At 43.9% G+C, this 115,352-nt stretch overlaps 2 protein-coding genes across 8 annotated transcripts; one reads left to right on the top strand and one right to left on the bottom strand.

Annotated features, from left to right (window-relative positions):
- The first annotated feature begins 13,023 nt into the window (after positions 1 to 13,023).
- LOC120054151 (nuclear pore complex protein Nup160-like) lies at positions 13,024 to 40,742 on the top strand. 2 transcript variants are annotated; one of them, XM_039001581.1, is made up of 30 exons: positions 13,024 to 13,126; positions 13,850 to 13,958; positions 14,731 to 14,941; positions 18,483 to 18,781; positions 18,907 to 19,021; positions 19,229 to 19,465; positions 19,631 to 19,728; positions 20,838 to 20,922; positions 23,846 to 23,998; positions 24,136 to 24,306; positions 24,518 to 24,614; positions 26,689 to 26,854; positions 27,089 to 27,222; positions 27,494 to 27,648; positions 27,802 to 27,938; positions 28,059 to 28,129; positions 28,261 to 28,411; positions 28,670 to 28,739; positions 30,036 to 30,134; positions 30,359 to 30,478; positions 32,819 to 33,106; positions 33,216 to 33,321; positions 33,448 to 33,669; positions 33,793 to 33,903; positions 34,099 to 34,222; positions 38,885 to 38,986; positions 39,159 to 39,300; positions 39,461 to 39,586; positions 39,991 to 40,086; positions 40,210 to 40,742. In XM_039001581.1, the coding sequence occupies exons 1-30, from the start codon at positions 13,036 to 13,038 to the stop codon at positions 40,291 to 40,293; spliced, it is 4,170 nt and encodes a 1,389-aa protein (XP_038857509.1). In that variant the 5' UTR covers positions 13,024 to 13,035; the 3' UTR covers positions 40,294 to 40,742. The 2 variants fall into 2 exon arrangements, with proteins under 2 accessions (XP_038857509.1, XP_038857508.1); XM_039001580.1 differs by having other exon boundaries at positions 27,491 to 27,648.
- Positions 40,743 to 42,424: 1,682 nt separating this feature from the next.
- LOC120054150 (fibroblast growth factor receptor substrate 2-like) lies at positions 42,425 to 87,055 on the bottom strand. Of its 6 annotated transcripts, XM_039001576.1 has the most exons (37): positions 86,732 to 87,055; positions 84,670 to 84,744; positions 83,977 to 84,237; positions 82,485 to 82,748; positions 82,037 to 82,312; positions 79,732 to 79,992; positions 77,687 to 77,953; positions 65,498 to 65,761; positions 65,118 to 65,381; positions 64,712 to 64,836; positions 64,346 to 64,484; positions 63,795 to 64,067; positions 62,719 to 62,860; positions 62,471 to 62,607; positions 61,955 to 62,218; positions 61,193 to 61,459; positions 60,639 to 60,938; positions 59,714 to 59,992; positions 59,214 to 59,363; positions 58,352 to 58,643; positions 57,927 to 58,033; positions 57,681 to 57,786; positions 57,478 to 57,558; positions 57,309 to 57,326; positions 57,111 to 57,192; positions 55,130 to 55,220; positions 54,915 to 54,991; positions 53,080 to 53,214; positions 52,819 to 52,941; positions 51,904 to 52,067; positions 49,792 to 49,927; positions 49,500 to 49,620; positions 46,740 to 46,831; positions 46,315 to 46,501; positions 44,802 to 44,936; positions 44,363 to 44,526; positions 42,425 to 44,071 (listed from the first exon to the last, which is right to left on the bottom strand). In XM_039001576.1, the coding sequence occupies exons 5-37, from the start codon at positions 82,284 to 82,286 to the stop codon at positions 42,932 to 42,934; spliced, it is 6,633 nt and encodes a 2,210-aa protein (XP_038857504.1). In that variant the 5' UTR covers positions 82,287 to 82,312; positions 82,485 to 82,748; positions 83,977 to 84,237; positions 84,670 to 84,744; positions 86,732 to 87,055; the 3' UTR covers positions 42,425 to 42,931. The 6 variants fall into 6 exon arrangements, with proteins under 6 accessions (XP_038857504.1, XP_038857502.1, XP_038857503.1 ...); XM_039001574.1 differs by lacking the exons at positions 84,670 to 84,744; positions 86,732 to 87,055 and adding an exon at positions 84,439 to 84,635; XM_039001575.1 differs by lacking the exons at positions 84,670 to 84,744; positions 86,732 to 87,055 and adding an exon at positions 84,439 to 84,635 and having other exon boundaries at positions 57,478 to 57,555.
- Positions 87,056 to 115,352: the final 28,297 nt, after the last annotated feature.

Genomic DNA, 115,352 nt, shown 5'->3' with positions numbered 1-115,352 from the left:
TGCATCAAAGAGATATTTGTCACCATGTATTTGCATGCTGTCAATAATGGCTCTCCAGTCCACAGATGATCATCATGGATATGAATATAAATATTACTGGGGTGTCCAGATGTGCCATTAAGGATTAGAGGGTGATCCCTAGCCTGCTTGTTGTCGTACAGAACCAGGTCACTGATACTCTATTTGGGTCAAATACAGGATATTGCCAGCACATTATGATGATGTACTGTAGGCCTATGATAAAGACTGACAGTCGCTTGTGTTTACCCCTGTTTTAAATAGCCAGTGCCAGTGCTGTTTTGAAATGACCTGCACAGTAGAATACCTTGGTGACATCACACGCACTGTGTCCCATTTCTTTGTTCAACACTCTCTCACCTACATCTGTCATAGAATAAAAGTATGTATAGTAAAGTACCGCGTTGTCTCAATTACCACGTTTATCCTGGGCCCAATCAAAGTGGACAGCTGCCAGTCCTTCTGTGCTCTGTTAAAGGGGACTTCCAGTTGCGCCCAAAATGATTGATTTGTGATGTGGCCCTGCAGGCCCTTGGGTCTCAGACAGACATACTCTATTATTGTTCTGTCAAATCCACAAACTCATGTCTGAATCTGCTGCAGATCGCTGGACGTGGCTGGAGATGTTATGCGGAGATCATATTTTCCATCCCCTCTCTCCCATGGTGCTGAAGGGAAATGTGTCATTAGTGGGAGATTATGGGGACTGTTTGGATGATGGGGGCCCACTGGCAGTCAACAAAACTTCCACTCGCATTACTTAGCTGTCAAGTTTCAAAATTGATCTCAGGAAAATAATGACTGTAAACGTACTTATTACATTACTTTATAAGCTACATCCTCATTAGAATGCAACATGGTATTGAGTACTTTTAGCCCACAATAATTCGCCCTCAGTTACAACCTTTTGCCTCCTCGCTCCCATGAGTTCAACCTCAAGACCTCTTTATATTTAATTGTGAGACAGAGGAAAACCTAAGTTGAAGTTTGGTTTGAACTCTTGGTTTCGTTTGTTACTGACAGTTACCCTCTGTGTGTAACTGACTGTGTGTACTGTGGACACCAGCGGGGCTGTTAGCTACAAAGACACTGCTATTTTTAAACCGCAGAAGGGAGCTACTGTTACTGCTCAACCGGCCTAATTGAACGCTGACTCTGGGCCAAATCTGGCTAATCATGTTTATGCTAATTGGCCAACCAGCGGTCCCAGGGCATCACAGCAGAAACTATTGATATTGGACAGGCTGGGGCTGGATAGTGGGGGTTTTGGAACAGGAGACCTGGTTTAGGTCCCAAATGGCACCCTATTCACTTTACAGTGCACTACTTTTGATCAAAGCCCTATGGGTACCCTATGTAGACCTGCCCTACCTCTCGTTCAGCAGGCTGTGATCAAATTAAATTAGGGCTAGCATACATCTGTGTGTTGCAGCCGAAGCATCTAATGAAGCCTCGTTTCACATGATGTTCATACAGCAATGCTCATGCAATGTACTGCAGAACATTTAGCCTTAAGCTGAGGTGAACCACAGCACAGGGGCTTTTAGCAATTAACTCGAGCTTTTAACAACGTAGAATAAGGCATTATGGGATGCTTTAACAAATTATGTAGAACAATATTATGATGGGGATAAATGCATCTTAGGAAATGTGTTGTAGTTACACTATGCACTAAACCAAAACTGGCCCTTAGGCCCCACAGGTTTTAAGCCTTGTGTAACTGATATCCTACCTAAAAGAAGGGATTCAAAGAAGTCCTCCTGCGTGCATGCATATTGACCCAAGGTATATTGACCCTAAGGTAAGTATTCAATGAGGGTAAATCTAATCCTAGATCTGTTTCTAACACACAGTATATGGAGTGTCTTCCCTGCGGGGTGTGAGGACACTCAGGACAGCCCACAGAGGAAGTTACCATCAGAGAGAGAGAGATAGAGGGGCCTCTCATTAGAAGTGCTGAAAGTAAAATGCTACAGTACTGTAAATTACAGTAGATTACACAGTTTTCACATTTGACAAAACACCTACATTACCCAACAAAATTGACAGAAAATCTATAATTTCCATAATATCTATCCAATGTGCAATCAAAGGTGTGATCAATGACGACATCCTCTACAATCATTCATTTTTCCCCAGATATAATTGCAACATAGGTGTACTGCCTGTAATCAAATGTAAGAAATTAAATGAAACGAATGAATGAAAACAAAACATAACGTTTAGCACGCATTCATTTGCATCAAGCCTGTCTTGAGCATAATATCATTTACAGTGAAGTCTCATATTTGAATAAACTTTATTGATCCCAGGGAGGAAATTGGGTAAAATAGGCCAATTTTGACTTTACGGCAAATGTGAGGTAGGTATATATGGTACAAACCTTATGCGCTTTTCTTGTTTTACTGTAACTCCATTAGCAGTTTCCTTGTTTTCCTCTGGAGGAGGGAAAGAGGGGAGGGGGGATGATCTCTCTCATGACTGACACCAATGCGACAATCAACTAAGAAAAGTAACCATCAGAGAGAGAGAGAGAGACAGAGGTAGAGAGACAGAGAGAGATAGAGGGGCCTCTGTAACCGGAGATGTGTGGACTGAACAGACAGTAATAGATGAGGCCAGCTATGGGTTTCTGGCCTGAGGCTATGCTACATGCCCCCCCCCCCCCCCCCCCCCCCAGCACTTTGAGGGACTTGGCTCATAGTGACTCGCTCATTGTCGATACACACAGCGGGCACAATGGCTTCCTGTTTGTGACGAGGGCGGAGGGAGAGCAGGGTGGGCACTGGGCAGCAGAGCAGCCATCACTAGTTCCAGTGTGCTCGTGCGTTGGGTCGTTCCGCAGACAGACCAGGCGGCCCGGAAAAAATGACTTCGTCCCAGATTAATCTCACGTCCTGGCGAGAGCTTCAAATGGGGAGACACAGAGGGTCCGGATAGTGACTCAACAGAGAGAGAGGGAAGGAAGAGAGGATGTGGGGAGGAGAAGAGGAGGGATGGAGGACAGAACTGGGCCATAACTCTTCCTGATTGTTCTGAGTGGCTGCCAAAGGCTGAAACAGACCTCTCTCTCTCTGAGCACGCGGAACAAAAGTTACTGTTGTCCTTTCTTCTCTCTCTTCCCTTTTCTTCCCAATCTCATGCCCTCTCTCTCCCTAAAACGTTGGACCAACATCCTCTGTTTGAGGAGCAGGAGGAGCAGGTGCTACAGCCACACAGTAAAACACTACTGCAGTGTGACTCAACACTTTACTGTTTGTAAAGTGTTGACAAACCACAGGGAGTGGAAAGCAGCTAATAGTGGTCATTGTGGTTAAGGTTGGGGCTTTCAAAGGTGCCAGCGTGAAGTTTGTTTGCCACCATATTTCCATGTTTAAAAAAAAAAAGGTTACAAATCATTATATCTGTCATTTCCACCTGCCTCATATGTTGCGTTATCATAGCAATTTAACTGGTATGAAATTATACAACAAACCACAAAGCAGGAAAGGAGGAGAATTTGTTAGAGAGACAGAGAGCTTAGGAAGCAGGTGGAAATAATAGAAAAATGCAAGGCACTAAGGCAGTCAGGGAGAGGAGACTAGGAGAGAGGAGACTAGGAGAGATATACACAGGCTAAGAGGAGAGGCCCCATCTCCATATGGAAGGAAGTGTTGAAAACGCTAAGTCTGCACTATGGCAAGTAAGGAGGGGCAAGGAATGAGATGGAGAGGGTTACCCCACCCCACCCTCGCCCCCCAACCACCTACCCAGGCCTTTAGAGCGAGTCCTAGCCTAGGGTCGTGACCCTGATACTGGCACCAAGCGTCAGAGAGAAAGACATCCTTGTTCCAAACAGTCCCTGACTTCAGTTCAGATGGATGTCGCAAAGATGAAGTCAGACAGACACTTGATGACTTCAACACCGGACATGGCTGTCAGCACAATCTGCCAATGTGACATGTTTGTTATAGATGACACAGTAAACACATCGTTTGATTACCTTTTTAACATGCACTACCTGTTTGGTAATGGTAGACTTGGTTTGCATTTACAGTACATGTAATGGGTCATGATAACTCTTTTATGACACTTGGCATGGGATACTGTAGCTACAAAAATACACCTAACTGTTAACCCCCAAGAGCCCAATCTGTCATTTCTGACAAGTTGTAAGTGCTCAGTACTACTTGTTCTGGTCTGCTTTTACTTCAAATATATTGCTCTTTTTTTTACATTCAGCATGGAGTTCCGATCCAATATCCAATTCGGAGGACCTGTCTGTCAATCCTAGACACAAAGAATGCACAAACTTTCATTTTGATTCAATGTTGGTGTGGTGAGAGATGTTTACAATCCAAATGAATGCACAATGACAGGTTTTGAATGAAAGACTGGCTGCGTTACAAGTGTCACCAGTTTGGAGTATTGTACTAAGAGTTGTGAAAATGTACCACATATTTTCAAAGCAACAACAAAAAAAGTGCAATACAGATACTGTCATAGATTTAAGGCCCTGGGTGTGACTTGACCAGGAATACTTCTGGGCCCTAATTCATATTTATAGCCATAGTTAGGACCCGGAATTTTTCCTGGTCAGATCATGAGGAAGAACTCAGGGCCCTAATCGTGCATGCATGAACAGACAAACTCGTTCAGGAGTTATCCCGCAAGTAGTATTGTGTGGATCAATGAGTCTCAATACATTACGTGCAACACAAAGCTCATCAGATTTGACTTTGACCCCTATTTAGCATTTCCGACCAAACACTTTGAACTAGAATGTGTCTTTTTGTTGTAGATCAGGTCACAACGGAAGAATTGTGTTTGTGAAGAATGTCTGCTGGGATCCAAGCCAGAATGCAGACAGCCATCAAACTTATAATTGTAATTATGGTAGGGTAATAGCCTACACTTTCACAGCAAGTGATAGCCTCTATTTGGCTTTGGCAGGTAATGAAGATATACCGATCCATCTGGTCAGCTCTTTATCCCAACCAAACACTTACTGTTGGTGTCTGATTGAAGTGCAAACACTTAAGGGCTCACATTAAGTCATGCAGGTTAGGTTCTGTGCCATGCAAACACTTAGAGCTTGCAAGAAAGGCATTTCGCTGTACTTGTGCATATATTAAAAGTCGAAACTGGAACACTTCAACAGTTTGAGCTTTTAAAATCAGGTATGGTGATGTGTTCTGTTAAATATATCTTTGTATAGACAGTGTCTATAATGTTGATGCACTAAAACATATTCTGGATTCAGACCAATTTCAATGTGGGAGTTCGGGAGTCTGATGATAGAGGTGAAATACCACATTGTGCCATCACAGCAGCAAGATTTGTGACCCGTTGCCACAAGAAAAGGTCAACCAGTGAAGAACAAACACCATTGTAAATACAACCCATATTTATGCTTATTTATTTTCCCTGTTGTACTTTAACCATTTGTACATCGTTACAACACTGTATATATACATAATATGACATTTGTAATGTCTCTATTATTTTGGAACTTCTGTGAGTGTAATGTTTACTGTTAATTTTTATTGTTTATTTCACTTTTGTATATTATCTACCACACTTGCTTTGGCAATGTAAACATATGTTTCCCATGCCAATAAAGCCCCTTGAATTGAATTGATAGAGGAGTATACTAATAAATGGGATCACTGTCAAAGCTCTGTGGTAATTTCTCGCCCCCTTGTGGTTGGTATTGGGACTGACAGCAGTTCGAACCTCGGTAGCCTAGCGGCAGGGCAGTGTTACAAATGTTGGTTGGCGTAGACAGTTGTCAGACCTGGGTTCATAGTATTTGAAATGTTTCAAATACTTTGAGCGTTTGCTCTAATCTCCCAACATTGCCAAGTGGGCAGGGTTTACAGTTTTGAAACTATTATTATTATTGGTTCCATTGAAATTATTTCAAATACTATTTGAACCCAGCAGTGGTATCCACACTGCAAAAAAACATGAAGACTTTTAAAATAATTAAACAAAAATACAATAAATGTTTAGATGTCGGTTTATTGAACTTCACTCTGTTTACATTTCAACAGTGAGTCACCAACACATCCTCATGAGAGAGGGCAGAAACACAAGATGTGTGTTTAACACTAGTACAGCCTGTTGAGACGGGCAGAGGCGTCATGCCCATAGCAGGCACAGGGGCACTTTCCCCCTATGAATTGTCCTGTTTATAATTATTTATTATTATTAATAAAGAATAATATGTATTATTTATTTATTTTTCTGTTTCTCTGTAATACTACTAGCCACATAGCAATTTTAGGAAGTTGGCTTTAGCTAGACCAGATAGGTTCCCAATCTCCCAGCCTCATAACTAGCTACCAAGAAACCATTTCTGCCTATCAATCAAGTTAGAGTAGCTAGCTTGTCTAGCTTAGCTGGCAAGGTTGGTAGACATTAGAAAAGCAAGCAATAAGTAAATGTACTGAATAAGACTCACATTCTTTTCAATATTTTACCCATATTTTAGCAGAGAAGCATATTTAGTTTCTTAAAAAAATAGAACTGCCAGGACACAACGTTGATGTGGTTGTCACGGTCGCTGCGGGTCTGCTCGTGGTTGAAGCACAGGGCGCGGAGGAGCTCGTGCTGGGTGGTGCCGTGGTACACACATCCGGACAGGGCCAGAGACACAGTCTGAGCGTTGCCAGAATGACCAACCTAGGAGTAGCACCTGCCATGAGTGGGTTGGTTGGACAGTTAGTTATAACAGTGCAATTGGTTTTAAATGTCTCTGTCACACCCATGCACACACACACACACACACACACAATAAAAAAACACACAAACACACCACACTCACACACACACATGCACTCACACACACTGTTATCATAAATATGTCGTGCCATGTTACACCATTTCATGTCTCACTGAATTGTCCTAACTCAGCCTGGTTGTGTACGTCATAAAGATCCTCCTATAATTATAGGCCCTATGATTCTATATTTAATTTTATGGTGTACATACCTGTTGAGGGACATACAGGTAGTGTCTGTGGTTGGTGCGCTTGACAAAGTTGATCCAGGAGAAGCTGGCGAAAGACTGCAGACCATGCTCAATGACCTGCAGCTCCCGGAGGCTGGCAGCACACATAGGCTGGCAGCACACATAAAACTCTACCTCTGTGAGGTAGAGTTTTGACTTAAATCAAATTGAAAATCTATGGCAAGACCTGAAAATGGTTGTTATAGCAATGATCGACAACCAATTTGACAAGGCTTGAAGAATTTTGAAAAGAATAATGGGCAAATGTTGCACAATCCAGGTGTGGAAAGCTCTTAGAGACTTACCCAGAAAGACTCACAGATGTAATCACTGTCGAAGGTGCTTCTCCAAAGTATTGACTCAGGGCTGTGAATACTTACATAAATGAGATATTTAGATATTTCATTTTTTAAAACATGCTACACAGGGCTATATTGGTCAGCTAATACAGGACTAGTAAAGGCCCAGTGCACTACTTTTGTATATATATACACTAACGTTCAAAGGTTTGGGGTCACTTAGAAATGTCCTTGTTTTTGAAAGAAAAGCAAATTTTTTGTCCATTAAAATAACATCAAATTGATCAGAAATACAGTGTAGACATTGTTACAGTTTTTCCCAATTGCTAACACACTAAAATGACATGCACAGCACAATTATTTAAACTGACACACAGAGAGCAAAACCTCTTCTCAAGTCTCCAAAAGTCTAAACACATGTTCTGCTTTACACACGTTTTGCAATTCAAAATGGCACTTTTTAAATGCACTGCACACGGTTCTCTGCATAAGACACAACAATCTGACATAAAGTCACATGTTTGCCATTTCAAAACACTGCCATTCAAAATGACACTACATGAGCTAATTGGCCAATACATGTGCCACCTGGCCAAACACCTCAATGGTTGATTGTTACCACTTCAATCAGGAAGTAAGCACTATGAAAAGACCACAGGTGAGCACCTTTTGTTTTACAACAACAATGGAAGCCGTTGCAGAGAGAGGAAGAGGAAGAGGGAGGGGGAGAATGAGAGGGGGAGGAAGAGTGAGAGGTAGGGGTAGAGCTGGTAGAGGAGTTCATGGCCAAAGAAGACAACAACTTTCAAATGAAATCAGAGCAACCTTAGTTGATCATGTCATCAACCATGGGCTGACAATGCGAGAGGCTGGACAGAGTGCAGCCCAACTTGAGCCGTTTTACTGTCGCCTGTGTCATCCGGACATTTAGACTGCAGTACAGGTATGTAACCAACATTTATTTCACACTATGTAGTACACCCCATGTCATAGTCTATCAGTTGGGTGACACCTGTTTACTTCATGAATGGCTGATGTCATACACTAACTGCACAAATTTCCTGTAGAATTTACTCTACTGTGGGGGAAATATCTTTAGGCTGCATTGTCCAAGCCCTATATTTTAGTTTTTTCTAATAGTTTTTCTAAAGGACTGAGAGACACAACCATGGTGGAGGCAGGGGCCAAATGTTCACCGGGGTATAGGAAGCTGCCATTGTAAACTTGGTTTTGGAAAATAATGAAATCAGTTTACGAGAAATCCAAAGCCACATCATCCAAGACAACACCATATTCAACAACATTCAACAAGTCAGTCTGTCCACATTGGCTCGCATTCTCAAGCGAAACCAAATCAGAATGAAACAACTTTATAAGGTGCCGTTTGAGAGAAACTCTCAAAGAAACAAAGAGGTCAGACGAGCATATGTGGATGTAAGTACAATATTGACTGCAGTACACTACACACAACATTGTTTCCCAGTGTACTGGATAACACCATATTGACTGCTTTTGTTCTTTGTTTTCAGGGAGTACTGGAAATGGATGCTCATGCAATCCCACATGAGTTCATCTTTATAGATGAGGCTGGGTTCAACCTAGCAAAGACCAGAAGAAGGGGGAGAAACGTCATTGGCAACAGAGCCATTATAGATGTTCCTGGCCAACGTGGTGGGAACATCACAATGTGCGCTGCCATCTCCAATACGCATGGTGTCCTCCACCGTCATGCCAACCTTGGACCATACGACACAGCCCATATTCTCACATTTCTGGACAGACTCGACAACATTCTCATACCACCAGAGCGTGTGAATGATGCAGACCATCAAAGAACCCGGTATGTTGTAGTATGGGACAATGTGAGCTTTCATCGTGCAGCCCCAGTCCAAAACTGGTTTGCTGACCACCCACCATTTCTCGTGCAATACCTCCCACCATACTCACCATTTCTGAACCCCATAGAGTTCTTTTCGGCATGGCGGTGGAAGGTATACGACCGGCAGCCCTTTGTGCGCATGTCTCTTGTGCAGGCTATGGAAGAGGCATGTGATGAGATTGATGTGGGTGCGATTCAGGGATGGATAAGGCACTCAAGGCACTTCTTCCCTCGATGTCTGGCAAGGGAAGATATTGCCTGTGATGTGGACGAGGCGTTGTGGCCAGACCCAGCTGTGCGGTAAGATGCTGCCTAATTCTTTTTCTTGCCTCTTTTTTTCTATATATATTTTTTGCAAATTTTTTCTGCAATTTTCTTTTTCAGTGTACTGTTATTTTGTGAGCATATTTTTGTTCAGTCCAATGTAAATATATCTGCTGTGCATATGTTGCACTGACTTGTTTGGTAAAAAATAAAATGTTTCAACAGCATGTGTGTGTATCTGCAAATATTTCTGTGCATCTGAAGAATTTTCTACAATTTGAACTATTTTAGTATTATGGCAAAGCATACTAAAGATGAGAGTGCTTTTCATTATGCCCAACAGTGTGTAGTTGGTTAGACAAATCTGGTAATATGAATGAAGTGTGTGCCATTTCGTGCAAACGTTTGATTTTGATAATGCTATATGTAGTTTTGGTTGCAGTGCTTCATTTAACAGGATATATGAGGTATTTTGCAGTTTGGGTGTGTGGTTTTGTGAATTGTGTTAAGTATTTTGATAAAACCAGCCTAGTTTGCAAAATTGTGTTTTAGCAATTGGGAAAAACTGTAATGTTGTAAAAGACTATTGTAGCTGGAAACGGCAGATTTTCTATGGAGTATCTACGTAGGCGTACAAAGGCCCATTATCAGCAACCATGACTCCTGTGTTCCAATGGCACGTTGTGTTCGCTATTCCAAGTTAATCATTTTAAAAAGGCTAGTTGATCACTAGAAAACCCTTTTGTAATTATGTTAGCACAGCTGAAAACTGTTGTTCTGATTAAAGAAGCAATAAACTGACCTTCTTTAAACTAGTTGAGTATCTGGAGCATCAGCAATTGTGGGTTCGATTACAGGCTCAAAACATCCAGAAACAAAGCACTTTCTTCTGAAACTCATCAGTCTATTCTTGTTCCGAGAAATGAAGGCTATTACTTGTGAGAAATTGCCAAGAAACTGAAGATCTCGTACAAGGCTGTGTACTTCTCCCTTCACAGAACAGCGCAAACTGGCTCTAACCAGAATAGAAAGAGGAGTAGGAGGCCCCGGTGCACAACTGAGCAAGAGGTCAAGTACATTAGTGTCTAGTTTGAGAAACAGACGGCTCACAAGTCCTCAACTGGCAGCTTTATTAAATAGTACCCGCAAAACAACAATCTCAACGTCAACAGTGAAGAGGCGACTCCGGGATGCTGGCCTTCTAGGCAGAGTTGCAAAGAAAAAGCTGTATCTCAGACTGGTCAATAAAAATAAAAGATTTAGATGGGCAAAATAACACAGACACTGGACAGAGGAAGATTGAAAAAACATGTTATGGACAGACGAATTCGGAAGTTTACATACACTTAGGTTGGAGTCATTAAAACTTGTTTTTCAACCACTCCACAAATTTATTTTGGCAAGTCGGTTAGGACATCTACTTCGTGCATAACACAAGTCATTTTCCCAACAATTGTTTACAGACAAATTATTTCACTTATAATTCACTGTATCACAATTCCAGTGGGTCAGAGGTTTACATACACTAAGTTGACTGTGCCTTTAAACAGCTTGGAAAAAAACAGAAAATGATGTCATGGCTTTAGAAGTTTCTGATAGGCAAATTGACATAATTTGAGTCAATTGGAGGTGTACCTGTGGATGTATTTCAAGGCCTACCTTCAAACTCAGTCCCTTTTTGCTTGACATCATGGAAAAATCAAAAGAAATCAGCCAAGACCTCAGAAAAGAAATTTTAGACCTCCACAAGTCTGGTTCATCCTTGGGAGCAATTTCCAAACGCCTGAAGGTACCACGTTCATCTGTACAAACAATAGTACGCAAGTATAAACACCATGGGACCACGCAGTCGTCATACCGCTCAGGAAGGAGACGCGTTCTGTCTCCTAGAGATGAACGCACTTTGGTGCGAAAAGTGCAAATCAATCCCAGAACAACAGCAAAGGACCTTGTGAAGATGCTGGAGGAAACAGGTACAAAAGTATCTATATCTATAGCCACTGCTCCAAAACAGCCATAAAAAAGCCAGACTACGGTTTACAACGGAACATGGAGACAAAGATCATACTCTTTGGAGAAATGTCCTCTGGTCTGATGACACAAAAATATAACTGTTTGGCCATAATGACCATCATTATGTTTGGAGGAAAAAAGGGGAAGCTTGCAAGCCGAAGAACTCCATCCCAACCGTGAAGCACGGGGGTGGCAGCATCGTGTTGTGGGGGTGCTTTGCTGCAGGAGGGACTGGTGCACTTCACAAAATAGATGGCATCATGAAGTGAAGTGCACCAGTCCCTCCTGCTTATTGTGGGAAGCTTGTGGAAGGCTACCCAAAACATTTGACCCAAGTTAAACAATTTAAAGGCAATGCTACCGAATACTAATTGAGTGTATGTAAACTTCTGACCCACTGAGAATGTGATGAAAGAAATTAAAGCTGAAATAAACATTCTCTCTACTATTATTCTGACATTTCACATTCTTAAAATAAAGTGGTGATCCTAACTGACCTAAGACTGCATTTTTACTAGGATTAAATGTCAGGGATTGTGAAAAACTGAGTTTAAATGTATTTGGCTAAGGTGTATGTAAACTTCCGACTTCAACTGTAAGTTTGAGGTGTTCGGATCACAAAGAAGAACATTCGTGAGACGCTGAAAAAATGTAAAGATGCTGAAGGAGTGCTTGACACCATTTGTCAAGCATGGTGGAGACAATGTGATGGTCTGGGGGTGCTTTGGTGGTGGTAAAGTGGGAGATTTGTACATGCCATACGCTGTGGACGGGGCTTAATTGGAGGCAATTTCCTCCTACAACAGGACAACGACCCAAAGCACAGCTCCAAACTATGCAAGAACTATTTATGGAAGAAGCAGTCAGATGGTATTCTGTCTATAATGGAGTGGCCAGCACAGTCACCGGATCTCAACACCTATTGAGCTGTTGTGGGAGCAGCTTGACCGTATGGTATGTAAGAAGTGCCCATCAAGCCAATCTAATTTGAGGGAGGTGCTTCAGGAAGCATGGGGTGAAATCTCTTCAGATTACCTCAACAAATTGACAACTAGAATGTCAAAGGTCTGCAAGGCTGTAATTGCTGCAAATTGAGGATTCTTTGACGAAAGCAACGTTTGAAGGACACAATTATTATTTGAATTAAAAATCATTATTTATAACCTTGTCAAAGTCTTGACTATATTTCTTATTCATTTTGCAACTAATTTCATGTATGTTTTCATGGAAAACAAGGACATTTCTAAGTGACCCCAAACTTTTGAACAGTAGTTTATATATATATATATATATATATATATATATAATTAATCAAATGAAAAAGACATACATTTTATTATGATTTTTCAGGGGGTGCTGAAACATGGCTATGATGTTTTATCATGACAGAGACAACATGAGAGCGATGTTTGATGATGAGAGAGAAGCAAGGGAGGTTCACTTGTCTTTCGAGAGCTACAGCAAAGATGTTTTTAACTATCCCACTCATTGTTTTATCTGTGGCTACAGCTTTAAATATTTGAAAGGCCAGAAGGCGGTCATTCAATCCCAGAACTCAATGCGGTGAAGATGGCGGTGGCCTTGGAAAGGAGTTTTATAGAGATATGTGGATTTGAGAGGGAAACCCTACCAAGATTCCGGGAGATAACTGTAAACCTCGGTAAAACTTTATGAATATTAAAATATTGTTCCGCTTTCTATTTACTGATATGAAAGGTTTTTGTGACACGCTGTAGTGAGGTCGTGAGTGACTCACCATTAGGGCCGCTTACGCGCTAGCTCAATGGGTTGGTTAGTTAGCTAACGTTAGCTACTGACATCCATGGAGCTGGCGTGTGGTCTGTGCTAATAAGCTAGCAAGCAAGATAACTGTGTTCTCTGCAGGTGTATTTTGTTGCTCCCGAGCACCACAACCCCAATTTATAGCTAGATACCTCGCTTATCTACACCGTACGCCGAAATGATTTTCAATGATCAGTATCCTCGTGCATAACATAAGCAGGTTGTTAGCTACCGTTAGCTAGCTAGCCAACCGCTTTTGACCACGGTCTGCTCGTTTTACAGCATACTGTGGCGATGGCTTCCAGATTCTGGAAGGCAATGTTAAACTATTGGTTTTATATTGACATGTATTCGTATAGGATATGTATCGATTTATGCTTTTTTGATAGCGGTCAATGAATGAGTTAACATTAGCAACCGTAGTTATTGGTCACATTAAGTTGTTGGTCAGTCTGGACTCTGGCACAGTCCCAACAAACCTAGCAAGTTGTTTAACCACCTGTCCTTGTCAGACCAAAACAGTTTGAGACTGTCAACAAGCAAAGCCACTATGCAACATTCTATTGGAACTGACCAGATGTCATGTATGGTTTCTCAACAGGTCTGAATGCTCTTCCTGGCGGTGTAAAATACCCAGACAGCGCAGGAGGCTTTCATTATGAGGAGAGTGGAAAACTCCTGTCCATCACTAGCAACAGATGCATACACTGGTGAGTTGTGCTATGTATGCATGTAGGTAACTGCCAAAATAAAGCTAACATTTGAGTAAATTAGGGATCCAAAGTATATTGAAAGTTTCCACACAGGTGTGGTTCCTGAGTTAATTAAGCAGTTAACATCCCGTCATTTATTTTTTTTTAAATGCCATTTTTGGGGGGGCTGCCATGGCTAGAAGAAGAGATCTGTGACTTTGAGAGTGGTCTCAAAGGAGTAAAGTGTGCTTAAAGGATGTATGTGTCTGTCTCCAGATCTCAACCCAATTGAACAGTTATTGGAGATTCTGGAGCGGTGCCTGAGACAGCGTTTTCCACCACCAATAACAAAACGGCCAAATTATGTTATAATGGTGTCGCATTCCTCCAATAGAATTCCAGACACTTGTAAAATCTTTGCCAAGGCGCATTGAAGGTGTTTTTGCGGGTCACGCACTTTATGTTGGTGGGGTTTTTTTGTCGTCTGAATGTTCTTATCATATACTTCTTCTGTTTTTTGTTCTTTGACAACATACCAGCGTTGATTTTAAATCTATAGCCAGACTGTGTTCTCTTGCCAGACTCTGTCCTAGACTAGTCTTGGAGGACCACTGTACGTGACACAGGTTCTATCACACAGTTTCCAGACTGAGAAGCCACACGATGCAGCTGGCACTGACCCAGGCTAGTTATGTGTCAATGCCGATTTAATTTGACATGTTTAACACACACAGCTTCCTGAGGCCTTAATTGGAATTGGCATGCTGTCTCATCTATGTCCTCTCTCCAGGTCCACCTCTGGGGACACAGTTCAACTGGTGGAGCAGTCTCTGGACACCAACCTACTGAACAATGCTGTTAAACTCAAGATCACACACTGCCCCCTGCTGCCTGGAGGTGTACACATCCAAGAGACCCTCAACAATGTCATCATCCTCATTGTCACCAATCAGACCGTGCACCGGCTGGTGCTGCCACACCCCACACGCATGTACCGCAGCGTAAGTCCCTCTTTTTAAAATTTTTTTTATTTTTATATATAGAACATTTCTAAACCAAAATGCATGAAAAGTATGTCCGAACCAGGGGTGGAGTTGGGAAAATAATTTGAGAAACATTTTTATTTGGTTGACAGCGCAGCACAATCTTAGGCACTCCCTCAACCCACTGCATTGTAAGCAAACAAGAAAATGCACATCCAGAGGCGGTGCTTCTCGTGGCCTGTGATTTTAATGTGGGGAAACTGAAATCTGTTTTACCAAATTTTTACCAACATGTCACCTGTGCAACTAGAGGTGACAACTCTTGATCACCTTCACTCCACACACAGAAATGCATATAAGAGTCTCCCTCGCCTTATGGCAAATCTGATCAGGAATGTTTCGTTAGCACAGACTGGAATATGTTCAGGGATTCATCTGATAACATTGAGGAGTTTACCACATCGGTCACCGGCTTCATTAATAAGTTCATCGACGACAACATTCCCACAATGACAGTACGTACATATCCCAACCAGAAGCCATGGATTACAGGCAACAACCGCACTGAGCTAATGGCTAGAGCTGCCTCTATCAAGGATAGGGGCATTAATCCAGATGCTTAAAAAAAAAAATCCCGCTACAACCTCCGGCGAGCCATTAAACAATAAAGCGTTAATACAAGACTAAGATCAAATCCTACTATGCTGGCTCTGACGCTCATTGGCTGTGGCAGGGCTTTCAATCTATCATAGATTACAAAGGGAAACCCAGCCACGTGCTGCCCAGTGACGCAAGCCTACCAGACATGCTAAATGCCTTCTATGCTCGCTTTGAGGCAAGCAACACTGAACCATGCATGAGAGCACCAGCTGTTCCAGACAACTGTGATCTTGCTCTCCGTAACCGATGTGAGTAAGACCTTTAAACAGATTAACATTCACAAGGCTTCGGGGCCAGACTGAATACCCTGACATGTACTCAGATCACGCGCTGATCATCTGCCAAGTGTCTTCCCTGACATTTTCAACCTGACCCTGTCTGTAATTCCTACAAAATAAGTGTAGGGTTGTCACAATACCAGCATTTTTACTTCAATACCAGGTTTAGTATCACAATACTTAGTACAATCACTTTACTCAATACCAAAACGATACCACAGTTAAAAAAAGGGCATATTAGCCAAAGTCACAGAATTGCACTTGGTTCAGACGGATAAACTCAGCTACTGCGCTGTTCAATCATTGGGAATCTTTTGAGTTTAATATCGTTACATTATAATTTGATGTAAAACATTTTCACACAGCCATGTATGCAATCATTGTGCAATCATACAATACAGTTGACTTAGTTTTACCCGAACTACATAACATAATGGTAATTTGAGTGGTGAATCTCTTGATAAAACGGGTAAATCAAGATGTAGCCTTGGCCTATTCACAATACAGGTGAGTGCATGTGCATTGAGTTACTGAGCTTGTTTTGGCTGACATCCGTAGCCCCATGAAAATCTGTAATCCATTTGGGACTTATTTCATTGTACTGAGCAACAACATTTGCATAGAAGTAGCTTTATTTTATAAAAGTGCATGCTGTCTCTTTAACCAGTAATAACGTCAATCACGAGGCAAGACGGGCAGCCTGTCGGAGCCCTATTCAGTCAGTTTGCTGAGGCAATAGATCATCTTTGGGAGAGGTGAGAGAGACTGATATTGAAGTGAATTTAATAAAGTTTTGGTGGCAATCAGCTTTGAAATCAGCATGTTTTGCATTATGGTTGGCATATTATCCCAAACAATGTACTAGGGGTAGTGAATTGATGTTGGCTTCAGCTGTAAGCTAGCAAGCGAAGTTTGACTGCAAAGCTGGAAGCTACCAGTATCTTGTTGTATTGTAAAGTGTTTTCGCCTGTATGGACATTGTTTTGAGAACAGTAAAAAAAAATCTACATGCTGTGTCCCATTATTCAAGTGTGTTAACTTCTGTGCAGCATGAGGGGAGGTAAAATGATGCAGCCCAGACTCCGTGTGCAGGCTAAGTGGAGCAGGCACGGTGTGCTATAAGTGGGGCATTGGCTGCGCTGATACACTTGATCCGTGAGGCACATTTGACAGAAGTACAAATTCGACGACCAAACTGTTTTTCATGTTCTAGCATCGAAAAGTACCGAAGTTTCGGTATCCTGTGCAACACTAGTTTAAGCAGACATCAGCGGTCCCTGTACCCAAGAACGCCAAGGTAACCTGTAAATGACTACCTCCCCATAGCACCCACATCTTTAGCCATGAAATGGTTTGGAAGGCTGGTCATGGCTCACAACACATCATCCCAGACGCCCTGTACCCACTCAATTCGCATACCGCCCCAACAGGTCCACATATGATGCAATCTCTCTTGCACTCCACACTTCCCTCTCCCACCTGGATAAGAGGAACACCTATGTGAGAATGTTGTTCATTCGTTCAACACCATAGTACTCTCTAAGCTCAGGACCCTGGGACAGAGAAACTCCCTCTGCAACTGGATCTTGGACTTCCTGGTGAGTGTAGGCAACGACAACACATCCGCCACGCTGAGCCTCTACACAGGGGCCCCTCGGGGACAATGAGATGGCTTATAGGGAGGAGGTTAGTGACCTGGTAGTGTGGTGCCAGCCCAGGACAACAACCTTTTCCTCAACATCGGCGAGACAAAGGAGCTGATCGTGGACTACAGGAAATGGAGGGCCGAGCACCCCCCCCCCCCCCCCCCCATCCACATCGACAGGGGTGGAGTGGGTCAAGAGCTTCAAGTTCCTCTGTGTCCACATCACTAAGGAATTAACATGATCCACACACACCAACACAGTCGTAAAGAAGGCACGACAACGCCTCTTCACCCTCAGGAGGCTGAAAAGGTTTGGCATGGGCCCTTGGATACTCTAAGTTCTACAGCTAAACCATCAAGAGCATCCTAACAGGTTGCATCACCGCCTGGTATGGCTACTGCTTGGCATCAGACCGCAAGGCGCTACAGAGTACATCACTGGGGCCGAGCTCTCTGCCACCCTGGACCTCTATACCAGGCGGTCTCAGAGGAAGGCCCTAAAAATAGACTCCAGCAACCCAAGTTGCCAAGCACGGCAAGCGGTACCAATGCACCAAGTCTGGAACCAACAGGACCCTGAACAGCTAAATAGTTAACCAAATAGCTACCCATATCTGCATGGATCCCCTTTGCACTAGTTCTTGACTCATCACATACACTGTTGCTACTGCTTATTATATCTATCCTGTTGCCTAGTCACTTTACCCCTACCTGTATGTACATGTATATCTCAATGACCTCGTACCCCTGCACATCGATTCGGTACTGGTGCCCTGTGTAAATAGCTAAGTTGTCATTACTCATTGTGTATTTATTCCTCGTGTTATGATCTTTCTATTTTTCTCTCTGCATTGGTGGAAAGGGCCTGTAAGTGAGCATTTCCCAGTTAGTCTACACCTGTTCATTGAAGCATGTGACAAATAAAATTAGATTTGTATACAAATATGCTTTCTCCTTCCTCGCCTCTCTTCTACAGGAGCTGGTGACAGAGCTCCAGATGCAGTCTATCTTCACAGACGTGGGGAAGCTGAGTCTTCAGGACCCAGCCCACAGCGCGGCGATCCCCAGCCCCGTAGGCCAGACAGCAGGCTCCACCGCCTCAACAGCCTGGCTCAGCCACCAGGGAGAGGCCCACTATGCCCTGGCATCACCTGCTGGGGGCATCCTGGTCATCACACTGCCCCCACATGACACACAGGGTAGCGTGACCATTCTGGAGCTGAAGAGGAGCTCTGTAATGCAGAGACTCGCTGGCTGGATGCCAACTGCAATCAGGTTAGAAATCATGTTGTCCATGAATAGGTTGAGTCTGGGTCTGTGCTATAGCCCCATTGTGTAAAGCAACACTGGTTCTATTGTTTGTGTGTGTAACCCTCCCTATGCTCCTGTGTCCCATCCAGAGGTGAACAGAGTCCTGGGGACTTGGCCCTGAGTCTGGCAGTAAGGGAACTGGAGGACGACACCTTCATCTTCGCTCTGTGTCAGGACCATAAACTACGCATGTGGTCCTATAGGGTCAGTCCTGTAGAAATACTGTGGTCAGTCTGCATTAGCAGCAGTTCAGAGGCATACCTGTGTGTTTTGCCAAGAAATGTCCTTTAGAGGAAGGATGTTAAGCTTACTTTTTCATTTTGAATGTAAAAGTAGGCCTAATTGATACCTTAAAAAAAAAAAGCTTTTGCTAACATGATGTCCCTCCTCCCCCCTCCCTCCCTCCTACAGGACCAGGTGTGTCTGATGGAGACTGACATGTTGGAGTACATGCCAGCGTGCCGTGGCGTGAAGGGTTCCCCAGGGCAGGGCCATCGGCTGCGGCTAGCCTTCTCCCCCTCTACGGGGCTGTGTCTGGCCGTATACCTGGCCGTACCTTCCAGGGGACAGTTCACTGTTCTGCAGCTGGTGGCAACGGACAACAACCGCTACAGCCTGGACCACATCTCCTCGCTTTTCGCCACACAGGTACGTGAAGGGAGGCGGGTTGACTCTGTTAGTGTGAGACAGATTTTTTTTTAGCTGATGTGTAGTATGTGTAATGTGTGTAGGTAGGATAATATTTTAAAGGAAAATCTCATCAGTAATGGACTGTTTTGACTGCTGACTGATCTCCTGTATTAATGTGTTCAGGAGACACTGGTCGACTTTGCTCTGACCTCCACGGACATCTGGGGCCTGTGGCTGGACGATACCAACCAGACCGTGGTGAAATACATCAACTTTGAACAGTGAGTATTACACTTAGATTATCCTTTGGATAGTGTAATGGACTCTTATGCTTATACACTCAACAGCCAGTTTTCTAGGTACACCACCCCGTTCACGAAAATGTATTTTTATTTTACCTTTATTTAACTAGGCAAGTCAGTTAAGAACAAATTCTTATTTACAATGACGGCCTAGGAACAGTGGGTTAACTGCCTTGTTCAGGGGCGGAACGACAGATTTTTACCTTGTTAGCTCGGGGATTCGATCTAGCAACCTTTCGGCTACTAGTCCAATGCTCTTACCACTAGGCTACCTGCCGCCCGGGTCGCACCTACAGACAGGGAGTCACGTGGCTTGTTTATATAATGCAGGCAGACCGGCATCGCAGCATTCGACGAGCAAAGCGAGTGACCTAAGAGACTTTGGGTGCGGTATGATCGTCAGTGCCTGGCGCGCCAGATCCAGCATCTCAGAAACGTCCACCCACTCGTGGGCTTTTCACACACAACCCTGTTTAGGGTTGACTGAGAATGGTGTGACAAACAAAAAAACATCCATTCAGCAGCAGTCCTGTGGGCGAAAACAGCTTGTTGATGAGAGGTCGAAGGAGAATGGCAAGAATCATGCAAGCTAACAGGCAGGTCACAAACAGACAAATGATGGAGCCGTACAACAGCGTGTAGAAGGGCATCTCAGAATGCACAACTCGTCAATCCTTGTCACCGATGGGCTATTGCAGCAGACGACCACGCCGGATTTACACTCCATTCAGCTAAAAACAAGAAGGCGCTCCAGTGGGCACGCGATCACCAAAACTGGACAACAGAGGAGTGGAAAAACATGACCTGGAACATGACAGTGAGTTCAGTTTACTTGAGTGCCCTACGCAGTCCCTAGACCTCAACCCAATAGAGCATCTTCGGGATGAGATGGAACGGACTGTTCACAGCATGAATGTACCGCCGTCCAATCTGCAGCAACTGTGTGATGCCATTGTCACCATGGACCAACATCCCTGTGGAACGTTTCCGACACCTTGAAGAATGCCCCAAATAATGTGTGGTCATTTCACACTCCTATTTTATTTTAATATTTTTTTCTATCTAACTTCCTTTATGATATGTCTCAGTTCCACGGCAGGTCAGTGGAACCAGGTTTTTGTGCAGCCTGCCCCCGAGGAGGAGGTCCACATCGGAGCAGACCAGGACCCCAGGGTAAGACAACACCACATCATTCACTGCTGATTTCAATTGTGATTTGAGCTGATTAATCAGAATTTACTTCTTTTTTTTTAATTAAAAAACATTATGACTTTGCCCTCTATCCACATCATTGCAATTTATTAGGGGTGTAACGATTTACCAATATGCATCGGTCCCCGGTTCAAATGTTTAAGATGAGTGCATCTGTCTGCGGGACCCCAAACGGATCCAAATGCAGCATGCATTGGTCAGAAAATCGATTTAAGACGTTACGAATTGCCGGTTGAATAAAAAAAAATCTCATATTACTTTCTTTCTACCTTCCGAAGATTCCTTTCACAACTGGTGCGCCCTGTCCTTCAGTGTGGAACTAAGCATGTAACTGCGTTGACAGTCATTGCTCTACTAGTCATTTTGCGTGCCAAACAACCCCAGGCAATATCAGTAGCCGTGTCGAACTGCATGCCTTGCGCAGCTTCGTCCGCTGACCAAAGACCTCTCTTCCTGATCTCGCATATCTTCGCGGCACCTTCAGCACTCAACTGCTTGTAAAAATGACTTGCGCAATATTGGCTTTTATGAGTTTAGTGATAACCAATCAAATTTGCTGGGTTATTGTTCTGAATGCATCGTTTTACAGGAATAAAAGTAAGCTACTGGAGACGACTCTCATGAAGTGCTAACTGCTGATCCGTTAGGATTTTATTTTGATTGTTCAGGTTCACCGTCAATAATAGTTTTGGTGGTTTTGCTTTAGGAGAAAACGGCGCCACTGGCCGCCACACCGCCGTTATTGTTTTTGTTGAGGAGCGTTGCTCAACATGGTCAAAAAATAATAATCATCATTACAGTACGTATTGTGCTCTTCTATCGCGTGTGCAATGATGTCAGAGGGGAAAAAACTGTTTGTTTGCAGTAACTTCTTTGTTGTAATATCGCAAACGGACGTGGATTTCAGGTTTTAACCTCTCTGGGATATGTGGCCAACATCCAGTGAAAATGCAGAGCGCCAAATTCAAATAAATTACTATAAAAAGTCAACTTTCATGAAATCACACATGCAATACACCAAATTAAAGCTACACTTGTTGTGAATCCAGCCATTTCTCCAGCCAAAGAGAGGAGTCACAAAAAGCAGAATTAGAGATAAAATGAATCACTAACCTTTGATGATCTTCATCAGATGACACTCATAGGACTTCATGTTACACAATACATGTATGTTTTGTTCGATAAAGTTAATATTTATATCCAACAATCTCAGTTTACATTGGCGCGTTACGTTCAGTAATGTTTTGCTTGCAAAACATCCGGTGATTTTGCAGAGAGCCATGTCAATTTACATAAATACTCATCATAAACGTTGATGAAAATACAAGTGTTATGCATGGAACTTTAGATTAACTTCTCCTTAATGCAACCACTGTCAGATTTCAAAAAAGCTTTACCAAAAAAGCACACCATGCAATAATCTGAGTATAGCGCTCAGAGCCCAAACAAGCCATACAGATATCTGCCATGTTGTGGAGTCAACAAAGTCAGAAATAGCATTATAAATATTCACTTACCTTTGATGAGCTTCATCAGAATGCACTCCCAGGAATCCCAGTTCCACAAATGTTTGATTTGTTTGATAAAGTCCATCATTTATGTCCAAATACCTCATTTTTGTTCGAGCGTTTAGTACACAATCCAAACTGACGACGCGCGGGCAGGTCTAGGCGAAAGTTCAGACAGTCATATTACAGTCCGTAGAAACATGTCAAACTAAGTATAGAATCAATCTTTAGGATGTTTTTATCATAAATCTTCAATAATGTTCCAACCGGAGAATTCCTTTGTCTGTAGAATTGCGATGGAACGCAAGCTACCGCTCACGTGAACGCGCGTGACCAGCTCATGCCACTCTGGCAGACCTCTGACTCATTCAGCTCCCATTCCCCCCTCCTTCACAGTAGAAGCATCAAACAATGTTCTAAAGACTGTTGACATCTAGTGGAAGCCTTAGGAAGTACAATATGACCCAATATCCACTGTATCTTGGATAGGCAAAGAGTTGAAAAACTACAAACCTCAGATTTCCCACTTTCTGGTTTGATTTTTTTCTCAGGTTTTTGCCTGCCATATGAGTTCTGTTATACTCAGACATCAATCAAACAGTTTTAGAAACTTCAGAGTGTTTTCTATCCAAATCCACTAATTATATGCATATTCTAGCTTTTAGGACAGAGTAGCAGGCAGTTTACTCTGGGCACCTTTTTATCCAAGCTACTCAATACTGCCCCCCTGTCCCAAAGAAGTTAACAGTCCCCTGTCCATTTTTTAGATGTATAGGGGAAAGTTGATGATGTCATAACGGCTCTAATCACTTTCGTGAGCCGCACTGCATCGCAGACGCGGGAGCCCCCTGAGCAAGGCAGTTAACCCACTGTTCCCCGGGCGCCGAAGACGTGGATGTCGATTATAGCAGCCCCCCGCACCTCTGGTTCAGAGGGTTAAATGCCGAAGACACATTTCAGTTGAATGCATTGTCGTACAACTGACTAGGTTATCCCCTTTTCCCTTTACGTACACCATGGACATAATTTACACAAACACACATAGAAGGAGAGAAGTTAGTTCAGAGAGGCCCAGCTCAGGAGCTCCATCAGCAACAGATTTTAATTTAGAAGGGAAAATGAATGTGTTTATGCAGCGAACTGAATTGCATTGATTCGATCCTCTAAACAAACCGAATTGTTTCAAACTAAAGCATATCTCATCGGAGCCCATGTTACTAGATTTGAATCATCTTGAAAGGGGAGATCCACGTCCCTACAATTGATCAACTCTCCCGAACAAGTATCCTCTTTTTCCATATTGTCACTATTGGGCCTCGCCACAAGAATAACGCTACATTTTATAATCGAGTTAATTTGTCCTTGTGTTATGACAGGAGACCTACCTGGACATGCTATTCTCCCCCCTGAGATTCACTGCCTCTGCTATAGTCAAAGCCTTACAGATTTACAGGAGAGGCACAGAGCGAATCGCTGACCTCCCCTGGGAGACCCTCAAGAAAGAAGTCACAGTGGCTGTGGAGAACGAGGTAAGCTAGACCAGCTCTTTGCTTATTCTCTCTCGCTCTCCCCTTTTCCTCCCTTCTACCGACTTAAGAAAAAAAAAAGAAAAAAAGACTGGTTTCTGCTGTGTTTCCAATATGTATTCCCCTCTCCCCTGATGTAGCTGCAGAGCAGTGTGACAGAGTTTGAGTTTAGCCAGGAGGAGTACAGGCAGCTGCAAGTGGAGTTCTGGTCTAAATTCTACGCCTGCTGTCTGCAGTATCAGGAGGCTCTGGCCACTCCGCTCGGCCTACTGCTCAACCCACACACACACATGGTCTGTTTGCTCAAGAAGGTACGGGAAGGAGAGGCACACACAGATACAGCTCCATGTCTTAAACACACACAACTCTCTTATACATGTCTGTTTATTTAATGTTTTGTGCATAGTTTCTTCAGGACCGTCTATCCCAAAAAGGACTAATGGGACCCAGTTTCTATTAAAAGTATTTCTGGATTTCTTTCCTGGATTTTTGTCAATCAGCGAATGACTGTGTTTATTCAAGGGCTTTGTGTCATTCCTGCTGCCCTGCTTTGCTGTGGACCACCTGTACCTGTCCTTTGACGAGTACCTGTTCTCAGAGGATACGCCCGTCAGTGAAGGTAAAGACATTTCTCCAAACCCTTTTACTGTCCGCTACTGGTCAGTCCCTCCAGGATTTCACGGGATTTGTTTGTGATATTTGCGGGTGAAATGCTTGATTTGACTGCGGCAATTCTGACATTTTGCATGGCGATCTGTGTTGGTTTTGTCCAGTTTGTCGCAAAAATAATGCTGACTGAGGGAAAAGGTTTGACTGTGCTTTTTTGAACACTATTATGCGGCAAATGTGCAGTGATTGGTTGAAATTGCAAGCCCTCTTTTTGTACTGCGGTGATGGGTCAGTTTTATGTGATATTATTGTGATTTGACTTATGTGCAGTAGAGGTCGACCGATTTAATTAGGGGAGATTTCAAGTTTTCATAACAATCAATAATCTGGATTTTTGGACGCCGATTACATTGCACTCCACGAGGAGACTGCATGGCAGGCTGACCTGTTATGCGAGTGCAGCAAGGAGCCAAGGTAAGTTGCTAGCTAGCATTAAACTTATCTTATAAAAACAATCAATCTTAACATAATCACTAGTTAACTACACATGGTTGATGATATTACTAGTTTAACTAGCTTGTCCTGCGTTGAAAATAATCAATATCGGTGCCTGTTACTTTATCATCGAATCACAGCCTACTTCGCCAAACGGTGATGATTTAACAAGCGCATTCGTGAAAAAAGCACTGTCGTTGCACCAATGTACCTAACCATAAACATCAATGCCTTTCTTAAAATCAATACACAAGTATATATTTTTTAAACCTGCATATTTAGTTAAAAGAAATTCATGTTAGCAGGCAATATTAACTAGGGAAATTGTGTCACTTCTCTTGCGTTCTGTGCAAGCAGAGTCAGGGTATACGCAGCATTTTGGGCCGCCTGGCTCGTTGCAAACTGTGGGAAAACCATTTCTTCCTAACAAAGACTGTAATTAATTTGCCAGAATTGTACATAATCATGACATAACATTGAAGGTTGTGCAACGTAACAGCAATATTTCAACTTAGGGATGCCACCCGTTAGATAAAATACGTAACGGTTCCGTATTTCACTGAAAGAATAAACGTTTTGTTTTCGAAATTATAGTTTCCGGATTTGACCATATTAATGACCTAATGCCCGTATTTCTGTGTTTTTATTATATTATAATTAAGTCTATGATTTGATAGAGCAGTCTGACTGAGCGGTGGTAGGCAGCAGCAGGCTCGTAAGCATTCATTCAAACAGCACTTTCCTGCGTTTGCCAGCAGCTCTTCGCAATGCTTGAAGCACAGCGCTGTTTATGACTTCAAGCCTATCAACTCCCGAGATTAGGCTGGCAATTCTATAGTGCCTATAAGTACATCCAATAGTCAAAGGTATATGATATACAAATGGTATAGAGAGAAATGGTCCTATAATTCCTATAATAACTACAACCTAAAACTTCTTAACTGGGAATATTAAAGACTCATGTTAAAATGAACCACCAGCTTTCATATGGTCTGAGCATGGAACTTAAACGTTAGCTTTTTTACATGGCACATATTGCAATTTTACTTTCTTCTCCAACACTGTGTTTTTGCATTATTTAAATCAAATTGAACATGTTTCATTATTTATCTAAGACTAAATAGATTTTTATTTATGTATTATATTAAGTTAAAATAAGTGTTCATTCAGTATTGTTGTAATTGTCATTATATATATATATATGGCTGATTTTAATCGTTATCTGCTTTTTTTGGTCTTCCAAAAATCAGAATCGGTCGACCTCTAATGTGCAGTGATTGGTCAAATTTGCAAGCCCTTGCATATTATGCAGTATCGCGTTGGGACTCACTGGTTCTCTCATTCCTGTCATTTTAGATCCAGAGGGCTCTTTACCCACTTTACTCACTGGGTTTATTTTTGTCAACTGTATTTAAAGTAGCCATTTTGGCCAAAGTACCAAGTTGGTTTTGTTTGTTGTAAGGTAGACATTTTGGTTCTGTAACGCCTCCCTAGACTCATCCTTTCCCTTTCTGTTTAGTTATGTTTTGGCTCGTCTGTGCTCCCCACTGACCCCGGTTTCCCCTTTTACCATGTTTCCCTATGACCAGACCCAGAAGTTGGTCGTGACGTGATGCAGCTGGTGCAGTGTCTGAGGCTGGTGAGTGACGCAGTGCCGGGGGACATGGCCTATGAGATGGAGAAGGCCCTGGAACATTTACAGTCACCTGAGAGGGCTGCGGAGATGGTGCTGGAGAACCTACTGGCCAATGACAAGTCAGTACAAAACACACACGTCAACAGTTGACTTTTTTTCCCAAAATGCCTATGTACCGTTTATGGAGGTACATTTGAAAGTCAATGAATTGACATTCTCATTGGCCATTTTTCAGTCTTCAATTCTCATGAATTGAATTTCAACCAACAAACCTTCTTGACCTCCTATGGGTCCTACACATTTAGGCATTGTTGTGTTGTGTGACCATTGTGCATCTTTCATTCCCATCGTAGTGAGAATGTGATAGAGGACATTCAGAACAAGCTGCAGGACATCCGTAACCCGGTGTCGGCCATGGCTGCACTGATCAGAGAGATGGACCTGGAGACGGACTCCGAGCCAGGAGGAGAGGGACCTCTCACCACAGGTAAACTCCTAGATAATCTTAGACCTACCAACGCTAATATCTCAACACAGATTAGCCCTAGATAATGCTATGCGATGTCTGTTTTATCGACCCTTACGTTTTGTTTCTATTGTTATTTGAGTAGAAACTTAAGCTGAATCTTGTTTGAGCTTAGTCTGTGTTCAAACTGAGGTCAGACTTCTAAATGAAAATAATTGGACTGGTTGAAGTGTAAACTTGTGTGTGTGTTTTTTGTTTTTTACGTGTGTCTCGCTTGTGCGTGTCCCAGCAGGCCTGTCGGTGCGTATCAGTCTGTCCCAACTGTATGGCAGCAGTGTGGCGGTGGCTGTTATCTGTCAGGCTGTCTGCCAGATGGCCATGACCAGAGTCCTGTTCTGTAGGGACCTACTCATACTGCAGCAGCTCTACCTACGCCTCGGAGACAATGTACGCACACACACACTGTGCCCAATCGTACATACTCCAGCATGTAAACACGTGTTATAGTATTTCTTGACGTTTGGACTCGTACCATACCCACTTTCAGCCATTCACATCTCAAGCTACTCCTTTGACTTAAAACGTGTGTGTGTTTTCCAGGTGTTCCTGGCTGGAGGGGATCAGCTGCTCCAGCTACAACAGGACCTGATCCCCCGCTCCTCTCACCTGCTCTCCTCCTACTATCTCCTCAAACACATCAGCCAGAGCCTGGCCACTGCCGTGCCCCTCGACATCATGTACGTACACACACACACACCCATGCTATACAGACACTACCGTCAGCGTATATGAGGGCCAGATTGTAGTTTTCGGGTTCCTCAGAGAAACTAAAATGTTACTTGATTTTTCTTCTCCAGAGATGCCAACCTGCAGCACCTGTCAGTCTTAGAGCTGTCTGATTCTCCAGCCCTGGCCAGCAACAGATCAGGTGTGTTTGAGGGGATCACAGCGAGGCACGAAATCACTCATCCTTGATCACATAATGAGTAGTTATCAAAAGTCTGACCGCAACGTAGTCGATCTCAAACACGTACTAAATCCTTTCCACCCCCCCCTTAGTGTTGAGCCCTCAGACGGTGGTGGAGCTGTTCTACCAGAGCGTAGCGCGGAAGGCCATCATCACCCAGATCTACTCCCAGCAGCAGAGCACAGCCCTACTCCACTGGCCCCAAATGGTCTCCAGCGTGGTCACCCTGCTGGCTCAGCAACTGTATCCTCACACACACACACCGCTAGGCTAGCTCTAGCGTCGCTATATGCTTCAGGCGAAGCTGTTCTTATCCTCAAACGCAGCTAGACTGGCGTTGGACTGCTTTATGCTAGGTGTTTCTTCTATTTCACAGGCATTAGCGTACGCTAGGCTAAGATTGATATGCTTTAGGCAAGTTTTGATTATTAACCTCTGAGAGTTGCGATGAGGTGTACTGTATATTTATGAAGATGTTGTCCCTTAACACACTCTCTCTAGTTGGCCTAACAATCCAGGCTTCCAGTTCCCTGAATGTCTGATGGGCAACTGCCAGTACACACAACTGCAGGTGAAAAACTTCCCACAGACTCAACGACCCTCACATAATATACTGAACAAAAATATAAACGCAACAACAATTTCAAAGATTTTACAGTTCATCTAAGGACATTAGTCAATTAAATGTTCTAGGCCCTAATCAATGGATTTCACTGGGAATACAGATGAGCGTCTGTTGTGACCACCATTTGCCTAATGCAGTACGACACATCTCTTCGCATTGTTGATCAGGCTGTTAATTGTGGCCTGTTTAATGTTGTCCCAATCCACTTCAATGGCTGTGCGAAGTTGCTGGATATTGGCAGGTACTGGAACACGCTGTCGTACACGTTGATCCACCATCCCAAACATGCTCAGTGGGTGACATGTCTAGTGAGTATGCAGACCATGGAAGAACGGTGACATTTTCAATTTCCCCACACAACGCCATGCACGCTGTCTGCCCGGTACATTTGAAACTGGGATTCATCCGGAAAGACTTCTCCAGCGTGCCAGTGCACCAAATTGCAGCCAAACTGCAATCCGGTCATGACCCTGTTGAGGACGACGAGCATGCAGATGAGCTTCCTTTAGACAGTTTCTGAAAGTTTGTGCAGAAATTCTTCGGTTGTGCAAACCCACCGTTTCATCAGCTGTCCGGGTGACTGATCTCCGACGATCCCACAGATGAAGAAGCCCGGATGTGGAGGTCCTGGGCTGGCGTGGTTACATGTTGTGAGGCCGGTTGGACTTACTGCCAAATTCTCTAAATGATGTTGGAGGCAGCTTGTGGTAGAGAAATTACCATTCAATTATCTGGCAACAGCTCTGGTGCACATTCCTGCAGTCAGAATGCCAATTGCACGCTCCCTCAACTTGAGACATCTGTGGCATTGTTGTGTGACAGCTGCACATTTTAGTTGGCCTTTTATTGTCCCCAACAGAAGGTGTAATGATCATGCTGTTTAATCAGCTTCTTGTTAGGCTGATGGATTATCTTGGCAAAGGAGAAATGCTCACTGACGGATGTAAACATTTTTGCACAAAATTTTAGAGAAATAAGCTTTTTGTGCGTATGAAAAATGTCTGGGAACTTTTATTTCAGCTCATGAAACATGGAACCAACAGTTTACATGTTGCGGTTATATTTTTGTTCGGTGTAGTTATGTTAGGTTGTTGTTTTTTTCTCCCCTGACTGCCTAACCAATTTCCCAATTGGAACAATAAAGATGTATGTAATTGATTGAAGCTCAAAGCAGATTTGAATGAAAATCCTACAAATGCATTTGAAATGGAATCCGTTCTCACGCTCTCTCTATCTCTCCAGGAGTATGTGCGTCTCATTGGGCCCTGGTGTCAGGTGAACGTGGGCTCCTGCCGCTTCATGCTGGGCCAGTGTTACCTGGCCAATGGAGAGGGACAGAAGGTGTGTATTTCTGTTTTTTTCTTTCTTTTAGTGCATTTGAGCATACCAATCTGAAATAACTTTGTTTCTGTACTAAGGGCAGTGGCTGTAACTGTATCCTCTGCTTTTCGACCTGTAGCATCAGTGCTTACTGTATCTGTTGTGTTCTAATCGCAATCATGTTTGTAGCTGTGTTTAAAAAATAATAATAATATACCCCCTGTCCTGTCATCTTGTTTCACCAGGCACTGCAGTGTTTTCAGGAGGCAGCGACAGAGGTGGAGAAGGAGGAGTTTCTGCTGAGATTGACAGGAGCTGAGGAGGAGGAGGTCACAGGCGCCTCAAGACTACAGTACTACAACAAGGTTACTATGGATTAGTGTTGCACGGTATACTGAGACTTTGGTACTTTTTCGATACTGGAACATTAAAAAAACGGTTTGGCACTAGTACTTTTGGTACTTCTGTCAAATGTGTCATGGATCAAGTCTGTATCAGTGATTTTCCCCCTTATAGCGCGAGCGCATTGTGCCTGCCCCACTTAGCTTGCACTGGGAGTCTGGGCTGCATCATGTTAGATCTCCACTTAGCCTGCACTGGGAGTCTGGGCTGCATCATGTTAGATCTCCACTTAGCCTGCACTGGGAGTCTGGGCTGCATCATGTTAGATCTCCACTTAGCTTGCACTGGGAGTCTGGGCTGCATCATGTTAGATCTCCACTTAGCTTGCACTGGGAGTCTGGGCTGCATCATGTTAGATCTCCACTTAGCTTGCACTGGGAGTCTGGGCTGCATCATGTTAGATCTCCACTTAGCCTGCACTGGGAGTCTGGGCTGCATCATGTTAGATCTCCACTTAGCTTGCACTGGGAGTCTGGGCTGCATCATGTTAGATCTCCACTTAGCTTGCACTGGGAGTCTGGGCTGCATCATGTTAGATCTCCACTTAGCCTGCACTGGGAGTCTGGGCTGCATCATGTTAGATCTCCACTTAGCTTGCACTGGGAGTCTGGGCTGCATCATGTTAGATCTCCACTTAGCTTGCACTGGGAGTCTGGGCTGCATCATGTTAGATCTCCACTTAGCCTGCACTGGGAGTCTGGGCTGCATCATGTTAGATCTCCACTTAGCCTGCACTGGGAGTCTGGGCTGCATCATGTTAGATCTCCACTTAGCCTGCACTGGGAGTCTGGGCTGCATCATGTTAGATCTCCACTTAGCCTGCACTGGGAGTCTGGGCTGCATCATGTTAGATCTCCACTTAGCCTGCACTGGGAGTCTGGGCTGCATCATGTTAGATCCCCACTTAGCTTGCACTGGGAGTCTGGGCTGCATCATGTTAGATCTCCACTTAGCCTGCACTGGGAGTCTGGGCTGCATCATGTTAGATCTCCACTTAGCCTGCACTGGGAGTCTGGGCTGCATCATGTTAGATCTCCACTTAGCCTGCACTGGGAGTCTGGGCTGCATCATGTTAGATCTCCACTTAGCTTGCACTGGGAGTCTGGGCTGCATCATGTTAGATCTCCACTTAGCCTGCACTGGGAGTCTGGGCTGCATCATGTTAGATCTCCACTTAGCCTGCACTGGGAGTCTGGGCTGCATCATGTTAGATCTCCACTTAGCCTGCACTGGGAGTCTGGGCTGCATCATGTTAGATCTCCACTTAGCCTGCACTGGGAGTCTGGGCTGCATCATGTTAGATCTCCACTTAGCCTGCACTGGGAGTCTGGGCTGCATCATGTTAGATCTCCACTTAGCCTGCACTGGGAGTCTGGGCTGCATCATGTTAGATCTCCACTTAGCTTGCACTGGGAGTCTGGGCTGCATCATGTTAGATCTCCACTTAGCCTGCACTGGGAGTCTGGGCTGCATCATGTTAGATCTCCACTTAGCCTGCACTGGGAGTCTGGGCTGCATCATGTTAGATCTCCACTTAGCCTGCACTGGGAGTCTGGGCTGCATCATGTTAGATCTCCACTTAGCCTGCACTGGGAGTCTGGGCTGCATCATGTTAGATCTCCACTTAGCCTGCACTGGGAGTCTGGGCTGCATCATGTTAGATCTCCACTTAGCCTGCACTGGGAGTCTGGGCTGCATCATGTTAGATCTCCACTTAGCTTGCACTGGGAGTCTGGGCTGCATCATGTTAGATCTCCACTTAGCCTGCACTGGGAGTCTGGGCTGCATCATGTTAGATCTCCACTTAGCTTGCACTGGGAGTCTGGGCTGCATCATGTTAGATCTCCACTTAGCCTGCACTGGGAGTCTGGGCTGCATCACGTGAGCTCTCTGCTCATGCTGCACAGAAATTAACACACTACTAATAATACAACACGGCATGTAGAAATGTTGCAATTGTTTTGTTAACAGTAATTAACAATGTCCATACAAGCTAGAACACTTTACAATTCAAGAAGATGCCGGAAGCTTCCAGCTTTTGTAGGTTTAACTTTCCTTGCTAGTTTGCAGCTAAATGCAGCTCAAGTGAAAATCTATTCACTACCCATAGTACTTTGTTTGTGGTAATATGCAAACCATAATGCATAATATGCTGATTTCAAAGCTGATATGGCTTTTTTTTGCCTCGGTATCGAAGTCAAAATTCTGGTATCGTGACAAAAATACTATGGATTGGAACGCCTTCTTTGAAACACAATGTGGATATGTGTGCAGGTTTAATTGTGTGTGTGTGTGTGTGTTAGGTGTTGCGGTTACTGGAGGATGTTGGTCTACCAGAGCTGGTCATTCATCTATCCACTCTGGCCATAACGGAGGCCGTCAACGACCCCAGGAGTCAGGCTGCCCTGTGGACCCGCATCTTCAAGCACCACCTGGACCTGGGACACAACAGCCAAGCCTACGAAGCCCTCACACAGAACCCTGACTCAAGCAGGCAGTTGGACTGTCTGCGTCAGCTGGTGGTGGTTCTTTGTGAACGCTCTCAACTTCAGGACCTGGTCCAGTTCTCCTACGTCAACCTGCACGACGAGGTACACACACACTTTCTCTTTACATTTGGTTAGAGCCCATTATGGACACACTAGATAATTGTATTAGATCAGTGTTTGACCCTTCCCTTGTGTCCTCCTCTGGCTGCAGGTGGTCAGCATCATTGAGTCCAGAGCCAGAGCAGTGGACCTGATGTCTCACAACTACTACGAGCTGCTCTACGCCTTCCACATCAACAGACATAACTACAGGAAAGGTAAGAGGAGCCTGGGACTTAATGCTAGTAGCTGTTTGAAAAGGGTGATATTTTTAATCGCCGTCCAGTTTGTGTTTGTCCCTCTCTCTGTATGGTGCGTTTATATAACTGTGTTCTCTCTTCTAGCGGGTACAGTGATGTTTGAGTACGGCATGCGTCTGGGCAGGGAGGTGAGGACCCAGCTAGGTCTCCAGAAACAGGTTAACTGTTACCTGGCCTCCCTCAACTGTCTACGACTCATCAGACCTGACTACGCCTGGATCGTACAGCCGTCCTCTGGCGCGGTGTATGAGAGGCCTGGCGCGTCACCGAAGAGGAACTACGACGGAGAGTTTGCTACTGGTCCAGGTGAGACTAGATACGAGAGCCGTAGCTGTTCTGCGTCTTTGTGCTACTATTTGTTGGGTTGTGAAATGTGTATGACAGTGAAGTGATGTTGGTTCTGAAGTCGATTGATCTGTGTGTCTGCAGTGAGTGGTCAGATAGACATCCTGGAGCTGAAGGACCTTCAGAAGGAGTACACCCTGGCCCGTAGCCGCCTCAACTTGGCTCAGCACCACCCGCCGTCCGCTGCCATCGCAGGTACAACACTGACACAATATTCCTTCAAATGTATGAAGGGATCCATGCCAAGGTGAAATGTATGCTATAGTCAATTAACTGTAGCCTTTGGCACTTCTTTTAAATGATCATTTATTCCTGTAGGGCAACTAATCTCTTCACAATTTCCCCCAATCTAATGCCAGAAATCTAATAGAGTACTGTGTGGTGTTGCAGGCAGTGCCTCTGCAGTAGAGATGGTGTCCCTGCTGGTTCAAACAGGACTGTTTGACTGTGCCCTCTCACTATGCCAGACCTTCAAACTGTCCCTCACGCCCATCTTCGAGGGGCTCGCCTTCAAGTAAGTTGCTAGCTTCGTTAGGGCAGTCTGAACTCTACGGAGTGACTTGAATTCATACGCATATCTCTCGTTGACATTGCGTGATTTACGTAAATGCCCTAGTTATGCATGTACAGTTGTGGTCAAAGGTTTTGAGAATTTGGAAATTGATATTTGTGTCAGTTTGCTGCTTCAGTGTCTTTAGATATTTTTGTAAGATGTTACTATGGAATACTGAAGTATAATTTCAAGCATTTCATAAGTGTCAAAGGCTTTTATTGACAATTACATGAAGTTGATGCAAAGAGTCAATATTTGCAGTGTTGACCCTTCTTTTTCAAGACCTCTGCAATCCGCCCTGGCATGCTGTCAATTAACTTCTGGGCCACATCCTGACTGATGGCAGCCCATTCTTGCATAATCAATTCTTGGAGTTTGTCAGAATTTGTGGGTTTTTGTTTGTCCACCCGCCTCTTGAGGATTGACCACAAATTCTCAATGGGATTAAGGTCTGGGGAGTTTCCTGGTCATGGATCCAAAATATCGATGTTTTGTTCCCCGAGCCACTTAGCTATCACTTTTGCCTTATGGCAAGGTGCTCCATCATGCTGGAAAAGGCATTGTTCATCACCAAACTGTTCCTGGATGGTTGGGAGAAGTTGCTCTCGGAGGATGTGTTGGTACCATTCTTTATTCATGGCTGTGTTCTTAGGCAAAATTGTGAGTGAGCCCACTCCCTTGGCTGAGAAGCAACCCCACACATGAATGGTCTCAGGATGCTTTACTGTTGGCATGACACAGGACTGATGGCAGCGCTCACCTTGTCTTCTCCGGATAAGCTTTTTTCCGGATGCCCCAAACAATCGGAAAGGGGATTCATCAGCGAAAATGACTTTACCCCAGTCCTCAGCAGTCCTATCCCTGTACCTTTTGCAGAATATCAGTCTGTCCCTGATGTTTTTCCTGGAGAGAAGTGGCTTCTTTGCTGCCCTTCTTGACACCAGGCCATCCTCCAAATGTCTTCGCCTCACTGTGCGTGCAGATGCACTCACACCTGCCTGCTGCCATTCCTGAGCAAGCTCTGTACTGGTGGTGCCCTGATCCCACAGCTGAATCAACTTTAGGAGACGGTCCTGGCGCTTGCTGGACTTTCTTGGGCGCTCTGAAGCCTTCTTCACAACAATTGAACCGCTCTCCTTGAAGTTCTTGATGATCCGATAAATGGTTGATTTAGGTGCAATCTTACTGGCAGCAATATCCTTGCCTGTGAAGCCATTTTTGGGAAAAGCAATGATGACGGCACGTGTTTCCTTGCAGGTAACCATGGTTGACATAGGAAGAACAATGATTCCAAGCACCATCCTCCTTTTGAAGCTTCCAGTCTGTTATTTGAGCTCAATCAGCATGACGGAGTGATCTCCAGCCTTGTCCTCGTCAACACTCACACCTGTGTTAACAAGAGAATCACTGACATGTCAGCTGGTCCTTTTGTGGCAGAGCTGAAATGGAGTGCAATTTTTGGGGGGGATTCAGTTCATTTGCATGGCAAAGAGGGACTTTGCAATTAATTGCATTTCATCTGATTACTCTTCATAACATTCTGGAGTATATGCAATTTGCCATCACAAACTGAGGCAGCAGACTTTGTGAAAATTAATATTTGTCATTCTCAAAACTTTTGGCCATGACTGTACAGTGCATTCTGAAAGTACCCCTTGACTTTTTCCGCATTTTGTTACGTCACAGCCTTTGATTTAAATAGTTTTCCCCCCCTCATCAATGTGCACACACACTACACCATTATGCCAAAGCAAAAACGGGTTTCTAGAAAGTGTTTTTTAAATTGATAAAAAAATACATTCCATTTACGTAAGTATTCAGACCCTTTACTCAGTACTTTGTTGAAGCACATTTGGCAGCAATTGCAGCCTCGAGTCATCTTGGGTATGACGCCACAAGCTTGGCACACCTGTATTTGAGGAGTTTCTTCCATTCTGCTCTACAGGTCCTCTCAAGCGCTCTCAGGTTGGATGGGGAACGTCACAGCTATTTTCAGGTCTCTCCAGAGATGTTCGATCGGGTTCAAGTTAGGGCTCTCAAGGACATTGAGACTTGTCCTGAAACCACTTTTGTTTTGTCTTGCCTATGTGCTTAGGGTCGTTGTCCTGTTGGAAGGTGAACCTTCACCCCAGTCTGAGGTCCTGAGTGCTCTGGAGCAGGTTTTCATCAAGGATCTCTCTACTTTGCTCCGTTCATCTTTGCCTCGATCCTGACTAGTCTCCCAGTCCCTGTCGCTGAAAAACATCCCCACAGCTTGATGCTGCTTCCACGATGCTTCACCGTAGGGATTGTGCCAGTTTTCCTCCAGACGTGACGCTTGGCTTTCAGTCCAAAGAGTTCAATCTTGGTTTCATCAGACCAGAGAACCTTGTTTCTCATGGTCTGAGAGTCCTTTAGGTGCCTTTTGGCAAACTCCAAGCTGGCTGTCATGTGCCTTTTTACTGAGGAGTGGCTTCCACCTGGCCACTACCATAAAGGCCTGATTGGTGGAGTGCTGCAGAGATGGTCGTCCTTCTGGAAGGTTCTCCCATCTCCACTCTGGAGCTCTGTCAGTGAACATCAGGTTATTGGTCACCTTCCTGACCAAGGCCCTTCTCCCCCGATTGCTCAATTTGGCCAGGCAGCCAGCTCTAGGTAGAGTCTTGGTGGTTCCAAACGTCTTCCATTTAAGAATGATGGAGGCCACTGTGTTCTTGGGGACCTTCAAAGCTGCAGACATTTTTTGGTACCCTTCCCCAGGTATGTGCCTCGACACAATCCTGTCTCGGTGCTCTACGGATAATTCCTTCAACCTTATGGCTTGGTTTTTGCTCTGACATGCACTGTCAACTGTGGAAACTTCATGTAGACAGGTGTGTGCTTTTCCAAATCATGTCCAATCAATTGAATTTACCACAGGTGAACTCCAAGTTATAGAAACAGCTCAAGGAGGATCAATGGAAACAGGATGCACCTGAGCTCAATTTCGAGTCTCATAGCAAAGGGTCTGAATACTTACAGTACCAGTCAAAAGTTTGGACACCTACTCATTCAATGGTTTTTCTTTATTTTTACTATTTTCTACATTTTAAGAATAATAGTGAAGACATCACAACTATGAAATAACACGCATGGAATCATGTAGTGCCCAAAAATGTTAAACAAATCTAAATATATTTTAGCCACCCTTTGCCTTGACAGCTTTGCACACTCTTTGCATTCCCACATATGCTGAGCACTTGTCGGCTGCTTTTCCTTAACTCTGTGATCAAACTTATCCCAACCATCTTAATCACCCAACCTCAACCCAATTGTGGAGGCCAGGTCATCTGTTGTAGCACTTCATCACTCTCCTTCTTGGTCAAATAGCCCTTACACAGCCTGGAGGTGTGTTGGGTCATTGTCCTGTTGAAAAACAAATGATAGTCCCACTAAGCGCAAACCAGATGGGATGGCGTGTCGCTGCAGAATGCTGTGGTAGCCATGCTGGTCAAGTGTGTCTTGAATTCTAAATAAATCAGTGTCACCATCAAAGCACCATCACACTTCCTCCTCCATGCTTCACAGTGGGAACCACACATGCAGAGATCATCCGTTCACCTACTCTGCGTCACACAAAGACACAGCGGTTAGAATCAAAAATCTAATTCGGGCTCATCAGACCAAAGGAATAGATTTCCCAGAGTCTAATGTCCTCTCGTTTCTTGACCCAAGCAAGTCTCTTCTTATTGGTGTCCTTTAGTAGTGGTTTCTTTGTAGCAACACAGTCTTCTCTGAACAGTTGATGTTGCGATGTGTCTAACTTGAACTCTGAAGTATTTATTTGGGCTACAATCGGAGGTGCAGTAAACTCTAATGAACTTATCCTCTGCAGCGGAGGTAACTCTGGGTCTAACCTTTCCTGTGGCGGTCCTCATGTGCGCCAGTCATCATGGTGGTGGATGGTTTTTGCAATTGCACTTAAGCTTTCAAAGTTCTTGAAATTTCCCTGATTGACTGACCTTCATCTCTTAAAGTAATGATGGACTGTTTCTCTTTGCTTATTTGAGCTGTTCTTGTCATAATATGGACTTGGTCTTTTACCAAATAGGACTATCTTCTGTATACCACCCCTACCTTGTCACAGCACAACTGAACCCATTAACAAGGCACACCTAATTTAATTGAAATGCATTCCAGGTGACTACATCATGAAGCTGGTTGAGAGAATGCCAAGTTATTTCATAGTTTTGTTGTCTTACCTATTTTTCTGCAATGTAGTATAAATAAGAAAAACCCTGGAATGACTAGGTGTCAACTTTTGACTTATACTGTATGTAAATAAGCTTTTTTTTATTAATACATTGCAAAAATGTAACAGTTTCTCTTTGTCATTATGGGGTATTGTGTGGAGATTGATGGGGGAAACATGTAATTTAATCAATTTTAGAATAAGGCTGTAACGTAACCAAATGTGGAGAAAGTCAAGGGGTCTGAATGCTATCCCAATGCTCTGTATTTAGTCTGTAGTGATCACGACAAAGTAAGCAGTTGTGCCTTGTCTGAACTCACATGCACATATAGGGGTTTTATTCCTGTTGGTTCATAGTGGTGTGATGCTAGCTTCTTTTTTTTATGTATACAAAAATACACTCTTTTTTTTAGGTGTATAAAGTTACAGTACGGTGGAGAGGAGAGTCAGAATGAAGCCTGGAATTGGCTGGCTGCCAATCAGTTGTCTACCATCGTCACAACCAAAGAGTCAAGGTTGGTTGTTTTAAATTTGACCACTTCATAGTACAAATTGGTTGGTAATTCCACTGGTGCTGTTGAGAATATTAAACAGTTCATCATAAAAAGATCAAATTGACCAATTTAGCTGAAGTGAAATCGTGCGAGTGAAAAAATAATTAATACTACTAGTACTTTCCCTCCACAGTGCGACAGATGAGGCGTGGCGCCTGCTGGCCTCCTACCTGGAGAAGCACCCTACACAGAATGCTCAGCACCATCGCTGTGTCATCAACAAGCTGCTGTCACACGGCGTACCGCTGCCCGACTGGATGGTCAATACCTACAAGGTGAGAGATCGCAGTATTTGTGCTAATATTGCACTAAATGCGACGCTGTGCCGTTTGAGATGATGCAAGACATTTTCTGAAAATAATTAGAGCCTGTAAATATATATATTTTCTAGTTGCATTTGCTCCCCTGTATTGTAACATAAGCCTGTTTGCTCAGGGCGTGGACGCTGCAGCGTTGTTACGGCTCTACCTGAACTTTGACCTGCTGGAGGCAGCAGCTGAGCTGGTGTTGGAGTACGTAGACGCTCTCCTGGGGAAGGGACACCAGTACTTCGGCATTGAGGTACATTACAGCAGGGGTTCCCAAAACTTTTTCACTCTGGCCCCCTTCCAGCATTGGGGAACATCCCGCAACCCCCTGGACATTTCAGACAAGTTATAAATAGCTCTTAGGTATGCAATGACTGACATGAGAAACTGATGCACTACCCAACTTTGTAACTGCACCTTGTGCATTCTACTAATGCAAATTGAAAGCCGGATTGAGTTCCTTAATTCACTTTTTGGGGGGGACCCCACATTACAGCAAAAATCACTTGCAATGACTGTAGTTGTTTTACCCATTTGAGTTAACTTGATTCTCATCTCCAGATTTCATTTCATCTCTAAAATGTAATAGGGATTTGATAAGATTAAAGCTAAATGTTTGTCCTTGTGTTTCTCTGAGATGTTCATTGTGTGTTACAGAGGCCCCTCTCTGCTACAGCATCATTGGTGTGGCTCCCATACACTTCCATCGACCAGCTCCTTCAGGCGCTCAACGAGACCCAGACTAACGCAAGTGTAAGTCCATTTAAAATACTGTTTTTAAAGCGGTTTGACAACCAATGCTGACATCCAACCTGACTTGATCAGTTTTAAATGTTAACACGCATCACCATGCTTCTTATGACTGTGTCCTCTCAGATATACAACAAACTGCAGGACAAGCTGAATGACTACCACAAACTGGTGGACCAGACGACAAGGCGAAGGCTCCAGGCCCAGTAGCACCTCAGTCAGAACACAGGCTCAATCTCAATTAATCTTTCCCCGCATCATTTCTCCTCACCTTCTTAACCGTATTGGAAAGAATGTGATGAATCAAGGGAAGACTAATTGAAAGAGCCATAGCACTGCCCCTCCATATGGTGCGCTTACTGTCATGACTCTCTGGAAGAAGATAAATACACCTATTTTTGTATTAAGGTTAAACACTTTGTATGAACTTCACCAGATTGAGTACAGGAAAAGAGTGCATCTTACCTGCTTGTTGCTCAAATGTACTGTATATATTGTCGGAGTTCCAACTAACAATTCACGGTGTTTTCACCTCTGGAGACAATGTATTTTTTACATTGTAATCATATTGAAACATGTCCTTTTCTACTTTGCTGCCTGTGAACTTTTACAATCATGTTTGTTGTAAATTGTAATGCAATTAAAGTTTTCCTTGGTATTGAGAAGTTGTCCTAAATGCCATTTTATTAGTACTTGAACATTGAAAAGGTAGACTCAGCAACATGAAACACAGCAAGGCAACTTCCGTCATAAAAATCAAGAACCCTCCGTCCCAACTTCTCTGAATGTATGCAGGGAAGTATTCAAATCTTACAAGAGCACCATTTGGCTCTTACCTAATGTAAGCATGCATTGAAGGTTAAATTGTCATATTGCGGAGTCTAGCTTAAAGGCATTCCAATGTTCCTAACAAGTAGAACATATTTTTAAGGCTGAGACAAATCGCACGTACACTAGCTTTCAAAAGTTTTAGAACACCTCATTCAAGGGTTTTTATTAGAATAGAAATCTATAAAATAACACATGGAATCATGTAACCAAAATATTTGAGATTCTTCAAATAGCTACCCTTCGCTTTGCACACTCATCCAGCTTCATGAGGTAGTCACCTGGAATGCATTTCAATTAACAGGTGTGCCTTAATTTGTGGAATTTCTTTCCTTAATGCGTTTGAGCCAGTCAGTTGTTGTGACAAGGTAGGGGGTGTATACAGAAGATAGCCCTCTTTGGTGCAAGAACAGTTCAAATAAGCAAAGAGAAATGACCGTCAATACAGAAAATGTCAAGAACTTTGAAAGTTTCATCAAGTGCAGTCGCAAAAACCAAGCGTTATGATGACCGCCACAGAAAAGACCCAGTTACCTCTGCTGCAGAGGATCAGTTCAAGTAACTCAACATCAACTGTTCAGAGACTGTGAATCAGACCTTCATAGTCAAATTGCTGCCAAGAAACACGAGCAATGGACATTGGTCTGGAGTCCAAATTGGAGATTTTTGATTACATCCGCCGTATCTTTGAACAGATGATCTCCGCATGTGTATTTCCCACCATAAAGCATGGAGGTGGTGCTTTTTTGGTGACACGGTCTGATTTATTTAGAATTCAAGGCACACTTGACCAGCATAGCTACCACAGCGATACGCCATCCCATCCGGTTTGTGCTTAGTGGGACTATCATTTGTTTTTCAACAAGACAATGACCCAACACACCTTCAGGCTGTGTAAGGGCTATTTGACCAAGAAGGAGAGTGATGGAGTGCTGCATCAGATGACCTGGCCTCCACAACCACCCGACCTCAATCCAATTAAGATGGTTTGGGACGAGTAAGAACGCAGAGTGAAAGAAAAGCAGCCAACAAGTGCTCAGCATATGTGGGAACTCCTTCAAGACTTTCAGAAAAGCATTCCAGGTGAAGCTGGTTGAGAGAATGCCAATAGTGTGCAAAGCTGTAATCAAGGCAAAGGGTGGCTAAATTGAAGTATCTCAAATATATTTTGATTTGTTTAACACTATGGTTACTACATGATTCCATATGTGTTATTTCATAGTGTTGATGTCTTCACTATTTTTCGACAAAGTAGAAAATAGTAAAAATGAAGAAAAACCCTTGAATGAGTAGGTGTTCTAAAACTTTTGACCGGTAGCGTATATCAGATGGCTGATCTGATTTGTTCAAATATTGAGGGATATCAAACCACATCGGGTCATTTATATAAGGAGGCCCATACCCACAATATCAAACCTTGTATAATTTGGATAGAATTACATGTCATACCTTCATATCTAGTTAGTGCTCGATCATCTAGGATTAAAGTTAAGGGGGCTAAGCATTGATCAGCTAAATACAAACAGAACAGACATTTATTGTGCCAGAATCTACTGTACATAGTCAAACATGAAGTGTACCATGTAATCCTCAGATACTGAAATTACAGCAGCATGTAGTGAATCATAAAAAGGCTAAATGGAATGCTTTGTTCAGTAATACTGATTTGTACCGTGGGTGAGGAGGAATGCAGTCCAGTCTTATTAACATAATAAACAACCCAAATGCACTGTAGAACGGGTGAAGGAGAAGAGGTATTATATTACCATAGGAATAAATTGGTATATGGCAAGTAAGTACCTACTTTGGTCTACCTGAATTCCCTTACAGGTAACCCCACACAAGTCTGTTTATATCTCATTTTAGGACCGCTTTCTGGAGTCTCTTTGCATTTCCAATGTCTCCGTCACGTGTTTCTCCGTCTATAACAAAGGCCCCTGTACAGGCTGCCTTCCCATTTGTTTCATATTTTAAAAAGGGGTTAATAGTAGAAAAAGGTGCCAGGCGGATCAGGTAATAGTCAGACAGTGCTTTTGGTGGGAAGCTCTGTGCTGTTGTGCCGCGTTTTCCTCAACGACCCGTCGTCGTGCGGCCGGGCCTTCTGCAGGTTGGACATGGCGGCGGTGCGCTCTATGTCGATGAAGGCGTAGAGCTCGGTGCGGCGCGTGGGGGTGGTGGGCAGAGGCGGTGAGGTTGGGGTGCGGGGCGTGTGGGGGTTGCTGGTGTCCGAGGACGCACCCTTGGAGGCTGCGGAGGAAGAGGCGGTAGTTTCCATCTCCACCTCGATGTAGTTGAGCGTCTTGGGATGCTCCTGACCCAACGGCCGGCGGAAGTCGAAGTTGAACACGATGGGCCCGTCGCTGCGGCGGCGTGCCGTGTCGGGGGCACAGCGGGCGCTGAGGGGGGCAGTCACATTCTCTGTGTTCACGTAGTTGTGGGAGGACTCCATGGCTGACAGAGGGGGGTGGGCCGACAGGGGGTGGGAGTAGGAATGGTGGAGGAGGCTGTGTTGGTTGTAGCCGTTGAGGGAGGACATCTTTAGCCCCCCTTGGCCTCCTTCACCACGGGGTCCACCGTTGTTCTCCTCCTCGTTGCTGGGCTTGCGGGTCTCCCAGACGGGCGGCAGGGCCGGGAGGTTCTCGTAGTCCAGGAGGGCCGTGCGCCGCTGGGCTGAGTTGTTAACATTCTGCAGGGTGTCAGGGGTGACGGGGGGTAAGAGATGGCGGCGAGGGGCTGTGGCTGGAGCCCCGACAGAGGCAGAGGAGCCATTGGAGTGTGTAGAGGACGGCTGAGGATGGCCCTCTGGTGGGGCTGGGGCCCCCGTGTCTGTGTGGCCGTTGGCCTCTCCCTCTCCAGGCTCCGGGGACTCCGAGTCCTCCCCTGCCTCCTCTTCATCTCCATCCTCAGTCTGATGCTTCCCCTTGGCCATCTTTTTCTGCACAGGGGTGGGCCCCAGCACGAAGCGTACCCCCTGGGACTCCAGCAGTACCTGGGGTTCTTCCTGGAGCTGGGCCTGGGGCTCTGGTCTGGCTACCCGCGGAGGAGGTGGTGTAGGGGGGCATTGGGACTGGGCTGAGCCAGGGCTGTCCAGAGGGGCTGGAGCAGTCAGAGGGCTGGGCTGGTCATCCAGCAGGCCTGTGGTGTTCACATAAGTGTGCACCTGTGGACGGATCAGGAGACAGGGATAATAGAACATCGTTATCACCCCAACGCAGCAGCTTCTACATCAACTCATTAATTCCCATCGATGTCACAAGTAGCACAGTGGATGTCTTCTTTAGTCTAGGATATCTCAAAATGTGCTCTACAGACCATGACCCAAACATTTGTATGGAGATGTCTAGGTTTATCAATAAAGCTATACGTTTTGGGAGTATTTCAGTGTGCAGGACAGGCCTTATTCTTTTCCCTCAAATTCGCCACGCATTTGGTGTTAGAGTTGTTCTCTCACCGCCTCGTCAGCCACTAGGAGGGGGTGTGTAGACTCCTCTCCCACCGAGGGCAGTCGGGTGCTGGCCACAGACGGGTGGCGTGTGGAGGGGTGCGAGGGGGCGTCGCCCACCGAAGGGATCCGGGTGACACCATTGTGCACGGTGGGAACAGAGTAGCCCAGAGCTGAATAGACATAGCGAAGAGAAGAACTGGGGGTCAAGTGGGGACAATGAAAGGGTTGACTGAAAGACAAGACTTCAGCCTTTTTTTAAATAGCAGTTATCTAATGAAGGAAGGCTCAGTAATGAAAGAGTTAGGTATTTGAGTGTAACAGCCATATGAGGCAATGGACATTCTAGGGACAGGAACAGGCCTTTCTCAGGTCATTGCAAGTGTTGGTAGAAGTATTCATTATGGGGCCTGTGGAAGTCCTAGTTGTAGGATGAATATAGGCTTACCGGCAGGAGTATGTGTGGCCTGCTGGTTGGTCTCCAGTACGGCCTCCTCCACCACACTGATGCTGTGGTTGTGCATCACCTCCTGCAGCATGTTGAAGATCTCCTCCGCCCGAGCACACTTAAAGGCAAAGATCCCTGAAGACACAGTCAAACGCAGTCAAGAAAAGTCAAAAGTGTGGTTGCGCTGCAGAGCTCATCATGACGTTCATCTCAGGAATCACATATTGGGCAGCACGACTGCAATATAGACGCTTGAGAAACAACCATTATCAGCACTGCTCACTCCTTCACGTTTAACAAAGGGTTTGTACATCTATTGGCTCTTTCAAATTGTCCTTGCCACCTATGCCCTTGCCTGCCTTGTAATCAATGATGTAAAGGGACTGGATAGGTGAACGCAACAGAGTGATAGAGATAAAAGGAAGTGGAGTAATACGTCAAGAAGGAACACATAGGAACAACCATAGGTATGGCATCACATCAGGGACAAACTACACAGGATCCTATCACCGAGACTAGTCACACTGCACAGAGAACAGAACACACAACTATGCAGGACCAACTTGTGGGACCAAACCGAAAACTCCAACTCCCTCAAGCACAACACCAGAGTCAGACACAGGCATCAATACTGTCACCACAGAAATAGAACCACGAGAGTGGGCTTCTATTCCCGTATTTAAGTCAATGAAGCCATTATGATTCTATTTCTATGACTAACATTTCCGGTAATCACATTATTATATCCTCATTATCACGGCATGGGAACACAGCAAACCTGACTTACCAGAACCCCAGAACCCATAGTACCCCCCCCAGACCTCATCCTTTTGAAAGCATGGATGGGGTCAAAAAATAACCACACAGACAATTGTGTCATTAGCATTGCAGCATAATCAATATTTCACTGGTTCAAGTCGATATAACAATAAAGCTGATGTTGGGGCCTAATGACCTAGATTCAATGTATTCTGATGTGGTTTATTCACAGTTAACCCTCCCCCACCCAAAAAACAAATACTAACACCCTTGCCTCTGGCACTAACACTTGTCCTTTCTTACTAGCACCGACTTTGCTGATATCTACTTTATAGAGGAAATATTTTGCTTACTATGACTGAAATGTGGTTGTCTCACCTAGCTCCCTTATGATTAACGCTATGGATAAGAGTGTGTGCCAAATAACTAAAATGTAAAAATGTATAATAATGCCCAGGCAGCTGAGGCACCACATAAGTTAGTTAGGTAGCCTAGCGGTTAAGAGAGTTGGGCTAGTAACAGACAGAAGGCTCGTTCGAATCCCAGAGCTGACTATGTAAAAAATATGTTGATGTGCCCCTGAGCAAGGCACTTAACCTTAATTGCTCCTTTAAGTCACTCTGGATAAGAGGTTCTGTTAAATGACCTCAATGGTGCGACATACGCTGAGAATGGCCCTTGAAAATGACAAAAATCAATGAATGAAATAGGTGAAATCAATAATTGTGCGGAATGGAAATCTCTATTAATTTACCTTGTCCCGTCTGGCAGCGGCGGCCACTCTCGAAGGAAAAGAGGTTGGAGTCGTAGCCATAGCGACGCAGGCACATGTAGGGCCACTTGACGTCGTCACGGCGATAGGTGTGGAGGACTAGCTCGACCTCTGTCAGCTCCATCATGCCCGAGCCCAGCTCGTTCCCATCGTCATCCACGTTTATCACCTGGCAAAAGAACAATAACGTTACACAACGGTCACTGTGTCAGTCGACACAAACATGTGTACTCTGCAATGCATTGAAGCTGGTCTTCATTATGCAACCAATATCTCCCATTCATTCAGGTGAGAGGTCTCCATATTTTGACATGTCGCAAACCCTGTCATAACTAGGGAGCAGAACATGGGCTCGGCAATGGCCCACCGTTGAAGTATGTTTGTTGTAATGGATCAAGAAGACTCACCTTAAATTTGGTTTGATGATTATCTGGGATTGACTCCTTCTCTGGACAGCTTAAACAGCTACCCATGGCTTCTTCAGAGCACCATCTGATGTCTGGATCATAAGGTCATTTCAATTATAAGAGTGAGTTGTAGCTACATTTGATTGATGTGAAAGTGATCATTCAAACTTTTCTAAGAAAGTAAAAAAAAGTATATATATTTTTACCTAGATGCAACCACCAGTATCCCTGGTTCCATCTTCCGAGCACTCATGTTTTCTTTATCTGCTATGCCAACATAAGATGTGGGCCTGCACACAGATCATTTACAGTCAGCCAAGTTAGGTAGTTGGACGACCTAGTTTGTTATACAACTGGAGTTCGTTAGCTAGCTATTGTGTCTGGCAAGTTAAAAGGTTAACGTTGGCCTCAATGGATGTAAATAAGCCGACGTTAGCTAGTAAGGAAAGTTAACGTCGTTACAAGCTAGCTAAAGTTACCTAATTACGCTGGCTAACTCTAGAAGTAACGTTAGCTTGGGCCAAAGCTTTATATTCTGAATACAAAATGTTGGTTTAACTGGCTTTATTGATATGAAAATATATAGTTAACGTTATAGCTAGCTGGTTTATCAAATGGTTAGATAATGTTAACGTTAGTAACTTAATCTCTTGGTCAGACGTGGTTGACTAACTACCAAACTTCACCGTTAGCACATTCATTATTGTAGCCAGTAGGATAACATTAGCTAACTACAGTGGCTAGCTCTCGTGAAATGCTAGCAGCCACGGTAGTTAGCTAGCGAATTAGTAAAAATATAGAATGCACGTTGTCTTAACTAACACATTTTTGGAATACTTACGAGTATGGCAAACGGAAGGGGGCAGTTCTTCCAAACTTTTCAGACACAAACGATAGCAACCTAGCTAGCTAGCTCTGCTATCTCATATGAAGCTAGCTCAACTCCACCATCTTTCCTCTGCGTTGTTAGCTAGTAGAGCGCCAAAAAAATAATAAAAAATCACAACTTCTTCCAAAGGTGGCTACCATTCATGTTTTCGACCGCAAGATAATGAAAATTGATATAAATCCATGTATAATCCTTTATGTCTCTCTCTATATATATCCCCCCCAAAATAAGCTAGTTTATCTTAGTCGCACCGTTTTTATTGCAGGGGGGTAAATCACAGCAACTTCTTGGCTAAACTTCCGAGAGTTTGAGGCAAACATTTTCAATGTGGTGAATATGCAGCCTACTGCGCATGCGCGAGGATTGGGAGGGGGACTCTTGGGTCATCATCTCCCAAATCATGACTCCATAATAAATGTATTATATGAATAAATAATTGTCAATTATATTTTTTAGTTATCTAAGTATTTTATTGAAACACTCAAATAATATATTAATGCCCTCGTCTTGATATGTTTATAGGCCTACTTAGATTGCAAAATGGGAAACTGCATACAGTAACTACTATAATTTGTTTAACGATTCACAGAATCCATCAATCACTCATATGATTACAATCATGTTTGCCAATGTGTGGGTTGTGGATTTGCACATTGTAGATGTGTGTGATTTGTAGTTCCATGACATGATTTTAAATACATCAAATTATGTGTTAAAATACATAAAATATACACAGAAATCATTATTATCTTACAGGCTACATATATGGATTACACAACATAAACTGTGTGCTTTCATAACTCATATGGTCATCCTTTTGCATGACTAGTTTTCTATTCAAGCAATATATCGCACGGGCTGTACAATATCTACAAATAAATGTGCAATGGGTTTATCTACATACTGTACATATTTCAGATATTTTTGAATGATTTCAGTGCTTATGAAAATAAGTATAATTTCAAACAGAAAGCATTTTTGTCTAACATTTGACAAAAATGTGACTTGTGAAAGATGCAATAGCCTGTACATTTACTGTAGATATGTGAATACTGTTAGATCATTTTTACTTATGCAGTATCAGATTTTTTACAGGTTTTTTACAGGTTTTTGGTCTGTGCCACGTAATAATGTATAAATGGCAGCTTAACAAACAAAATGAAAACACTGTGTACGAAAGCCAATGATGCAAATGTAAAGCATATATACAAACACACAGATATAAGGCAAGTATATACAATTCTGTTAATATATATTCTTATATCATTTAATAGCTATAAAGTATTCTATATTTCATAATATCTAGAAAAGAACAATCAACAGAAATAGTAGAACATTTGAATTGGCATGTGTCCCTGCAGTGCTATACTAGTGAAAGTACAAACAGTTCTCTCCTTCAGTAGTCCTTACAATCTTTAACGTCTGGCATACACCATATCTGTAGGCCAAAAACAAACAAAAAATATAATTTGTGATGTCATCCAGCTATCCAACCTCCTAAATTTCTGTAGCTGCGTTTTGTGTTTGAAAGGGTTGCTTGAGTAGCCTGGTCGTATAACTGTAAGTGTTATAGTAATCTCTACTATCGTTGCCATGTCATACGCGTTTGCTATTCCAGGGGAGTGGGTTCGATTCCCGGGACCACCCATATTTAAAATGCATGCACGCATGACTGTGAGACACTTTGGATAAAAGTGTCTGCTAAATGGCATATGAATACTGTATTATCTTACTTTAACCCAGACAGGAGTTGGCTAAGCACAAACAGACTGGACCTGGCACCAGGCTAATATTTGATAGGATAGATCATTTGTGATGTCTTCTAGATATGAACTGCAGTACAGTGAGTTCTAAGGAATGTGAGGGCTTACCTCTTTGGGGGTCAGGGTTGACATTCTCATAGATGGGGTAGAGGGGGTTCTCCTGCTCACTGCGAAGCTTCCTGGCTCGGAGGACGTCTTTCATACACTGGTGGAGATACGCATACTGGCACTTTAAAGAAAAGATTAAAAGAAACATACCCAGATATATTAATGTCAGGATGTGTTATTACTTAACATAGGTTCTGGAGTTAACACACAACTGCACATACACACAGAGTAACACAGAGTAAAACTCAAACTGTATCTCACACATACACGCACAAACACACACCCGTCTCACCTCAGTCTGCACCATGTGTGAGCGGTGGAGGCGCAGGTCGAAGACAGCTCCGTAGATGTCTACTGTGTCCTTGGTGTCCAGCTGCTGCAGGACTCTGTCCAGGGATATGAAGGTCCCTGTACGGCCCACACCAGCACTGTGACAGAGAGCAGAGAGAGAGAAAGACAGAGAGAGAGACAGAGAGAGAGAAAGACAGAGAGAACGAGAGAGAGAAAGACAGAGAGAAAGACAGAGAGAAAGACAGAGAGAAAGACAGAGAGAAAGACAGAGAGAAAGACAGAGAGAACGAAAAAGACAGAGAGAACGAAAAAGACAGAGAGAACGAAAAAGACAGAGAGAACGAAAAAGACAGAGAGAACGAAAAAGACAGACAGAGAGAACGACAGAGAGAACGAAAAAGACAGAGAGAACGAAAAAGACAGAGAGAACGAAAAAGACAGACAGAGAGAACGACAGAGAGAACGAAAAAGACAGACAGAGAGAACGACAGAGAGAACGAAAAAGACAGACAGAGAGAACGACAGAGAGAACGACAGAGAGAACGAAAAAGACAGACAGAGAGAACGACAGAGAGAACGACAGAGAGAACGAAAAAGACAGACAGAGAGAACGACAGAGAGAACGACAGAGAGAACGACAGAGAGAACGACAGAGAGAACGACAGACAGAGAGAAAGACAGACAGAGAGAAAGACAGACAGAGAGAACGACAGACAGAGAGAACGACAGACAGCGAGAACGACAGACAGAGAGAACGACAGACAGAGAGAAAGACAGACAGAGAGAACGACAGACAGAGAGAAAGACAGACAGAGAGAACGACAGACAGAGAGAACGACAGACAGACAGAGAGAACGACAGAGAGAACGACAGAGAGAACGACAGACAGAGAGAACGACAGACAGAGAGAACGACAGACAGAGAGAACGACAGACAGAGAGAACGACAGACAGACAGACAGAGAGAACGACAGAGAGAACGACAGAGAGAACGACAGAGAGAACGACAGAGAGACCGACAGAGAGACAGACAGACAGAGAGAACGACAGACAGAGAGAACGACAGACAGAGAGAACGACAGACAGAGAGAACGACAGACAGAGAGAACGACAGACAGAGACAGAACGACAGACAGAGACAGAACGACAGACAGAGACAGAACGACAGACAGAACGACAGACAGAGAGAACGACAGAGAGAACGACAGACAGAGAGAACGACAGAGAGAACGACAGACAGAGAGAACGACAGAGAGAACGACAGACAGAGAGAACGACAGACAGACAGACAGACAGAGAGAACGACAGACAGACAGACAGACAGAGAGAACGACAGACAGACAGACAGACAGAGAGAACGACAGACAGACAGACAGACAGAGAGAACGACAGACAGACAGACAGACAGAGAGAACGACAGACAGACAGACAGACAGAGAGAACGACAGACAGAGAGAACGACAGACAGACAGACAGACAGACAGACAGAGAGAACGACAGACAGACAGACAGACAGAGAGAACGACAGACAGACAGACAGACAGAGAGAACGACAGACAGACAGACAGACAGACAGACAGACAGACAGACAGACAGACAGACAGACAGACAGACAGACAGACAGACAGACAGACAGACAGACAGAGAGAACGACAGACAGAGAGAACGACAGACAGACAGACAGACAGACAGACAGACAGACAGAGAGAACGACAGACAGAGAGAACGACAGACAGAGAGAACGACAGACAGAGAGAACGACAGACAGACAGACAGACAGACAGACAGACAGACAGACAGACAGACAGACAGACAGACAGACAGACAGACAGACAGACAGACAGACAGACAGACAGAAAGAAAGAAAGAAAAAGGGTTTGAGGGCAAATACAGTTTAGTTACCTTACCTAAACGGAGAGGGGAAATATAATTTAGCTACATCATTTCAGTCAATTTCTTTTGAATATAAATGGAATTAACCTCACCTCTGGTCATTACTGCAGGCTGTAACTATACTGTCTCTTCAGGAAAGACAAGACACTATTTCTCAGCGTGTCCTAGGGAGTTGTTTGTTTTGTTGAATGGGAGACTAGGGAATTGGGACAGTGACCCACCTGCAGTGAACTACGGTGGCCCCAGACCCAGGGGTCCTGTTGATATAGTCCCTGACGGTCCTGACGAACTGGATTAGTGACTGGGTGGTCTCTGGGACGCCGTGGTCGGGCCACACCGTGTAGTGAAACTGACGCACCACCCTGGAGTAGTTCAACTGGTCCTCCTGCATGGGAGTTAAGACACAGTCAGAAAGATAGACTTACTAGAGGCTGACTACACACAGCTCACTACTTACCTACTGTATGTGCTGTCACATAATGATACGTCAAGACAGCATTAGCTGCACCCAATTATGGTCATATTTCAACAGTGTTGGAGAAGCTACTCTGAAAATATGGTTTAACAAGCTACCAAATACTTCACACTGGAAGATGTTAAGTTACACTAAAGCTACCATTCAGAAAAAGTTTACTTAGCTAACTAAAGTTACTCACTACAACCAAACTACTTTGTGAAAAATTATCATATATACAGTAATCTGAAATGTCATAGACTACAATTGCAAGAACAGATCACTTTAGGGTCATATGTTAACAGAATGTGAAATTTTGCCTATTAAACACAAAACAACAACAAAAATATTGACATTATTGCCTGATTACCCCATATTTGCTTATATTTTTGCAAAAGTAGTTAGCCATGCCACTACATGGCAAAAAAGTTATTAACTACCGAAAACACTACCTAGATTTGAATTTAGTTGAACTACCAACAAGCTACTGCAAAATGTAGATAAATTACTAATTTAACTACATATAGTTCACTACTCCCACTGTATTTCAATATGATAAAAAAAACAATCACTACTATATGTGAAACTGAATTTAAGGCCAACACACAATATATCACTTTGAAGAAAAGAACCTGGTATTTTTTTTAAATCCGTTTCCAGAATCAGTGTCCTGCATACTCACGCTGCAAATCTTGAATTCCCGGATAGTCCACTCTGGCAACACAGACTCAGACAGCATCTGGACTATGAGGTCTCCATAATACAAAGGTTCCTGGTCAAAGGGCCAGTAGTGATCACACTTCACCTGGAAGGACCACACAAAGACACGTAGATAGTAACATTGTAATTGCACTAGTAACAACATTGTAATAACATGTTGTTCAATAGAACATGATAGCAGCACTTGTCAGGACAAAGCCAAAAGGCAACTCCTTCTACCCACCCTGCCTTTCTCCACACACTGCGTCACCATGACAATGTTATTGACATTCTGCTCCCACACCATCTTCCAGAAGTCATCTTTGGTTCCAGGAAGTGGGCCCTGAGTGGCGATGTACTCCCTACGGAAGTTGTTCCCCTGAAACAAGAAGAGATTTAATTGACATTTCGTTTTTTCACCTGACCCTTATTACACTAGGTAAGTTTAATGAAGCAGCTGAAAAAGCTGCAAAGGATTGTCCGGCATGGCATGGGCTTGTGGCAGCCTTATGCTCCACAGGGAGTGTAGTAAGTAGTAAATCTCAGGCATACTAATTGAGGAACAGGGCTGAGAATCAATCAATCAACCCTGCCCTGAGGAACTGAGTTTATGGCAGGGTTTCCCAAACTAGGGGTCACGGCCACATCTGATTGGAAAATGGGGTTTTAAGAGAAAATTTGCGCTTGGTTCAAGTAACCTCTGGTAGCCGCTAGAGGCGGTTTTAATGAACAGAGTAGTTTCTGTTTTCTTCCTACAAATGTTTCTCTATCTTTTGAATAGTTTAAGTAAGATACAACATATTCTGACCCCATCAGTGAAAGATATGACTCTAAGGAACACGTACGTCCGTACTGTTTCTCTCTACTATGCCCTCAAACCATTAGAACCGAGTGGACAATCCTAGGCACTAAATCAGACTGGGGGAAAAAGAACATCGTCAATGATTATGTTCTTTTCTACACAGAAGATCATACAACATTATTGCCTGATGATCTATTGAACTTCCCAATACCTTTCTGATGCATCTTCAGATTGAAATACTGTAAAAGAAAGTACTGTCAGACTGTAATAGACGGTCATAGCCCAAATTCAAAAAGTAAACATTGATTACATAACTATTTTTACATGGTGGGGTAACTAAATCATTTTATATAAAAATGGTGTCGCGGGCCACCCAACCACCTCCAACCCTACCCCACCCCTCCCAACCACCTCCAGCCCTACCCCACCCCTCCCAACCACCTCCAGTCCTACCCCACCCCTCCCAACCACCTCCAGCCCTACCCCACCCCTCCCAACCACCTCCAACCCTACCCCAGCCCTCCTAACTACCTTCAACCCTACCCCAGCTCTCCCAACCACCTCCAGCCCTACCCCAGCTCTCCCAACCCCCCCCTGCCCTACCCCAGCTCTCCCAACCACCCCCAGTCCTACCCCAGCCCTCCCAACCACCTCCAGCCCTACCCCACCCCTCCCAACCACCTCCAGCCCTACCCCAGCCCTCCCAACCACCTCCAGCCCTACCCCAGCCCTCCCAACCACCCCCAGTCCTACCCCACCCCTCCCAGCCACCTCCAGCCCTACCCCACCCCTCCCAACCACCTCCAGCCCTACCCCAGCCCTCCCAACCACCTCCAGCCCTACCCCTGCCCTACCCCAGCCCTCCTAACTACCTTCAACCCTACCCCACCCCTCCCAACCACCTCCAGCCCTACCCCAGCCCTCCCAACCACCCCCAGTCCTACCCCACCCCTCCCAGCCACCTCCAGCCCTACCCCACCCCTCCCAACCACCTCCAGTCCTACCCCACCCCTCCCAACCACCTCCAGCCCTACCCCTGCCCGACCCCAGCCCTCTTAACTACCTTCAACCCTACCCAACCCCTACCAACCACCTCCAGCCCTACCCCAGCCCTCCCAACCACCTCCAGCCCTACCCCAGCCCTCCCAACCACCTCCAGCCCTACCCCTGTCCTACCCCTTCCCTCCCAACCACCTCCAGCCCCCACCCCACACAACAGAGGGATTTTACCAGAGTGAAGGTTGGCTCGGATTTGTCCGTTTGTTTGGATAACTTACAGGAATGTAGCTGGCGTTAATGTAGTCAGAGCACGGATCATCATCCACATAGGACAGCTTCACACGGGTCAAGTCGTCTACACAACACAGGCCATACACAAAGACATTGAGTTGGCAATTTAGTTGTCATATTGAAAAGAAAGAAATCTCTAAATCCCCTTGTCTTTTGTCTATATATTCAAACCCTGTGAAATCGCATGGTGCATCTGACTCACAGGGCAGGATGTTGTTGTATCGGTTCTTCCCTCTGTTCTCTGGCAGTAGGGCTGTGTCCAGGGGCTGGTTCCTTCCTACGTCTTTCAGGTCCTTACAAAGGAAGTGACACGTTAGGGTTACCAAAGATACCTACTGAACATACAGTGGCAAGAAAAAGTATGTGAACCCTTTGGAATTACCTGGAGTTCTGCATAAATTGGTCATCAAATTTGATCTGATCTTCATCTAAGTCACAATAATAGACAAATATAATGTGCTTCAACTAATAACACACCAATTATTGTATTCTTCTTGTCTAAATTGAATACATCATTTAAACATTCACGGTGTAGGTTGGAAAAAGTATGTGAACCCCTAGGCTAATGACTTCTCCAAAAGCTAATTGGAGTCAGGAGTCAGCTAACCTGGAGTCCAATCAATGAGACAAGATTGGAGACGTTGGTTAGAGCTGCCTTGCCCTACAAAAAACACTCACAACATTTGAGTTTGCTATTCACAAGAAGCATTGCCTGATGTGAACCGTGCCTCAAACAAAAGAGATCTTAGAAGACCTAAGATTAAGAATTGTTGACTTGCATAAAGCTGGAAAGGGTTACAAAAGTATCTCTAAAAGCCTTGATGTTCATCAGTCTACGGTAAGACAAATTGCCTATAATCGGAGAAAGTTCAGCACTGTTGCTACTCTCCCTAGGAGTGGCCGTCCTGCAAAGATGACTGCAAGAGCACGGCACAGAATGCTCAATGAGGTTATGAAGAATCCTAGAGTGTCAGCTAAAGACTTACAGAAATCTCTGGAACATGATAACATCTCTGTTGATGGGTCTACGATACGTAAAACACTAAACAAGAATGTTGTTCATGGGAGGACACCACGGAAGAAGCAACTGTTGTCCAAAAAAAACATTCCTGCACGTTTGAAGTTTGCAAAAGTGCACCTGGATGTTCCACAGCACTACTGGCAAAATATTCTGTGGACAGATGAAACTACAGTTGAGTTGTTTGGAAGGAACACACAGTATGTGTGGAGAAAAAAGGCACAGTACACCAACATCAAAACCTCATCCCAGCTGTAAAGTATGGTGAAGGGAGCATCATGTTTCGGGGCTGCTTTTCTGCCTCAGGGCCTGGACAGCTTGCTATCATCGACGGAAAAATGAATTCCCAAGTTTATCAAGACATTTTGCAGGAGAATGTAAGCCTATCTGTCCGCCAATTGAAGCTCAACAAAAGTTGAGTGACGCAACAGGACAACAACCCAAAACACAGAAGTAAATCAACAACAGAATGGCTTCAACAGAAGAAAATACGCCTTCTGGAGTGGCCCAGTCAGAGTCCTGACCTCAACCCGATTGAGATGCTGTGGCATGACCTCGAGAGTGGTTCACACCAGACATCCCAAAGAATATTGCTGAACTGAAACAGTTTTGTAAAGAGGAATGGTCCACAATTGATCCTGACCGTTGTGCAGGTCTGATCCGCAACTACAGAAAACATTGAGGGTATTGCTGTCAAAGGAGGGTCAACGAGTTCTTAAATCCAAGGGTTCACATACTTCTTCCACCCTGCACTGTGAATGTTTACACTGTGTGTTCAATAAAGACATGAAAATGTATAATTGTTTGTGTGTTATTAGTTTAAGCAGACTGTGTTTGTCTATTGTTGTGACTTAGAGGAAGATCAGATCAAATTTGATGACAAATCTATGCAGAAATCCAGCTACTTCCAAAGGGTTCCCATACTTTTTCTTGCCACTGTAAATACTGTATGCATTTAATAAAATGTCATAATCAATCCACTATTAAAACACTTTAAATTAAACGATTGGTGTCAGAGCAGGAAAATAAATCTACACACGTCTGTATTGTTTTCTTTATTAAAGTAAAGTAAATAGGAATATTCCGACTTCCTGTAAATGTACTCCAATGCTATTATATGTGATTGAGAATTGCCCAACGGACAGTGAATGTTATCCAGTCTTACTTCGTACTCCTCAGACAGTAGATAATTGGAGTCAGCCTGGAGTTTGGTGTAGTGGGACTCAAAGTGCATGATCTTGATGGGGCTGCAGCAGGATCAACAGATAAACAAGGCTTGAGCAAAACAGAGTGGAGCAAAAGATGAACCAAAACGGACTTACAGTAATTGGGTGAAAATAATAACCAAATCATTTAAACATACCTTGAAATACGACGGTTACTGGAAAAAAGGGAGATAAAGGTATTATTGGCTAAAACGCATTAATGGTCATTTCTTTGTGAGTTTTTATCCTGCCAGGAAACACATTATATTTTATATATGTAACAAATAAAATGCATTAGAACTGATCACAGACTGCTTCTCCTCTTACCCCCTGACGCCCATGTGCACTCCTGATGTGGGCCTCTCTCTCCTCATGCTCATTCGGACCACCCGCCGCTCCTGCACACTACTGTAATCACAAGTGTCATATGTAGAGTGTACGTAAAGTGCAAGATCAAGCTAGTATGCAGTGTATAGGTAGGCCAAAGTGTGTGGGTAGGTTACATGAGGCAGGGAGGGCCAGGAACTCACACTTTGCGAACCTTCTGTCTGCAGATGAACAGTGCGGTGACTCCCACCACCATGACAACGAGGAACATGCCGGCACTGATGCCCTCGATCACACCGCTCAGGGGCTCTATGAGAGGAATATACAACCAATCAACAGTGTTTCTCATAGAGGACCAATCACTCATAAGCATTTCTCACTAACTACCAATCACACATCAGCATCATACACCATCAACCAATCAGAGTTGTGTGTGAATAGTATCTCACCTGCTTCTGTGACCAGGGGGAGGGACAGGTAAGTGTCTGTGTAGAGGGGCGGGGTGTATCTGCTCTGCTCCTCGTCAAAGAGCTGGGTGAACGCACGCACACTGAGCCTAGAGAGAAGAGAAAGCCCACCATGACATCTCACCCAATATGGTCCCACTGTATGAAACTAGCTGAAATGTTGTTGAGTCATTGAACATCTACAAACTATCTATTTGGGACTATCCAAATAAAGTGTTACCGAATTACACTCTAAGGCCCCAATTTGATCAACTACAGATAAAGGAAAACCAAACTGCGGGCAATATGACATCATCGTACACAGCGGGGCAAATTCCTGCTTGCAGAAATCAGCAACAAAGAAACGACAGATCTGCCCAGACTGCGGGAGGAAACTGGATTGATTTAGGCGGAACCCTGTACTATACCTGTATGCAGTTTTGGGTTTGAGTGGGCCATCACAGAAAGGGTTGTCTCTGTGGTCTCTGTGTTTGTCTGGGTCCTGCTCCCTGTCCTGGGCCTGTAGGTGGTCACATGCCCCCCCGAGGGTGTCCATACCCGTACCCAGGCTGATCGCAAAGCTCTGGGTCTCGCTGTCTGATCCCTCTGTGCAGCGGCTGGGGAAGTAGCTGGTCTGGTAGGCCTTAACGGAACTGTTCGATTTGTAGTCCAGATAGGAGGGTAGAGGGTGGTGCTGCTCTGGTTGAATGTTTTCATTGTCTGGAGGGGGGGGGGGGGTTCACAATCACGTCCATCCATGATTACAGTAATTCAAAGAAATCAACCTACTGTACATTCAGCAATTATAGAGACAGACAGACAGACACAGACACAGACACAGAGAGAGAGACAGAGAGACAGAGAGACAGAGAGAGAGAGAGAGAGAGACAGACAGACAGACAGACAGACAGACAGACAGACAGACAGACAGACAGACAGACAGACAGACAGACAGACAGACAGACAGACAGACAGACAGACAGACAGACAGACAGACAGACAGACAGACAGACAGACAGACAGACAGACAGACAGACAGACAGACAGACAGACAGACAGACAGACAGACAGACAGACAGACAGACAGACAGACAGACAGACAGACAGACAGACAGACAGACAGACAGATAGATAGATAGATAGATAGATAGATAGATAGATAGATAGATAGATAGATAGATAGATAGATAGATAGATAGATAGATAGATAGATAGATAGATAGATAGATAGATAGATAGATAGATAGATAGATAGGTTTGTCTATATTGTTCAAACTTCATTCCGCTTACTTTCAGACTCGGTCACCACCACTGTGAAGAACTTGACCGCTCCGTTGATGTCACTGAACCAGCTGCAGTTAAACTTGAAGAAGATGGTGTTTTTGGTGATGAGAGCAGCCCTGTTGTTAACCCGGGTGCTGAGGGAAGGGAGGGGAGGGCCTGGAGGGAGAAACGCAGCAATAGAACAGCTATGATTGCACTGGAATGTACCTTGTTAGCCGGGATCATACATGGACGTCAGGTGCAGAATCCGAGTTCACAGAATATCAGCCTATAACAGCTTCACACCACAGTGGATCATAGTGGCTTTAGAACCATGTTTATAACTGGTTAAAGTGACCTATAAGGACCACAAAATAACTAGAGGAGACAGCAGTGAGACCATACTCAAAGTCAATGGCTTTGGCTTCATTTAGCCATACAGAGTTGACCGTATCACATCTTTCCCTGTGGTCATCATCACACAGTCACTGTGACCACAAGCTAAACACAACCCCTTTGGCACTCACGGTCGATCATGGTGACCACGCTATCCTCAGCGGCCTCGCTGGTCATGCTGTCGGAGATAGCCTTGATGGAGACGGTGTAGCGTTTGTGCGGCTCCAGCTGGGTGATGTGGTAGAGGGTGCTGTCGCGGCCCGTACGCCGGGAGTACACCAGGGTGCGGGAGTCCTGGTGGAGGCACTCAATGGTGTAGGAGTCACAGTCGGCCTCCGGGGGGCCCCAGGAGCAGGAGATGGAGGTGGAGCTCTGGGGGCGGCAGTGTAGGTACTGAACACGCTCTGGCTCTATGGAGGGGATAAATTGTAGAGGGCGTCAGAGGTAAGAACAGGGGTCCAAAAAACTATAGTCTCTCTAATACAGAGGTCAGCTGAGGCAAAGATATTTAACACTAACCCAAGATAGTTAATCTGAGTAAATGAAACATAGTGGGCAGAAAAAAAGCAAGGAGGTGGGCAGAGCTAAGCATGAGCTAGCATGAGCTAGCGAGATCCTATATTTCCGCTAGGGAACACTTTCTCTGTGAAGTGCGCGTGTGCAATAACTCAATTCGCCCTTGCACTCCTTGTAAACAACACAATTGTTCAAAACTTTAACAAAGGGTCGCGTCTACAAAACGTTGTGCAATCTGTCCGTAACGGATTCTAGTTTTGGGAACAGAAAACTGTTTTGAGATTGGGCGTTTCTTCTATGAGAAAATGAGCAGAATGTCCGCTCAATTCCATCTCGTTCAATATTCTCCCACTATCGGCCACTGGGCTTCCTCTCCTCCCCATATTTGATGATGCTTATACATCTGGTGAAACATTTGGCACCTTCTTTTATGCGTGTCTGTAGTGTGCACAGGATTTTGTTCCAGGCAAGCAACGACTCGACATCTTCTTAGTCTTGCAATACTTGCAACCAAACAGTGTATAGTATAGCGCCACCTACTGGTTCGGATGCTCTTGTGGATGGGCAGGCTGTAGGCAGGGCTCCCATCCTCACCAACACCACCAACAGCCCCACTGACAGTACGCAGGCTGAAGTTGTACAAGCGCCCGGGGTACAGGCCCTTAAGGATGCGGCTGCCGGAGGTCCGGGTATGGTAGGGGTTGAACACAGACAGGTGGTCCCGCGGTTCCCACTGCAGGTCAAAGTCGTCGTAGTCGCTGCCTGCAGGACCACTCCAGGTCAGTTCCAGTGAAGTGTTGGTGACCCCGCCGAATGACACAGAGGTAGGGGGTCTGGGGGCTGAAGAGCAGATGATAACGCAAAGAAGGACAAGCAATTTTATGAACATCCAAGCAAATACTGTACAATAAAAACAGATTTTAGTATAGAATATATGGTAATTGTGTTGTTAAACATCAAGACATATCATGACAGACCTCAAGAATGCTGCCCTTTCTACTGTACATCCATATGTTCTCTTTACTGACTAAACTAATTCCCCCTCAACACCACGTCAACACTCATTGACAATCATCTAGTAAGAGAGGACTCACCGGTCCTGCCCTGAGTGGTGGCCCTGTTTGTGAGCTCTCCACTGCGGGTGAGGATGACAGCATGGTAGAGGCGCCCGGGGATCAGCGTGGGGACGGCATGCTCCGTGGCGTCGGGCCCTAGAGCCTCCTCTGCCTGCTGGGAGCCATCTGGGTTGTAGACAGACAGCAGGTAGCCGCTCAGCTCCCCCACTGCACGCTCCCACGACACCCAGAGCTCCTCCGACTGGGGACGACTTCGGGCCTGCAGAGACGTCACTGCAGCAGGGACTGAGGAGGATGAGCGGCAAAAATCAGATGTCAAGTCATGATGTAATGTCAGTGAGCGTGACGGATATAGTTCGCACTTAGTTGTTTGTTTAGTTTATGTGAAAGAAACACCTTACGTATGTGCCATCATGTGATGTGAAACTCACATCTTATCTCAAGTAAGAATTTGTCTTTATCATACCCTAGACCGACAGTACCCCTCCTCAGCACTAGAGAGCACAGATGTTAGATTTTAATTTGATCACTCTGTCATTGCTGAGAATTTTCCTGCGCTGCAGGATTTACACAAATTCACTGAAAACCCACACTAACACACAGTTATATTAACAGGATTCCACTTTTCATGTAGCCTAATTTTGGCCAGCTAATAGACTAACCACCGATCAATTGTTGGAAAAGTGTGAATGGACTAAATGTTCAAATACTGTTGCTGCAGGATTATTTTGCTGTGACAATACTGGTCAAATTAAGTTTCTACATCTGTAGCTCTCTCACCAGTCCTGGCCCAGATAGCCGAGTCATTGGTCTGCTCTCCGCTGCGTGTTAACACCACCATCCTGTAGGAGGCACCAGGCCTCAGGCCCTGGAAGGAGACCTGCAGCGTGTTAGGCTGGCCGCTGCGCCGGTCGTACAGGGTGTCGTCTCCATTGTACAGGTAGAGGTCGTAACCTTCCAACTCTCCCTCTGGGGGAGACCAGTGGAACAACAGGCTGCTGCTGCTGTTGGCCCGGATGGAGAGGTCGCTAACTGCTGCCGGACCTGGTGATGAATTATTCAATCAAATTTAAATCAGATTTATCAAAACCCTCTCTCATCAGCAGTTGTTACAATGTGCTTTACCGGAACCTGACCTAGACCCTGAAGAGCAAGCAGAAGCACAGTGAGACGGAAAAACTTCCAAGAAAATAACATATGGCTCTCCGGGATTAGGGTTGAGCACTTCTGTACTGCACATAATACCACTGGACATTGTTTTCAAGGGACTTGGTGAATAAATCCATGCAGTCTTACGCGTGCGTGCTTCAGCGGTGACCCCCTCACTGCGGACCCCTCCGCTGGTGGTGTGGACCAGGACGTGGTACCTCTTCCCCGGGGTGAGGCCGTCGAAGTGGTGCTGGAGCGGAGTGGACCCAGAGGAGGCCTGGGAGCTGTTCAATTTAATTCAATTCAATTCTACTCCATTCCATTCAATTCAATACAATTGGAGTGGTTCATACAATAAATACAAGAATGCCAATAGAATACACAAATAATAATACCTGTTGGTGACCAGGTGTCCCCTGTCGTCCAGCAGCTGCAGGCTGTAGCCGTCCGCCACTCCCCGGGCCTCCTGCCAGCTCACCTGAATACTGCAGGTGGTGTGTCTGTTGTCAGCCTGCAGGCCCGTCACTGCAGAGGGGACTGAGGAGAGAGGGGACAGTTTTGATTTGATTGATTTGACCTTTATTTAACCAGGTAGTCCCATTGAGGTCAGATGACTTATTTCCTAAGGGATCCTCTCTCTCGGAGGACCTGAGCCCTAGAACCATGCGTCAGGACTACCGGGCATGATGACTCCTTGCTGTCCCCAGTCCACCTGGCCTTGCTGCTGTTCCAGTTTCAACTGTTCTGCCTGCGGCTATGGAACCCTGACCTGTCCACCGGACGTGCTACCTGTCCCAGACCTGCTGTTTTCAACTCTCTAGAGACCGCAGGAGCGGTAGAGATACTCTTAATGATCGGCTATGAAAAGCCAACTGACATTTACTCCTGAGGTGCTGACTTGCTACACCCTCGATAACTTCTGTGATTATTATTATTTGACCATGCTGGTCATTTATGAACATTTGAACATCTTGGCCATGTTCTGTTATAATCTCCACCCGGCACAGCCAGAAGAGGAGTGGCCACCCCTCATAGCCTGGTTCCTCTCTAGGTTTCTTCCTAGGTTTTGGCCTTTCTAGGGAGTTTTTCCTAGCCACCGTGCTTCTACACCTGCATTGCTTGCTGTTTGGGGTTTTAGGCTGGGTTTCTGTACAGCACTTCGAGATATTAGCTGATGTACGAAGGGCTATATAAAATAAATTTGATTTGGATACAAATTGCACATAGGCATCACTGTTTACCAATCAACAGTCGATTAGGGGGTAGGTAAAAAAAAAAACACAACCAATCAGTTCAGTCAAATGGACTGATATCAAATTGTAGATAGCCAAGAACCAGTGAGAGAGATCACTATTCCTTCCCAGTCCACCACCAAAACACCCAAATATACCGTATGAAATGCTAATGCACTGCTTATGAATGCAGTGTACGAGTAAAGAATGTGTTATGAGTCCTTATGTAGCCTCCTCACCGGTGCGTCCGCTGGCCGTGTTGTTGTTCAACAGTATACCACTGATAGACCTTACAGTCACACTGTACAGCTGCCCAGGCTGCAGGGAGTTGAACCCCAGCTGATTTGGGTGTTTGGGTACGGGTCGCGTCTCCAGCATGCGTCCCTCTGGCCCGTCCAGTGACAACGACACAGAGTAGCTGTCTACGTCACCCTGCCCCGGCGTCCAGCTGATCTTCAGGCTGTTGCTCTGCCCATTGTTGCTCACGTGGATGTTCTTGACCTTGCTGGGAACTGCAAGCAGGGGGAGAAAGGAAAAGAAGGAGACAGAAGAACCAGGAAAGGGAGAAAGGGGGTGGAAATGGAACGGAAATGAACACTGTTGTCAGTTTATCTTTTGCTTGTGGTTGATTTGTTCGATTCTGTGACATTTTGCTGTGTCCCGTTTTGCTAACTCAATTCAACCAATGGAGTAGTCCCAAACGTGCTAACAAATCAAACACAAGTATTTTGAAAGAAAACAAATGTAGCCTCGTTTTTTTTAACCCAGCGGTTGTGTTGGTTTGGTTTACCTGTCCTGCCCTCTATGAACTGGGCCCTCTGGTTGGGTCCGCTGAAGGTGGAAACGTGGATCTTATACAGGCGTCCCGGGGTGAGGGAGGACAGGACACACGCCCCCGCACTGCTGCCAAGGGTGATGGGTGGGAACACCTTCATAATAATAATACATAATACATTCATTATTAATAAATTTTGCTATATTAAATGACTATACTTTTTTAGAAACACCCAAAGTCACTTTACATAATAAAACCAGTAAGATAAATAGAAATAAAGCAGGGAGAAAATACAAGAACAAGATGACTGGTCATAAAAGTCCTCTAAACATGAAGACAGACTAACCAGGTACTTCTGTAGACTGGACCAGGAGGACTAACCTTCATGTCGTTGAAGAGGAGCTGCACCTCGTAGTGATCCACATCCCCCAGAGCAGCCAACCAGGTGACACGAAGGTCCTCCGTGCCCCGCCCAGCCAGAGCTAGTGATCTCACCGCCGCAGGGACTGTCACAGACAGATTCGAGATGAAAATAGATCAACTGTAATGTTCTCAGAGGCAATACATTTTTCAGCATACAAACTCAATGTACAGCACATACAAAGGGACAGAGGGTGGCGAGAGACAGGTTTAAAATAAGCATGCTCAAGGAAACTGTTTCACCAAAATTAGACAGTTATGAATGTAACTAGCTTAATTATTATTACAAACACCACTATGCTACGCACATATTATATATTCAAAATAAAAAAGAGAGATATGACATAGTACTATTCGTATCACTCACAGGTCCTTCCGTCTGTGGACATGCTGGTCTCATACTTTCCGCTCCAGGTGCTGACGATGACCGTGTAGAGTCTCCCGGGCACCAGGCCGTTGAACACACACTCGTTCTGGCTCTTCGTAACTGTCTTGTTCTGGTGGAAGATGTTGTTGTGCTTGATGACCACCTGGTAGTAGTCAAAGTCCCCGGCCGCATGGCGCCAGTACACCTTCAGGTAGTCATCCCTGGCCGAGTGGATCGCTGTGGGGTTTTGGACACTAGAGGGCTCTGGGGAGAGGAAAAGAATAGAATAGAATTGAAGAACACATGAATTGAATAGAACAGCAAAGCAAGCAGACGACACGTATTTCAGACAGACAAACAGGTAGACATGGTAGACCTACGTGTGCGTTCCTGCACGATGGTGTGGTTTTCGTAGACTCCACTGCGGGAGACGATAGAGATGTTATAGAGCCGTCCAGACACCAGGGACTTGAACACACACTCAGGGCTGGACTTGGACACGACCAGGGTGTGGACGGTCCTCTCGCGGTCCTTCAGGGTGACCAGGTAACTATCCACGTTGCCTTGGGCTGGTCGCCACGACACACTGAGGAAGTCCATACGACCGTTGTTACTGACTGTCACATCACCTACAGCAGCAGGGACTGGAAGGGGGGATGGGGAGAGAGAGAGACTGATTCAGTCATTCTGTGAATCACTGTCTGTTCATATTTGCAGCTGTGAAGACAATATGAATCAAAATATATAGTAAAAAAAATAAAAATAAAAACTTGTTTTATAACTTATTTGTATTGTAAGGACTTAAAAACAACACATTTTTTTCTCAATAATAATGTGGGATATGTAAGAACATCTCTTACAAGCAACAACAAAACAGTAATTTTGTTGTGTGTTCAATTTTTTTTTTTATAAACCTTTATTTAACTAGGCAAGTCAGTTAAGGACAAATTCTTATTTACAATGACGGCCTACCAAAAGGCAAAAGGCCTCCTGCGGGGACGGGGTCTGGGATTAAAAATTTAAAATATATAAATATAGGACAAAACACACATCACAACAAGAGAGACAACACTACATAAAGAGAGACACCAGACAACAACATAGCAAGGCAGCAACACATGACAACACAGCATGGTAGCAACACAACATGACAACAACATGGTAGCAACACAACATGGTGTCACACCCTGATCTGTTTCACCTGTCTTTGTGATTGTCTCCACCCCCCTCCAGGTGTCGCCCATCTTCCCCATTATCCCCTGTGTATTTATACCTGGGATCTCTATTTGTCTTTTGCCAGTTTGTCTTGTTTGTCAAGTCAACCAGCGTGTTTCTGTCTCAGCTCCTGCTTTTCCCCAGTCTCTCTTTTTCTCACCCTCCTGGTTTTGAACCTTACCTGTCCTGTCTCTGAACCTGCCTGACTACTCTGCCTGCCGACCTGTACCTTTGCCCCACCTCTGGGTTATTGACCTCTGCCTACCCTGACCCTGAGCCTACCTGCCGACCTGTACCTTTGCCCCACCTCTGGGTTATTGACCTCTGCCTACCCTGACCCTGAGCCTACCTGCCGACCTGTACCTTTGCCCCACCTCTGGGTTATTGACCTCTGCCTACCCTGACCCTGAGCCTACCTGCCGTCCGGTACCGTTGCCCCACCTCTGGTTTATTGACCCCTGCCTGCCTTGACCTGTCTATTGCCTGCCCTTGTTGGACTATTAAACAATTGTTATTTCGTCGTTGTCTGCATCTGGGTTTTACCTAAATACCTGATACATGGTAGCAGCACAAAACATGGCACAAACATTATTGGGCACAGACAACAGCACAAAGGGCAAGAAGGTAGAGACAACAATACATCACGCAAAGCAGCCACAACTGTCAGTAAGAGTGTCCATGATTGAGTCTTTGAATGAAGAGTTTGAGATAAAACTCTCAATGCATAGTTGACCCCAAAAAGCTTGAGCCATTTATGAGCCATTCATCCGAAAGTTATTCAATAAATAAATGGTGAAGAAAGAGAGTGAGTGTCATGAATCGAATGTGACTGCACTAATAGGCTACAGATACACATTTTTTTACATTTTAATATTTAACCTTTATTTTATCAGGGAGTCATACTGAGACCCAGGTCTCTTTTACGGATGAGCCCTGAATTACATACAGTGCATTCAGAAAGTATTCAGACCCCTTGACTTTTTACACATTTTGTTACGTTACAAACCTTGTTCTAAAATAGTTAAAATCTTTTTTTTGCCTCGTCAATCTACACACAATACCCCATAATGACAAAGCGAAAACAAGTTAAAAATTTTTAAACAGAAATACCTTATTTTAAATAAGTATTCAGACACTTTGCTATGAGAATCGAAATTGAGCTAAGGTGCATCCTGTTTCCATTGATCATTTTTGAGATGTTTCTACAACTTGATTAGAGTCCACCTGTGGTCAATTACATTGATTGGACATGATTTGGAAAGGCACACACCTGTCTATATAAAGGTCCCACAGTTGACAGTACATGTCAGAGCAAAAACCAGGCCATGAGGTCGAGACAGGATTGTGTCGAGGCACAGACCTGGGGAAGGGCACCAAAACATTTCTGCAGCATTGAAGGTCCCCAAGAACACAGTGGCCTCCATCATTTTTAAATGGAAGAAGTTTGGAACCAAGACTCTTCCTAGAGTTGGCCGCCCGGCCAAACTGAGAAATCGGGGGAGAAGGCGAGGTGACCAAGAACCCGATGATCACTCTGACAGAGCTCCAGAGTTCCTCTGTGAAGATGAGAGAACCTTCCAGAAGGACAACCATCTCCGCAGCACTCCACCAATCAGGCCTTTATGGTAGAATGGCCAGACTGAAGCCACTCCTCAGTAAAAGGCACATGACAGCCCGCTTGGAGTTTGCCAAAAGGCACCTAAAGACTCTCAGACCATGAGAAACAAGATTCTCTGGTCTGATGAAACCAAGATTCAACTCTTTGGCCTGAATGCCAAGCATCACGTCTGGAGGAAACCTGGCACCATCCCTACGGTGAAGCATGGTGGGGGCAGCATCATGCTGTGGGGATGTTTTTCAGTGGCAGGGACTGGGAGACTCGTCAGGATCGAGGGAAAGATGAACGGAGCAAAGTACAAAGAGATCCTTGATGAAAACCTGCTCCAGAGCGCTCAGGACCTCAGACTGGGGCGAAGGTTCACCTTCCAACCTGAACAACAACCCTAAGCACACAGCAAAGACAATGCAGGAGTGGCTTCGGGAAAAGTCTCTGAATGTCCTCGAGTGGCCCAGCTAGAGCCCGGATTTGAACTTGATCGAACATCTCTGGAGAGACCTGAAAATAGCTGTGCAGTGACGCTCCCCATCCAACCTGACAGAGCTTGAGATGATCTGCAGAGAAGAATGGGAGAAACTCCCCAAATACAGTTGTTCCAAGCTTGTAGCGTCATACCCAAGAAGACTCTCGCTGTCAAAGGTGCTTCAAAAAAAAGTACTGAGTAAAGGGTGTGAATAGTTATGTAAATGTGATATTTAAGTTTTTATATACATTTGCAAACATTTCTAAAAAACAGTTTTTGCTTTGTCATTATGGGATATTGTGTGTAGATTGATTAGGGGGAAAAAGATTTAATCAATTTTAAAACAAGGCTGTATTGTAACAAAATGGGGAAAAAGTCCAGGGTTCTGAATACTTTCTGAATGCACTGTACATTACAGAAAATACACACATCAATATAAATACAAAATACAAGCGGAAAGAAAAAGTATTATTACATTATTGTGAGGTGTAGGCCTATATCATTGTTCAGGCCTAGCCTACATCTATGTGGACCGACAGTACAGGACAGTACAGGCATAATCTGGCCAATATAATAGTATTGTATGTGAAAGTCACATAATATTGGTCTAAATTGGGTGCCATTTTATTGATTATGGCAGGATGTAGCCTATTAATTGCTGTGATGCCATAATGAGGTATGCACATAGAATTAGAATGTTCATTCTAATTCTAAGGGGATGCGTTTTTATTGACTATCGTTTTCAAAACCCAGTATCCTGAATCATAATAAAATGATGTCATAATTGCATTCCAATTCTCGTCGTATGTTCTAACCTTTGTGTTGGAGGGCAAACAGACAAGGCTCCTCATAAAGAAAGTACTTGAAGCATACGGATGATCCAAAATGAACTGTGAAATGGGTGAATTATTCGCCATTTCATCTCTCGAATAGGTATGTTCTATCTATGTAGATATATACCAATTTAATATGTCTAATAATTGTAAAGTCTAAGCCAAGAAAATATCCCGAATGATTTAGGCTATATTGCACTGATTGCTTTGTTTTGTTCCATCAAGTTGTCCACATACAAGACAGTCATCATGGACTGTTTCTGTTTGCCTGGTCCAAAGAGAGTACAACTCCTTACTGTAAGTAGGAGCTTCCTTTTTCATGTCATTTATTTGATGTTCAATGAATTGCTATTTCTCAATTTTATATGTTCAAACTTCATCATTGCTATGTCATTTTATGTTCAAATATTTGGTGCTAAAACATCGTTTTTGTCTTATATTTTTGAACATGGTCATCTCCTTTCATACATTCATCTTGTTCAGAGGCAGCCCACCAAGTCTCAGAAAGTGGGTCTTCTCAGAGAGAAGGTGACTCTGATTGGGGATGCCATCAAAGCACTGAAGAGTAACCAGGAAGCCATGATGGCTCAGCTGAAAAAGAGCCAGAAGAAACAGCAGAAGCAAGAGGAGCTGCTGCAGTACAGCAAATGGAAGCAGGCTAAGGACAACCAGGAACTCTGTGTGGTCGTCAGAAGGCTGGAGGAGAAGGTAGACGTGGAGACCAAGACACTCTGGGCAGAGATGAGGAGACTGGGAGAGCTGCTTGGGGAGGTGAGATGACATGATTTCACATAAGAGCGCCCAGTTTGAGCACCTAGTGGCCTGGTATGCGGGTCTAAATCAAGTTTGACATTGAGAAAGTTCAATGGAGCCGGAAGAAAAGCCCTGCAGATATTTTTCTTAATTCCATGATATTATAGATGCAGTATATATCCTGTCATGTTTAATCGGTTGAATGTATGAGTGTAGCTTGAACAAGTATTCAATTAATTTTATGCCATTTAACTTCTTATGGCTGAAGGGGCAGTATTGAGTAGCTTGGATGAAAGGTGCCCATATCAAACGGCCTGCTCCTCAGTCATAGTTGCTAATATTTGCATATTATTATTAGTATTGGATAGAAAACACTCTAAAGTTTGTAAAACTGTTTGAATTATGTCTGTGAGATTAACAGAACTCATATTGGCAGGCAAAATCCTGAGTTGAAATCAAAACAGGAAGTCAGAAATCTGAGCTTGTATGTATTCACCAGAGTCCCCAATGAAATCCCCTTGAGATATGAATGATTGTGCACTGCCTAGGGGTTCCACTAGATGTCAACCATCAATAGAAATTATAATGAGACTTCTATGGTGTTGTGGGAGTGAATGATAGCAGAATCAGTCAGGTGTCCATCAAGCAGCCATTTTCTGATCATGCTTATTCCTCATGGTAGTCACTTGCGTTCCATTGCTCACGAAGACAAGAAAGAATACTCCGGTTGGAACTTTATTGAAGCTATATGTTAAAAACATCCTAATGATTGATTCTGTACTTAGTTTGAAATTTTTCTTCGACCGGTAATATCACTTTTTGAAGTTTTTGTCCGATATAACGCTGACCAGAATTAGCGTTTGGATATGTATACCAGACGCGCTAACAAAAGAAGGTATTTGGACATAAATAACTGATTTTTCGAACAAAACAAACATTTATTGTGGACCTGGGATTCCTGGTGTGCTTTCTGATGTAGATCATCAAAGGTAAGGGAATATTTATCATGTATTTTCTTGTTTATGTTGACGCCATCTTTGCGGCTGTGGTGTTTTACTTTTGAGCGCCGTCTCAGATTATAGCGCGGGTTTCTTTTTCCGTAAAGTTTTTTTGAAATCTGACACAGCGGTTGCATTAAGGAGAGGTATATCTATAATTCCATCTGTATTATCATCTATATTTATGATGAGTATTTCTGTTGAAACGATGTGGCTATGCAAAGTCACTTGATGTTTTTGCAACTAGTGAATCTAACGCCTCAATGTAAACTCAGATTTTTTTATATAAATATGAATTTAATCAAACAAAACATGCATGTATTGTGTAACATGAAGTCCTATGAGTGTCATCTGATGAAAATAATCGAAGGTTAGTGGTTAATTTTATCTCTATTCTGGTTTTTGTGAAGCTATCTTTAGCTGGAAAAAATGGCTGTGATTATTGTGGTTTTGTGGTGACCTAACATAATCGTTTGTAGTGCTTTCGCTGAAAAGCCTATTTGAAATCGGACACTTTGGTGGGATTAACAACAAGATTACCTTTAAAATGATATACAGTGGGGCAAAAAAGTATTTAGTCAGCCACCAATTGTGCAAGTTCTCCCACTTAAAAAGATGAGAGGCCTGTAATTTTCATCATAGGTACACTTCAACTATGACAGACAAAATGAGAAAAAAAATCCAGAAAACCACATTGTAGGATTTTTAATGAATTTATTTGCAAATTATGGTGGAAAATAAGTATTTGGTCACCTACAAACAAGCAAGATTTCTGGCTCTCACAGACCTGTAACTTCTTCTTTAAGAGGCTCCTCTGTCCTCCACTCATTACCTGTATTAATGGCACCTGTTTGAACTTGTTATCAGTATAAAAGACACCTGTCCACAACCTCAAACAGTCACACTCCAAACTCCACTATGGCCAAGACCAAAGAGCTGTCAAAGGACACCAGAAACAAAATTGTAGACCTGCACCAGGCTGGGAAGACTGAATCTGCAATATGTAAGCAGCTTGGTTTGAAGAAATCAACTGTGGGAGCAATTATTAGGAAATGGAAGACATACAAGACCACTGATAATCTCCCTCGATCTAGGGCTCCATGCAAGATCTCACCCCGTGGGGTCAAAATGATCACAAGAACGGTGAGCAAAAATCCCAGAACCACACGGGGGGACCTAGTGAATGACCTGCAGAGAGCTGGGACCAAAGTAACAAAGCCTACCATCAGTAACACACTACGCCGCCAGGGACTCAAATCCTGCAGTGCCAGACGTGTCCCCCTGCTTAAGCCAGTACATGTCCAGGCCCGTCTGAACTAGAGAGCATTTGGATGATCCAGAAGAAGATTGGGAGAATGTTATATGGTCAGATGAAACCAAAATAGAACTTTTTGGTAAAAACTCAACTCGTCGTGTTTGGAGGACAAAGAATGCTGAGTTGCATCCAAAGAACACCATACCTACTGTGAAGCATGGGGTGGAAACATCATGCTTTGAGGCTGTTTTTCTGCAAAGGGACCAGGACGACTGATCCGTGTAAAGGAAAGAATGAATGGGGCCATGTATCGTGAGATTTTGAGTGAAAACCTCCTTCCATCAGCAAGGGCATTGAAGATGAAACGTTGGCTGGGTATTTCAGCATGACAATGATCCCAAACACACCGCCCGGGCAACGAAGGAGTGGCTTCGTAAGAAGCATTTCAAGGTCCTGGAGTGGCCTAGCCAGTCTCCAGATCTCAACCCCATAGAAAATCTTTGGAGGGAGTTGAAAGTCTGTGTTGCCCAGCAACAGCCCCAAAACATCACTGCTCTAGAGGAGATCTGCATGGAGGAATGGGCCAAAATACCAGCAACTGTGTGAAAACCTTGTGAAGACTTACAGAAAACGTTTGACCTCTGTCATTGCCAACAAAGGGTATATAACAAAGTATTGAGATAAACTTTTGTTATTGACCAAATACTTATTTTCCATCATAATTTGCAAATAAATTCATTAAAAATCCTACAATGTGATTTTCTGGATTTTTTCTCTTCATTTTGTCTGTCATAGTTGAAGTGTACCTATGATGAAAATTACAGGCCTCTCTCGTCTTTTTAAGTGGGAGAACTTGCACAATTGGTGGCTGACTAAATACTTTTTTGCCCCACTGTAAGACACATGAACGTCTGAGGAATTTTAATTATGAGATTTCTGTTTTTTGAATTTGGCGCCCTGCACTTCGACTGGCTGTTGTCATATTGATCCCGTTAACGGGACTGCAGCCATAAGAAGTTAACAAAGATGCACATGCTATAACTACCTAATATTGCTCTGTTTCTTATGCGACAGAACATGAATGGTGTGGGTGACTCCTCAACCTCCATGAAACCTTCTTGGGAATTCCCCATTCCAGTGCCCCCCGCTGGCCAGCCTACGTCAGGACGGCATCAGTACTACCAGACTGTGTCTCTGACAGGCAGCTCAGGTGTCCTCCCAGCTGGACAGAGACTCCATGGACGCTCTCCTGTCCTACCCCCACTGGTTGATCCTCCCATGCCTATAACACATTGGTTTCCTGATCTCTCTCCTCCCAAACGCCCTCTGCCGTTGCCACCTGCTATTATCGAGGGGCTATACACAGACGCATCCTCAGACCCAGTTTTGAGACAGGAGAAGGAGATTGAGGAGATGATGAAGACAATAGAAGAGGAGAGGGAGAAGGATCGGGCGGAGATACTTGTGGTGGTGGAAAAAGAGATGGAGAGAAAATGGAAGAAGTTGCAGAGGAAGTCTCCAGCAAATATAATACAGAAGACGGAGCAGGACATGATAGAGATGATGAAGGCAATAGAAAATGAGAGGGCGTTGGATCGGATTGAGATACTTGAAGCGGTGGGAAAAGAGATGGAGAGAAGATGGATGAAGAAGCAGAATGTAGGTCAGAAAGAGGAAGCAGATAACGGTGAGGAGCAATTGCCGGAGAAGGAACAGTGTAATGGGGATCAGGAAAAGAGGGTAGACCAGGAGGAGAACAAGCTGATAGAACAGATGAAAGAGAGCCAGAAATGTCTCGATGAAATTAAAAAAGAAAAGGCTGAGAGGGACTTAAGATTGGTAGAGACATTTGACGAAGAGCTAAAGAAAGGAAAAGAGAGGATGAAGACCCTGGAGAAGTTGAGGAAGGAAAAAGACAAGGAGGAGAAACTCAGGTTGGAGGAAGAAAAAAAGAAAGAGAAAGAGAGGATTAAGAACCTGGAGAAGGAGATGAAAGAAAAAGACAAGGAGGAGAAACTCAGGTTGGAGGAAGAAAAAAAGAAAGAGAAAGAGAGGATTAAGAACCTGGAGAAGGAGATGAAAGAAAAAGACAAGGAGGAGAAGTTTAAATGGGAAGAAGAGAAACAGAAAGAAAAAGAGAGGCTGAAGATCCTTGCGAATGAGATGAAGGCACAAGAACTGGAAGAGAATCTTAGGTTTGAGGAAGAAAAGGAGAGAATAAAGAACCAGAAGAAGGAGAAAAAGGAAAAAGAAAAAGAGGAGAAACTGAGATTGGAAGCAGAGAAAAAAAAAGAAAAAGAGATGGCAAGAAATCGGGAGAAGGAGAGGAAGGAAAAAGAAAAGGTGGAGAAACCTGGACTTGAGGAAGAGAAAAAGAAAGAACAGGAGAGGATAAATAACCTGGAGATGGAGAAGGAAGAAGAAAAGGGGGAAAAAAGGTTGGCTGAAGCTGAGAAAAAAAGAGAACAAGATGAGAAGAAGCGCCTGAAAAAAGAGGAGAAGGGTAACGAAAAAGCAGAGAAAAGGTTAGCTGAAGCTGAGAAAAAAAGAGAACAAGATGAAAAGAAGCGCCTGAAAAAAGAGGAGAAGGATAACGAAAAAGCAGAGAAAAGGTTAGCTGAAGCTGAGAAAAAAAGAGAACAAGATGAGAAGAAGCGCCTGAAAAAAGAGGAGAAGGATAACGAAAAAGCAGAGAAAAGGTTAGCTGAAGCTGAGAAAAAAAGAGAACAAGACGAGAAGAAGCGCCTGAAAAAAGAGGAGAAGGATAACGAAAAAGCGGAGAAAAAGTTAGCTGAAGCTGAGAAAAAGGAAGCAAATGTTGAGAAAAAGGTACAAAAGCAGGAGGAGAAAAATAGAGAGCTTAAACTAAAACTGAAGGAAAAAGAAGAGAAGATAAAAAATGAGCAGGAGAGGAAAGAAAAAGAGAAGCAAGAGAAAATGAGAAAGGAGCAAGAGAAGAAAGAAAGAGAGAAGCGAGAGCAAATGAAACGGACAGAGAAGAGAATAGGAGCGAGTGAGGCAATGAGGAGGGCGAGACAACAGACATCATCAGTGGATTCAGACTCCGAGGAGTGGGCAGATACAGAGAGTACTGATGAGTCTGAAGCTGATTGGTGAGTGTTGAATCAGACTTCATGGAGTCATTTCACCACGAACCTGATCTGTTGAATAGGTTTGATAGATATGATATAGCCTCACTAACCAGGCTCATAGCATTAGATTGGCTTAGATTGTGTCCTAGAACTGATCCCGTGCGACTCAGTAGGTAGCGCATGGCGCTTGCAACGCCAGGGTTGTGGGTTTGATTCCCACGGGGGACCAGTATGAACATTTATGCACTCACTACTGTACGTCGCTCTGTATTAGAGCATCTGCTAAATTACTCACATGTAACTCAAGTGAACTGCTGTGTTTGTGTTACAGGATTTGAACTGAATTACCCCGATATTTTGGAAGAAAACATTAACACATTAGAGATGACACGCAAGAGTATCAGGATAGGAGAGAAGAAATTAAAGGAATATGGTCAAGCTGAAATAAGTTTCAAGGTCTACAAGTAAGATCCACTAAAAGAGATCTACGAGGGATACAAGATCTAGAAGATAGATATTCTAGCAGCAGTTGTTTGTATTCATGGCTAACAAGGGAAGCCATTTAAAAAAAATGTAACAATGAAAAAAATAAAAAAATCTTTCATCTCTCTGTGTTTTCATAATTGTACTTCAAATCGCAAGAGGCTGCATGTATCTCACCGGAGAAAGCAACCGGGCGAGCGAAACAGCGCCCCTCTGCCTCTGTATGTGTAGGCCATTTATCTGATGCTGTCTGGTCATAAAGAGTATGACGTTGTTGCCGCCCTTAGCATTGAATGCAAGGGAAACCAGCGAGCTTTTAGCCTACCTTGATAAAAAATAAATAAAATAATAGCCAGTTAGCGTTGAGCTAAACTGAGTGAGTTCAACTGTGAATGATCCTGGCGCACCAAACAAAAGTGTCAAGGGAAGCCAGTGTGGATTTGGCACATCGCATCAAGAGATGACAGAAACAACCTGAATTGTTGCATCTCATTGTGTTGTTGTCATCCGGTGGCTAGCTAGCTAGATACAATTTCCCCTTTCTTAAAATTAGCCTTGGATGGAGACAGGGATTTATACATGTGGTTTTACTTAATTTGCCGTACTGGCCAATGATTATAATGGCAATTCTGATCCAACCATACATTCATACATTGTGCCCCTGGACTGAGAGGATGGAAGTTCAATATGTAGCTAGATGTAGTAGGCTAATGTTAACTAGCAAACGTTGCCCATGAAAGGAAGTTAGGCTAGCGAGCAGGTATTTTAGCCAGGTAGCCTAGGACAACAAAAAATAAAAGTGTGTACTGTATGACAGTCATAGACCGTTTTGTCAACATGAAAGAGGTGGATCGCATTGGTGTTTCTCTACAAGTAGGGTGAGTCAAAATGTATTTTCTACTTGCACACACACAAATCAGAATCATGAACAGCCACATCCTTTTTTAACTTACTTTGATTGGACTAAATAGTTTTTGGTATCCTTTAGTTGTCACTGTATTAGACTAAGCATAGGTGATTTAATGATGTTGAAATGGTGCTGGAATAGTGGAGGGAGTTTCTGTTGTCTTTGCGACTTGTGGTAAATAAATCCATAGTTGTTTAGTAGTCCCGAAAATGTCGGAAACATTAACTTGCTTGTCCATGCTGTAGGTCATGTAACTGTTTGTTACATGCAATATTCTTTGTGAACTTCACCGGACAGGTTGCGCTCAGGTTTTGTGATGGAACAAAGTTGTGGCTGAATTTATATAGGCCTCATATTCCATTGTATATTATTTTTATTTAAAGCTGGAATCCTTAATGGTGAAACAGACACGTCTGTTTGCGAAATTACAACAAAGAAGGCACTGCAAAAACTCTGTTTTTCCCCTCGGACGCGCAATAGAAGAGCACAATATGTACTGCATATTTTACCATGCTGGGCCGTCAACAAAAACGATAACAACGGTGGTGGGGCGGCCAGTGGGGCTTTTAATGAAAACGTTCTCAGATTAAGGTAGCTGGGATTCAACAATACAAAATACTGTAGACCCCAGTCCTTTAAAGGAAAACCTTGACATGTTTGTTGCATAGTCGGATATCCTGGAAATTCCAGGAAAATTCTGTCGCATCAGATAAGAGCTAAGAATGTTCTGAATAATATCCTGTCAATCCCAAATAGAATAGAAGACATTCTCTGACATTATTTTGCATAAACTGGTACGGTTGTTTGTCACACAAAGACAGTTAAAACTGTGAGCGCTTTTAACGGAATTCATATTCATGTGTGCTAGCTAAACATTATCTTCTAATTGATCTATTTTAACATTATATATTTAAAGTAGGCTACATCTATCAGTCATCATAGTGTTGTCTACCTGTGCTTCCCTCTGCCACGCTCTGCCTGGAGGCTTGTCCGGCCCTGACAGTGGTGACCACCACCCTGTAGAGGGCTCCAGGCTTCAGCGCCAGGAAGCTGTAGGCCGTGGTGTGGGCTGGGGTGCTCTCGTTCTTGATCACACTGCTGTCGTGGATGAGCAGCACACGGTACGAGTCCAGCTCGCCGGCCGCCCGCTCCCACTGGGTTTGGAGGCTGTCTGTGCTGCCACCGTTGGTCACACGCAGACTGGTCACCTGCGCCGGGGCTGAGAGGTGATACACAGAGAGAGGAACTTCAAAGATGTGAGACATTAACAGAGACCATAGAGAGAAATGTAGACCATAGTTGAGACCATAGAGCATTGATCATCAACTACACTGAACAAAAATATAAACAGTTACAGTTCATATAAGGAAATCAGTAAATTGAAGTACATTACCTATAGGCCCTAATCAGTTGGTCACGGATACCTTAAAACAAAACATAGGTAGGGGCGGGATCAGAAAACCAGTCAGTATCTGGTGTGACCACCAGACCACCTCATGTAGCACGAAACATCTCCTTTGCATAGAGTTGATCAGGCTGTTGATTGTGGCCTTTGGAATGTTGTCCCATTCCTCTTCAATGGCTATGCAAAGTTGCTGGATATTTGAAGGAACTGGCACATGCTGTTGTAGATGTCGATCCAGAGCATCCCAAACATGAGGTGACGGCGGCGGATGAATGGCACGACAATGGCCCTGAGGATCTCGTCCGGGTATCTCTGTGCATTCAAATTGCCATCGATAAAATGCAATTGTGTTAGCAAACCGCTCGCCTACACAATGCCATACACGCTGTCTGCCATCTGCCCGGTACAGTTGAAACTGGGATTCATACGCGAAGAGCGCACTTCTCGAAGGTGAGCCTTTGCCCACTGAAGTCGGTTACGACTCCGAACAGCAGTCAGGTCAAGAAACTGGTGAGGACGACGAGCACGTAGGTGAGCTTACCTGAGACGGTTTCTGGCAATTTGCGCAGAAATTCTTCGGTTGTGCAAACCCAGAGTTTCATCAGCTGTCCGGGTGGCTGGTCTCAGACGATCCCACAGGTGAGGGAGCCGGATGTCTTGGCCTGGCATGGCTACATGTGGTCTGCAGTTGTAAGGCTTGTTGGACGTATTGCCAAATTCTCTAAAACAATGTTGGAGGCGGCTTATGGTCAAAAAACTAACATGCAATTATCTGGCAACAGCTCTTTGCACGCTCCCTCAAAACATGAGCCATCTGTGGCATTGTGTTGTGTGACAAAACTGCAGATTTTAGAGTGGCCTTTTATTGTCCCCAGCACAAGGTGTACCTGTGTAATGATCATGCCGTTTAATCAGCTTCTTGAAATGCCACACCTGTCAGGTGGATGGATTATCTTGGCAAAGGAGAAATGCTCACTAAAGGAGATGGAACATTGCGTTTATATTTTTGATCGGTGTTGATTCAGCAGCGGGCCGATTTATTTTTTCTTGAGCGGTGCTCAGGGGGCCAGAACATAATTACAAAGAATTTGTAGACTGCAAATTGACCGCAAGAAGCCCAAACAGATATAATATTTGACCAAAACAGAATAATTTCAAACCTTGCTGACATTTGTATACAATCACATGAACAGTATCTCTCTCTTATGCGTGGGAATACTTTGGAAAAGATTTCCAAAATTAAAATCACTTGGAGCTGATTTGCCGGTGTTTTTAGTATTTTATGTCCAAAAAATAAAACCTTTTTTTTGCTCAGAAAACTTGGGGGGGCCAAATAAAATCACCAGGCCGCCAGGTGTTGAACCCTGTCATAGAGAGACTTTGAAATCATAGTGAGATCATAAAGAAGCATTGAGTCAGAGACACAGCATCAGTTCTGCCAATGGAGAGAAGCTCATTATTATATGACAACAACAACAATTCTGTTATATGACTACAAAACCTGTAAGGAACAATGTTCTAGTGTCGAGTCTAGAACAAACACATTGGGAAAAGAAAGGTGAAATCCATCTCCCTTTGGAACTGTGACTCACTGGTTCGTCCAATCACTGAAGCCGAGCTGTTTAGGCCCCCACTGTTGGTCGTGACGGCGATGGCGTACTGGCGTCCGGGCATGAGGACGTTGAATGTGCACTCCCTGGCGTCACGGGACAGTGTCCTCTGTGACACAACAGTGTCCCGCTGTCTCAAGAGCACGGTGTACCCGTCCCACACCCCCGCGGGGCGAGACCACAGCACGCTCAGAGACGTTTCATCACCGTGACGGACCATCAGCTGCTGGACAGGCCGAGGGGCTGAGAGAGAGGGGAGAAGGAGTAATTGAGTAAAGAGAGAGGAGGGGGGAAGAGGCAGAGGGGTGGGGGAGAGTGGGGGAAGATTATGTGAATGAGTAAAGAGAGAGAGGGCAAAGGAGGAGGGGTAATCAAAACAAAAATGAAAACTTCAGCAGCCATGGCAATTTAAATAGACATCTTAAATGCTCTTGACAACATACAACCCATAACAACATTTGGTAAACACCCAGCAGGGGACTTGGCGCTGCTTTGGAAAGTGGACGGTTTACGGGCTCCTGACCAATTGTGCTTTTTTGTGTATTTTTTTTTGCGCTAATCTTAACTTTCCGCCATCGTTTCCTATGTCCGAAAAGAGCTTCTGGACATTAGAACAGCGTCACTACATGATCAAAAGTATGTGGACACCTGCTCGTCGAACATCTCATTCCAACATCATGAGCATTAATATGGAGTTGGTTCACCCTTTGCTGCTATAACAGCCTCCACTCTTCTGGGAAGGCCTTCCACTAGATGTCCTGGGAAGGCGAAAGACATATTGATTATCCTGGACCAGGCCCAAATCCCCGACACTCGTAGAATGAGAAAACGACGCTATAGAGGGCGGCGTGCGGCTACCTTGATGAGACTACGGCAGCGAGTGAATAAATTGCCTTTACCCTCTGTTCTATTGGTGAATGTGCAATCACTGGAGAATAAACTGGATGAGCTCCGTTCAAGAGTATCCTATCAAAGAACTGTTATCTATGCTTCTCGTGGTCATGGCTGAACAAGGACATGGATAACATACATCTATCTGTTTTTTCTATGCATCGGCAGAACAGAACGGCAGAGTCCGGTAAGATCCGGGGGCGGTGTGTGTGTCTCTTTGTCAACAACAGCTGGTCCGCAATCTCTAATCTTAAAGAAGTCTTGAGGTTTTGCTCGCCTGAGTTAGAATACCTCATGATAAGCTGTAGACTATACTAGTTACCAAGAGAGTTTTCATCTGTATTTTTCGTAGCTGTCTATTTATCACCACAAACCGATGCTGGCACTAAGACCGCATTCAACGAGCTGTATAGGGCCATAAACAAACAAGAAAATGCTCATCCAGAGGCGGCGCTCTTAGTGGCTGGTAATTTTAATGCAGGAAAAGTGAAATCTGTTTTACCTCATTTCTACCAGTATGTCAATGTCCAACTAGAGGGGGAAAAAAACTGTAGATCCTTTACTCCACAAACAGAAATACATACAAAGTTCTCCCTCTCAAAGGGAAACCCGGCCAAGAGCTTCCCAGTGACGTGAGCCAACCAGACGAGCTAAATGCCTTACATGCTTGCTTCGAGGGAAGCAACACTGAACCATGCGTGAGAGCACCACTGCCCTTTCCCACCTGGACAAAAGGAACACGTACGTGAGAATACTGTTCATTGACTACAGCTCAGAGTTCAACACCATAGTGCACTCCAAGCTCATCACTAAGCTAAGGGCCCTGGGACTGAACACCTCCCTCTGCAACTGGATCCTGGACTTCCTGATAGGCCGCCCCCAGGTGGTGAGGGTAGGCAACAACACATCTGCCACGAGGGTCGACAGATTCAAGTTCCTCAGTGTCCACATCACTAAGGACCTAGCATGGTCCAAACACACCAACACAGTCGTGAAGAGGGCACAATAATGCCTCTTCCCCCTCAGGAGGTTGAAAAGATTTGAGATGGGCCCTCAGATCCTCACAAAGTTCTACAGCTCCACCACTGAGAGAATCTTGACTGGCTGCATCACTGCTTGGTATGGCAACTGCTCAGCATCCAACCACAAGGCGCTACAAAGGGTAGTGAGTACCACCCAGAACCCCTGCACATTGACTTGTTACTGGCACCTCGTTATTACTTTTATTGTGTTACTATTCATTTTTTATGTAGCTAATATTTTTCTTTCTTTCTTAATGGCCTGGTCAGTAAGCATTTCACCGTAAAGTCTACATGTGTTGTTTTCGGCACATGTGATCAATAAGATTTGATTTGATTTGAAATACAGTGTAGTAAAAATGTTTAATGTAACGTACCTAGCCTCCCCTGACATTGAGCGGTGTTGCCAAACAGACCACTCTCCACCATGACCTGAGCTGTGTAGAGCCTGCCAGGCACCAGCCCCAAGGAAGCTACAGAGAAGGAGTACTGTCTAACCAGCCTGCTCACTGTCTCATTGACTAGAGCCACCGTGCCGTTCAGTAGCAGGACACGGTAGTTCTCCCAGTCCCCTCTAGGGGGCGACCATGTACTCTTCAGAGTGCTGCCACCAATGACGCCCACCATGGACAGCTGAGACACCTTGTCTGGCACTGGGGGATGGTGAGAGAGAGAGAGAAAGTGAGAGATTCACATTGTCCTTTCCAGCACGGTTCCAGCAACTATGGTGGATCCGTGACCAGGCAGTACAGCTCGGCTCGGCTTGGCTTAACTCTGCTCAATCATGTGAAAAGGCTAGTTGATTGACACTCCAGAATGACTCACCTGTTCTGCCTGTGGCCACTGCCTCAGTTGTCTGCTCTCCGACCTTTGACCTCACAGTCACCTGATAGGGCCGTCCAGGGGTCAGGCCGCTGAAGACCACCTCAGTGGTGTTGGGGGGAAGCTTCCTGTCCTGGTTGGCTGAGCCTAGGGTTGCCAGGGAGACCAGGTATGCATCCACGCCGCCCCTAGCATTGACCCAGGAGGCCCTCAGGGTGTCCAGACTGCCGTGGTTCTCCAAGAAGAGGTCTGTTACCGCCACAGGAACTGTGAGAAGGAGAAAATATCAGTATTGATTTAAACATGGGGAGAAGGATTTAGATCAAGAAAAACAACACAATAACTAAAGATAAGAAAGGATCATCAGTGTCCTTGAGACAGAGAGGAAGCAAATTAGGTAAAAGAGGAGACGCCATTCCTGAACAAACCAGAAATGGATCATCATAAATAAAACACCGGGCTGAAGGGATTTGTAGTTTAATTATTAAAAAAATATCCAACCTAGTTCAACGCAGAAATGAGGTAATTAACTCCAATGACCATCATCCATTGTGCCTATTCTTTCCGGCTCGGACAGAGATGGATACACTTTTACGCTTGCTACTTTAGATTAGACACACACAGACCGCATAGAATGCATGAGAGAGGAATGTACACACAATGATGAGAGAGCGGGATAGAGACAGTTCGTGAAAGTATGCCTTATCCATAACCTTTTAAGAACGAATCAAATTATTTTGTCAGACAGCACTGCAGCATGCTTAGGCAGGCTAGCCTAGCTAAATAGGATGACTAAAGACAGTAGAGTATAGGGAGCACAGAGATAACATTGTCTGGCTGGCTGGCTGCTACTGTCTGAGCAGAGATGAGATGATGAATTTAATCAAATAAAAACTAAGCAATACACAGAACTATGAAATAATAAAATATTTCAGTAATTTCCTATTTTTCTATTGATGTCTATGGGGGTTGGGAGGGGAAGGGAGCCCTCTGGGAGGCCTTGATGGGCCAGCCAGCTGCAGAAAGAGGAAGGGAAGGGTGGGATCGAGAAGCCTAAAATATCCTGGAAACAACGACAGAGAGAAAGCATGGTCGTGATGGTGGTAGGGTGCAGTGTTGGAAAGTAAAACAAAGCCCTGCAAACTAAGTTAGATAAATATGTGAGAGACATTTCACCATATCTTGCACCTGTATTGAAGCCACCGAGACATTGAAGCCTTAGATCGCTCTGTTGGCAAACAATGGAACTAAGTGATTAGATGGGAGACAACTTGAAAAATAAGAGACGATGCAAAAATAACCTTCAACAAACAACTTTTTTTTATCAGACACATTGAATAGGGCTAGGGTTAATGACTTGACATTGAGTTTTGCATGTCAGTCTTACTATTTTAACAGGTAAACAAAGAGTCACCACTGCTACACCAATGAGGACTGTCACCACCCAAACAGAGTCACCATGCCATGGTTCGTAGGTGTTTATTGCTTGCCATACCTGTGACTGCTTGTTTGGAGATGGCGTTCTGGAGGCCTTCAGCCTCAGTCACCACGGTGACAGTGTACAGGGTCCCAGGCAACAGGTCGTCAAGGGTGTGGGAGGTGACACTACTCTTAAGGGTGACGTTCCTGACTAGGGCGCCCTGCTGCTCCCTCAGTAGCACCCTGAAACCCTCTCTCCTGCCTGGACCGGGCTGCCAGGAAACACCCAGGCTGCTGGAGGAGGGTGAGAGCTGGAGGCCGCTGACTGCTGAGGGAGCTGGGTAAACCAAGACAGAGTAGTCAGTGAGTAGTGATGTCTAACAAGACAAGGTAGATCAGGGGTAGATCAGGGATTTCTATGCTATCTACAGTATCATAAATAGATGGTGTACAGCACAGTAGTTGTGGAAGACCAGGCAAATCATGTGTGATCAGAGGACCAGTCAAACCATACTAGAGCAGCAAGATGATCCCACACCTGTGGCTGCAGTGGCCAGCACTGGCAGGGCTGTTTTATTCCCAGCTATTGCCACCAGGCTGAAGGCATAGAGGGTGCCAGGGGTGAGGGCGGTGAAGCGAGACTGAGTTCCCATGATGCGGGTACTGCGGCTCGTCCCTGTTTTGGTGTCCTGTAGTGTGACCTCATACCAGTCGACCTGCCCACGAGAGCGAGGCCAGGATATGTGCAGGCCATGGGAGCCACCCTTACCCTGAATAGGACTCTTATACTGGGTTGCCTGGACCTGGTCTGGTAGTACGTCCAACCTGGATGGACCCACTGGGTCTGAGAGAGAGAGAGAGAGAGAGAGAGAGAGAGAGAGAGAGAGAGAGAGAGAGAGAGAGAGAGAGAGAGAGAGAGAGAGAGAGAGAGAGAGAGAGAGAGAGAGAGAGAGAGAGAGAGAGAGAGAGAGAGAGAGAGAGAGAGAGAGAGAGAGAGAGAGAGAGAGAGAGAGAGAGAGAGAGAGAGAGAGAGAGAGAGAGAGAGAGAGAGAGAATGAAATAAAAGAGAGGACAGAGAGGAAGGAGAGAGAGAAAGATGGAGATAATGGGTTGGCAATTTTGCTATAGAAAACAAAGATATCCCATAAACCAGTAACCAAGGGGCAGCACCTTGGCAATATTATCTACACCTCAATTAAACATCTATGATATTACATAACTGGGAGAAAAGTGCATGAAGAGTCTCTGCATCCTGCCTTTGTACTTTAGCTGAAGGCCAGTGGTGGCTGCCTGCGATGGAGGGGAGAGATAATATTGTTTTGGTTCTTTAAAAATGTCTTGTTGGATTCACTGGGAAACCTGCATGCGTCTTAGAGCGAGACGTTACAGGAAACGACAAAAACAAAGAGAGAGAGGAGCAGGACGGGGCGAGAGGCCAGTGCCTCCCGTAGCTCAGCGTTGAACTTTGACCCTTTCTTCATAATGGCTTCCTCTCTGTGGGCCCTTCCTAGCAACCCCAGGAATCACATTGGCCAATCAGCAAAACCCTAAGGACATTGTCCGTCCAATCCTAAAACCAAACTGGCAAGACCACTACTGTATTACACATGAACTACATTGTATCTGTGATTTCTACCGTGTTCAAAATATATTGGATAATGTAAGTCCAAGTGATTTGGCAATTCCTGAACTGTTATTCTTGAGGATTTCATCCTTCGTAAGCTACTGTCAAAAATGGAAACATTGTGGTCCACTCACAAGGACCAAAGAAAAAAACTTGGGCACACTTTCAATGCAAAGATGTGAAGTGTACTCTCAGTGTAATCTATCTGTGCCATGAAAAGAAAACATGGAGGCCTCCTGTATCCGTTAGTACAAAGAAACAATGCTTGACGGGATGTGGCTCTGGGGAGAGGGAGATATGTCTGGAAACAAACACGATGCTCTGGGTTGTTACTGACGTCTGCCTCAACAACTTTAGATGATTTGGAGCTGTGTTCCAGAATTTACAGGGTTCTAATCTAGAGCTTTGAGACCACTGACCAGAGGGGTTCTTGACAGGACATTCTAAGGTTGTGGCCTTGACAATGTGCAAAGGATTGTACTAAGGTACAGTGGATAAAGTGTACCTACTGGACTTCAGGAGGTGTCGGCAAGAGTTATCTATTCTCTATGTTCTTCAAAGTGGTGCACAGAATCTATTCACAATCAGTGCGATGCTGTGCAGAAAAAATAATCAATACTGTAACCATAAATCAAATAATAAAAAAGGATATGATATCCTGAATAAACATATACTATTTCAAGCCATTTCCCTATACATCAAATATTACTGCAAAATTGTAAAATGATACATATGCAAAACTCCTAAATGTTTTAACACGATTAAGTATCAACTTTTGTGCTTTTATCCTTTTGTGGAATAAAACACCAACCGAGAGAGAACCTTCATGAGCCCTCAGAGATTCAAAGATATATTCAATAAATGATATAACTCTTTCTGTCATAATGTGATATCATATGTGTTAGATCTATTCAATGATAACAGGTTTTTGCCATCAGAGGAGTCATTCACCTTATCTTCTGAAGGGGTTGTGATCTTTTTTACGAAATATAATCATTCGAATGCCATGGTTCAAAATTTAAATATAATAAATAAACAGAAAAACATATATTGTCTGATACTGGAAAAAAATATATATCAGATATCGGTAGCACGTTTGAAATGAATTCAAGTCAATTTAACAGTCTAATATACTTTTGGAATATAATATTATTGATTCGGATAAAATAGATTAGAATAGAAACGAATTTTGGTTTGAAACGCTTACCTGTTCGCACTGATACGTTGCCCCTCTCTCCATCATTCTTCGATATAACTTCGAATTGGTGTAATGTTCCTGGTTCCAAATCCCTTATATCGCAGATATACACGTTAGTGTACTCCCCATTTTGATAACAATCCGTTATATCGGACCGACTGGTCTCACAAAACACGGTGAAGTTACACGCGTCTCCTGTTGTTATTAATTTCAGTGCAATAGAATCCGTATTGGCGCTGGTTTCAGTCAGGTTAAATGAACACTTTACTGCTTCAGTGGTCTCGACCTGAAAGGAACAAAAAGAGGCAACAGGTATGCTACAGGTGGAAACGAATTAACCATTTTAAATGTACTTTAACCATGACTCACCTTGACACAACTCCACCATAAACAAAGTATCAAAATAACAGTTTAACATCTAAACATTGCGGACGCTGATTTAGATATGTTAGGTCAATAAATAATAGAATAAATATAAAATATATTCCAACATTGCATGTCATAATCGGTCCATAAAATAACAATGTATATTTATATTCAGAATTTCACAATGACATGTTGGAGGCGTTACAGTAGTGGTACGCGCCTAACAAAGCGTGGCATCTCTTTCGACGACGCAATCTTTTCCCATGCTACCATCTCGTCCCTTTAAATCTCTAGGCTGACTCTCGGTTGACTTGCCTAGTTAAATAAAGGTTAAATAAATGAAATAAATATCTAGGCTAAATACTTTTCCTACACCATTCCTCAATGCTCAGGTTGCACCATCACTGGCGTCAGGTAGACAGAGTGCTCAGGAAATGTATTCCATATCAAAGCATCCACTTCAGCCCTCTGTCTATAAACTGTCTATAAATTCATACATAGCCTAAGTTCTAATCAAATAGCCTACTATATTTCTCACAGCCCTAACTTTCACTTGAGTCTGGACAACAGCACCTTGCGCAGTCTCCCCTCCTCTTGCCCCACCACACCCTTCTTTTCTTCCTGCTTGCCTTGGACTTTCTCTTTCTGAAGACCTTAAGGTCCACCTAAACTAACATCCATAGGATACAGCAGGCTAAAAGTTGGCATGGCATGGGTGTATTTCATAGCCTACTTTTGTGTTTGTAGAATGTTCTCTCTTGAAATACTTTTTGAATATGTCTATGTTCTATATTACTGTTATCCATTACCAATGCCCTTCTTTCAGGTTTGTTCAAAGCTTCACAGCTTTATAATGTCCTCCGTCCAAATCTGTATGCAAATATGATCTTGAACATTCTTTATGGAATTTCACAAATGCTAAATCAATTTAAACGTTCATTTCAAGTGACTGTCATCATCACTCACCTGTGGGGTGGTGGTCAACTCTGTGGTCGGTACTGTAGTAGTTGTTGGAGCTGTAGCTGTTGTGGGTGGGGCTGTGGTGGTAGTAGTGGGTGTGGTTGTGGTAGTAGTGGTTGTGGTAGAAGTGGTAGTTGTGGTTGGGGTTGTGGTAGTTGGGGGTATGGTTGGGGGTATGGTTTGGGGTGTGGTTGTGGTAGTTGTGAGTGGAGTTGTGGTTGTGGTGAGTGGAGCTATGGTTGTAGTGGGTGTGGTTGTGGTAGAAGTGATTTTAGTAGGTGTGGTTGTGGTTGTGGTAGTTGTGATTGGAGCTATGGTTGTAGTGGGTGTGGTTGTGGTAGTAGTGGTTGTGGTAGAAGTGGGTGTGGTAGTTGTGGTTTTAGTAGTTGTGGGTGTGGTTGTAGTGGGCGTGGTTGTAGTGGGCGTGGTTGTGGTAGTTGGGGGTGTGGTAGTTGTGGTTTTGGTAGTTGTGCGTAGAGCTATGGTGGGAGTGGTTGTGGTAGTTGTGGTTTTGGTAGTTGGGGGTGTGGTTGTGGTAGTTGTGGGTGTGGTTGTGGTAGTTGTGCGTAGAGCTATGGTTGTAGTGGGAGTGGTTGTGGTAGTTTTGGTTTTGGTTTTGGTAGTTGGGGGTGTGGTTGTGGTAGTTGTGAGTGGAGCTGTGGTTGTGGCAGAAGTGGGTGTGGTAGTTGTGGTTTTGGTAGTCGGGGGTGTGGTTGTGGTAGAAGTGGGTGTGGTAGTTGTGGGTGTGAGTGGAGCTATGGGTGTGGTTGTGGTAGAAGTGGGTGTGGTAGTTGTGCGTAGAGCTATGGTGGGAGTGGTTGTGGTAGAAGTGGGTGTGGTAGTTGTGGGTGTGGTTTTGGTAGTTGTGCGTAGAGCTATGGTTGTAGTGGGAGTGGTTGTGGTAGAAGTAGTAGTTGTGGTTTTGGTAGTTGGGGGTGTGGTTGTGGTAGTTGTGAGTGGAGCTATGGTTGTGATGGGTGTGGTTGTGGTAGAAGTGGGTGTGGTAGTTATGGGTGTGGTTGTAGTAGTTGTGAGTGGAGCTATGGTTGTGGTGGTTGTGGTAGAAGTGGGTGTGGTAGTTGTGGGTGTGGGTTTGGTAGTTGGGGGTGTGGTGGTGGTAGTTGTGAGTGGAGCTATGGTTGTGGTGGTAGTTGTGGTTTTGGTGGTTGTGGGTGTGGGTTTGTTAGTTGTGGGTGTTGTTGGTGTGGTTGTGGTAGTTCGAGATGTGGTTGTGGTTTTGGTAGTTGTGGGTGGAGCTATGGGTGTGGTGGGTGTGGTTGTGGTAGTTGTGGTTTTGGTAGTTGTGGGTGTGGTTTTGGTAGTTGTGGTAGTTGTGAGTGGAGCTATGGTTGTGGTTGTTGTGGAAGTGGGTGTGGTGGTAGTTGTGAGTGGAGCTGTGGGTGTGGTTGTGGTAGTTGTGGGTGTGGTTTTGGTAGTTGTGAGTGGAGTTATGGTTGTGATGGGTGTGATTGTGGTAGTAGTAGGTGTGGTAGAAGTTGGTGTGGTAGTTGTGGGTGTGGTTTTGGTAGTTGTGCGTAGAGCTATGGTTGTAGTGGGAGTGGTTGTGGTAGAAGTGGGTGTGGTAGTTGTGAGTGTGGTTTTGGTAGTTGGGGGTGTGGTTGTGGTAGTTGTGAGTGGAGCTATGGTTGTGGTGGTTGTGGTAGTAGTAGGTGTGGTTGTGGTAGAAGTGGGTGTGGTAGTTGTGAGTGTGGTTTTGGTAGTTGGGGGTGTGGTTGTGGTAGTTGTGGGTGCGGTTTTGGTAGTTGTGCGTAGAGCTATGGTTGTAGTGGGAGTGGTTGTGGTAGAAGTGGGTGTGGTAGTTGTGGGTGTGGTTTTGGTAGTTGTGGTAGTTGTGAGTGGAGCTATGGTTGTGATGGGTGTGGTTGTGGTAGTAGTGGGTGTGGTTTTGGTTGTTGTGCGTAGAGCTATGGTTGTAGTGGGAGTGGTTGTGGTAGAAGTGGGTGTGGTAGTTGTGAGTGTGGTTTTGGTAGTTGGGGGTGTGGTTGTGGTAGTTGTGAGTGGAGCTATGGTTGTGGTGGTTGTGGTAGTAGTAGGTGTGGTTGTGGTAGAAGTGGGTGTGGTAGTTGTGAGTGTGGTTTTGGTAGTTGGGGGTGTGGTTGTGGTAGTTGTGAGTGGAGCTATGGTTGTGGTGGTTGTGGTAGTAGTAGGTGTGGTTGTGGTAGAAGTGGGTGTGGTAGTTGTGAGTGTGGTTTTGGTAGTTGGGGGTGTGGTTGTGGTAGTTGTGGGTGCGGTTTTGGTAGTTGTGCGTAGAGCTATGGTTGTAGTGGGAGTGGTTGTGGTAGAAGTGGGTGTGGTAGTTGTGAGTGTGGTTTTGGTAGTTGGGGGTGTGGTTGTGGTGGTTGTGGTAGAAATGGGTGTGGTTGTTGTGGATGTGGTAGTTCGAGATGTGGTAGTTGTGTGTGAGGTAGTTGGGGGTGTGGTTGCAGTAGTTGTGGGTGTGGTTGCAGTAGTTGTGGTTACGGTAGTTGTGGCCAAAGTCTTGGTAGTTGTGGGAGGCATTGTAGTGGTCATGGGTGGGGCATTTGTAGATGTGATTGGAGGGGGTGTGGGTGGAGTTGAAGAGGTAGTGGGTGGGGCTGTGGAGGTTGTGGGTGGGGCTATTTTCTTTGTGGTTTTAGCTGTAATCTTTACTGTTGAAGATGTTATGGGCGAAGTTGAAGATGTTGTTGGTGGAGCTGAGGAGGCTGTGGGCAGAGTTGAAGTTATTGTGGGTGAGGTTATGGCGGTTGTGGGTGGGGCTACTTTTATAATGGGATTTGCTGTAGTCATAGTGGTTTGGCCGACAGTAGGAGTAGGAGGGGCAGCGGGTGTTGTAGTCTGCATTGTTGTGGTTTTGGTTGTAGATGGAACCACAGTCTTTCTGGGGGGTACTTTCCTAGTTGTGGACAATGTTGTGGTATCGGTAGGTGTGGTGGTAGCAGAAGAATTAGAGATGGAATCAGGGGTAGGGGTAGGTAAAGCAACAGAAGTTGGGACTTTAGCATCAGAGGTAACGAATACGGATACATAAGTGGATGGTGAATCAATCATAGCACTTGAGTTGGGCACTGAGGAAATTATAGAGGAAACCACAGTAGGGGTAGAGGCAGTTGACACCAGCTCATCTACATTAGGGGGTGTGGAACTGGAAGTTGCTTGGTTTACTGGTGGAATCTTGGCTCCGTTCCTCAAGTCGAGGAGGGCATTTTCGGTGGCAGCGTTCACCGTTTCGTCCATGGCAGAGTCAGTTGTGGACAAAGCAGGACTGGACAAGATAAAATCATGGCTGTCGTTGAGAGCTGTCCCAGATGTCGTGATGACCGTTGAGATGGACCTGGGAATGAAACCCGTCGTCTGAGTCTTGACGATGTCATAAGTGTGCGTTGCCACCATAGACTCATAGGTCACCACATTGTTGGGCGTTGTGATGGGAACTGTTAACATAGAGATCTGACGGGTGGTCCTACTATGGGTTCTCATAGCGTTTGATGAAGAGTGAGTGTCTATGGCTGTTACAGGGGCCGTTCTGATGGCGTGGACAGTGCTGGTGTATGCCACAGGTTTGTGTGTGGATGAATACATTCTGGTGGTTGAGATGGTGGTGGACCCTACAAGAAAGACGGGTTATTGTGACTAGAGGTATACACAGATGGTTGTAATAATATCGGAAAATAGCACTGAAATAAATTCAAGATACTGTATGCATTGCATATGTAATAACTCTCAACTAGCCCAGTTGCTCTTGAAAGGGAAATGAAAGAATTTCCCCCTCAGTTCCTGACACCTCTGTGCTTTGATGTGGGCGTTGCTTCCTGAGTGAAACGCTAAATGCTCTTTAAATAACATGGTAATAGATGGTTCATTATCATGTTGTTCATCTTTTAACGTGACAAATGTACGTGGGTGAAATAAATAGATGGGTAGGAGAGAGTGTGATAAGTTGAGCCACCCTTGTTTCTAGGAAACCATACACAAAATTTAATAATTTGACCAATGTTTTGGATCAGGTCACCATTTCATGGAGTCTGTGAAGGAAGAAACCACATGGAAAAAGTGGTAATTTAGTCCAAAAAACGGATTTTCACCAAGTCAAATGAATATATTGTGTTAGAGGTTTCATGATGCTTGTATCTAAACCAAAGTAGATCGTTTAAAGATGGTTCTATACATTAGTTGGGGTCTCTATAAGGTTAAAAATGAGGTGGAGCATGAAAGTGCATCCGTATAGCTGTGTTAGCTAATATAGTCAAAATGTTTGCCTTGCGGTAAATTGAGCCAACGGCAAGTTGAGCAAATTTAAGTGTTTTCTTCCCAGGCGTTTATCGCTGGGATATGAGTTAACAACAGGGCCTGGCCTATTTTAAAAGTGTAAAACAAAAGTACAAAGTGTTTGTTAGGTTTTAGGACTGTTAAAATATGCTTACATTTTTAAAATACAAAAAAGTGATTGTGATTGTGTTGAAGTGTGTTTGGGAAATAAAGATAGACATCATTTTAAAAAGGTAGTGGTAAATCAATTGACCGGCTTTCTTGATGTCTATAGTATTCTCTCTGGTATGCAATCTGGTTTCTGCTCAGGTTATAGATGTGTCACTGCAACCTTAAAGGTCCTCAACGATGTCACCATTGCCCTTGATTCTAAGCAATGTTGTGCTGCTATATTTATTGACTTGGTCAAAGCATTTGATATGGTAGACCATTCCATTCCTGTGGGCCGGCTAAGCAGTACCCTGTTTTATGCTGCTGCCATGTTGTGTTGCTACCATGTTGTTGTCATGTTGTGTTGCAACCATGTTGTGTTGTCATGTGTTGCTGCCATGCTATGTTGTTGTTTTAGGTCTCTCTTTATGTAGTGTTGTGTTGTCTCTCTTGTCATGTGTGTTTTGTCCTTTTATTTATTTATTTATTTTTAAATCCCAGTCCCCGTCCCCGCAGGAGGCCTTTTGCTAGGCCGTCATTGTAAATAAGAATTTGTTCTTAACTGACTTGCCTATTTAGATAAAGGTTAAATAAAATAAAAATAAAATAAAAATGTTTCATTCAGTACAGACATTTGTAGGTGGCTTAACTTACCCTGTCCCGTGGCTCAATTTACCTGATACCGACCCTAATATCACAGACCTGTTTGTTAAATGTAATATGCATCTATGCACCTTGTATCATTGCCTGTGGGAGTGTGCTGAGATACAAAGGTTTTGGAGCTCAGTACTGCGCTATAGCTCTGAGTTTACCTCTACCCCAACATTTTGCTTCCTAATTGTTTACCCAGAGAATACAGTACCACTCAAAAGTTTGGACAGACCTACTCATTCCTGGGTTTTTCTTTAAAATAAAGAAAAACCCTGGAATCGTTGAAAAACAGTAAAATTGTATTTCTGTAAGTGTTGAAAGCCCTACTTGGAACTAATAAATAAGTGTTAAAAAAAATATCCAGGCTAAGTTGTGCCAAGAGACCACTTTTTTTGGACAAGCTATGTTTTCAAAACTGTAATATTTACATAAATTATTTCCAGGGATACACAACATCCTGAAATATATGTAGATATCTTTGTGAGAAATAATACCATACCCCACTCTCCCCTATTGGTTTCATGCATGGTTGTAATAACAGGTGGCCTGAATAAACTTTGTCTAAATAAACATTAAACAATAACAGTTACATTGTGGCATGTATTTTTCATCAAATGGGACATCGAGAGACACTCATATGTCCCCCGAATGGCCATATCGTCACAGGAAGAACATTGACGTTCTTCCTGAAACTTGACAACCATGTGCAGGGAAGTCAGTATCAAGAGTGTCATCCTCTGCCTTTCCTCATGCGCTCACACCAGACCAATGTCAGACAAGTCCAAAATTGACATGGTGTGGAGTAATTTGGAGTAATTTAGCTACGGATTTTGTCTGTGTGATTATTCTGTTTTCCCTGGTTTAAAATTACCATCGGTTAAATTACTGTAAAGAAAAACTTGGTAATTTAAGTCATAATGGGTTTGTTGGGCCCATAGAGATAGGATACTATTCCGTGGTTGGGCCATATCATTTTACAAGACTATGTTTTCTTATCAAACTTCAGCAGGGGAAATATTAAATAGCCATACAGTTCAAGGCTACTATTACTGGTAATGTATGTATGGTAGTAAATAACTGTGACTATGAGGCTATAAACATTTCAAATAGCCGAAATAAATACATAAATAATTCGCTGAATGCAAACGAAGTGATAGACTAAAGCCATATAGACACATATATTTAAATAGCGCAGGCCTATATGACTGGTAAACCTAATTTCATCAGTAGAACGTAGCTAAACACAGAGGGCATAGCCCGGTAATTCCTCGAAAGACCACTCACCTTTACTCGAGCATAAATGTGTCATCACCTGTCCTCCTCCTGAGTCGACTTCTTCGTGCTTTGTCCAGTTGGAATAACTCGGATCTCCTCTAATCACAACGCGTATACCTTGTTTCTTCAGGTACATGGGCTTCTCCGCTAACCCGAAAGTCCCTTGTTTGTCGTAACATTTCCAGGCATGTGCGCTGTCACAGTTGATGATTGAGACCAGGCGAGCGTGCATAGGTATCGCATTGCTCGTGTTGGCCCAGAGACACTTCGATGATTGCGTGTGATGTAACTTCATATCGTTCGTCCATTCCCATTGTTGATAGGGACTGGCGACATTGCATTTTCCAAGGATGACGGTCGATTTGTGGGTAGACATGCACAGTTTCTTTGGTGTGTGCACAATAAGGAAACTGTCTAAATGGAAGATGCAAATTGAAGGTGAATTAATGGTGTGGAGACTAACAATCATTGAAAGACTGAAGAACTAATGTTCCAAAAACGAATTAAGAGCCACATTATTATTATTTTGAAAGCAGGTTAGTAATGTCATTTTTTAAATGCATAAATCCAAACATTTCTAAAATAGCTACGGCCTAAAAAAGGCTACATGTTTACGCTAGGAATTTTCTTTAGGTGTTGCTAAATAAAACAGGTGAAAGTAATTTGTTATTGACGTAATTTATTATTAATTAATAATCCACATTTCAAACCTACAGGGTGAATTTAAATTGTATTTATTTTATTAGGCTACCTGTAAAATAGTATACGATGGTCAATATAAAATGAAATACATATTTTCTTTGCCAAAGAATGAACTATTTATTGTTACAGTGAGAGACTACTTTGATCATAATATTTGAAATTACCTCAATCAAACATTCTTTCACTGACTGGCTTCCCTGTATAGATAAGGATTAACTAACGTTTCCGTTGTGCGTAGGCCTGAAGATATTTAACAAGAAAGTTGTTATTACTCTAATAATAAGCAAGTAAATTAACCGACATCTTCACACTTTAAAAGTTAGTCTACTTACTTGACGAAGTACATCGAAAAAGTATAAATACAAGGAAAAACAAAGTATCCATTTTAGTCCACAACTCGTAATGGTTTGACTCGTCCGATAGATTCAGATGAGCTGAGGCGTCAAAGGGAAGTGACCTTCTGGGGAGGAAAAAGTCAGTGACTTGCGTTTCCTTCTATTCAATTGTTTCATAGTAAAGTAACCTTCAGCACTGGACATTGACAGGGAAATGCTGTTTTATCGGAAATTCCAAAGAGCATCGCAGATGTTCAACTGTTCAGATAGAAGGCAAACAAATGCAATGAGGGGACACCGGTTTATCAAATCAATTCACATGTTATTGGTTGCATAGAGATACAGGGCTTTCAGAAAGTATTCACACCCCTTGACTTTTTCCATATTCTGTTGTGTTACAAAGTAGGATTAAAATTGATTTAATTCACACTTTTTGTCAACAATCTACACAAAATACTGTACATTGTCAAAGTGGAAGAACAATTCAAATGTTTGTAATTTAAAAAAATTAAAAATAAACACTAATATATCTTGATGAGATACGTATTCAAACCAGAGTCAATATATGTTACAATCACTTTTGGCAGCGATTACAGCTGCAAGTCTTCCTGAGTAAATCTCTAAGAGCTTTCCGAACCTGGATTGTGAAACATTTGCCCACTTTTCAGAATTGTTCAAGCTCTGTCAAATTGGTTGTTGATCATTCCTAGACAACCATTTTCAGGTCTTGCCATAGATTTTCAAGCAGATTTAAGTCAAAACTGTAAAAAAACTGTCAAAACTGGCCACTAAGGAACATTCACTGTCATCTTGGTAAGCAACTCAAATGTAGATGTGGCCTTGTGTTTTAGGTTATTGTCTTGCTGAAAGGTGAATTCATCTCCCAGTGTCTGGTGGAAAGCACTGAACCAGGTTTAAAGCTAGGATTTTGCCTGAGCTTAGCTCCATCCCGTTTTATTTTTATCCTGAAAAACTCCCCAGTCTTTAACGATTACAAGCATACCCATAACTGTCACGCCCTGATCTGTTTCACCTGTCTTTATGATTGTCTCCACCCCCTCCAGGTGTCGCTTATTTTCCCTGGTGTATTTATCCCTGTGTTTCCTGTCTCTCTGTGCCAGTTTGTCTTGTCAAGTCAACCAGTGTGTTTTTTCCCGTGCTCCTGCTTTTTCTTATCTCTCTTTTGCTAGTCCTCCCGGTTTTGACCCTTGCCTCCCCTGACTCTGAACCCTTCTGCCTGACCATACTGCCTGCCCTGACCTCAAGTCTGCCTGCCACTCTGTACCTCCTGGACTCTGACCTTGTTATGATCCTTTTGCCTGTCCACGACCGTTCTCTTGCCTGCCCCTTGGATACGAATAAATATCAGAGACTCAAACCATTTGCCTCTCGTGTCTGCATCTGGGTCTCGCCCTGTGCCCTTACAGATGCAGCTGATGCATGATGCAGCCACCACTATGCTTGAAAATATGGAGAGTGGTACAGTAATGTGTTTTATTGGGTTTGCCAACATAACACTTTGTATTCAGGACCAAAAGTACATTTCTTTGCCTTTGAAATATTTTTTCTTTTGTACAGGCTTCCTTCTTTTCACTCTGTCAGTTAGTTTTGTGGAGTAACTACAATGTTGTTGATCCATCCTCAGTTTTCTCCTATCACACCCATTAATCTATGTAACTGTTTTAAAGTCACCATTGGCCTCATGGTGAAGTCCCTGAGCGGTTTCCTTCCTCTACGGCAACTGAGTGAGGAAATACGCCTGTATCTTTGTAATGACTAAATCCAAAGTGTAATAACTTCACCATGCTCAAAGGGATATTCAGTGTCTGCTTTTTTTATATTTACCCATCTACCAATAGGTGCCCTTGTGAGGCATTGGAAAACTTCCGTGGTCTTTGTGGTTGAGTCTGTGTTAAAAATGCACTGCTCACTGAGGGACCCTACAGATAATAGTATGTGTGGGGTACAGAGATGAGGTGGTAATTCAATAATCATGTTAAACACTATTGCACACAGAGTGAGTTCCTACAACTTATTATGACTTGCATATTTTTACTCCTGAACTTATTTAGGCTTGCCATAAAAGGGGTTGAATACTTATTGAGTCAAGACACTTTTAAAAACATAATTCCACTTTGACATTGTGTGTAGACCATTTACAAAAAATGTTGCTGTAATTAATTTTAAATTCAGTCTAACACAACAAAATGTGGAAAACGTCAAGGAGTGTGCAGGTGCAGCGAAATGCTTATGTTTTTAGCTCCAACAGTGCAGTAATCCTAACAATCAGGGGCAATTTTAGCATGTAAATTCTGGTGGGGCAAACTCAAAAAAAAAAAAATGGGATGCATGTCAGCAAAGCCACTACACAACACAACACTAAACAATCCATTAATTGCACTATAATGGTGACAAACGGTGCCCACAAACTGCTAGGGCCTACATGAAGCTGTCCCAACAGCAGAGTCCCAACAGCAGTCCCAACACCTGACTAATGCTACACCTGGCTATCAGCGGGGCCTTGTCTGGCAGCGAAACAGTTCATTCAGCCTCATTTACTGCCTTTAAAAAAAAACATAGCTGATATGGCTGACTTGCTTAAACAAATGTGGTTTCTAATGACAATTGAGATGTACAAACTATGGCATAAGGGGACGACGAGTGGATAAGAGGCAAACCGTAATTTAGATTAAGACCGTAATGAGTGAGCTAGAATGGATGTAGTCAATAACTATTTGTTCAGTACTTTTGAAATGTACAGCGACAGAATTCAGAACATGGGCCGTTCTTACAGTATTCTCCCTGTACACCAAGTCAGAACTGTAGGATAAATAAAGTGGGCATATAAGCAGATAATGAAAGCTCTTCCAATATTCAACGATTACATTTCTCTAAAACAGACTATAGGCTACATGTGCACCACCAAGTCAGAACAGTAGGCGAAATTAGGAGGGGTAAATGGACCAAATTATTAGGGTGAGGCACATGGGTTACTAATAGCTTACTACACAACATACACTTAGTAATACTTTCTTAGGTACAGTATACATGTAACAAGTGCGCTGAGAGTCAGAAAGCAAGTTCAGGGAGTGGGTGTTTTAATAAATAAATTAAACAATAAACACGTAACACAAACAACGCACCGACATGAAAACAGAGTCAATAACACCTGAGGAAAGAACCAAGGGAGTGACAGATATAGGTAAGATAATCAAGGAGGTGATGGAGTCCAGGTGAGTGTCATGAGGCGCAGGTGCGCAAGACGATGGTGACAGGTGTGCGGGACAATCAGCAGCCTGATGACCTAGAGGCCGGAGAGGGAGTATACGTGACAATACATATCTCCCTGGCATATTACATAATTTATGCAGCAGCATACAAGACATGTTTGGACTCACCTTGTTGTGCTGTGCTGACTTGAACAGGAAGGTGGCGCGGCAGTCCTTGCCGAAGGTGAGTTTAATAATCATCATCATGAAGCTAATACAAGACAGGAGAAGCGTACTGAACATAACCAAAACCAATACTGCCCGATGACTGAGGCTTACTGAGGGATATATGAAGGGAGAGTAATCAGGGTGGTGATGAAGTCCAGGTGTGCTTAACGATGGGGAGCAGGTGTGCCCATATGATGGCTGCCAAGTGTAATGTGGGTTAGTAGACCGGGGACGTCGAGCGCCGGAGTGGGGGAGCGGGAGTAGACTTGACACTCCACAGCCGGCTTCTTCACCTGCGGGATCGTCTGAAACCAGCCACCCAGACATCTGATGAATTTCACCTGCTCTTTCCACATTTAAATGCCTTTGAACAGGGTATGGTAGAAGGTGCCAGACGCACTGGTTTGTGTCAAGAATTGTAACGCTGCTGGGTATGGTCCAACACCCAAAGGACATCCAGCCAACCTGATACAACTGTGGGAAGGATTGGAGGCCAGCATCCCTGATGAATTGAGGCTGTTCTGAGGTCAAAAAAGAGAGGTGCAACTCAATATTAGGAATGTGCTCCTTATGTTTGGTATACTCAGTGTATAAACTCAGCAAAAAAAGAAAGGTCCTCTCACTGTCAACTGCGTTTATTTTCAGCAAACTTAACATGTGTAAATATTTGTATGAACATAACAAGATTCAACAACTGAGACATAAACTGAACAAGTTCCACAGACATGTGACTAACAGAAATGGAATAATGTGTCCCTGAACAAAGGGTGTGTCAAAAGCAACAGTCAGTATCTGGTGTGGCCATCAGCTGCATTAAGTACTGCAGTGCATCTCTTCATGGACTGCACCAGATTTGCCAGTTCTTGCTGTGAGATGTTACCCCACTCTTCCACCAATGCACCTGCAAGTTCCAAGACATTTCTGGGGGGAATGGCCCAAGCCCAAGCCCTCCAATCCAAGAGGTCCCAGACGTGCTCAATGGGATTGAGATCCGGGCTCTTCGCTGGCCATGGCAGAACACTGACATTCCTGTCTTGCAGGAAATCACGCACAGAACGAGCAGTATGGCTGGTGGCATTGTCATGCTGGAGGGTCATGTCAGGATGAGCCTGCAGGAAGGGTACCACATGAGGGAGGAGGATGTCTTCCCTGTAACGCACAGCGTTGAGATTGCCTGAATGACATCAAGCGCAGTCCGATGATGCTGTGACACACCGTCCCAAACCATAACAGACCCTCCACCTCCAAATCTATCCTGCTCCAGAGTACAGGCCTCGGTGTAACGCTCATTCCTTCGACGATAAACACGAATCCGACCATCACCCCTGGAGAGACAAAACCACGACTCGTCAGAGAAGAGCACTTTTTGCCAGTCCTGTCTGGTCCAGCGACGGTGGGTTTGTGCCCATATTGTTGCAAGTGATGTCTGGTGAGGACCTGCCTTACGACAGGCCTACAAGCCCTCAGTCCAGCTTCACTCAGCCTATTGCGGACAGTCTGAGCACTGATGGAGGATTGTGCGTTCCTGGTGTAACTCGGGCAGTTGTTGTTGCCATCCTGTACCTGTCCCACAGGTGTGATGTTCAGATGTACCGATCCTGTGCAGGTGTTGTTACACGTGATCTGCCACAGCGAGGACAATCAGCTGTCCGTCCTGTCTCCCTGTAGCACTGTCTTAGGCGTCTCACAGTACGGACATTTATTGCAATGTATTGCCCTGGCCACATCTGCAGTCCTCATGCCTCCTTGCAGCATGCCTAAGGCATGTTCACGCAAATCAGCAGGGACCCTGGGCATCTTTCTTTTGGTGTTTTCAGAGTCCGTAGAAAGGCCTCTTCAGTGTCCTAAGTTTTCATAACTGTGACCTTAATTGCCTACCGTCTGTAAGCTGCTAGTGTCTTAACGACTGCTCCACAGGTGTATGTTCATTAACTGTTAAAAGTTCATTGAACAAGCATGGCAAACAGTGTTTAAACCCTTTACAATGAAGATCTGTGAAGTTATTTGGATTTTTACGAATTATCTTTGAAAGACAGGGTCCTGAAAAAGGGACGTTTTTTTTCTGAGTTTATTCTACAAACACCGGCTTCGAGGGCATTATCAATTTTATACAAAGTGTTACCAACATATTCAAATAATGACATATTTTCATTAAAAACGTTATTTTGATTAATATATTCATACTATTTCATCCTTGCACAAATCGAAGGTTGCTAGAGACGCGACCCAGTCATTGTCTTTTTGTTCTGTATCTATGGACGCGACCCAGTTGTTCGTTCTAAATGTTCAATCGCGATAATGGCTGGCTACGTTCTTATCTCTTGCTTGCTAGCTAGCCAACTACGGCTAATTTACAGTCACGTCAAAAATTGCAGCCAGAATAACAGAAAAGTAGCCGCATTTGCATTTGTTTAAGCTGTTTTCTAGTGACAATTATTTGGATACATTCATAACAATGAGCTAATGAGGCACGATTTCGCCTGGCATAGAAAATGTGCTCACTTATCAGGACCCTGTTGTTCAGAGGAGCTAGTTAACAACACAGCTACAGTAACACAATCACTACAAACTGAAGCTGGAAAGACTGCAAATTAGCTGCGTTTCATTGTACATTTTTTCAATATATATATTTTTAAAATATTTTTCAATATATATATATCCATAAAAATGATGCCAGCTGATTCATGATTTCGACTGGCTGAGAAATGCTGCCTGCCTGTCAGTCTCTGTCTCGTCCCGACTCTGGAACACGTTCATTACTATGGGACAGCAGGAGACAATATTGAAACAATGTTGCAAACGTCGGAGAGACAGAGAACAAGGTTTAAACAATTCTCAGCTGTTGAAAATGAAATGTTAGTCTAAAAGAAATGAGATAATGTGAGATAATGTCTAGAATCTAGATGCTTTTTATAGTGGAGATCAAGTTTATAATTGCCTGGCTGTGCTGATGAAACAGTGGATTGCTCAGTCAGATGGAACAGATTAAATATGTATTTTAATGTCATAGATTTAACCGATGGTAACTTGTGGAATAGACACCGTCTGGAATGCGGTTTTAACCAATCGGCATTCAGGATTAGACCCACCCGTTGTATATTTTTAGTTAAACCCTGGGTTGAATTGAAATAATAACTGTTAATGACTTCACAAATGCTATATAGGCCTAAATAGTATCATTGATGATATATTAGTGATAAAGTATGGTCACATTTCATTTGCTCTGTTAAACCTACCCTTTGGAATGACTTCGATAGCAACAATGAATCTATTTGCTTATTAGGTGGAGATCTCTCAATAATCATTCTCACGTTAACATATTGGTAGTAGTCAGTGACAAATGTCAAAGCTAACTAGGGCTGGGCTTGGTTTAAACCCTGGATGGGAGACCAAAGGGATAGCTGTAGCTAGATCAACTCTCCAGTAGGAGGTGCTGCCCAACCTATAGTTTTTTTTCTGCTAGTGGATATAACATTGAAAATCTCACGTTGTTTCAAAGGTGTAAATTCAACATATTTTATACAAGGTTTGACTATGTTGAAAATTGGTTATCATGACATAATCCTGTGGTTGAACATTCACCCTGAAAACAACACTTATTGTATTTTAGTGTATTAGTGTATTTTCCAATCACAATAAATTGACAAATTACATTGAAACAATGTTGATTCAACCAGTTTGTGCCCAGTGAGTCATGGCTTCACAGACTTGAATCATGCCAGCCCTCCACACAAACACATATTACCATTGGCCTTGAGCCTCAAAATACAAGGCAGTTGCAACATTGGAAAGGTATCTGTATGAGTGAGAACACCAATCTGCATAAAGATGATGGCACCCATGATTTTAGGGCCATCTGAAGGCATAAGTTAGTAAGTCAAATGCTTCCATATTTTGTTGACATGCATGTCATGAAATAATTGATGGTGAAAAGGTAATAGAGAACGGAATGGATTGGCGAGTGGTAGAGAGAGAGTGAAAGAGAGAGAGAATAAGGGCTACAACACTCCTGGTTCAACAGAGAATTGGGGCCTTCGCTCAGGCTCAGCTCTTTTTTTCCTGCTCTTATCTCCAGCAGGAGTGGGTCCTTCGTGGGATAGGGCCCTAAAACAACCCTGACCTCCCCGTCTCGTCCCTTTCCCCTGTGGAACACTCTACCCCCTCCCTAACATCCTGTGCTAGTCTGGGGATAGTGGAGGGGAGGAGGAGAAGGATGAGGAGCAGGTGAGCTCTCTCTCTCTCTCTCTCTGAGCAGGACATCTCCTCCACCCTTCTTCCACATCCTCCTGTCAGCCTCCACCCACCGTACTTTCAACCTTGACATGTCATTGACACATGAAGCCTTAACCTGTCCTGGACCTTCGCTCATTGACACAGCAACAAATGTTGATAGAAAGCCCACAGAACTTATACGTGAACAGTTAGTTTGTTGCCAATGCTAAATGAATATAGGAGAAACACTGATACTGCTCTATCTGAACTGAACAGCAACAACCCACAGACACCCAGCACTGCAGTGGTGACTCCTGCATTGATATTGTCTTCTAGCCTGGCTGACGCGACCCACGTGACTCACAGCGCAAGGTGAGCTGTGTCTCATCTGCTTTTACACTCTTTAAAAAAAAATAAACTAAGGATGTCACTCCACTACAAAAACCAACCACACAACAAAAACAGCATACAAAGAGACCCTCTGGCTATTGTACACAAAGACAGCTTCTAATGTTTCAGAGAACTATGGTCGGCCATCATTTCAAACTGAAAATCTTTACCATTACCATCTCACTCACACTCTGGACCTGCATTGCATTGCCCGTCTATTTGTTTGTCTGTGATTTTGTTTCCACATTTTGTTACGTTACAGCCTCATTCTATAATGGATGAAATAGTTTCCCCCCCCTTCATAAATCTACACAATACACCATGATGACAAGCAAAAACTGGTTTTTAGAAATGTTTGCAATTTTTTTTCTTCACATTTACATAAGACCTTTTACATAAGACCCTTTTCAGTACTTTGTTGAAGCACCTTTGGCAGCGATTACAGCCTTGAGTCTTGTTGGGTATGACGCTACAAGCTTGGCACACCTGTATTTGGGGAGTTTCTCCCATTCTTCTTTGCAGATCCTCTCAAGCTTTGTCAGTTTGGATGGGGTGGTCACTGCACAGCTATTTTTAGGTCTCTCCAGAGATGTTCGATCGGGTTCAAGTCCGGGTTCTGGCTGGGCCACTCAAGGACAATCAGAGATTTGTCCCGAAGCCACTCATGTGTTGTCTTGAGGTCCTGAGCCCTCTGCAGCAGGTTTTCATCAAGAATCTCTCTGTACTTAGCTCCGTTCATCTTTCCCTCGATCCTGAATAGTTTCCCAATTCCTGCCGCTGAAAAACATCCCCACAGCATGATGCTGCCACCATCATGCTTCACCATAGGGATGGTGCCAGGTTTCCTCCAGATGTGACGCCTGGCATTCAGACCAAAGAGTTCAATCTTGGTTTCATCAGACCGGAGAATCTTGTTTCTCATGGTCTGAGTCTTTAGGTGTCTTCTTTTGGCAAACACCAAGCAGGCTGTCATATGCCTTTTACTGTGGAGTGGTTTCCGTCTGACCACTCTACCAAAAAGGCCTGATTTGGTGTAGTGCTGCAGAGATGGTTGTCCTTCTGGAAGTTTCTCCTATCTCCACAGAGGAACTCTGGAGCTCTGTCAGTGTGACCATCGTGTCACTTCCCTGACCAAGGCCCTTCTCCACCGATTACTTAGATTGCCCAAACTTCTTCCATTTAAGAATGATGGAGGCCACTGTGTACTTGGGGACCTTCAATGCTGCAGACATTTTTTAGTACCCTTCCCCAGACCTGTGCCTCGACACAATCCTGTCTCTACGGACAATTCCTTCGACCTCATGGCTTGGTTTTTGCTCTGACATGCACTGTCAACTGTGGGACCTTATATAGACAGGTGTGTGCCTTTCCAAATCATGTCCAATCAATTGAATTTACCACAGGTGGACTCCAATCAAGGTGTAGAAACATCTCAAGGATGATCAATGGAAACAGGATGCACCTGAGCTCAATTTCAAGACTGAATACCTATGTAAATGAGGTATTTCTGTTTTTGTATTTGTTATAAATTTGCAAAGTAAAAAAACAAACTGTTTTTGCTTTGTCATTACCTGCTATTGTGTGTAGAAAAAAACAATTGAATCCATTTTAGAATAAGGCTATAATGTAACAAAATATGGAAAAAGTCAAGGGGTCTGAATACTTTCCGAATGCACTGTAAATGTGTGTCCTCTACTCCCCTTTCCAGTATGTGCTGGTTGGGTCCCTAAAGTCCTCTTATGGTTTCTTGCTCATCCCTGTGTCTCATCTTTTTGTCCAGACCAACACCACAACACCACCCTGGCAGGTAGTCAGCTCAGTTTAGTCCAGTGTTTCCCAACCCTGGACCTCAAGTACCTCCAACAGAACACATTTTCATGGTAGCCCTGGACAAACACACCTCATTCAACCTATTGAGGGCTTGATGATTAGTTGACAAGTTGAATCAGGTGTGCTTGTCCAGGGTTCCAATAAAAACGTGTACCGTTGGGGGTACTAGAGGACCAGGGTTGGAAAGCACAGGTTTAGTCGACCACGACGTACTGTTAATGGACAGTGATTTAGGCTGTAGTACTAGTTTCAATAGAGGGATGACAGTACAGAAACAGAGAGAATGCTGTATGATAGCAAACCTTGACTCAAGATGATGCGTCTGTAAGATCCTCTATCCACTTAATCAGTGCAACATACTGCAAAGGGAGAAGCACCTCTTCCCCCCCAAAAAAATCTGACTTAGACTCAATTCCTTTGTAAAATATATTTTCAAATGATTTCCAGAAGTCAGATAAAGCAACATACCTACTTCTTGAAGTATGTCTTGATACAGTGGCTAGGGTGAGGTGTATGCTGGTCTCTCCAGGTCTTCTCCCTGTTGACCCATCGTGTTCCATCTGGGAGCTGAGAGGTCAGAGAGACTGTGGCAGACCCGGTCCCACAGGGCCAGATAAATGGAGGGAGAGGGTGGAGGGTGTTGATGCACTCCCATGCTTAGCCAGGGCGGTCCCTGGGTGCCCCCCTCCTCTCTCTCTCTCAGCCCCCCTTCTCCTTCCCTCTCGCTTTCTCTTTTTCCTACCTCCCTTTCCCTCTATCTTTTGTACCCAGCCTTGCCACTCTGTTCCTGCCCCTCTAGTGCCAAGGTCTAGAGATAAGGCTGGACAATAGCATGCCGTTCCAGTGCCCAGAATGGTGCAAAATATAAAGAAAATCATTCGGATTAATATGGTGTTCTTAGGCTTTTATACTGTTCAGTGTTGAAGCGTGAGTAAAACTACTACTCATCTTACCTCGGGCCCTTCACTACACACTCTCTGCACAAAATGGATGGATGGGAAGATTCAGTACCATTTCGTGCAAAGAGTGAGCTTGTATACTTAACCCCACTAAAAACAAGCCTGCTGCTAATTGGTGAAGAGGAAGTTCCACCCTCTACAGGAAGACATGCTGTGTAACCCTGGTCTGTCTACATAGACCCCAGAGCAATGGTCTCTGGACACATGAACCCCCTGATCTCTAGACCCAAGCACAGAGAAAAAAGACCCAGACGGACAGAGAACCCAGACTACACTGTTCAAGTTGTGTCTACAGTTTCCCAACTAGGTCCTCACGTCCCATGTGTTGCACGTGTTAAGTACCAGCACTAGGCTAGTGAGGGAAGCTTTAATACTCAGTGGACTAGTTAAACAAGGTTTCACCAGGTGTGCTAGTATCATTTGTTCTATTCACCCAGTGATACCTGGTGATATACACAAAGTGGATGTCCCTAAGGATTGGGATGGGTAACACTGGAACCACCATCCACATACAATGTTATGGCAGTCCAATAAGAAAACTGTCTGCAGCTGTCTAATAACATACATTTTTCAGGCCAAACAGGGCACTGTGGTTGGACAAAACCGTCTCTTATCACTCCATGTTATTTCAACGAGTCCTCCTGAACTTGTGGAAAAGACAACTCATCATGTCCCGTGCGTTAACCTTGACTTCTAACCCCCCCCCCCCACACACACACACACACACTTGCTTTAATGGGAGAGTCATGGAGCATTTCCTACTTTCAGTCTTTCAGTTCGGTCCAGGCAGGGTTTGGCTGCTAACGCTAGCAGCTCAGGAAGTCTCCAGTTCCTCTGCAATTTGCCATTTCCTGGTTCAATCAGAGCCTGGCGACCTTGAGCACACGCCCACACCCTGACCTGCGACCCCTTCGAAGGGTTGGAGAGAGACGGATGAGTCAAACAAATTGTGCCTTAGTTCTAATGATATTGTGTACATTGTGAAGTACTTAACATGTTGTCACTGCTGAGGAGCCGCTGAGGTGTACAGCATTACTAGAGATCTGGGAATACAACTTGATTACTTGTCGATAAAACATTCCAGGCATTCTCTGGTGGTAGAAGGAAGAGCGAGGGGACTAGGAAAGAGGAGGTGACGTAGCTCCTCTGACCATCTAGAGTGCTGACTGAGTCTTAAGCACACCTTATATCCTGGTATCCTGGTCAGGAAACAAGCTGACACGAACTCCTTTCACAGCCTTTCGCCTCCAGCCTTTTATAATCAGGCAGAGTTGCCCTAGCATGTCTAGGGGTCCTGATAACATCTTTGTTAGTCTGCAGGACATTCCTGGGTCCATCCCAACAGGCCAAAGTGGCTTCCACATCTTGACCCTGTGCAGATGAAGGAAAAGAGGGGGACGAGGGGAAAGGAATACAGTTTCAATAATTGATGGGCCCATCATATCAGTAGGGCCTGGTCTCTCATTTCAGCTACAAGGGTCAAAAGTCAAAGTTTGAGGTTCAGTTTAAGGGGCCGTTAGCATGCAAAGACAGAGGTGTGAACCACGGACAATTTATTGGAAAGAAATATTATTGCATGCAACAATAATCAAGAAGATAATAATTATACTGTAACTCGGTAAACATTCTCTCTACTCTACTCTCAGATTGATAACATATCTAATGTTATAACCTGTTATAAGGGGTTACACCAGGCTAGGTCCGTACAGGAAAATGGGCCTGCCCAGCTTTAGTGTTTGATGCTCAAAAGTCATCCCTGACTGGACACAGAGTTACAAGGACATACAACCATTTATGGACATCACTCGTCCAACTATTCAGGAAACTCATCACCCTCTGAGGTAGGGAAGGAATGTAATTGGCATTTCATGAGTGTAATGAATGATTTAACTCCCTTTACAGTAAATGGGCAACAATCGTTCCTCCCAACGTCCAGATATTACACAATACCACCCCCATCGACAGCTTTAGTGGAATACAACTGCAGTGACAGAAATGACCACAAGGTGTCCCATTTTCACAATGTACACTAAATGTGTCAGTTATTTGTTCATAGCAATTTGAGAGGACATCCAGAGCAACTGTGAGGTTTAAGTGTGGTGGGTGGCATTAGCTGCTGTAACATCACTTGACCACGAAGCAGATGAAGACTAGCTTCTGAAGCCATCAACAGGCTGTTGCTCTGTCCTCGCTAATGTTCCAGAAAACTAAGCATGATCCCGTCTAATGTCTACTTCCCATGCGCTTAGGTTTAGATTTGACTTAGGACTGTTTCACGAGCTTGCTTGGAGGGAGCTTCACACATAAAGCCTCTTGTCAAACATCTACCTGGCACTCAGCCTTCTATAGTGTGAAGTCAACATCACAGCATCAACAACTGGAATGAATGATATTTATAGCCATGGGAGGAGCATGGTGCATTGAGGAGTCACTCTTTTAAGGGTGTTGCTTTGCTAGTGCACTACTTGCCCCGTTGATATACTGGACGTTGGTAAGAACTATCCTAGGTGCTGAAGAGCTCCAAGTAGCTCTCTGCCTCCATCAGTATTTGAGCTGTCTCTCACCACACACTTCTTTGAGAAACAAGGCCTGCAATAAGAGTGGAGGTTTTTAATACACCACGAGATGGCGGTAATCTACATGACACAGTAGCCCACAGTTACACATAGTGGTATTTTGGTAATAATAATACAACGTGCGCTCGTCCTCCCTACTCTGCTTTTTGCCCACATCTGTCTATTGAATGAACTTCGTCATGACGAGTAGTGGTACGAATGTCGCTCTATTCTAGGCAGCCTAGACATCGCAAAGTAACCAAGAGAGGATACGTCAAAAACTAGTTTTACAACTGCAAGGTGTTCTTTGAAGAACATTTCTGGTTATGGATATTATGTGTTTTCTTGTAATTATGCTTATCTTCCTGCTTGAAATGTCTGACTCCGCGGGCACAGAATGGACCGCGTTTCTTAAATGACGCCGACACGGACTGCCCGTCCCTTTGTATTTGTGAAGACGATGGCATGCTTCTGCGGGTGTACTGTGTGGATCTCGGTCTTGCGGAGTTGCCCTCAAATCTGAGCGTATTTACTGCCTACCTGTACATTTAATTTATATTCATTATAGAACTTGTTTGGGTGCTGGCAGCTGTTGCGAGTGTAAATGTACTGTGTATGGAAGCTCTCCATACAAGTTTGCACCTGTCTTTTCAGCAAGGGATAAAACACAGAATAAAAAGCTAAAACAAACTTTATACAGTACATTTACAATTTTGTATTCCTTATCCTCAACCTTATTTCATCAGTTTACCCCATTAGCCTATATGCCTCTCTCTCAATTCAATGGGCTTTATTGGCATGGGAAACATATGTTTACATTGGCAAAGCCAGTGTCGAGCAGTCATTCAGGGCAGGTGGGGCAGAGCCACAGTTTTAGCAAAAAAATAAATACATAAAAAATGTGTTTTTGTTTTTTGTTGGGGCTTGCCTGTTTTGCATGTTATTTTGGCATTAATACGTGTGACATATCGGTTTGCAAACAATGTAAATATATATATATATCATTGAGTTAATAAAGCCACATACAAACATGGTCTCTTTTTTGTTTTCTTGAATAAGACAGCTCCAAAATGCAGGTGTTTCAGCCTAGCTCAGTGCTTTCTGTGGTGGTGGGACAAGGCAGCAGAAAATACGGAGCATTGCACAGTGATTGGCTCAGCGTTCTGTCACTCATAGGAAAACTGTCACCCACCACCAAGTATAAGGGTAGACATCGAAAATTCTAGCCCCTTGGGAGCTGCCATAGAGTTACATTAGAAATACTCATCCAAGAAGGCTCAAGGTCATTGGCCACAGATAAAATGACATCAAATCATGTTATATGTACAGTAGCATTGATTGGACTAATCATGTCAACATCATACTTTCAAAATCTTAGCTAGCAGTCATCATCATGAATCATGTAGACAATCTACTGGCAAATCCTTTTAAATCCTTGTCATATGAAGAGAAATTATAGATAAAACGTATCGGTGCTCATCGGCCATTGGACATAAACATTACACAACAAGTTGGAAATCGCAAATTCAACAATGAGTGGTTTGGAAGGAATCAGTGGCAGTGGCTGTGTGGTCCCAAATCTGGGATTAAGGAGCTCTTTTCCAAATTTAAAATGATAAATATTCAACATTGGCCATGCTGTCAATGACGCATGATTTGTGCTGCGCTCAAAACAATTGTTAACTAGGAACGGCGAAAACTTGACTTCAGTGAGTTCAAGACAACTGGGAATTACGGAAAACATTTCTCTGACTGGGAAATACGTTTTGAACGGTCATCCAACTCGGAATTGTAAATCGTGAACTCGGGCCTCTTTCTAGAGCTACGACATGAATTCGTGATTCAACTTTGTTTTTTCAGAGTTCCCAATTGTCTTGAAAGCACAATAAATCCAGAGAATGTCAGTCTTTGATGATACAATTTGCCCACGAAGGACCGCCGTGCCACCTTTCTGTTCAAGTGAGCACAGCACAACAAGGTGAGTCCAAAAATGTATTGTTTGCTGCTGCATAAATGATGTAATATGTCAGGGAGATATGTATACTGTAGCTAAGAAAGTGATACTAAGTGTATGTTGTGTAGTAAGCTATTAGTAGCCCATGTGCCTCACCCTAATATTTTGGTCTATTTACCCCTCTTAATTTTGCCTACTGTTCTGACTTAGTGGTGCACATGTAGCCTATAACCTGTTTTAGAGAAATGTAATCATCGAATTTTGTAAGAGCTTTCATTGTCTGCTTATATGCCCCCATTATTTATCCTACCTTCTGACTTGGTGTACAGGGAGAACACTGTACAAACGGCCCATGTTCTGAATTCTGTCGCGCTAAACAAATAGTTATGACTATCTCCGTCCTAGCTTGCTCATTAATGTCTTAATTGAAATTAGGGTTTGCCTCTTATCCGCTTGTTGTCTCCTTATGTCATAGTTTGTACATCTCAATTGTCATTAGAAACCACATTTGATTAAGCAAGTCAGCCATATCAACCATGTTTTTTTTAAAGACAGTAAATGAGGCTGAATGAACTTTTTCGCTGCCAGACAAGGCTCCGTTGATAGTCAGGTGTAGCAGTGGTAAGATGTTGGGACAGCTTTATCTAGGCCCTAACAATTTGTGGGCAGCGTTTGAGTGCAATTAATGTGTTGTGTAGCGGCTTTGCTGGCATGCATATATGTAACGTGTGCGCTGAGTGTCGGGAAGCAAGTTCAGGGAGTGAGTGTTTTAATAAATAAACGCAACTAAATACAAAACAAGAACGCACAGACATGACACTGGAACAGAAACAATGACGCCTGGGGGAAGGAACCAAAGGGAGTGACATAAATAGGGCAGGTAATCAAGGAGGTGATGGAGTCCAGGTGAGTGTCATTATACGCTGATGCACGTAACATTGGTGACAGGTGTGCGCCATAACGAGCAGCCTGGGAGCACACGTGACAATCCCACTTTTTTTTTTTTTTTGCCCCACCAAGATTTACATGCTAAAATCGCCACTGGCCAAAGCAAATGGAATAGACAATAAACAAAATAAATAATCAGTAAACATTACTTACAAAAGTGGGAAAATAAATAAACAGATAAATATAAATCAAATCAAATTTTATTGGTCACATACACGTGTTGAGCAGATGTTATTGCTGGTGTAGCGGAAATGCGTGTGTTTCTAGCTCTGACAGTGCAGTAATATCTTCTAGGCGACCCCAAACTTTTGAACGGTAGTGTATATTGGGAGTAGTGCCATTCCTCAGCCACAGTGTGTTATATGTGCAAAAGTACTATCTCACAACTCAATGAAACCTTCACTCTTGCGCAGACATTTAGAAACGTAACATCCCAATTTGAAAAATAAGCCACAGGAGTTTTTTGAGTGTGTTTGTCTGTTGTGACTTAGATGAAGATCCAATCAAATTTTATGACCAATTTATGTAGAAATCCAGATAATTCCAAAGGGTTAACATACATTTTCTTGCCACTGTATGAGAGTGGATTCTCGCACCTCACTAACGTGACAACTAAATACAGGCACAGACTGTGTGTGGGAAATGATTTAAGACTGAGACTCTCCAATACAACCCAACATTGCAGAGTTATGTGCATCCTTTCAAGCACACCCTTCTCATTAACCTGTGTGGTGGTTCATTTATTTACTATCAAATGAGGAGAGACAAACTTATCACACAAGACAGAGTTATACTTAAACTAAATCTTTATTCACTCTATTCACTTATTAATAAGGGAGCAGGTCAATACAACACACACATATAAAGTGTATCGATTGAGTGCTCTACGATAATGATGGCTGGTCGACGAATCACCCTCAGATGATTTGTTGAGAGCCCTGAGACAAAGGTACAAAGGTCTTTTATAGCCAAGATACACCCCTTTCATTCTGCATGACAAACAACAGATGTATAGAATGGGTCACAAGGTTAAGATTTGTATGAAAGATACTTATGGGTCCGCGGTCAAACGGCCACCCCTCATCACTGTCAAACGCTCACTAAAACACTTCAGCGAGCAGGCCTTTCTAATCGACCTGGCCCGGGTATCCTGGAAGGATATTGACCTCATCCCGTCAGTAGAGGATGCCTGATGCTCTTTAAAAGTTCTTTCCTCACCATCTTAAATAAGCATGCTCCGTTCAAAAAATGTAGAACTAAGAACAGATATAGCCTTTGGTTCACCCCAGACTTGACTGCCCTTGACCAGCACAAAAACATTCTGTGGCGTTCTGCATTAGCATTGAATAGCGTCCGCGATAGGCGACTTTTCAGGGAAGTCAGGAACCAATATACTCAGTTAGGAAAGCTAAGGCTAGCTGTATCAAACAGAAATTTGCATCCTGTAGCACTAATTCCAAAAAGTTTTGGGACACTGTAAAGTCCATGGAGAATAAGAGCACCTCCTCCCAGCTGCCCACTTCTCCTTCACCCAAATCCAGCTGATGTTCTGAAAGAGCTGCAAAATCTGGATCCCTACAAATCAGCTGGGCTGGACAATCTGGACCCTCTCTTTCTAAAATGATCCGCTGAAATTGTTGCAACCCATATTACTAGCCTATTCAACCTCTTTCGTATCGTCTGAGATCCCCAAAGATTGGAAAGCTGCCGTGCTCACCCCCCTCTCCAAACTGTTATAGAGCTATATCCATCCTGCCCTGCCTTTCTAAAATCTTCGAAAGCCAAGTTAACAAACAGATCACCGACCATTTCGAATCCCACTGTACCTTCTCCACTATACAATCTGGTTTCCGAGCTGGTCATGGGTGCACCTCAGCCACACTCAAGGTCCTAAACGATATCATAACCGCCATCGATAAAAGACAGTACTGTGCAGCCGTCTTCATCGACCTGGCCAAGGCTTTTGACTCTGTCAATCACCGCATTCTTATCGGCAGATTCAATAGCCTTGTCTTCTCAAATGATTGCCTCGCCTGGTTCACCAACTACTTAGATAGATTTCAGTGTGTCAAATCGGAGGGCCTGTTGTCTGGACCTCTGGCAGTCTCTATGGGGGTGCCACAGGGTTCAATTCTCGGGCCGACTCTTTTCTCTGTATATATCGATGATGTCGCTCTTGCTGCTTGTGATTCTGTGATCCACCTCTATGCAGACGACACCATTCTGTATACATCAGGCCCTTCTTTGGACGCTGTACTAACAAACCTCCAAACAAGCTTCAATGCCATACAACACTCCTTCCGTGGCCTCCAACTGCTTTTCAATGCTAGTAAAACTAAGTGCATGCTCTTCAACCGATTTGCTGCCCGACCAGCATCACTACTCTGGATGGTTCTGACTTAGAATATGTGGACAACTACAAATACCTAGGTGTCTGGTTAGACTGTAAAATCTCCTCCAATCCAAAATTAAATCTAGAATCAGCTTCCTATTTCGCAACAAAACCTCCTTCACTCATGCTGCCAAACATACCCTCGTAAAACTGACTATCCTAACAATCCTTGACTTCGGCGATGTCATTTACAAAATAGCCTCCAACACTCTACTCAGCAAATTGGATGTAGTCTATCACAGTGCCATCTGTTTTGTCACCAAAGCCCCATATACTACCCACCACTGTGACCTGTATGCTCTCGTTGGCTGGCCCTCACTACATATTCGTTACAAACCCACTGGCTCCAGTTCATCTATAAGTCTTTGCTAGATAAAGCCCCGCCTTATTTCAGCTCACTGGTCACCATAGCAACACCCACCCGTAGCACGCGCTCCAGAAGGTATATTTCACTGGTCATCCCCAAAGCCAACACTTCCTTTGGCCGCTTTTCCTTCCAGTTCTCTGCTGACAATGACTGGAACGAATTGCAAAAATCACTGAAGCTGGAGACTTATATCTCCCTCTCTAACTTTAAGCATCAGCTGTCAGAGCAGTTTACTGATCACTGTACCTGTACACAGCCCATCTGTAAATAGAACACCCAACTACCTCATCCCCACATTGTTACTTATTCTCTTGCACCCTGGTATCTCTACTTGCACATCTAGCACTCCAGTGTTAATGCTAAATTGTAATTATTTCACCTCTATGGCCTATTTATTGCCTTACCTCTCTACTCTTTTACATTTGCACACACTGTACATAGATTTTCTGTTGTGTTATTGATTGTACGTTTGTTTATGTGTAACTAACTCTGTGTTGGTTTTGTCGCACTGCTTTGCTTTATCTTGGCCAGGTCGCAGTTGTAAATGAGAACTTGTTCTCAACTTGCCTACCTGGTTAAATAAACTTGATTTCGTCTCTACATTATTTTGGCATCGAACATATCACCCTCCCTCGGAGAGGGGGTGACCTCGACAATTTGTTAAAACGAGAGGCTGCTTGGATCTTTAATTTAAAGACCCTTGCTCCCTTCGGTCTCAACGTAGACTTTGATCTGAAGCCATTCTTGTGATTTTGCTATTGTAAATGTTTGTAGGCTTATGTAGACAAATTATATCTATGATCATATCCATTTGTTTTTTGTATGCTATTTTAATATGAGAATTAACCAATGATATCAGGCCACACCTGGCCATGATT

This window comes from Salvelinus namaycush, chromosome 9 (assembly GCF_016432855.1).
Source record: "Salvelinus namaycush isolate Seneca chromosome 9, SaNama_1.0, whole genome shotgun sequence".
Taxonomy (NCBI): domain Eukaryota; kingdom Metazoa; phylum Chordata; class Actinopteri; order Salmoniformes; family Salmonidae; genus Salvelinus; species Salvelinus namaycush.
Note: the sequence above shows the minus strand (reverse complement) of the source record. Positions and strands in the feature narration are given on the sequence as shown.

Excerpts from the sequence above, each read along its gene's own strand:
- LOC120054151 (XM_039001580.1), top strand. The coding sequence starts at position 13,036 with ATGGCGGTGGCCTTGGAAAGGAGTTTTATAGAGATATGTGGATTTGAG. Across the intron at positions 24,307-24,517 it reads TGGTCTGTTTGCTCAAGAAG|GGCTTTGTGTCATTCCTGCT; the intron begins GTACGGGAAGGA and ends TGTTTATTCAAG. Across the intron at positions 33,107-33,215 it reads ACGTCAACCTGCACGACGAG|GTGGTCAGCATCATTGAGTC; the intron begins GTACACACACAC and ends CTCTGGCTGCAG.
- LOC120054150 (XM_039001574.1), bottom strand. The coding sequence starts at position 84,553 with ATGGGAACTCAGTCTCGCTTCACCGCCCTCACCCCTGGCACCCTCTAT. Across the intron at positions 64,068-64,345 it reads GTTCATAGAGGGCAGGACAG|TTCCCAGCAAGGTCAAGAAC; the intron begins GTAAACCAAACC and ends CCCTGCTTGCAG. Across the intron at positions 59,364-59,713 it reads CGTGGTCACCATGATCGACC|GCCCTCCCCTCCCTTCCCTC; the intron begins GTGAGTGCCAAA and ends TTCTCCCTCCAG.